Source organism: Excalfactoria chinensis, chromosome Z, assembly GCF_039878825.1.
Source record: "Excalfactoria chinensis isolate bCotChi1 chromosome Z, bCotChi1.hap2, whole genome shotgun sequence".
Taxonomy (NCBI): domain Eukaryota; kingdom Metazoa; phylum Chordata; class Aves; order Galliformes; family Phasianidae; genus Excalfactoria; species Excalfactoria chinensis.
Genome location: NC_092857.1, coordinates 11,523,942 through 11,625,463, shown reverse-complemented (window position 1 = coordinate 11,625,463; position 101,522 = coordinate 11,523,942). Strand labels below are relative to the sequence as shown.

General features: G+C 40.7%; 1 protein-coding gene across 2 annotated transcripts; it reads right to left on the bottom strand.

The window, feature by feature from the left end:
• Positions 1–11,398: 11,398 nt before the first annotated feature.
• EGFLAM (EGF like, fibronectin type III and laminin G domains) lies at positions 11,399–85,068 on the bottom strand. Of its 2 annotated transcripts, XM_072359464.1 has the most exons (23): positions 84,833–85,068; positions 65,519–65,628; positions 63,698–63,781; positions 62,002–62,028; positions 58,033–58,150; positions 57,345–57,480; positions 51,235–51,401; positions 43,589–43,704; positions 43,029–43,365; positions 40,102–40,202; positions 39,276–39,376; positions 38,075–38,219; positions 35,383–35,572; positions 32,008–32,133; positions 31,019–31,262; positions 25,892–26,003; positions 24,240–24,356; positions 21,622–21,802; positions 17,881–17,959; positions 16,668–16,811; positions 13,985–14,068; positions 12,886–12,989; positions 11,399–12,484 (listed from the first exon to the last, which is right to left on the bottom strand). In XM_072359464.1, exons 1-23 carry the CDS (start codon positions 84,933–84,935, stop codon positions 12,330–12,332), a joined length of 3,081 nt encoding a protein of 1,026 aa, XP_072215565.1. In that variant the 5' UTR covers positions 84,936–85,068; the 3' UTR covers positions 11,399–12,329. The 2 variants fall into 2 exon arrangements, with proteins under 2 accessions (XP_072215565.1, XP_072215567.1); XM_072359466.1 differs by lacking the exons at positions 21,622–21,802; positions 24,240–24,356; positions 25,892–26,003; ... (13 more) ...; positions 65,519–65,628; positions 84,833–85,068 and adding an exon at positions 19,703–19,715 and having other exon boundaries at positions 12,202–12,484.
• Between the last annotated feature and the right edge of the window lie 16,454 nt (positions 85,069–101,522).

Below are 101,522 nucleotides of genomic sequence, written 5' to 3'. Positions count from 1 at the left end.
GTTATATGAAGATCCTCAGGAAAAAGGAAATCTCTGTAGGAGAACAGCTGTTCTCAGAGAATAACAGTGCTTTCTTATGGTTGCATTTTGTGAGAAGCAACACCAGACCAAAGTCTGGCAGTTTTTAACTTGGCAGACTGGAAGCCCGGGTGACCAGGGAGCACTCAAAGCTCACAGGGGGCAACCTAACACCTTTTGCAGTGCCCTCGAGGAGAATCGGTTCAAAACAAGTATCACATATTTAAGTTTTCCTTCATGTTGCTCTTCATTTTCAGTAAGGGCAAAATCATTATTGCTTTATTTCACAAAGATTAGGTAGTAGAGAGTTCCCCTAATATAGGGTCATCTTTAATGTAACCAAAGCACTCTTGCTTAATTATCTGTTGCTTTTTCTAATTTTCTTTAAACTTTACTTGACTTGTGTTCCAGTTTCCAGAATGTAGGCAGAAGGATCCCATTAAGAGCAAAGGCTTACCGTATCTTTATTCTTGGTTTGTAGCCCTGCAGTGAGGCTTCACCTGTACACTGCCAGCAAGGACTCCTTTCTGATGTCTGTCTTAAATCTTCTGCAGTAAATCCAAGTACTGTATTAGTGAGAGGATATGTGCTTATTTAGTGTCCATGTAGTGACACCCTTGGTGTGGGTGTGTGGAGCTGTAAGAATGAACGAGGACCATCGGAGAATAGACTTGCTTTTTGAGCCCAAGAGGTTTGTTGAACCAATGAAGCATGTTTAAGAAAGCCTTCCATACCAAAAGCACTTTCAAAGCATGGTGCTGTTTAGCCTCTAGATTTTATTGATGCCAGTTGTAAGACTGCAACTTTGGGCTTCAAAGGAGATCAGACTCCTTGTACTTGTGCCTTTGGGCTTCCCAGTGAGTCTCTCTGGTCAAGATGTGAATAAACCCCTTTCCTTTGTTTTTGAAAGATGTATTAGGAAACTAAATGTAATGCATTTTCATCATTTTCTGAAATATCTGTTTCCTTTACCGACCATCTATTTTGTTTTAATTCTTTTGACTTTTTGCTTTTTATTTTCCTAGAAGAATAGGAAATTAAAAAAGGGAAGAGAAAAAAAAATTCCAGGAGGGTTCTGAGTAGAAGAGCTTTTGTCCAAAACACTTCACTCCCAACTCAGTGCTTCAGTCCTCTGATTGAATCAATGTCCACAGATGTAGGGTGCCAATGTCAAGCTGTCTCTTTCTGAAGCAAGTCACCAGTGTTGCTGCTTTTTATTTTGAGCCGTGCCTGTCATATGTGACAGTTGGGTTTGGTTTTTGTTATGATTTTTGTACTTCTCATTTCATGCATGGAACATCAGTCATTTCTGATGTAACATCATGTACTCTGCTATTTGTCTTGTTCATTATTTTTATTGTTCTGACTGTCATACAGGAGCATACTTGGGATCTTGATCTTGTGTGTTAAATTCTGGAGTTGTAAATTTGAATGTGATATACCTCACAGAACTAGTAGTAAATATTTCAATAAAACAGTAAGCTAATATTACAGATGGGCAGTGAATTATCTCCCCTGATATGTGGTGGCTGCAAATGCAGACTTAGGACCTAATCAGTGGTATTTGCTGTTGTTGCTGACTCTACTATCCATAGTTGCTGCTTTCATGGGTAAGCTGTTTCTCAACGGAAATCAGTAGCCATGTCATCCATCACAGCACAATTGGCAAAGGCAACATGTTTCTTCACCTTTGATTTATGAGGGGGACCAGAACTTTCCTTTGCTGGGCACAGGGCAACAGTGTGCTCTGGCTCAACGCAAGTTTCAGGCTGCTCTGAAGGGGCACATTCAGGTCTCTTCTATCCTTTTTTGTTTTAGACAAGTTCAACAGAATAAAGCTAGAGCTGAAGGCAGTGAGATTCCCTCTTATACTATCCTCCGCTCTCAATTGAACGTAAATGGTAGCAAAACTGAGGGTAACTGAGGGTAACTGGAAGGAGAAGGTATTTGAATATCACTACTAAAAGGTGACGAGAAATTGTATCCTCTTTTTTACACAATAATTTCTTTGTAAATAGCATATTTGTGTCTACAAGTAGATGAAAATGCAGTAAAAAGGATTTGAAATATGCAGGAAAAAAATGTAGTATTTCAAGAATCAAGTTGCTAACAAGGCTCTGTACCATAAATCTATCAAGAACTTCCCATGTAAATAACATCCTTTGCTCTGCCACAGGCTTTGAGGATTCCAAATCGAATGGCATCAGAATTTTTAACACTAAGTAAGGTCCTAACTTTTCATGCAAATATATGATTGCAGCATGATGTACCTAGGTGTGCATTGGCTTATGATTCCCAAAGCATGATTTTTCTGAGCGTAGGGGAAATTGCTCCATTTGCATCTCCCCGCATCCTACACAGAGTTCGTGCTGTTGTGCATTTAGCAGTGATCTGCGTGACTGATGTTTAGAGATGCTGTCAGCACATCTGCAGATTTGTTGTTGGATTCTTCTTCGACTTGTCATTAGCAAGCCTCGGAGCACATTCTCTGACCCCAAATGTTGCATACAGAGATTGAGGAACATTGGAGTGTTTAAAAGCTCATTTCCTCATGCCTCTCTTAAGTTTTTTAATATCTTCCTAGAAGCTGGAAAACAGTTTCTTCCATAACAGTTTCCCCCCCACCCCCCATCCATCATTTATATAACTCTGGATTTTCCCCAGTGTTTCTATGCTAGTGTTTATTTCCTTTTTGCACATTATGCAAACAAACCTCAAATGATGTTGGCAGGGTTTTCTGTGACTTTACAAGTTGTCCCAGTGTGCATAACAATGCTTTCTCCCCACCTCCCAACCCCCAGCAAAAATGTCTATCAACTTCTCTCACTTTTCCAACAAAGAAAGTAGCTAGATAATAATTGAGGACTGAGTTTCATAAGGAAGATCAGCAGGTGAGCTGGTCAGTGAGCAGGGCGCTGCAAGGGATGGAGTTAATCCCTCACCAGTCTCACCCTCTCCCTGTGTCTGGGTGACACCATGGTGAGCTAGAGCAATTAGCACTCTCATCTTTTACCATATTCCCTAACAGCATCTCTTGGGAGGACTTTGAACAGTCACAAATCTGCATTTTGACTGGTGTTATGAGAAAGCAGGCTGCTAAAGTAGTAGATGCAGAGCTTCCATGAGCACTCTGCCAGCTGCACATTTCAATAACTTTGCAACTCATTTGGTTTAATGTGCAAATCGTAGCGCCCAGAGAGTAAAGTTTAACCAGAAGGTGCATAAAATTTGAATGTTTTCATTTTCCTTATTTGGGCTGAGAAAAATTCAAAAAGCTCAAAGTGGGCAGAGTAAAACAGACACTTGTAATGTCTCATGCCTTTCAGTAGCAATACAAATACAGACACAAAACAATCCTCAAACTTCACCATGGCAGTGTTTCCTTCATGTGATTTAAAATGGCTTAGGGTGAACAAAACTGTAAGCTTTGTAGCCTGTCAGATGACCAAAAAAGAAGATAACTCTCATCTGAAACCCTACCTGATGCTAGTGGTAGTTTGAACTTCAGTCCAGCGGTGGTGCACAAAGCAGCAGAACTGGTGGAGTCATGCAAGTCACCCAAAAATTTGTTGTACTCTAATGCTGTAACTTTTAAAATATATACTGTGAACAGGTTCAATGGTTCAATGTTTTGAGTTTTGTTTTATTTTGGTTTTGTTTTTTTGGGTTTTTTTTAGGTCTTTTTATACCGTCTTTTTACAGCATAAATAATTTTTTTTAGAGATGGTTTTGTGTTCTATTTTTACAAATATCTTAATGGACTTTTGTTAAATGGTAGTGAAAGTATTGTTTGCCAATTTGAAATGTTCACCTATAGAAATTAGTCCTTTAAAATAAATCAATAAATCATAGTGTCAAAACAGTCATCCTAATGCACTAAACCTAACCAGTCATTTAACATAGTTCTGTTGTTGAATGATACCGAAGTTTTCCAGCTTCCAAATCTGTTACTCAAAAAAGATTCTCACAATTTGAAATAATCATACAGCACTTTAATGAAGTTGTAGTATACCGAATAAAATACTGATTCAACAGTGTGTATCAACAAGAAAACTTATTAGCGTAGCAATTAAACAAGTGCATGCTTGAAAATGGAAGCACTGGATCACGATGGGGAAATAATATTCCAGTGGGCTCGATGACACACGAGACTAACCTGAGACACCAACTTTGCAAATGTTTTAAAACGAGTTTGCTTGGCTGTTGTAATTCCTGTTGTAATGCTTGTGTGTCTAAAAATATGCATGTATTTAACAATTTTATCATAGTATTGCCATGGAATTCAATAAATATATTTTCTTACGCTCTTACATGTTTTGATATTCCTTGCCTGCATGTTTATTTTTAAGTAAGAGTTAAATTCTGCTCATGCTCCAGTGTAAACAGAGTTATTTTAACTTTGTGCCCAGAATAAATAACCTCAGGATCTGGCAAGCACAGCCTTGGCTTTGTGATCAGTAGAGTAATGAAAATACTGTCTCAGCTGCTTCTCCTAAGCACAGCATTTCATAGCGTGTATGTACAGTGTACACTGAAGCTCTTCTGGTTCATGTTGTACAGTGTGAAAAGAAAAAGTGGCCTGTCTCCCTTACCTGTGTCTTCCTCTGTATACGGCTCTAACAACTGGGGGTTGAAATTTGTTCAGAGCTGAAGGTTTGTAGAGGGAGGAGACACAGCTCCCTCTAATGGATAGTTCTGTGTAGTGGACATCCCTATTCCAGGATGATGTCGTGGCAGGAAGAAGTGGTCCAGGATGAGCATCATAGGGTTGGTTTGGGTGACATACTGGGTGACACATTCTCAAGATCTCCTAGGGGAACTAAGATGATCAGACGATGGTGGATGCAATGTTGGCCTTACATTTGAAGATATTTATGCCACAATACTTACTTGTTCTTCCAGCAATGTCCAAGGAATTCTGTGTCTCATCTAGACTATGAGGAGTGGCTGAGGGAACTGTGCTTATTTAGACTGGAGGAGAGGAGGCTCAGGGGAGATGTTATTGTTCTCTACAACTACCTGAAGGGTGGCTGTGGCAATGTAGGTCTTGGCCTCTTCTTTGGTGTAACTAGTGACAGGTTAGAGAGAATGGCCTCAAGTTACATCAGGGAAATTCATTTTGGATGTTAGGAAAATTTTTATCTCTGAAAGAGTTGTCAGAGGCTGGAATGAGCTACCCACAGAGATGGTACAGTCACTGTCATTGGAGCTGTTCAAGAAATGTTCAGATGTTGTACTAGGTGGTTTAGTGGGAAATATTGGTTGCAGGTGGGCATTTGGACTGGATGATCTTGCAGGTCTTTTCCAAGCTTGGAGATTCTATGATTCTGTGATTTAAGCACAGTAACACACTGGCTCAGTACTGTGAAGTTACGTAAGTGCCATAACATAGCATATCATGTACAAAGGTTGCAGACCAGCTTTGCTACAGATCTCTACCACTGCAATGACCATTTACAACAATAGCTGAGAGCACAGGCTCTTGGACAAACAATGTAGTCTCTGATCTCCCCATAATCAGCACCAGCCCTGCTCCACTACTTGAAGATTTGATGAGGCAGATATCCCAGTAGTGCATCTTACCATGCATGTGGCAAGTCCTCTCATTGCAAAGATTCACCTTTGGGTGTGTGCTTTTTTTCTATTCATTAAGTCAATGTAGCAATCAGTTTCTGACAACACCTTTTTGTGCTGCACTTACAATGTGCAGTAACTATGGAAAAAGTATTTCAAGCTAGTTGTGATTTGGAGCCTTTCATTCTGAGTGCATTTAATAACTGGGAATTATTAATACAGGCACTTAAAAGATTTAAAATCATAGAGCCAAGAGAAGCATGAGTTTCAAGTAGCGGTAGGGCCTTCTGAACAGCATTAAGTTCTACTGTAACAGTAGCTTGACCAAGTTCAAAGGTTGGTTAGTTATGGAGGATTGGGCTTGTCTGTTCTTCACCATGCATGGGTGCAAAGAGGGCTTTGTGCTGTCAGTGTTTCCTGGCCTCATAGATGCATGCATCATTTTATGCTGCATGCTAACTTTATTTTCTCTGTTCTGTCAGTGCTATCTGCTCCTAAGACATCACTGTCTATAGCATTCGCATCCAGTGCTTCCCTGCATTTACTGTTGTAATACGTGAATAAAGGTTGCAGCATCCCTGGGTGCGTGCCATTTGTTAGCTCTAGTAGTAAGCAGTAAAAGGAATAGCGGAGAAAAGTGAAGGAAAATCTAACATCCACAGAAAGTTACCACAAAAGCTGCTGCTGTTGCCACTGGAAGCTACTTACAAATCTGCAGGGAAAAAAAAAAAATAAAAAAATAAAAAAAATAAAAATAAAAATAAAAAATAAAAAAATAGAGAGAGAGAGAGAGAGAGAAAAGAAAGAGTGGAAAGCCTCTGAGTTGTGAGGCAGCCTTACATTCTGCGGTCCCTTTTCTTCTACCCAGTCACAGTTTTTGTGGCTGTCTGCCCCACAGTGACCTTCACGATGTCCCCACTCCCACTCCTGGCGTCTCGCCGTCATATGTGGCGCTGGAAAATGCAACCGGTGAACAGGGAGAACAACACTGGTGTTCCCTTAGAGGGGAAGGCTGAGGGAAGCTTAAAAAAGACAGAGGGAGGAGAGAAACAACGTCTTCTTTGTCCTGCACACAATAAACAAAGAATAATGCTCTGACAGTGAGGGAAAATTCAAGAGAAACGGGGACACTCAGCCCACAGTGCTGCCTGGCAGTCGCCGTGGCAGGCAATTTGGAGCTGGAAGAACAAAGGGGGTAAAAAGGGGACTGAAGAGGTGATATTTTTGTTATGTTACAGATAGATCCCATCCAGACCCAGCTCCTAACAACACAGTCTGAATGGAGTCCTTACCAGGCTGTGCAGGGACACCGCTAAGGGCCTTCAGTTCTTATAGGCTGGTGAGGCCACAGGACTCAGCCGGCCCCAGTGCTGCTGGCACTCGGTAAGCCCAGGTACAGAGGTCTTGGCCCCACTGTGGGAACAAAGTCCCACTGTGTATCACACCATGGAAAAAACAGAGCAAGTGGGAGAGCCAGCCCCTCCACAGCAAACTCCTAAAGCCAGAGGTGACTCACTGATGAGATGGGATTGCTGCTCTCTGTGAGTAGGCTGCAGCAGTGTTTTAGCCTCTGCTTTAAAGGATTTTCCCAAAAGCAGAACCTGTGTGATGAAAATAGTGGTTCAGCAGACAATTCTGGCAAGATAACACACTGGGCCCTAGGGCAGCCACCTCCAACAGCCTCCTCCTGACTCCCTAGAGCCAAGTTTAGGGACTGAGACAAAGAAGAGCCTCCGGTCCCTCCCTTTTGGCTGCCAAGGACACACCATTGCCAACATATAAGGATTTGCCTACAGTAGGGATCACCACTAGGTTTGGCTTCAGTTTCCATTGTGATCTCTTTTTTTTTTTTTTTTTTTTTTTTTTTTCCTTTTACATTTTTACTAATTGTGCCCTAGGATGACCCAAGCAGACCTATCCACCAGTGCCCCCAGCAGCAGAGTTGACCTGAGCTGGGTATAAACAAGTCCTCCGCCTTTGGCAGGGCATTAGTCAGGCAGGCAGGCAGCAGTTCCCAAAACATGGCCTCTGCCCCACTGGGCATCCCTTTCCCCTGGCAACACCTTCTATTTTTTTCCTGACTGTCCCCTGGATTCCACAGCTCAGCACAGAGCCTGCCTCATCCCACCCAATTCTGGCAGCAAGGGCATCTTTTTCCATGGAAAGCAGAGTGTCTTTCAGGGTAAATGTGGAAAATTAAGAAGAAAACTAAGACCTGAAATTATATTACACTGCAAAGAGAGACACAAAGACCCAGCGATGCTAGTAGCATTTCAGTGGCCTTTTTTAATAGCAGTTTTAATCTTTTATCTTTAATTTACTTATTTAATTATTTAACTGCATGCTCCCTGTCAACCTGCTGCAAACAGTGTGGAGCACCGTGGACACCTGTTTCCCTGCCTGCCCAGCAGGTCCCTGCAGGAGGACTGGGAACAGCAAGGGCCCAGGTGCAAATTTTGTCCCTGCTGTTCCTTGGATTCCACCCCTGCGAACTTGAAATGCAATGCAGAACCCAAGAGTGTCAAAACCCACCAAATAGCTGCACACCTGTTCCAGGGACTTACAGAGTTATAGTGCATATGCAAAAGCTTATGAAGTTGTCCCAGATTCAGAAGCCTGGTTTTTGCCTTATCAAAAAGTCAGTACTTGGCAGTGGTGACCATAGGGTGGGCAGTCTCTCTCCTCTATAGCACATAGATATATGAAACAGGACTGTCAAAGGTTGATCCTGTACCAGGGTTCAGGTGATCACCGGTGATCAGTGAGCAGCCCACCTTGGGACAAATCCTGAGAAAATAGGACTAAGCACACTGCCAAGCACTGTCCACCTTTTTCCAATCCAAACAAGTCCAACCCACAGCCTGCAGGCCTCACGCAACCCAACTTACAGCAAAGAGCTGTGTGCATTTTGGACCATTGGCTGAATGCAGTCCTGTGAGCAGCAGAAGATACACAGCCGTGCTTCCCACTGTGATAAAGGAATTTGAGAACAGGCTTCAAGACTGCTGGACAAAAATCCTCATTTTTTGGTCTATTTGCAACTCCATTTTCAGTCAATACAAGACATGGGAATTTTCAAATGGAAGGTATAGAGTTGCGATCAGACCAGGATCAGACCAAATCTTTTGTAAACCCCATCTTACCAGAGAAGAACATTGCTCCCTTCACAATCATGCCTTCTTCACATCATCACTTTTTCTTAGTATGTAAATTTGTGACCAACTAATTATTTTCAAGGATGATGCTTTGGAACAGTAAAATTTCATCAAAAATATATGATAAATACTTTGAGACCTCACTAAGAACTGCAGCCAGTGCCATGGAACCAGGGACTGATGCATTAGCTTCACGAAAACAGGGTCACATATCCCACTAGTTCTGTTTTCTTGCTCTCTTTTTTGTTTGTTTGTTTTAATAAAAAGCATGAAAGATTCAAATGAGTTTTGTTTCTTATATATTTTATAACTATTATTTATATATTGTATATTGTATATAATTTTATAATTGATGAGGCCTGCTCTGAAAGTAAAATCTCCTGTTTAATTATATTGGGCCGTGATGTCAGAGGTGGATATCAGTGGTACGGCAGCAGAGGCTGAACTTTCCCACCAGTATTTTATTACATGTTGTTGCTGTGTGACAGATGGCAGCAGAAGGGCAGTCAGGCAGAATGGCGTCTGACATGGAAGTGTGGATGACGCAAAGACGTGTCGCTGAGTTTCTCCATGCAAAAAAAAAAAAAGGTACTCACTGACATTCATCAAAGCTTGTGTAACATTTATGGAGATCAACTAGTGGACGTGAGCACAGTGAGGCAGTGGATTGTGCATTTCAGCAGTGGTGACAGCAACAGTGGGCAAACTCTGCTGGTACAGATTTTTACAGCTGTGACATGATGGTAGCAAAATAGTGCTTTGTAGCTGAGAATTTGCTCTAACAAAGGTTGTTATTGTGTATGTCTTATCAGTTGTAGTTTCCATGGAAATAAATAGGAGGCATTAGTTTCAGATCAACCTTTGTTTATGCAGCCTGAGGCAATTTCTCTTCACTCAGTGTGGTCCAGGCCAGCAAAGAGATTGGACTCCATGTCCCAGTCCTTTCTCAGACAGGTACCTGGGGTGCCTGAGCCCCCATGCCAGGTCAGATGTTCCCATGTTCTTTTCACCCACTTTCTTCTCAGTTCACTGAGCAGAAGCTCCTGCTCCCAAATCCAGCTTGGGAGAATCACCAAAATTCACCAAGAAGACTGCAAATGTGTGTGCAGAGAAGCTCCCCATCTGGAAGCTTTTCAGACACTCTATAAAAGAGCTCAGAAAGGATTTTATTTTATCTTTTTTTCCTTTAAAGGAACCAATCACAGCACCTGTGTTATTTGCACCCCCACACACACACTCCCTGTGATGCTGCACAGCTGCATTGCTCATGCTTTGTTCTGTGCTGCGGTGGGGTGCTGCTGCTAGTGCCAAATTCCCACACAGTGATACATGCAGTCAGGAACAGGCATTTAGAGAGTTGCTGCTTTTCCTTTCCCACAGCATTAGCAGAGATATTCCATACCCGCTCCCCCTCCTCATGTTTCAAAGAGCAGCTTTTGTTCTGGAGAAGTACTGCCTTGTACCTAAGCATTTTATACTCTGCAACAAAATATTTTAAAATAGACACCTTGCACGCCAATTGTCTGCCTTGGAGCTTCTCTCCTACGACAAAAGTGAAAGGGGATGGAAAGGCACGCATGGCAGAACAGGGAGTGATGCTGTTTTAGGATCAGCGCTGCCCATCAACACATCATTCTCTAGGACAAGGGGTATGGCCAGATCTTGCTGCCCTGTGCCAGGATGGACAGGTCACTGCTGCTTGGGAAAACCCCAGTGCTCTCTAGCAGCCACCAAGACTGCAGTCTCCACAGATTTTCCTTTTCACTCCATTTCAAATCCTTCAAGCTTTTCTCTTTTACATCCTATTGTATCAAACTCCTCTTCCACTCAGTTTAGAGACATGGTGTCCTATCATATACTTCAGTGACACTTAGTTCATGAATTATTTAGATATTTGCTGACCATATGAAGGTTTCTCTCTCCCTATGGGGATCCTCATATGTGAAAAACTGTTTCTCTTGGGCAGAAAGCTATGTGTGCCCCTCTGCCACCTGCCTATTTCCTCTGCAGTTGTTCTGCAGTGCATTTTGAACAGGGGAACACAGGTGCACATGCTAATTGCAGGCTACATGTTTTAGCAATCAGTCTCCATTTCAGCATGAAGAATGACTGGGGCCTCCTTGGCAGATATTCCACACTCTCAGATCTAGAACCAACTACTATTTGTTCCCTCCATTCTGTAACTCAGCTGCTCAAGGACATCCTTACATGGGACAAGTCTCAAGAACATGCTTCAGTTCCCAAGGAGTACCTTGGGCACAATAAAAAGCAGCTAAAAGACATGGCTGTGCATTGTCTTTGGCACAGTGGATCATTTCAACACACTACAACTCAGGAGCCTCCACCAGCAGGGAACTTTGTGTGTCTTTCATACCTCTGCCCCCTGACATCTCGGGGTTCCTCTTTAGCTGAAGAGTTAACATCACAGTTAATTTCTAAACTATGAAATTTTGGACTGTTTCCTTACTGTCTCGACAGCGCTCAGTTTGCCTGCTTAAATTACAGTTTGGCAATCAAGGTTGCACAAGCGTTGGGCCAGTGCCTAGAAATTATTTTATTTTAGGAGGATGGTGACCTACTGAGGTCTCTTGCACATTCCCTTTTGTCATTTTTTTAGGATCAAAAATCATGACTCAAAACACAGCAGCAGAAAGAGTTTGATCTTTTTTTCTCCTAAACTTTTAATCTGTTTAGCCAGGAAAACTTCATAATGTACAATTTTAAGCTGTCAAAATTTACAAAACAAAACAAAACAGAACAAAAGAAAAGATTTAAAACTGATTATAATTCACAAATATCCCCAACAAAAACTGTATAATACTGATCCTTCTGTATAACCAACTGTAACCACAGGTCACTTCGCTGTTTTTTTGGAAAGTGTGCAAAAAGCTAGTTGTATTGTACACTTAAATGTTAAAAGTTATACCACATAAGCAGGTCTGCTGCTGCTATAAAAAATATCAAAGTATAAAATTACTTCTACAAAATCGGTCCATTGATTTTTGTTGCCTGTAGTAAAAAAGTAGACTTTAAGAACTTTCTCCTCAACAAACAACAACATTTTGAAACCAACTGCTGCAGGTGTTATTTACACAGGATGAAACATAATTTAGTTAAATCAGAGAGCAGTAAGAACTACTTATACAGAGACATACATTAGAATGCATAGATACATTTCCTGCTTGTGTTTCTGTTGCACAACATAGTTATTGTACCTCTGCAAAATGGAATGAATGCAGGTGTTTAACGACTGCTCTTTTTGACATAAAAAGGACACCTATGGACCACAACACAGTCACTGAACTACTTACAACACAAAGTTCTTTGCTGTTTGCACCAGCACACGATCTTTAGCGCTCACTAAACACGCAGGGGGAAAAGGGATAGCTCCTATACAAAATACTCAGTTTGGTCTGGTCAGCGGAGGAAAGGAGAGGGAAAATGTTTTTTAGGGTATCCCCTTTGGCTCTGTCATCTTCCCGGATGGCAACTGTTGTCCCACCATGGAGGGTTGCAGCAAGCTGGCTTTCAGCTGCATACACAAGCACAGGACGGGTCCTCGCCACCCGGGCTTTTCTCTTGTCACTTGGTCCCACAGGTGTTGATGTTCTTCCCATCAGCTGCATCCTCCACCAGCGAGATATGGTAGTCAGTTGACAGTGTGAGGTGTGAGATGCAGCCCACCAGCCCCCGCAGGTACTGCCTGTTGGTGTGCAGGGCTATCTCCTTCATGCCTCCTACAGGAAAGAGGAGAATTTTAATGTATGTATTCTGTTTTTTAAATTAGCTTAGGATGCTTGAAGGGGATAAACAGAAGAGAGTGAAGTAGGATTCTGATCACTGCAGAAACTGTAGCACTAGTAAGCTCTGAGTGAGCTTGGTGCCCAGGTTCCCAGTGACACACAGCGTTTGTCCCTTAATTACCTGCTGGTACGCTGCAGTGCAACCTTTGCTGCTTATCCCCTCTCCTACCACAGTATCCCCTGGAAAGGCCTCCCCCCAGAAACTGGTCTGTGGAGAACCAAAGGCAACTGCATGGAGCCTTCACCTTAGGGAAGATGGAGCTAGGATGCCTTGGCTTGCAGCTGTCAAGCAAAAAAACACAGCTGTGTGCTGAACACAAATGATGATCACTCACCTACATAGAGATCTCCATTGATGTTTAGCTGCCTCATTTTTCCAGGGGATTTACCAGTCCTGGCTCCATAATCATCCACAGTTACCTTGCCAGATTGTCCATCTCTGAAATGAAAAGTGAACAGCTCTCATGTATCCAGCTTACAACCAGGTAGGGGGAGCAGCATCTCCCCATCCAGGAGACCAGGGCATCTCAACATTTGGGGAGCAAGGGGGTGGATTCTGGGAGATCCAGCTCCCAGCCCCAGCTTCCAGCAGGGCTACATTGATCCTGATCCTTCGGGATTATGTTTTTCATGGGCATGCAATTATGGTGACACATTTCTGGGGGAAAAATGGACTGGAGAATTTAATTGCATGGCTCAGGAGGAGGGGAGAATTGGCACATGCTGACAGGCATTTTAAAATCAGATATATAACACTATACTGCAGAAGCTTAGACAAGAAGGAAGGAAAATGATAACCTAAGATATTCTTAGAAGGCCCATTACATACTAAAAAGGCTACTTTCTTGCTTGAACTCTTAGGCTGCTTCAATAACCTCATTGACAGAGGAGCCACTTGGTAGACTTTGCTCCTCACCTTGGTAACAAGATGTACTAACATCAGCCTGTGACTTCCATGGAGATGACATCTCATGAAGCAAGAGACGTGTGCTTTCCCTGCTGGGCCTGATGGCCTCCCATGAGGTAATGAGCTATAAATATGAGTTATATATACACTGTGAGATGTCTGTGCCTCCCTCAGATAGAAAAAGTAAGCATACATGGTCTGTGCTCCAGACACTGTGCCAGCCCACAAAGCACTCACTAGGGAATTTCAAAATGCAGACACGAAAGAGAGATGCAACTAACCCATATGGCATGATCTGAAGAGAGAGCCTGTCACCACCGGGGAGCAGACTGCCTGGGGCCGTGCTGGTCTCGGAGCTGGCACTGCCACCTCTTGTATAAAGATCTTACGCCCTCTTCCTACAGCCAAACTGCTCACAGCTTAGCTAAGAAGTGATGAGAGAGCATGGGGTGCAGTGGCTCACACCAGATGGCAACTCCACGGCAGGAGGCCCCCCAGGGCCTCTGTGGCAGTGTGCAGCCACTCACCTCACAGCCTTGACTCGGTGCCATCGGCCGTCGCTGAAGGAGCCATTCACCACTATGGAAGCAACGCCACTGCCTAAGTTGTAGCTGAAATTTTAAAAAAAAAGAACAAAATGTAAAACATTACTGCTTCCCTCACGAGGACTGGCTTCCTGCCTTGCTGACTGAACACTTTTGTTCTGTGCCTCATACATCTGCTCAGCTCCCAGCGCCTCCTTCCTTAGATTTTGGAGTGGGCCAGTACCTTTCTTCAGACACCAGCAGTGATGTACATTTTTTTTGAAAAGTCAAAATCATAGAATAATATAAAAAATTTGCTCCTAACCTGTCTCAGGCCAGAGAGGATACCAACAGCACGCACCAGCTCAGGTGCCAAGGAGAGGGCTTCTGCATGGCAGTCCCTCAGAGCACCAAAAAGCTGCAATGGTCAGTGATCTACAGAACTTTGGCCTTAGAGCAGAGATGAATGGGAAGATGCACATGTGACTGATAAACTATTACAGGGGAAAATAAAACATGCAGCCTATAGCAGACTCACAGATCATCTGAATTATAGGGAATGTTGAGACCTGTGATACTAGAAAGGCTGAAGCCTAATGAGGTAAAGGCAGAGGTAATAACGAACTCCTCTGTTTTGCTTGCAGCTCTGAATATTTATTTGCCTTTGTTGCTACTGAAATTACTCAGCAGACATTTCCATCATATTCACACTTAAAGCATCTTAATTTCTGAGCCCCAAACACCTGAGCCTACTTTCATGAAGAGAGGGGATGCTGCAGCACTACTACACTACTACTACAGCTACAGCTGCAACACTACTACTACAGAGCTACTGGGTGTTCTGCTTCTACAATAGTCTGAGCCCCAGCTGCTGATTGATGACCTGCCTGTACCAAGCTAGGGAGGCTAAAGCCAGTATCATTAAATATTCAGACAAGACTGACCCTGGAATGAAGTTCAAGGCCAAAGTTAGGCACTTGAGAAAAGAATATTATGCCTTGTGCTGCTCAGAGCAAGAAGTCAACCTAAGCTTGACTACTCAAAGAGGCTTGAGTGTGTCTCAAGCAAGTATCTCCTCTCATCCTGCAGGCAGAGGAAGAGTGCTGCAGGAAGATACAGCTGTTGCTAAGCCCAGCTTTATAGCTCAGTGTTAAACTCTTAGTTACACAATGAGATTCATATCCCTAATGAATAGGGATCCTCTGAAATAGAGATATAACCCACAGAAGCACAGAAGAACAGAGAGAGTTTACAGCACTGAACAGGGAACCCACCACTTTTGGGTGGGGGAAGGGGGGGAAGGGCAATTTGAATTTCAAACCAGAGTACAGATACCTAACTTTGTGCTTTCTGACCAAATGAAGCCTAGGATTTTCTTCTGATCTAATCTGTCAAAAGCTGCTCTTTTCAAGAGTAGCATGAGGCTTACTTGCTGTGAAAGATGATATATTTTTTATGTTTGTCCTCTCACCATCTCCATTGCTCACTTTAATTATGCAGTGATGGTTTACAAGAATTTCAGTCTGGGACCTTAATTTTAATCTTTTCTAAAAGCATAAGGAAAGTACAGTTGTCTCAGTAAAAGAAACCAGACCAAAACAAAACAATGGCTTCAGTTTAAAACCTTTGTGTTTCATTACAGTGTGCTGAGAACACAGGCACAATAGACTGGCCACTTACTAACCAGCATCTTGGAAAGACAGGCTCTCCCAAAGTCATAAAATGCACCACTTCTGCAGATTCAATCCCTAATTTCTAAAACAATGAGGTAGCTAACAGTTATTAAATGGTTAACCACAGAAAACCACAAGATAATATCTTGAAATAAATTAATTTAAATAGAAATACACATCTTTGTGCATCTGTAGTTGTGAAGAATAATCAGGGAAGTCGAGTAGACGGTAGTTCCAAATTAGCTTAAATGGTTAACAAAATATTTGTCATTTAATCAATAGTCATTCATAATAACCTGTTACAACAATGAAATTTGTATTTTTCAATATTTGTCTTACACAACCTTAAAGTGGGTCGCGTGGAAAGATATGGCTTTCAAAAGCAAGAGTCACAAAAAGTGTCATGCACAAAGTTGCACTGAGTCTGACTAAGTGTCTGCAGGGGAGAGAGTAATTCTGAAGAGCCAGAAGACAACTTCAGACATTTCCCCTGGTTTCATTTTTTGATGATAATGTTCCTCATTTCTTAAACAAGTGGTTTCCTTGGTAGTGGCAGTAACAAAACCTGGTGCCAGCTGCTCTTGCTTGACAGGGTTGGGCTATTTTTGAGTTTCCTGCTCTCATGTGCATCCACCACTGTCTGATGAACCTACTGAGGGGAAGGCTCTAGAAAGGGTTTGTCTCTTTGACCTCGTTTTGTTTGCATGCCCTACACCTTTCTACTTAATTGAAATAGCAAATACTACAATCACAGTACTCTTAACACCACAAGATGACCTCCAACAAAATTACACTTAAAATACAATTCTCTAAGTATTGGCAGGAAGAGAGGAAAAAGACTGTTGTGAAGTTGGCCTAGACAAGAACTGGATCTTTCTTTGAACAAACCTTGAAGTCTAAATTGTCCCAGTGTATCAAAGGACAAGTGCACTGGAGATTTCTTTGAGCATGGACTGCACTGTTTGCCAAAAAAAAAAAAAAAAAAAAAAAAAAAAAAGGAAGTGATAGTTTACCTGAATATTAATGCTCCTTCTTGAAGGCCAAGAGAAATGAAATCACTATTAGGTCGCATAGGACTGTCTCCCCTCCACAACAAAAGACCTTCCTTCATGGTGGTTTTAAACCTCATGAAAACGTTTGTTCTTGATCCCGATACCCTGTTTGATGTAAATAAGAAAATAATAGTAAACATGGAACTAGTGCAGTCCTCTTTCAAACAGACCTAAAATACAATACAACATTCCTTCTTCACTAATATTGCTCATTTCTGTTTAATAACTTGCCCACATAGTGATTTATGAGGCACTGTGGTTCACAGGTCCATTTTGGGGTGAGGAAGTTAAGCTTGGCTCTCCAGAATCACAAACACTGGTTTATACTACATGAAGAAAATACTTCTTGTCCCCACCTCATATGAGATGCACTCTAACTAGCAGTATTTGAGAAGGTACTGAGCTGCAAGTGAGAATACTTGGAAGCCTCCCCCCAGCCAAAGGCTGGAATACAGGGAAGTATTTGCTGGAATAAATTTAGCAGCCTGAGCATCTTTTAGGGTAGAGAGCAAGAAAAAAAATAAAAAAAAAAAAAAATAAAAAAAATAAAAAATTAAAAATATTTTAAAAATAAAAGGAAGGAAGGAAGGAAGGAAGGAAGGAAGGAAGGAAGGAAGGAAGGAAGGAAGGAAGGAAGGAAGGAAGGAAGGAAGGAAGGAAGGAAGGAAGGAAGGAAGGAAGGAAGGAAGGAAGGAAGGAAGGAAGGAAGGAAGGAAGGAAGGAAGGAAGGAAGGAAGGAAGGAAGGAAGGAAGGAAGGAAGGAAGGAAGGAAGGAAGGAAGGAAGGAAGGAAGGAAGGAAGGAAGGAAGGAAGGAAGGAAGGAAAAGGATCTTTAAAGATCTAAATTTTATCTAGAATAAGAGTTTAAATCCTTAGTCTGTGAATGTGGGATCTGTATTATATGTCTGCTCTCTGTTCTTGGAAAGTATTAACCAGTCCTTCTCCATGTTAGACATACACCATGAACATCACTTCTTTAAAGCTTGCAAGATGCTTAGCTGTTATAGCAGTCTGCTTCATAAGCATACCAATAGAGAATATATTTTCCAAAAATTCAGAAATTGAAAAATGTAGCTTAAAATGGTTAGATATCTTAACAACCTCCCACATGAGTATTCCTACTAAAATAGCGAACAACCAGTATGATCACTTATGCTTACAGGAGATACACTACCTTTTCAGGATGTCTGGATTATCATATATGAGGTAACTACGACCAATGAATTGTGGGATTTCAATTGCTTCTGTAATAGCTGAAAAGTATTAAAAATACAATGTATGTTAGCTGATGTGGAAATAGAAAAAAAAAAAAAAGACCATTTTGTTGACTAACTCCCACATCAACAGGTGGCCCAGAACCCAGCTGAACTTGCTCACACTGGCTTCCAAAAAGGCACTGCTAGTTTGTATGTAAATGCAAGGGCAGTAGCTGAGGCAGGTCAAACTACTGACTTCATGCCAAGGGCCTAATGTATTACTCTACCATAAACATCATTGCAGGAAAAGATGAAGTACTGGGGAGATGTAGCAATTTTTTTCACTCCCTGTGATGACATTCTTTGTTTCTCCATGGTGGCCCTAGCACCCCTGGACAGCACCACAGGAAGAGGATCACTCTGGGAGGACATCCAAGCTGCCCTTCATCCTTTTATGCCTACTGAAAGCAAATGACACTGTTCCAAAGGCTCTCTGACAGAAGGTACAAAGCCTCTCAGCTGATTCAATTAGCATGCACAGCAGTGCTGTCCAGGAGGTTGAGCATATGTTCCTCACTGCTGCTCCCCCAGCACCTCACCAGGGACAGCCCCTGGCACAGCTGTATTGTGCAGTTCCAGTCCTAGCTGCAAGGTCAGCATACACCATAACTGGTGCTGGAGATGGAGCTTCCCACTAGGAAAACTTCGATGAGTGATGCAGATGCTTGAACATCCATCATACAGAGTGTGTAGCAAGGCGTGAGCACTGCCCTAAACAGACTTTATTTTGAGTGAGCATACTATAGCTAGCTGCTGAGCTCTCATAAACTGCCTGTTGCATAAATATAAGCCAATTTCATAAAATCCATTAAATAGCTAACTTCATCCTATTTTCCTCTTAAGAACTAATCCCCTCAACCCATTCCTAATCCCATCTATATAAATTGCACGCTTTTCAGAGCATGGATGCACACTTTCCTTGCACAATACTGAGCCTGGTTGGGCTTTAAGAGCTCACTGTGACACAGATATAAAGCAATTGCTGTAGTCTGGCAGCCAACAACAGCAATACAAAATTGAGCTCTTCGTCCCAAGGGTGAGAATTTTAGATAGTGACAAAGGTCTGTTTCTATCCATAGTGAAATCAGGAAAGCTGCCTAATGTGTCTAAAGAAACCACTACCGTCCACAGCCTGCCAGAGCTGTTGGAAGACTGTGAGAGATGTGCTGTACACAGCTTTGCTCTTGATCTCACACTGATTTCATCTACAGAGTAGAGCCTTGTAGGTGTTTATCTCTGCTTGCTCTTTTGTATGCTCTTCACCCATTGCACAGTATGGAACTGCAGAAAACCATGTGAAGTTAATCAGTACATTGATGCATGCAAGAACTTTGCAAATAGAAGAGAGCAGGATGAGCAAGGTGTCATAACAAACACCTTCACTCTCTGCTCATCACTGTGCTGTTGGCTGGCACCAAAGCTCTCAAGCAGGAATGAAGTCTGAACAACAACAGCACAGCATGAGCGAGCACCTGCTGCCACAAAGCACCTGCCTGGCTCTTCTGCTTTGCAAATACAGGGACCAGTCCTGCAGCCTCCACACTGTGCTTAGCAGGTGCTCTGGATGCAGTTTCAAATATCAACAGAACAAGGCTGAAGGAAGTAAAGTAAAATGCTAGAAAATGTTTTGGCTTATTGACAGAAAATTGCCAGACTTAATGGAAGTCCAACATCCAGCTTGCTAAAGCAGACACAGGCACATAATGACAGAGCAGTTTTCATATCATTCGCAGTACTTACTGTTGAGGCAGTAATTTCCACACTCTGCAGTGAGTCAGCAAAAAACAAAACAAGAACATTCTGGTTTTATTTTTCTAAGGCATAATTTTCTCCCACCCCAAATCCAGGGCACACTTACTTTCATTTCTACCTTTCATGCACATACATGATCCCCACTTCCCTTTTACTTGGGCAAGTATAATCACCCATGATGGCAGCACACATGAGTGTTTTACCCCACTTATATGTATTTGCCAGCTCAAAACACACAAAGATGCAGTTAGACAGGACAAGCACCAAACTTCTGTTTTCAAGTATTATCAACTCACCATGGCTTATGCAGAGTTTGGCTCTACACAAGGCATAGTGACAGTTCACTGCTCTGTTCCATCTTACAAGTATAAATAACTTTAATACTCATCACAGCTTGGACAGAAAATATAAATCACAGTAATACCCCAGTAATGCTCTATTGAATTCTCAGGCAATGATCCACTACAGCATCCAGCTTGTATCTCATATCAAAATCATTTGAGTTTTTCGAAGTATGTACATAAATTTGGAGAAGAAGGCACACTACCACGCAAGCACTTTGTTTTTTCAGAGTTACAGCAAGCAGAATAAGTGTCTGCACTGCCAGCCTTTCCCTAAGGAGCTGAGTGCAACCAAAGCCCTGTGCTGAAGTAGTGGTGCCCATGAACGTGCATGCTGCTTTAGCTTTGTCTACAGTCTTCTGGCAAGACGCTGGTAATGGCAATTCTGAGAGATTTACACTGAGTTCATAAGGGTTGCCCTGGATAGAGGTGAAGGAGGAGGGCTTTTTGCACTCTCTGCACACCCATGAACAGGCAGTCACATGCCCCAGCTGCAAGCCATTCTCTTGTTAGCTCACTCTGGAGATCTGGGATTGCTGAAGATACCATCTTGACGCCAGGAGCCCAGCACTCAGCAAAATCACAATTCTTTGTCCTCCCCACTGAGAAGCTGGGATAAATGACGTTGCTCCTGCTATTAGCTAAACTGCAGTAACATAAGCGAAGGGGTTTCCTGAACTGTTTTTTAATAAATGCTTTTGTTCTAAGACATTGTCTTTCTGTGGAAGAAAAGATCAATCTATTCATCATGATTTAACCAAAACAACTGTTTTTTACTTTGATGTTTATGCCCATGATAAATGAAAGAGTGGATGAAGAGAATAATGTCTCTCAGCTCTTTTTAACTTAGTTTGATGTTACACCAGGAAGCATTTCCTTAGGGTTTTTTCAAGACCAAACTGATGGAAGGGAAATACCTCCACCTAGTGGAATCACACGTATTCCTTTTTTTTAGAGGTTTTTCGTGCAACTTTAATGTTTTCCTGAGTTTGTGAAGTGAAGTATTGCAGCGGCTCCGAGGAAAGAAAAACTACATGTGCCTGGGCAGGCTTTTCTCCTTGGTGGTCTCCACTGCTATACCAAGGCAGGATTTGTGCAGATGTTGACACTGCAGAATAGTTATGTCTATAAAAGGATTAGTCTTTTCTGTATATGGGATCAGAGTTTGTCATTAGTACTAGGGAGGATTAAATTACAAGGGTTATCAATCCTCATGCTTCAGAATGTAAAATAATCCCTGTCTGAAGGACGCTGGCAGGAATTGCCCCTTTATATGGTCTGTGTAACCAGGGAGGTGGGAGGTATATGAAATGTTCAGTGCTGAGCACTGTGAGCAACCTGATAGCAAGCTGCTGTCTATGAATTATTGCTCCTTTCTGGAATAACAGTTACGATGTTCCTAAATAACAAAATGAATTCTTCCCTGGGTATACAGAACGTGCATGAATGCAAAAGGGGCCCTGTCCTCCAGGATTTCTATTTCAAGAAATGCGTGCAACAATTGTAGGTGCTAAATCTCTCCCCATTTTCACAAACAGTCCTAGACTGAGATGCAGCCATCATTACCTTTCTGACAATGCTGTCCATCGAATCCCAGAGGACAGTCACATTCATAGCTATCCTTCTTGGGAACACAGCTGCCTCCATTTGCACACGGAGAGCCCACGCAGGGGTGGGCAGCATTTTCTAGGTTGACTCCAAAAGTAAAATCTTGTTTCACATCAATTGTTCGGTCATTCAGGATAATCTAGGCATTAAAAAGAAACAGAGGAAGAAAAAAAGTATATATTATTAAAGTCTTACAGGCTTTTCATGCTGCACTGCTAGTCAGAAGACTTATTTGTATAACTTCAGAGAAAGATAATCCTTGAAATTTGGCCAACAATCTGTTCCTTGGGATCGGAGTGTTTTCCAGGAACTGGTCCAACAAATTCTGTTGCTCACTTTGACCTGTTGGAGATAAATTTCTTTTGTGTTTCATGGCAGAGAACTAGGCAACCCCTATATGGAGAGAAGCAGTGTGGGATTTACTGATCTGTTCTCTGAATACCGAGCCATGAGCTATGACTGGAAAATCAGATGAGCACTGCTGAGGAGAAGTGTCTCTGAGATCAGGAATCCCCCAGGAGACTAGTGTTGACAACAGGAACACTAAGTAGAAGAGCTTGTTTTTCATGTTTTTTATTGCTTTCTAGCACATCTTGCTGGAAAGCAGCTTGAGTTAAGAACAGATGAAAAACACGGTAACTTCACAAAACTGTCTGTGCACAAACCAAGGATAAATGTTAAATGCAGGGATTTCCCCCATGTGTCCAGTAACATATGTTCTCCAGTAAAACTTACATTTGTATAATTTCAGCTGATACCACAGATTACATCTGTGCATCCAGCCTCTGACCTCAGCAACATCAAGATAAGAAATCGATTTCCACAATCAAGGTCAGAAGTGAGAATTTAAACTATTAATCACAACTAACTCAGACAATGTATCTTAAGAGGTTTACTTAAAGAGTGGGAATTGCATGAAGACCTTATCCTCTGAGATAGCACTAAACAACTTCAGCTGTAGTCCTGTCATGAATATTGACTAGTGAAGAGCCCATTACCCTTCCAGCCTCTTTAACTTCCAGCTAGATTGTGCCAGCAGTTAACACACTCCCACTCTTAACATGTGCATGTTATTTCTGCACTTCTATTGTGTTCAGTTTCCAGTCCCTGTTTCACACTGTGCCTTTTTCTGCATCTTTTGGAAGAAATCTCATCCTTGTGCAGAGATTAGCAGATCAGAACAAAGTCAATTCCTTAGCCTTAGCTGAATCACCTAAATAGAACGAGATCTTATGCCTTCCTATGCCTGACCTGTTTTCCAGTACTTAGAGAAGTTTGCAGCTTTATTTCTATTACATTCTTCAAAATTCTGCTATATGTGAACACAGCAGTCAATTACTAGTCTCCAGTGACTGAGAGGCTGCCAGTAGTCTTCCCCGACATCGTATCTATGGTCTTACCTACGTCAGAAAAATAACACCGTATGCTCAACATTTTTTAAGCATTATCGATGCCTCTGTACTCTAGGCTACAGTCACCCACCACGCAAGTGTAACATATGTTCTCTGTACCCCACCTGGCTGTTCAAATCACACAGTATTTGCCAATTCACCTTTCCAAATGTATTCATGTGACTCACCTGTTCCCACCACTATTACTGATTCCTTCAGTTCTCTTGTATTTCATGTTTTCAACTAAATAACTGACACAGATACCGAAAAATGGTATATCTTGATCTTTGGATGAAACCACTAACACTGAATTGAAATTATCCTTCTGTCCTTGATTAATTATTATGACATGCATTACCAGGGCTTTCTATTTGTTAACTAAAGTTGATGCAAATATTTACTCATTTTAAATACTGAGGATTCAAGGCCAATTTTGGGGCATTATCCAAATTATTTTAGGTATGCTTAAACTAGATCACATATTAATTCAACCTGAAACCTTACTTAAGTACTTATTCAGAATGTTTTATTAATATGTATCCCTTTTCCAGAAGAGAATTACACCTATGCAAATCTAGAATGTCATGCATAGAGTTTGCCAACAACAAAAAAGATATTCCCTGTGGGGGTTGAACTCAATGATCTCTAGATGTCCCTTCTGATCCCTGCAATTCTGTGATTCATACACCCCACATAAAAGCATATGAAGGGAAAGAAGAGGGGAGAGCAACTGTTGGGTGGTGTAGCATTATTCTAGCTGGACTGGAAGCTTCTTAAATTTGCATCTCTTTGCTGATTATTTTACTGTTTCTATAATGTGTTTAGTATCCCAGTGTGCATTCCTTTTAGTATCTGAGGAACTCTCTTCTATTTATTTATATATGTATGTAATCTTCAAAAGCACTTCCAGGACTGTAATCTAGAAAGAAGATTATGCATCTATCTCTACTTGCTCCTGCATGGCTTTTGCTCCTTAGTCATAAACTATTTAGGAAAATACTTACTGGCTGTATAAAGAATTTCCATTGTGAAATATGTGTTTAATCATTTCATGTGGGGCTCCAGAGATGATTACTTTGGATACTGTCAGTGCTGTAAGGTCAAGTTTATGCCTAAAGAGTCCACTGAATGGGATATGTAGGGAGATGGAAATAAATGACTACAACTTGTTACTCTGGCACATACCTTTTGAATGCTCCCAGTGAAGGGTCTAAGGATCCCAGAGTTCTTCTTCACTGTATCATAACTGGGGACTCCACCAAGAAATATCTCAGAACTGCACTTAATCTGCGTGAAAGCCCCCTACAAAAACAAACAAACAAAAACAAAAACAAAAAAACCCCACAGGAATGGAATTTTACCAGAGTAGCAGGAGCAATGCTTGTTTCTTTGGTTTGGCTATATTAGATGTTATGGCTTATTTAATGTCACATTACTTCTATTAACTTCATATCTTCATGCAGTTCTGTCAAGAAAGCTACCACAGGACACTATTCACTGCCCACATTTTATCCTCATTGAACTAGATGAAAAACCTCCCACATTTCAGAATGAGAAAACTGAAGGAAGAGTCGAAAGAGAGCTCTGAAGCAATATCAAGTTTCTTTTCTTCTTATTTACTTATCCAGCTCACACTCGGACTGCTGTCTGCACATGTAACTGTCCGCAATGGGTTGAAGTACAGAGAACCCAAATGAGGCTTGTGAAGCTAAAATCAAGACAAGGTCTATGCAACAGAGATTCGATCAATGTTTCCAACAACTGGGAAGTAAATTCATAGCAAAATGGAAGAAAAGTTGGGTTTGAATTAGTTAGTAAAAGTAGTTGCTTAGGATGCCTGCTAAATCGTCAGTTTCTTAGTGTGAATCATTTACCAGGGAAGGACAGGAAAACTATGCAATGCCATTTCCAATTTATTGGCAGCACTTAGAGAAAAAAATGCATGCTGAATGAATGAATCTTGACCCACGTTCCAGAGGAATCTCAACTATGCTTGAATGTTTCCTATTCAAGCTGCTTCTTAAAAGACAATTGGAATTTCAACTGATTTACACATTTCAGGAAAACTCTTTCCTTTAAATGGTTTCCTCATTTGCAGAAAAGAAAAAAAAAAAAAAAAAAAAAAGGATTCTTCTGCTAGCAGAATTTAGATTCAGGTTTTATTTTCATTAGAATAGTAAAAAGACATTTTATAATAAAAGACAGGTCTAGTCTCAGGTAGTTGGGACAAAGAAGTACCTCTGTATGTACATTTAAGTGAAATACCCTGCTTAGCATCTTGCAAGCATGATTTCACCTTATTAAAACTCACTGTGACCTCTCAGTGAAGGAAGAATAAAATGTGAATTGTCACCTCTGTAAGTGGGGCAGCCCTTACTCTACCATAAAAGTTGCTTTTGCAAGAATAAGACAAATAATCAATTTCTTGTGACTTACCTATCCAACTCAATATTCAGAGAGAGTGGTTAAACCAGGATTTTCTGCACAGTTTTCATTTCATCCTTCTCCAGATACTTTGTCTCGTGCTATACAGTTTGTGCACCAGACTTAGCCAGAACAAATAAGTGCCATGAAAAGAATCTAAAGAACTTGAATGTGAGTCCAGATGCACAGTGTGAGCATGCAAGGCCATGATTTCATCCGCCTTTATAGAATCCTTGTGCTTAGAGGGAATACAATATTATGTAAGGAAATGTGTCCCTAAAGCATATTTTGTCAGCTTTTAAAAGCTTTGACAGCAGCCTGTTGGCTTACCGTGTGATCATTTTATAAACAAACAGCTGTATTCATATATATACTGACACATATATTAATAACAACTTATGTCATATACTCACCTCTGCCATGCCTTCTACTGGCTTTTGTTTGTCCACCTGTAGGATACCATTCTTTGCAGTGCGAGACACTCGCAGCTCATGCCATTGACCCAGACTGACAGGTTCTTCACTCCTATTTTAAAAGGAAGAAAGATTTGAGTGTTTTATACTCCTGTCCTTCTGATATTTTCAATGACTGCCATGTTAAAAGTCAACTTCCTTGGGATTATTTTCTTAAAAAAAAAAAATAATAATAATCTTTCAAGATTCCCTTTAGCTACAGTGCAGAAACATAATGTCTGAGCCCTATCACTAAAGGAAAATAAGATTGTGTTCCTACCACAAACAACAATCTCTCTAATTTTGTTTATAAAAGAAACATCTAAATAATCAAAATTCACTTCATCCACCTCCAAACTACTTTTTATGCACAGTCATTTGTAAAGTATAAGGGCAAATTTTTGGCTCAGTTATACATCCTTATTTCATGATGACATTAGCCTGGAGATAAAATTTCCCATTTAATGTTCAGTTTAGCCCCACATCCTCCCTTCACTTTTAAAACAGAAGTGCTTTGTGCTGGCTTATCAGCTCTACTTATGCATTTTGTTCCAGTGACATCCACACACACATATAGGCAGCCTGAATGCTGTACATTAAGGGGAAGTAACTAAAATATGATCCTAATGATGTGATGAAATCCTGAGCAGGAACAATAATCCCCAGTTGTGTAAAGCATTCAACAGTCTCAAAGCAATCCTTTGAAGACTGTTCTTAGAATATCGATTGGCTCAATTCTAATTCAAATAGTAGAGTATTTAGTGGTCAAAAATGTTTTCCCCTTCACAAGTTCCACAAAAATTGCATCCTATTTTCAAATGCCATTTGGTATAGTAGCTGAAACATTTTTTATCTAAATGATAACTTGCAGCCATTCCCCCAGGAGTGGTGAAAACCTATGTTTCATTCACCAATCAAACTGAAAAAGAAAACAGAAATGGTGTAATTTAGGATACTCAAACACTTTTAAGCTTTTTCTTTATGAGAAAGTATAAATAAATATGAAATTGCTTCAGGTGAAATAATGTCTTATGTTTTCAGACTGATTTAAATGCTGATTTAAAAAAGATGCATCAATTTGAAAATGTGCAAATAAGAGCTCCTTTCCTTTTCTGTTTCAGAATAATTTGAAATATTTTTATTGTATGTATGTTGCTCCTTCAAATTTCTTCAAAGTTTGTATCTGTCTCTATTTGGAAGATAATAAAAATAATTACTTTGACAGTTGTTTCAGAGTACCTGAAAAAAACACATATCATTGAGCAATGCTATTTGCCTTTTCCTCTTTTTTGTGTGTGGTAGCATTGAGTGTTTAATTACTTCAGGTAAATCAATAAGTAACAGAATTTCATCACCTTAGTATACATATATTTAATAAGAAACCAGTGGGTTTGGATGCCTAGCAAGTGCCATTAAGTATATTTTATCTCCTCTACTGATAAGCTTAAGGTCATGCTGATCCGTCTGCTCTGCTAGATTCAATTACAATTAGGGATGAATGAGCCTTGCAGTGCTGTCACCTGAGATTCACAAGCTACAATGGTCACTCCGAAAGAAATGTCTCCAATTTGCTTCCATGGGAAAAACAGGAACACAGCAACACTAATTGACAGAGAAAATTCACATCTACAAAATGCTATTTTAAAACAGTCACCATCAATAGCTATGCATTTTCACCAGCAGTGAACAAGAGCCTACATATTGTGCTTGTGAAAATGTCAATGGTCGTCTAGAATGTGGTTTGCCTTTCACATCACTGTCACCACTGCTGAAATGCACCACCCATCACCTCAGTGTACTCATACCCACTGTTTGGACCTCAGAAATACACAGCAAGTATCAATGGGTGCCGTTTTTTCCACCTGGAGGAATTCATTGACACTCCTTTGCTTCATACATGCTCCCATGTCAGATGTCATTTTGTCAGACTCCCCCTCTGCTGCCAGCTGTCACACAGAAACAACATGAAGCAGGATATTGGTGGGAAGGTTCAGTCTCTATTGGTATACCACCAAGATCCGCCTCTGATATTGTGGACCACATCATAAAATAGGAGCCATCACTTTTGAAGCAGCCCTCATATTTCTTGGATTCACAGGGTTTTTGAAAGCTACGAATTTGGTAGTGCTTCCTTCAGGCACTAGAAGTTCTGATTCTTTGTGTGCTGATGGGTTAATGATTACTTCTTCCTGGGCAAACTGAACCTTATAAGACACTCCATATAATAAAATTCTTGATCCTGCAATACCTGGTCATGGGAGACAGCAAATTCTCACATTCTCGTAAACTGCTTTGGTTTTGCCTTCACTTGTCCACTCAGCAGCCCTTCTTCCTCCTGAGTACCTTGTACACACTATGCTTATTCTAGCTTGTCTCACCTATGGCAAAACCCAAGTCTACTGCTGCTTCTGACTCACTGAAAAAGTTTTCCACATCCTTATTACAAAGACATTATAGTTGTGTTCCAGTTATATTCTAATATTTAACAGCCTGGTCACGTGGAAGAGATAGGATGACCAAAGCTGTATCTCCATGAAAGAGGACAAAAGACAGGTGAAAAGTATAATGATGAAGAATGAAGCAGACTTCTAAATTGCTATTGCCTAAGCATGACAAGGTGCGAGTTACCCATGTTATCAAGAGGATGTAAAATGGAGACTGGGTTGAGTACTGGTGAAATGAAGCTAATGCCATAAAAAGACAGTAATCAATTGAATATAAGAGTAACTAGGATCCACAGGTTTTGAATCACATGTAAAGGCTGAAAAGGATTGCTCTGTGTACCAGTGCTATGTCTCCTTATACATAAACTTGTTAAACTGGTGATGCACAGTCAACCTAAAACTTGTCCTTTCCTTTTCTGAGTGCTTGGCCATGCAGTTGACACAGCATGCACGGAACACAAGTATATCTAGGTTATTGTTTAACAACTTCTGTAAGGTGTGGAGTAATTTTGGCAACCTTCAGCTAATCTTGGCAGCCTCAAAAAATTCACCTATTACCCACCAATCACAGACTCATTGCTATTGCACTCAACTCAGTGTTAATTGGCATGCTGCTCTCATGCTTTCCAACAGAAAGTGACAGTTTCCAACCTTAGGCACAAGCTTGTGGCTCTCAGAACATTTTACAAGCCCCTTACATCTTGGTTGTACTTTAATCCAAGGTGTTCTATAGTATTCTTTGGGGGGGTGGGAGGCTAGGGAGTGGAGGAGGGGAAATTATATGTACTTTAAAGTACTGTGGTTACCAGTAAGAGGAATTAGCTGTAATCAGAAAGTAATTGAAGGCTACTGTAAGAGCCACTTGGGGTTTGAGCGAAGGTCTTTGACACAAGATATTTCTGACAGTTTGGCCAGAGAAAAGAACAGGGCAAGTCTGGAATGATACTTTCCTTGATATATCCTTCAAACTTCTGGCAACTTGTTATTTAGCAATTTCCTGAGTCAAAGGCTGCATCCGTACAACCGTGTTTGATCTCCCTCAATGGATCTTTCTTCAGATTTGTCTAAGGTTTTTGTTTTTTTTTCCTGAACCTATTTATAGTTCTGGCATCTGAGACATGCAGTGATGATTAATTTCCACAACTTATTTATGTACTGTCTGGGAAAACAAAACAAAACAAAAAGACTTCTTTTCTATACTTGTTGTTATTTGTTTTGCTGTATCACTGGGATTCTCCTAATTCCCACACAAATAAAAAGACAAAGAATGATCATTTTTTGTTAATCTCCTTGTCATTCACAGTTTCAAAATCTTAATTGTACTTCCATTAATCTCTTTAAAGGAACTTTCCACACTTGTGGAAATTGTTTCTTTCACTTCCCTAGATAGATTTTTTTTTTATTTTGTTATTTTTTTTTATTATTTTTTTTTAAATTCTGCTGCTTTCATCTGAAATTAAGTGACTACAGCTGCACGAAGTTTTCAAGACAGTGTGCATCAGGAATTTTTGAAGGGAAATTGTTTTTTATTTCATTCCTAAGAACTCCCTGCATTCTAATTGCATTTTTGTATTTGTCTCCATGCAGTTGGCTGCACAGGACTATCTATGATAACTCTAAAATCCTCCTCTATCTGACAGCACTATTTGCATGCATCTCCACAGCTGTAAACTGTTGGTATTGTGCATTATTTTGCATTAGTCCTAATGATATTTCATCTTTCAATTCATAATGTGAATTTGTTTGTATTAGTCTTCATGCAGTGGAAAATCAGTGAATTCCTCCTAACTGCAGTTAGGAGATATAGACGTGATATAGAAGACTTGCAGACACTGTGTATGTTTTTCTTAAGCTTTACGTAGATTATTTCTACAGATTAGGTCAGTCTCATCTAACTGGTAGCCTCTGGGACTACAGCCAAGGTACCGAATGCCTCTGTACAGCCCATTGCCTTTTCTACAAACACTGGAAACAACTATACAAGGACTGGGCACTCATTTACACACAAAGAAAAGCCATTTTTAAGGCATCTCATTGCTCCTGTACTAGGCTTCTATTTTAGGATGGGATGAATCATTCTCAGACAGTCTTTGTCTGGGAGCCTGGGTGACTCATGTAAATCAGACAACACTATTTAAGACTTCTAGGTAAATAGGGTATTACTCTTAGGCCCCCCAAGATATAACACAATGTGAATGAGGGGACCTGGAGTTCTACCCTGTTGTGACACCTCCAGGCCTTACTGCCTAATGTCAGGCAGGAGACCAGGGTAAACGATGATCACAAGACTGCTGCAGTACAATTCTGTATCTAGAAATATGTATAAACATTGACCGACCTCCTAATTACCTGTGTCACAATGTATGAAAGAGAAAGGAATTTCTGCAACAACATGCAGAAAGAAAAATAATATCCGCAGTAAGACAGTGGTATGATATGCTAACACTGAGAAGGCTTTGAAACAAAGAAAGATGTTGTCCTTTTAAGTACAATGGTAGTGCTTCTGTGCCCTCTTAGAAGAAGCAAGCACTAGAAACAGATAGGCTCCCATACTTCATTATGATATTCCTTTTTTCAACTCAATCCTCTCCTGGGAATGATCTGTGACATTGTTGGAAGGGAAATACAAGAAATGTGGTTGTACCTGATGACAGCAGTTCCTGAGCCGCAATCAAATCTGAACTCCACGTAACCAGCCACCATATTGATGGAGAGGAAGTCCTTGCTGTTTGTGTCGTAGCTGTACAAAAGGACACCAGTCTCTAAATCTGGACGAAATGTCATCTCAAACTCCATGAAGGAAAGATAGTTCTGTGGTTCCAGTGGCCAGGGTGTGCTAGCAAATGATCTTAAGGATTCGTTGAACTGAGGTATGGCCAAGGTGAGTGCTGGAAATCCAGAATATACAAGTAGGTTACTAGAGGCTCAAAAATAAGGGAGTGACTAACCTACCAACAAATATCAGTTTCCTTTATTTTGTGCTTAAAGTTAACATAAGAAGAAACAACTGAGGAAGTTCATCATCGAAATTAGAAATATTTTATATCATAGCTGGCTTCAATTATCTCCTTATTCTCTCCTTCTCCCAAGGATGCTATATGTGTTAGAAAATTTTGTGCTCTACAGTAATTAATACATCTTTGTAGAGATTTACTGCAGTGTTTTTCACAGTAGTAAGCAGTAGGTGGCACCATGAAAAACTATATCCCAAATATTAATTTGGTAACTAATTATTTTTATCTCTGCAATTTCAACATAAAATTGATATTTGGTCCTTTATATTTAGAATACACAACTGATGCTGGTTAAAACAAAAGTGTGGGTTTTTCTAGTGTGATTGTGCAGCTGTGGAGCTGAAAAGTGAGTTTAAGAAGCTTAATTGTGGTTAATTTAGATAGTTAATTTAAATAAGAAGGTAAGTTTCAGAATCTCTGATTAAAAAGAGATTGGATGTAGACTGAGACTGCGTATGAGGAAGGATTTCAATGTGTGATTTTAGTAAGATGAAATAATAGTGAGTACTTGCCTTCTATCAGTGTGATAACATTAAGACATCCTTGGATGTCACTATTTGGAAAACACATTGAACAGTAAATAACAAAAAGAAATACAGGCAATCCAGTACCCTCTCACCTTCTTCACAGTGATGACCTTTAAATCCAAGAGGGCAAAGGCAAATGTATGAGTCTGCTTTGCTCGCAGTGCAGGTACCGCTGTTGATGCAGGATGCCTCATCACAGATTCCGCTGCTGCATTCACCTAAACACAGCACCATAGCAATGACTTATCAGAGAAGTTTGTCAAAGAAGATTTACTTAGTTGTTGGTCATTGCAACTAACCAATACAATTTGCTTGCCAATCCAGATTCTTCCCCCATTTGTCAAACTGTATACATATATAGTTCAAACAGTGCCGTTTGCTTTTAGAACTGGCTTTGTACCAGGCCAGGGAGAAAACATTAGCAGAAATAAGCCCTCATTAGCAAATCACGACAGTCAAAACTTACAGTCATTCCCCAGAATACTTTTCTTCCATCCTGACTCCTATCTTTGTTTTCTCTTAAGTATTAATTGGAAACTGCCTAGACTATTTAGAAGCAATGTGATTTGTTTTATTTCAATTACTGTAATTACTTCTTCGTTCACTCTAAGTTTTGTGCATTGTTAAGCCTGGGAGGTGTTAATCACCTTCAGTCAATCTTATAACTAAAATGAGGTTGTAAGCCCTCTTGTCTATCCTAAAAAGGGTCCATATCATCAGCATATAATTGTTTCTATTCTACCAGCTCACTGCTTGCAATACATAGATCAATTCTTTTTACTGGAGTTATGCTTCAGAATAAACAACTTGCTTTCTTTTCCCTCTTAAAAGAGCTATATGTGAAGCTGGGTTATTCAGTGGTCATGTGTACACCTAATGAAGTGCAGGCTGACTTTATTTTATTATTTATTTATTCCTTTATTTTAGCATATTTCCCTCTGGCAGTAACAAACTGATCTTGTACACTAGTAAAGTCCATACAATACATTTGTGGTACATAAGTGTGAGCAAAAAGTGCAAAGCATTTATGGCAAACTACAGATATTAAGGCATGCTGAGATGTCACCACTGAGATAACACAGGTGTGTTCAGGCAATGCCAACAATGTGGGCCTATCTGGCCCATGTTCTACTGCACTGAGGTCTGAGTGCAGCCCTCACAAGGCAGGGCTTCAGGAGCATAGCTAAAGGACACCGGAAAGGAACAAATTCTTCTGTGTGGAATGAGACAATCACCTTTTGAAATGGCTGCCCCACTCCCAGCTGTGGGATGATCATTTAGGCATCATTTCTCATTCTGAGCGTGTTATAATGACCACAGTGAAGTGGGAAGAAAATGGAAATCTTTCACTGCTTTTCACCTAACAGTACTCCAGTGGAACTTAAAGGGTCAGTGTTACAGGGTTTAAATAAATTATTTTATATACAAATTCTACATTCAAGTTTATTACAAGACAGAGAATGTTTTAAAGTGACAACCTGCACCTTTCCTGAAGGTCCTTTCCAGGCCTATGATGAATTTCACAATGGCTACAAGAGCTGACTGGTCTGAGAAATCTCTCATGTACTGATCACTTTTTGCAGTGGAGACAGAAATGAGCAGTATGAGCTTGGTTTTATGGTCAGGAAACTGAGCCAAGATGTGGGAAGAATAGAAATTCATCAAGTCTGAGACATAACTAGGAAACTCAAGCAATGCTCATCTTAACTGTATCTGCTGTACTAACAATGATGGTAGTATTTTCAAAAAGACCAAAGCTAAGTGGAATTTTTAAATACCAGTAAAGAAGGAAGCAGCAGTAATGATAGAAGCTGTAGGCTCTCTTGTTTGAGAAGCAGTATGAGCTACAGCAGTCATGGTATGTACAGCCAGGCTGCTATCACAGCATCACGTGCTTTCAGCTTGTCCTGCATGAGGTCGGGTGGCCCCTTTTCTGCCTGCCCTCAGTGCTGTGGTCTGTAAATCACAGCATTCATAATTTATACACTGTACTAAATATAAAGAAACAAAAGACAGGCTAGCAAAAGCCATCCCTAAACCTCAATAGAGTTCCCTTGAAATTTATTTATTTTAAGCTTAATGCATCATATATTGCTTGCAAATCTCTCCTGGCACAGTATCATATAAGACTGTGCAGCCATGTAAGGACAGTTGGGCTCTATCACTTAGTTTTGAGTCACGCATGGCAGATCCCAGCATTTATTTTCAGAGATGTTGATTGTTGATGCAGTAGCATGTGAAACATTCCTAGATGGGAATGAAGCCAGCCGCGTTACAAGAAGCAATAGAGAGTAGGACTTGGAAAACTTCAGCAGGGCTTTCATCTATCTATATATATTACATAGATTCTCACTATCATGAAATTACTTTCTGCTTCCAAAGCGTCATTCTTTTAGTATCTATTTCTTGGGCTGCTCTGCTCTCCTCCTATGTAGCACAGAAGTTCACTCATGTTATCTAGAGAATACAGGGCGATTGTTAGGAAGTTTCTCATTAATCACTTCCTTCTTGAGAAGCCAAATGCTGAGCTATAGAAGAGAAGAAAGATGACTTTGTGGATGAAGTATGGCACAGAGTGTTCAGCGATATGGGATCTATTTCCTGCCTTCATCACTCACTTTCTGACCCTTCCACTTAAACTGTTTAGAATGGGATGCCATTAAAGCAACGATTTTGTTGCTTTTTGATTGTCCGTTACATGGATGAAGTAGAGGTTACTAAATATATACTGAAGACAGGAATAGTTAATTGACTTCCCTACTTTTCTTCTATCTTTTCTTCTGTAAGGGGAGATAATATTATACTACCACCCTCCTTTCTATTTAATTTTTTTTTTTATTATTATTATTATTTTTTAAATATTGTGCTCCTGGAACTGAAAACAATGGATGGTCAACAGAAAAGCCTATTTGCCTCAACAGTAATGGGTTTTCATGGGAAAAGTCCTTTTAATGGCCACAGCATTGCTGTGGATCTGAAAGATTATTGTATTGCTTTGGAGAAGTGAAATGCTGCCTCTAGGCAAAACACATTTCGTTGCGTCCATAGTGCTTTGCACAAACACAGCATGCATTCTATTGATTTCTGCTGATGATTATGTCAGTCAGTGGCATGGAAAGGTAGCCTAGATGATGCTGGCAAAAACACTAGTGCAGAAATAACTCCATCAAAAACACTGAATTTTCTGCTTGCCTGTGGGAGATGGTTCTACCATAGTGTTGGATAACTACATCTACAATGGTTTGGAGTATATTTCATTGATATTTACATGAGCAGTCTGGTAAAAACCTACTACAATAGACCCAGCTACAGCAATGCATAAAAGTACAGAGAAATAACATGCCAAAACCCAAAATCAGATCTTCCCCCTCTCAAACCTATGACTGCTCAATTTTTTTCAGGCCAAGAAAACAAAAAACTGGTGAGTGGTTTAGGACTGATTAAAGACTGCACACTGTTACACTTACCTACATCAGCACCACTGAGAGCTTTCCCTAAAGGCCAGGGTCTCATATCAATCATTTTCCCATTAACACTGAGCAACTGAACACAGCCCTGAAATCCACGGTTGGTGCCTGCAGCTCTGACCAACCAATACACACTGGGGGCACCGCCAACGTAGAAGGGAGTCCGGAAGGTAATTTTACTATATTGGCCCTAAAGGGAAAACAGAAGACAAACATTATACAGGGTAACTAATTAAGCCATACTGTATGAAATCAATTTTTCTCCATGAAGATTTGACCCAGCGGATATACAGGCTGCTCACTGATGTCCTTTTCATTGCTTATTCCCCTGCTCCATCAATAATTGAATAATATTTAGAATATGCTACTTTTTGCACCTGCATCCATCATGATAACATGAGCTACTTAACACAGAACAGAAAGTTTGAAAATTGCTGTGTTCTAATGGAGCTTTCTGGATATCTGTCTTTTGCTTCCTTTTCTTTTGCCAAGATTGCTTGTCTTCTCAATGCAACCCTGGGGGACACAGACCAATATGGTGCTGTGATTTGGACAGAACTCAGCAAATACTGAGTGTTGAGTAAAAGTAAAATGAAAAGAAGATAACAGCAAAAACCAAGACAAGACATAATCTGATACCCCTTCAACTTCAGGAGGATTCTGCCCACTTTACCAGCACTAAATTTACTCCTGGTCTTATATTACTCGATCTCAGCCTACCTATGGAAACCCTACACGTACAAGTTTACTTTCACTACTGCAACACACAGGGGGAATGAAAAAAGCATAAACTGAAATTTTTTGATCATTAATTGAAACCCCTCCATAGTGTGGGCAACTGAGACATCATTCTTTTCATAAATTGATCAAAATATTTCTTTTGCCTCCTACTCAAAAGCTGTTTCAAAACATCCAGTACCTCTGGAATAAAACATTTTAAATCCCTGCTTTTAATCATGGCTAGATTTTACCTAGTGTGTCCTGAGAGCTGATCACTAGCTCAGACAATTTCTGGACTTTCTAGTCCTGCCCTGCCTCCATGGTATTTATGACAATAAACCCTGTCCCCACAGGCTACGTTTTGCCAGGCTAAGTTAGCCAAGGCTATTGAGTCTGTGAGTGTCTGCTGCACAGTACACTGCAGAAACACATCAAATGGATCTGGATTTCAGCAGAGTGAAATAATTCATGTGGAACCTGTGGTTACAAAGAGTTCATCTATCCACAGGGTTTCATAGGTTGGCATTTCAAAGGTCTGTGGGCACACAGTCCTCCTGCTCTCCTCCACTGATTGCCAGCTCCCACAGCCCTTGATGTTTACCCTCATGGGTCTGTCATGCTCCGCCTCTCATGGATACTCTCTAACATCTCCAAAAACCAAGTCAGACATACTGTCATTTGCTAACATCAGTCCAGGTAATTTTTAACTTGGAAGGCCTGAGGAGGAATCACTGTCAGAGCCACAAGTTCTGGTGGAGTCAATTGCACCTGGAGCAATTGACTATTTTTCTGGTGTAAGTGCAGTTAGAAAAGTGTGAGTCCACTATCAAACTCTTTTGGTGATAGACTCTGTGAACAACAATCCTCCTTCTATGCATCTCTTCCTCTTCAACTTGTCCTATGTACAGATAGCCACATACAGTCTCAGCAATAGCTCAGCATAAGCTGCTACTGGACCCATCTCCTGATTCTCTCTGAATCACATTTGCCTTTCACACGGCCTTGCAACACTGGAAACACATAGTGACACATCACAGACACTAAAATCCTTCTCTGTCATTTTCAGCTGATGAGCACTCTCTGAGAAACAGAAGTTCTTGCCATTGGCTATAAGCACCCAGCATTTATGCTGACAAGCTTCATCCCCCTTCTATCACTTTAGTTATTGAGATTTTTTTTTTTCTTTAAGTCTGCACATGGAAGTATAAAGCAATAATAGACTTGAAGTCCCTTTTTCAGTGCCAGGGATGGCAAGCCAATATTCATTTTCAAAAGGGAGAGGAAAGACATCCAAACCAATTTAAAATTGTCTTTTTTTTTTTTTTTTTTTTTCTTCCCTGTGTGTCCTCATTTTGTTTCTCTTCTCTGGTTTGGTGAGAGATGAGAAAATCAAGACAATTTCCTGAATTATGTTTTATCCTGGTGGTCTCATATGAGACAGTTGGTAATACCGTAATTCACGGCAGAATGTCTATCTCCATTATAGTGCTTAAATCTGTGTCCACAGCATACATTTATTTATACTCTACTATACAAATCTTGTGTGGCCATATGTATATTGTACATAACTATATACAAACAAACATATGAGCAATCTGTTCTGGTTGAGAAAGTGGAAAATCTGAGACTTCAAAAAGAAACTAACAGAGCCAGCAGTTGTAAAACCTGGCAAATTTCTCAGAGCAGCTTGTTATGAAAGATGAAAGAAGTGCAGGAGTAGGGTGCAGGACAAGGAGGGAGCATGGCAGGATAACCTGGGTGGGATTTAAAACTGGGTTATCTATCTACATGAATTTTAGACTACCCATGCTGAAAGGTAACTGGTGCATTGATCCTGGTTCACGCTTAAATGCCCCAACACTGATTATGAAAAATGAACCTTTCAAATCTGATCAGACTTCTACTGGCAAGAAAAAAAGCCGTTGCAATATTGAGAGGTCCCTAGGTCAAGCTGCAGGTGCAGACTACCTACCTGAGATTTTCCTGTGACTGGAGCATCATTATCCATCCTGAGCCAGCCGTTCAGCCCATCTCTGAAGAGTGTGACACTGTGCCAGTTCCCCAGTTTGATTTTGTTTTCACTTGTTATGACTGCGACTCCAGTGCCACAGTTAAACCTGGTAGTAGTAGACAGAGAGGACAGGGTGACGATTTCTCACTAAGCAAATGCCAAACATTTTTACACATCTGAATACTCCCTTGTCTTCTAGGAACACTTCTGTTTCTCAGTACATATTAACAGGCAACAGGAAAATTAGACAGTAGGTCTAAGAATGATCTGTTCCAGGTTTCAAGTTGTATTATCTTTCATGGAGAAGCTTTTGCATTTTCCAGCTTTATCAACTTCATTGCAAGTCTTTTCACAGCTGAAGTTGCCTCAAGATGCAAGGTATTACAACCTGAGTTCCTGGTATCACAGTAATTTATATTGGAAATTCCACTATCTACCTGGAAAAAGGTAGCACTGTATTAATAACCCTGGGGATCCACATGAAACTCAAGTTTTCCAGCAGAGATTGACAAGGAGACCTCCAGAAGTGTCTCTGTGGAGCTGACCATGCACAGCATGCACCGTTTTTTCTGGCTGCTGTTCATTGCAGGTAAACAGAAAAAGAAGTTTAGCAAACCCCACTTTGGTTTTCCCCACTTTGGTTTTCCCCACTTTCTAAGCACCCAGTCTTCCAAATAAGGAGACCCTTAAGAGACTTCATCTCAAACCTCATATCAATGGCAATGCAAGAAATGCTCTCCCTCATCACATAAAAAAAACCTGCATTTTCCATCCAAGCAAGGAATATGGAATGAAAGCTCCAGGCCCCTGGTTGTCCAGATATCCTTTACTGTGCTATATGATCTGCAACTCCTTTTGCTGTGAGGCAAAAACACTGGATATGAAATACCCCTAAGAAAACTGATCATTCTACTTTTACACCAAGGTCTGAGTACAATTAGTTCAGCAGGACACATGTTCTCACACTGAATAAAGATTAGAGAAGAAAATAAGTAGGAACTGTACAGTGAAGCAATACTATCCATTTTGTGCACTGCATAGGACAGAAGTCAAATACAGGATAGTTATTCATCACCTCAGGTGTCCCAGAAGGTAGCAACGTCCTTTTTTCCTTACATCAGATTTAGAGTGGAGATGGGCCTACTGGAAATCAGTCTTTTACCTGAACTGGACACTCCGTCGGATGATTGCCAGTGACATAAAGTCACCACGGCCATGTTCATTTTCCCCACAGTAGAGTAGTAAACCATCTTCTGATTCAGCCTGCAATGACAGCATTAACATGAACAATCAATGACTAAGCCTCACAGTGACAAATAAATGTAAGTGTAACTGGGGAGTAAAGAATCTAGCAAGGACATCCTAGCAAGCCTGTTAAGTGTAGAGACGTGAGACTTGCCACACATGAATACACACAATTCACGCCTTCAGAGAATCTGATGCTTTTCAAGCCAAGCTACCCGGACAGGCAAGATTTACCCATATGTGCATAGCAGCAGATGCAGTGGCTTTTCATAGCCATCCTACAGTCTGAGTTGACAAATTGCCAGAAGGGTGTTAGAACACCATATGAGGCAACAAGTTGCAACTGCTCCACAACAGACTTGTACCTGGGCTGGGATGTTGGCCAGGCTGCTTTGTATGGGATGTAAATGAGAGCTCATCTACAAATGCTGCCTTCTCTTCAGGCAGCCCAATCAGCTGTCTCCTACTGTACCTAGATTACCCAAGTAGTTTGCATTCCTTGAACATTAAGACGGATCTTTAGGGATAAAGCTTGTATACAGTCTCAACACAGTCACGTTATAAACTGTACTGAAGCGAAGTTAGTATTCTGTTGTCCACAGTATGACAATATGGGTTGGAGCTCAATGATCCTTAAGGTCCTTTCCAATCTAAACCATTCTCTAATTCTGTGACTCTATGAATATCAGAGAAAGTAAATAAATTTAAAGCACCCAAGAAAACTTGGAATTGCTTAAACTTACCCTGAATTCAAGGGTAATTTGAAATGTCTGATAGGAGTTCTTCAGTGGTTCAAAGGTAATATATGAGTAGCCATAGAACTGAGGATACTGAATAGAAATATCTGAAAAGCAATGACAGAAGCATGTAGTTTAGCAGTTTTCGATTAGTATAAAAATCGATACACCTATTTAGCACTAGACAACACTGGCTGAAAACACAAGGTAGAGTTCCTCCAGAGACAGCCATTACTCAGCAGCAGTGAACAACCAGTTAACCTACTGCCTTGTCCTTTCACCACCTCTCACAATTCCTCTACTCAAGAAACTGGTGAACTTGGAAAAGAGCAAGGTACTTTAGGACAAATACTGCTCAAGAGCGTAAGCACTGACTTTGGTGGAGCTTTCTGAAGAGATTTTCATCTCTGTTTCAGGAAACAGAATTCATCTGTTTTTTTATCTCAGTTTAAGAAACCACCTAATACAGAGATGACAAAGGAATTTTCTGTTTTACAAAAACCTATTTGGGAAATGTACACTGAGCCAGGATCCATGATGTTTTACCACTTGCACTCCACAGCTGCCATTTCCAGCATTTGGCTGGATATGTTGGCTGCTAGGAGCCCCCACTGCCTTCCTCCAATCAGCTTAGTGCAGAATGCTCAGGAAGGGATAAGGAGAGGAAAGTTCTTGCATCTCCCATTCTGTGGGTGCAGCAGTAACCCTCCATACTGCTCATCGGATTATGTCATCAGCCCCGGTCCTTTACTATCTTATGTCAGACCACCATCCCAGCTTCAGCACAGAAAACAAGAGAGGTATGCCTTACTGCTACCTTTGCAGATCATTTTCCCAAGAAACACTGAGGACAGATTGCTGTAGATGCTAACGAGGCTGAACCTTGTAGTATTTGGAGGGGGTAAACATATAGGCGGTAGCGGGGCTTCTTCGGGATGTGACGGTGATAATAGCCCCCCCCGTTTCCATCTCATGCCCTATGAAGTACCTTGGGCGCGCATTTCAAACGTGTGCCCTAGGGGGCGTAGACGAAGTAGTAAGGTATATAAGGTGTTGATTACTCCTAATAAACGCCATTTTGCCACGTTTCTTGATGAGTCACGGTGGTCTTTTGGCAATAGCAAGGGTTTCGCAAGAAGCTGGGAAAAAGGGGGTTTTTGAGCACGGCAACACAGATGCAGTTTCAGGCCTGAATTTTTGCCACAGAGATAAGTCTAATAAGGTAGGAAGGATGAAGAGCCTTCTTCCTCTTTGCTGTGTGAATACTGAGTGTATTTTTCTTGTGTATTTGGAGCTGGATGCAGCTCTCACATCTTCTTTGTTATTAAGGCAACCAAATAAAAAACATCTGAGACTGAGGTGGACAGAACTGTTGTTATAATCCTGAATCAAACATAGCAGTCAGAATTAACTCATGCCCTGACCACAAGCAGCTCTGACTGGACCAAAGAGTCACACAGCTGCTGACTGTAAAGAAAAGTCTGTTTTCATTCAGACTAATATAGTATTTAACAATACTGGCTGCTGTGGAGAAACTCAGTACAAAGCAAAATTGGTGCATGATGCTACTGCTTACCAGTATAAAGGAACAGAAAACTCCCTTGTGAAAAATGGTGGTTTTGGAATCACATTAACGGACTAACACTACAGGCTGTATACAGTTCAAATACATCCTTGACTTTTCATAGTAGATCAAGGCCAAAAATCACATCTGCAGCTGTTTTCTGTGGCTGAGTCACACTGGACTGATTTCAGAATGAGCTCTATCTACTCTAGCACTGGGAGGAGAAATTAAAATACACCAGTGTTGCTGATGCACAATGCAGTGCATCAGGAATATTCAAAACGGCTGTGCAGAAAAAAGATGTGTCCCTGGTGCTCCTTCTTAGCAGGCTAGACAGCACTATCACCAGTCACAGGGCAGATCTTCATCACTTTTCACATTCATCGTGGGCAATAAGACACAAGTCATGACATTATCCCATTAGAAGGGACAGTATCTTTCTGTCAGTCTCCTTATTTTTTTGTTAGTTACCACTGATTGCAAACGTCTGTTGCAATTTCAAACACCTGTTGTCAAGAGTTTGACACTCAACTGGGAAGTAATGCTTGGGATGCTGTGCAACAGAGAAACAGACCTTCATCACTGAGGGCCAACCCAGTTGGCTTTGGGTCTGGGCAGACCTAGGAGCACTACACAGATATGTGCCCCTTCCATCCCCCATGCTGCATAGGCTCACCTCTCACTTTGCACAGTTTCTGGTATTTGCCTGGACTCTTGATCATCAAAGCAACAGACAAATAATTCCAGAGGGAAAAAAAAAAAAAAAGAAGAATGACTAACTGGGGTGATCAGCTCCTGTGAGGGCTGGCAGAAAGAAGAAATTAGGCCTCAGCAGCAAGAGTCAAAGGGGGATGAATGCTCCAGATGAAAGCTGGAGATACCACGGCTGGACACTGCAGGCCTGGGTGCCTCCCAGTATGTCTGGTTTCTTCATCCTCCCACTCCCAAATACAAGAGGCAGGATTAATCTGCCCCACACAGCTATAGGTTTGTCTTTCCCGGCTTTATTAAAGAGTAATTTCTTCAAACATAGTCAAGGAAAGAGAAGAAGCAAAGGGACTGATGTCTGAAAGAAACATGGAAGATTTTGCTGTCCTTAGGGACCCATTAATCCCAACCTGATAATTCAAAAAGTGTACTTCTGTTGTTTTACTACACAGCTGCTCTTTGCCTCAGAAAAACAAAATGAGAAATCAATCTCTGTCTGGTCTAAAAACCTGGGGCACAACCAGGTCCTGCTGCATGTGCCACTGCACAGAGGCCTCAGGCATTTCTCTGACCAGCCCTGGGGGGACACCTGTTGTGAAGCCACTGAGGAAGCACAGCCCTACATACTGGTGGACAATAAGCTCTGCACATAGAAACATACCTTCTGTGCACATCTCCCCTCCTTTTCCCAAGTTACAGTGGCAACGTGAGCCTCCTCGGTCATAGTCATTAACACAAAAGCTGTCTGCAGAACAGATGGTCTCGTCACAGGAAAGATCAAAGAGGCGTGGGGCAGAGGACATGCTGCCCCTTCTCATGGCCCTGGCTGTTGTCACCATGGTCGTGGTGGAAGGTTGTGTGGTGGTGGGAGTGGAAGTGGTGGGCTCAGAAGTGGTTGTAAGGACCCGTGACAGCAGCCTGGAGCTAGACCCTGGCATGACCTTGGTTTCAACCAGAAATTTTCTGTTGCCTCCTTTGATAGCAGGAAGTGGTCTGAGCTAAAGGGAAAGAAGTAAACACAAATTAGTAAAACCTAATTTGAACATGGGCATGACATGAACGTTTTCCAAGACACAGATCCGAAGTAACAAATCCATTCTCACTCAAGAAAAATAAGAAATTATATTATCGTATCTGAACATGTAAAACCTATCTGATGAGATCAGACACTTCAGAACATAAAAGAAAACAGAAATGTCGAAGTGGAATCTTGAAATTTACCTCTTCTATGTAAATGTCATAGTCTGAGTCATCCACATCAAATCCGTCATCATCACCAGTGACTGTTTCTGTGATGTAACGATGTCCATAGCTTCCACTTCCTAACTCTTCAGAACCTGGAAAAACACAACTGGTGTACTCAGTTCATATGTTTTTTAATCTTTACATACAGCAGCTGAGATCTTATCTACCCTGACTTAGAACAGTGAAATCAGAAGCAGTTCACACATGTTTGTCCTGTACAGGCAACTCACATGTCAGCCTGAAGATGAGACAGGTTGCACAAGTGATACATACACAATTTAAAACAAAACAAGTTAAGACCTTCATGAAGTCGCTTACTGGGTTTCCTTAACAAAGCAGGAAAAGCTCCATACTCCCACTGTAATTAGACTTTTATCTATAATTCCTCCAGTAGAATGGCTCCAACCATTTTTCAGCATGGACCACATTTTAACAGCCATATTGGTTTAGATCAAACGCTTCCTTTTCATAAATACTCCATCACTTGTTCACCTCACTGTCAACCAAATATCCAGAAGAGCAAAGGGTATATGATTAAGGATATATGGTTAAGAATATAAAACATTTGGTAAGCACTGAAACAATGGACATCATACATCAGCTTCCCACAAAATAGGTTGCAGTCACTTAAGAACAGTACAGGTAATCCTGGCTTTGCAGAGCCTCTGTAAATGCTGGCTATGTGTGCTTGTTTATTTTGGCAGCCCCAAGTTGCCTGTACTTTCCTGCAGTTTAGCAGGTCCTTTTCACCACATCAAAGACAGAAAGTCCTGTGGGGCCAGCAGTCTGCAGGAAGGAGACCTGGCAGCCCAGAGATGCCTAAGAGTCACTTGATGGCAGTGAGAGCTTCACTGCCACCTCTGAACAACCTGATGCTAGAGTGAAAGATAACAAGGCCCAGCAGGCTTAATGGACATCTATGAAATCGAGTATGTGTGCACCAAATAAAAGCACGTGCCCTGGCTGGCTCACTGGCTACCCCGCCGTATTCTCCTGGGAAGCTGCTCATCAATGGAGTTCACATGGCACACTGACACACAGAAAACTCAGAAGCAAATGAGTAGAGGTAATGAGGGACACACATTTCCAACCAAAACAGACCAGGATAGAATATGTATAAGCCTCTCCACTCTAACTTTTATATTTAGTCACATGTAAATAATACAATTCAACTTAATATCAAGTTGAATTATTCAGAACTGAGTTCTACTACTGCACATAAGCAGAGAACTGACAGCATTATGGCTGGTGATGAGATGAGGCAAACAGTACAAAATACAGATTATTTTTGCTAGTGACAATAACTGCACAGGCAGTGGATAACAACTGAAGTAACAGGCTGCACATTTACAAACTGGTCCCAATCCTGTATTCATTACAGGGAAAAAAAAAAAAAAAAAGAAGAAAAAAAAAGGTATTAGCAAAATGTGGCCACAACTTCAAATTCCCAGTATTCACATGAATAGTTACTAAGATTAATTGCCACCTCCAAATAATTTTACTCCAGGAAGGAAGACTGGCTACTTCTTTTCCATCCATCCACTACTGAATCAGAATCCTATTCTTTGGCAAAAGCAATTTTCTATGACATGTATTTCTACAAAAGAATTTCAATGTGCCCAAACAGAAATCTTATAAAAGAGACTCGTGGTTTACTGGAAAATGTATTAATGAGGCAGAGCCCAACATTAACTCAGCCGTCAGCAGATGTACCAATTTGCAGCTGGCTGGAATGCTTTTCCTTTTAAGTCAGGTCTGTAATATTACTTCTTGCTCTTAGAGTTACACTGCTCAAATTGTTTGTATTTCAGAATGAATTTAGTTCTTCTAATGGATGAATTAGAAGAAAATTATCTAAGAGTAACAGAAGTCATAACAGTTGAAGAAAAAAAAAAAAGAAAAATCACACATTACTGATCAGTCACGTGTCACAAAAAATCTAACCTGTATTCAGACTGCAATGCACAAACTCAGTTTTACAATTTAGAGTGTATAAACTACAGAATAAATGCTTGTTATAGTCTAAATTCTGCCACATGCCTCATGCTTCTCTTCCCAAGCAAGCTTTCTGTCAGCTTAATGCATTCAGTAAGGATTTCAGAAAAGATGGTAGAGATGAAATAATATTTATTCATTTATCTTTATATTAATTTGTAGGAAACATTTGGTCCTAGTTTTGCATTCCAATAAGTAGACTTGCTCACATGCATAGTACATGATTTTAATGCCGTGCTGTTTCACACAAGTGTAACTCTCTTGAGTGGAGTTATGTCTAAATGACATCAGTAGTCATCAGTGCACAATGAGACTTGGTAACTTAAACATGGTTCTCCAAGCAGAAGGTGTGCCTCTTTCATCTGGCAAAACTAAATGTTCCATGCTTTCCCAACAGAGGAACCTGGAATAAGGCATGTACACACTATTTTAAACCAGATGATGATTCCTTTTAAGCTGTTTGAGCTGGTACAACATTTACTTCCTGGAGAGAGCATAGAAGGTATGGCTTATTGTGGCTGACAGAAAAGATTGCTTTGAGGCCCTTCTTCAAAGGCCTTCAAGATGTAAGTTTGGCATCACCAGGAAAAGTATAAGATCAGAAGGTGCCCTGATGTCCACAGGTCTCTCACATGGCCTAAAATTCCCTTTCTCACTCTTACAAATCCATCTAAGCTTCAGATGGCACATACTACATTATTCTATCTGCTAGCATGGGAATAGTTTTGGCAACACGGAAGACAAAAAAGTTTGCTTCTACCTATATCTGAATGTGTACAGGTGATGAATGTTCACCTAAAAGATCAGACACTATCAAACACCCACTGGCTTCTTGGTTGCTTCAATCTGCCTTACATTTGGTGTTGGGTGGGTGTGACATGACACTCACACATGATATGACACAACAAAACTAGAAAGATGAGAATCCCTCATGTTATCCCAAATTTTAAGAGCGCAGCATAGATTTGGTGAAGAGCTCACCTCATAATGAGTGGCAAACCAGGACAATGAAGCAAAGCAGTCCACTGCAAATGCCAGAAAGAAACAACTCCAGAAATTATATATGCCCTGCGTTACTTTACATCAGAGTGTTAGTGTACAAGATGAAGCCTGTTTAAGACTCTCTACCAGGTTTTACAATCCTGTTTTATATTTTAATTTTTTTAATTAGAAAACATGTGGGGGTCTTGAGCGTAAGACAGCCTCTTTCCTTAATCAGGGATTAAGCTGATTCAAAGATATATTTTTAAAAGCTAACAGAAAGCCACACAAACTTCTGCTTTACCATTTAGGTCAGGAGGGCCACCAGGACACCAATCAGAAGAGGGCAGGAGGTGGGTCAAAGAGGGCAGGTTGCACTGAAGTCATAACTCTGAGAAAGTATCTCAGAGGTCCCGGTCCAGAATACATCCAGGCATTTTTATCTGAGTTTTATTCCTGCCAGTGACTCAGAGTGAAGCACCGAGCACTGTTTGGTGGCTCTCTTGCTTTTTGTTGCTGTTTGTATAACTGGGAAAACAAATTCAAATGTGGCCCTTGTAAAGACTTTGGAGACCTGTGGGAAGCAATTCTACAGAAAACATTCTCCATCCGCTCTCTCCTAGACCCATCACCATCACTTCCATCAACGTCTGGACACGAGAGACTGCTCCTTTCCTGTCCCGAGACTCAGCAGGCACATCCACTCCCTGTGCAAATTAAGCACTTGTGCCAATGCCTTTTTCATACGGATGCCCCCATTTGTGAGAAGCTAGGTGCTGATGGCCAGGCCCAGTGAAAAGGATGTACCCAGATTAAGCAGCTACTTCTGTCACCTTTACCATGGAGACAAGCAGGAGAGTATTTTTAACGTAAGGCACTTCCTCTGTCAGTCTGGCAAAGCCCAAGGCTGGTGACCTTCCAGGCACAGTGCAAACACCATCTGTTTCCCCAGGAGATTAAGGGTATTTAAGTGATGCAGGTGAGGACACTTTGTCTGATTCTTTGGGACAGTTCATTGCTTTTGTTGTTACTACACTTGATACTTGAAAACTTTTGTTTTCAAGCAAATTATCCATGACGTTTTGAAAGATTTGACAGACCAAAAACCCCAACAACCATATAAGTGAAACACCTGCAATCTGTGTCAGGAATTTTAGAAAGAAAAAATTAATAAATTGATTTATTACATCATTTCCTTATATTAAAAACAAAAACAAACAAACAAAAAACTAAACCAAATTACAAACACACAAGAAAAGGATCAATGTAATATAAGAAAAAATATGCTTTCTTTTTTTTTTTTTTAACCAGGTAAGTGGGCAACAGCTGATAATCAAGGCCACATGCTGTACTTGCGAAGACCTTGGGAGGTCTGTCACGTTGGGTGATACAGTCAGCATTCCTCCAGAGGAGCATTTTTGCAAACAAAACCAACTATTTCCTATGCTGAACTGAGTGAAGAGTCCTGCAAATCCAGCCACTTCTCTAACAAAAATAAGAGACTTACATGTGAGAATGAGACAAGACCCAGCAGAAAACGATGCCCAGGTAGAGCAGACTCTGCATCTATGGGTCTCATTGTCTAGAAGAACTAAAATATTTGCTAAACAAGGCAACATGGACTGTGGGAGGTGCATTTTGTAGTAATGCTGGGAATTCACCTTTCACTTAAAATAAGTATCAGAATGTTATTAACTATTTTAAAACAAGCATAAAAATCCAGGTTATTCAAGCATAAAGCTCCACATTTTTTAAATTTATACACACTAAGGATATGAGCACCAGCACTTCTATGAACAAAGCACTCAAACACTGTATTGACTTCTGCCAGCTAAGATAATTCACATATTTCTGAGAAATAATACCCAGGCTGTCAGAAAATAGCACCACATATCTGGGGCATGCTTCACTGCTTATGTGGGAGGACAATTATAATGAAAGTAGTAATTCCTGAGACAGATACCTTGAAAAGCAAAGATCCTCCAGTTTCAGACATGCTGACTGTCTGACACCCTTCCAGCAACTATAAGTGACTAAGAGCTGTCTGCAGGCACTTTGAGAGATTAAGGCATCTGGTGCCATCTGAGATGCATTATGGTCCTAAAGGCATCCCCAGAGGACTGCATGTGTCTGGGAGAGGTATGGGAGGCACTTGCCCTGCAAAGACGGTCAAAAACCAGCTGGTGTAATCCAGAGGACCTCAGATACACTGAATGATTATACCTGAAAAACTGAACTGAGAGATTAGGTAGGCCAAAAGTAATTATTGTCTTTCTGACTACTGGAAGGATAAGGGTATTTTAGTAGCTGAAGATGCATAATGTAAAGTAGGAATTTTCAGTGTAGAAGCTTAGCTTTCCTAGTAACATGTAAGGTTCTCATGTATCTGGTTAGACTCACACCAGTTTGACATAGACATCATTACTAAAGATAAATGAAAGTTTTATTCTCAGTCACACTCATGCTTCCTGAAAACCATGGCATTTATTTCTAAAGGCATGTATTCTTCGTCACCTTTGAGCAGCATTTCTCACTCTGAAAAAGATGTCTGTTGTGAAGGCAGTTACCCAGAAAAAGAGAGCACAGTCTTTCAGGTGTGCCTGGAAGTCTATCTGTAAAGTCAGCCATGGAAAACAACACCAGATGAGCCAAGTAACCAGATTTGCATTGACCACTGTATGTGCAGGGCTAGAGGTAGGTATGACACCTCAGGAAAAGCAGTGGCTCTTGGATATGAAGGTCTTCTCCAAGAACTGCCAGCCCTGCAGTTCAAGAGACCAACTTCCTGGCTGATGTTTCACCCATGTGCCTATCAACAAATCCATTCTGAGCCTATTCAGAGAGCTGAGCAGCATCCAAGTGCATTAATTATTCAGATCTGACCAAGATTCATCAGTCAAGCTCATATCCAGTATAAGTTGAGCTCATATCCAGTATGAACCTCTCCAGAAATCAGAGCTTATGTACATTAGATATAAATTCAAACTCCAAAATCTACTGACAAAGATGATTGTTTGAGTCATCTTGACCAGTCTCTGTAAAATAGGTGGTTTCCGATTTAAATTAAAAACCTTTAAAGTGCCTTTCCTAGAGTACTACAGTAGTAAGTACAGTACAAGGACTACTCCACCCTTACTAGCTTTGTGTTTTCAGACTAGATAATGCAGACATACATCAGAGGTATACAGTATACAGGATACTGGGAAGCGTGTAAATGTGGCTGAGGCACAAGAAGCTGAACCTTGAGGATCCAAGGCCAAGAAATCTCACAGCCCATTACACCCTCATGGTTTCTATAAATGTTTTCTTCAGAAGTTAAGAGTTCAGCTGCCACAACAAACATCATGCAAATTGTTCATGAGATTCAAAGTATAGCAGAAGCAAAAAAAGGATGAAAATCACCTTATGGGATCAGAGAAGAACAGAGTTTTCCAGATACGGAAGCAATTAAAAAATAAAATTTTACTGGGTTAAATCGATCATTAAAGACGTGGTCCACATTTCTATAACAAGCTAATTGTGCTTACAGAGCTCAACATCCTACTTGAGTATATATATAATATATAATATAATAGCAGCTGGCTAGTATTCTACCTGTTAATTAAAGATGACTGCAGCTGAGTGTGCACTTGAGGGAAGACAAAAATCAGTCTCATAGCACAATTTTATAGTTAAATTATCTACTAAAACTGCAGGCATTTTATTTTATTTTATTTTATTTTATTTTATTTTATTTTATTTTATTTTATTTTATTTTTTTATTTTTTCTTGGTGCTCTATCACCTGTGAATACCTTCAGAACTGGGTCTTAAAGTACTTAAAACCTCACAAATGCAAGAAGGATTTTGGCACATTAAGAGTATAGTCCAATTAGGTCACATTCCCCACCATCATCAGCTCTGACTCCTCTATAGAGTCTGCATTGACATATGAGGCTGGGATTTGCTCATTTGGGATGGTCACACACTGCACTGGCACTGTTGGAGGTGAGGAGCAACATCACCGCTGAGCCAGCCCACCGACACATGGGCACTGGCAGAGGATTATACGCTGAAGAAGGCCATTAGAAGATGGACCACACAGGACCTATTCTTTATTTCAGTGTGCAGGTCCTGCATTGATGCACAAATGTGTGTAACTTTTGTATGCATTTCCACCTGGTATTTTCACATGTAGCTTCCCATGAAAATAGGATGCTTGTCTGTTTATATAATTATTTTTATGGTTGTGATTAGCCCTACTGTTCAGGAAACAGTAAAGATTTGCTTTGATTTTTCAAATTACATATGTAACATACACAGTTATGTCTACACCTGAACAACTGAAAAAGTCTCTCTCATTTCTCCCCATGATATTCATTTATGAGTTCTGCATGAAGCTGGCACAAAAATCAATAAGCAGCAATCCAAAAATATCTGGCAATGACCTCCAGAACAGAGAAATGGTGTGAATGCTTCTATCTGGAGTTTTAACCTTCATTTGAAGCTCAGTCTTCACAGGATGCTGCAAGCACCATGGGCAGGAATGAAAAGCGTTGAACCAAGGTGCTTGTGAACTGTGGCTTAGAGAGGGTCTCTTCCTCCATCTGCCCAACAAAGATTGCCCCCAGAATACAGTATTAATGACAAAATGGTGACTCTACTCACTGAACGTTCGGACCACATCACTCGGTGTGCTGGCAGGGCTGGATCCATAGGAGTTTGCTGCTCGCACTGCGAACTGATACTTGGTATTTGGGAGAAGTCCCTTGAGCACCATAGATTCCATCTGGATCTGCTCTCTTATTACTGTCCAATTGCTGTCAAAGTCTGGCCTTCAGGGTTAAAAAGAACAAGATCATAAGTAGGTAATGCTGGCTGTGTAAATTAATTACCTTTAAACTGTCAATGGGAAATACATAAAATAAATGAGATACAAGCCTGAAAAATCATGACTGAAATCCTTAATTCTTAAAAGGCCAGACATTGTAATCATTATTTAGCCTGTGACATAGAAAGACTGCTCTACACAGTGATACAAAAATAATATTCTGATTTTGCTTATAAATCCAAGGAGGTGGATTTCTGTTTGTCTGTTTTTATGGATTTGGAGCTTGCAGTTTTCAAACGAAGGTACATCGCCAGGAGGTCCCCATCTCCTCTTCAACAGTATAATGAAATTCTCTGCAATAGAGGAAAACTTCTGATTTATTTCTAAGAGCTGTGCTCTAAGCTGCTGCGACCACCTTTCAAACATACAAAAGCATTAGCAAAATTAGAATCTAACTTTCAATTTCCCAGGCAATGAGGTTAATCTTCCCACACTGAAAAATCTGGATCCAGTGTTTTCTCCCTAGAAATGACAAAAGAACTGAACAATAATGCAGAGAACCTGGCCTTTGCAAAAATATTTTCTTAGCCTTTGGGCCACCCCTAGATAGGTTTTGACTTATACTACAAACCAGTGGCCAACAAATGCCTGTTCTGTATGCATTACAATCCATCTGAAATCAGTTCAACCATTCACATGGTGGTTTGGTCCCAGCACCAACGTAGGAAAACTAGAAATGCTTACGTTCAGCTGCAGAAGGATATGTGAAAGAGAAGGCTTGCTTCAAGAACCTTCAGAGAAAACTTTCACACCATTTCTGCTCTTACTAAGAGAAGTTTCCTCAAGGAGAAAATTGATTGAGAAGGAAAATGAATGTAAACAAAATCAAAACATAAACATTAAGTCCAGCACACCCAAAATATTTAAATTAAAGCCTATGAAAGTAAAATAGGGAAAGAAATGACCTTTCTGAGAAAATTATTTCAGTGCCTGTTTCTAAGATGTCCTTGTGGTATTTATTACAGGAAATAACCTCCAAGTGCTCCCTGAATCTACTGGTGTTTACATAGGACTAGCTGCAAATGTCTCCAACAGCCTTCTAGTGAATATTTTAACATAAGGCAGGCATTTTGTATTTGTTTATTTGCAGCTGGAAGGAAATGCCAAAGCTAATGTATGTTTTATTTTATCAGTCAATACAAGATTATTGATCACTGAGGCTTCAATTCTTTAAGTCAGCAGGGCAAGTGTACTGATAATGCTGCAGCTGCTGGACTCCTACGCAGTGGCACACAGGATGCAAATATTTTACTGTCTCACTAAAAATAAACCTAAAATAAGATAAATGTGCAAGATGCAGTGACAGCTAAACAGACTGTCCTCTGTCACCCTCCATCACCATTTCCTGGTAAGCAGGAGGACATTGATGTTGGCCTCTCTGTCACTGTTTCCCTTTTCTGAGCTTTTCATGCCAAGGCCAAATTGAAAACTTTTAAAGTCTTTTCCAAATGAAAGCTGTTAACATCACTTCCATCCACACACTCACTTTGCAGCATGTTCTCAGTTTTCCTACACACATCTTTTTTTGGCTCTAATTGCAACAGGAAGAATTCATGCTCATTATAAAAAAAAGCAGCCTTAAAGTCGCTTTGTAATGCAGCATGCCAGCATCAGTGCCCAAACGGGAAGAGCCCAAAGGAGATACTACTCCCTACTCCAAAGGAGATAGAGGAGAAAACGTCACAGCTCCACAAACCACAGGCTAGTCTTCAACTTCACTGTTTCTCATATGACTTTCTTCTACAGAAATGAATAACAGAGGAAATGTCTGCAAATGTGTAAGTATCTGCAGCTGAAGGAGAGGGGAAAAAAAAAAAGAGATTTATCACTAGAACTTTGCTATTTCTCCAGAACATTCCCTGTGTGAACAAATCGGTACAAGACGATAAAATGGCAAACAGATGGAGAGAGGAACACAGTGAACTCATATGCTCAGGGCAGCCAACTCTTGTGTTTTCTAAGCTTGAATATTTTGCTGAATTTCACTTCAAGTCAACTTTTACACTAGAAGGGCTCATTTTGATGCCACTTTCCTCATCTTCTCACAGAGACACTTCCCCTGGACTAGCAGAATGTTTGTATCCAGACAGGACCTTGCAGGGATGCTCCAGGGGATATCTGTACAAGAGGTATTTTCTGCTCTGGAAGAACAGCAGTGCGTCTCCATACAGAAACACTCTGCAGTAAGAATCTCACCAATGACAGAGTCAAAGTGTTTTTAAAATAACTGATTTATAGGTAAAGTTATTAGGACTGAACAGATATAAACTGAGTGCAGAACTCTGACCCAGCTATGCCCAAAAACATTTGGATTTTTGCTCTGCATTATTGTCTGGGGATTTGTTCAGCACATAAAGAAAATATTTCTGACATGGAGAACAGCAACATTACTCTCATTTTAGCTTTCTTTTAAAAATCAACTGAAAATGACTTAAGAGCGAAATATGTGCTGCTAATCAGTTTTACAAGGTTTTTGATTGATTACTTATGCCATGTTTCTATTCACAACAAGTACCATGTTCAGCCTACAAAATATTTTTTAAGATATACCTACAGAAAATAAATAAAATACATTCTTACTTAGTACGGAAAATATTGAGAGTAGAAAAAAAATGCATCACAGGATATTATTTTTAGTAATTAATTGCTTTGTTTTAACACTTACTATAAAACAACCTAACCAATATTCCAGGTCAACTGAGGAAAAAAATAAAATAAATAGACAATATTCCAGCCTTATTCTTCTGTAAAATGTTATGCTGATGTTAACATCATTAAACATTTCCTTCTTAATTTCTACTTCTACTATTTCTCTTTATTCATTAATTATCTTTTCAGGTATTTAAACCTTTCAGACTGTTAGGTAAGAGTAAAACCAGAAGTATCTGTTTCATGAGTTAACCAGGAAAACTGAAAAAAAAAATATGTTTGTTTTTTGTTTTGCAGGGATTTAGGAGGAGTTTCTCCATCAGAACTGTTGTTTTGTGTTTTTTGCAAGTGAAAGCAATAATTGAACACCTACAACACCTGTGGTCTGGAAGTTCACAGCTGAGTTAGTTAAAAATTACAATTTCTATTGTATACAAAAGTATAACAGCCCTGTGTTCAGCTCTTCTCTAACTATAGGATGAAAAGGCTTGTATATTCAAATCATTCCTACTGGGAAAGAGCCAAGCTTTGCCTTAGATGTTTTTAACAAGCTTCAGCATGAGATATTCAAATATGACAACCCAATATACTGCAGCACCAAGGACAGGCAGACAGAGCAGAATGGATTCAATAATTAGACATGTGGGTATTCAGGTGAAAATACCTGATGTTTTTGAGAAAGTTCTTTTCAGTAACTTATGAACAGAAACACACACAACCTTAAAGCCGAGGGTGATGCTACACAGACTTTCATAAGAACTTTTTTTTATCATGAAATTTTTTTAGCATAAACAACAGAAAATTTACACTGAGCTTCCAACAATCCCATGAGTTGTCTCAATTTCAACATATTCTTTTGTGCATTCCCCATGAACTGTGTTGATAAGAGTAAGGCCTACATTCAAACTCCTGATCTCAAGCACTTAACCAAGCTGAGAGTGTGGTCTCCTTGGGAGTACTTATAGTCAAGAGCAGAGCAGATCTTGAGTTATCCCTCTTCATCACACATCTGAAATCACTCTCTACTACCCCCTGCAGCAAACTAAAACATCCCCAGGGAAACCATGCAAGTGTCAAAAAAGTCTCAAATTCAGACCTCAAGCAGAAGGAGACAGTAGGTTATCTCTGGTTCTGAGGACATTCTGTAGGTGCAAGCAATTAGTGTACAAAATGTCCATGAGTTTTCAACACCCAGTATCACAACTGAGCAAATAAAAAGACCTTTCCTTCATCTCAGTCTCTCAGTTTGGTTCCTGTATGGTGAAAGTAATAGAAGTTGGTCCTGAGGGGATTGAAATGATGGAAACCATGTCATAGCTTCTAGAGGCTTTGCTGCACCCACAAAAAATTACAGATATGCATTAAGTTATTAACTTTGCAAAAAAAGCTCAGTGTGATATCTAAACTGTATTTCTTTAGTACCAGATGACTGCACTGTTTTGTTCTGGTTTTTCACTGGTCTAATTTCAACAGCTTTAACTCGTGTTAATGCTGTTCATAGAAGTAGAATCTACATGGAGCAAAAGATAATGAAGCTTAAATCTTTACTTCTAACTATATTAGCACTTACGGCTCATTGAACTTTCTCCAAATACATACTCAAGCTTCCAAGTCTAAGAGAGCATAATCCCACATTTAACAGGAATACTTTAGAACTCAAACTAAACAGTATAATCAAAACACTGTGCTGTTAGCAGATTCTTTCCCAAAGTCTAAAAACAACAAAACACTGAAATTTCAGTACCTCACATATCTTGACTTAAACAGTGAAGCAATTTTCTCCTCTCCATCTGAACGAAAACATTTAAAGGTGTGCTTTCAACACATCAAGTGGAAATGATGATGCCCACTTCACCCATTAGTGGGCCCCTCGCTCTGTGAAAATGTGTAGACTCTACTTTCCAGTAAAAGAACACAGGCGACTGATGCAGTCAATCAAAACCCAACAAAATCCCTTTCCTATCTAATGAATAGATGATCATTAAGAAATGAAGAAGCAAGACATATGGCCAGAAAACAATTACATAGGAAAAATAGTTACTGGAAAAATTGCATGGTCACATGATGACCATAATGCATCTTCAGCCCTCGTGTTTTGCATCCCAATGCAATGAATATTGGGTGGTTTCCCAATGCATATGAGGCATTTTAATTCTAACACAAAGTCCAACGTAAGTTCACTAGTGTGTTTACAACTTGGGAATTCTTCACACTGTATTGGTATCTTCTATATTGTAATCATACACTGAAAGTCAATGTTTTTTCTTGCTTGTTTTTGCAACAAAAAATCTTTTTAAAAATGAGTGTTTTTTCTGAAGAATTACTTTTTGACCTTTGCAGCTTAGAGCAGATAAAGAAGCAATTCTCTCTTCTTTTGTGGGAACCTCAAATAAAACCTGTCATCACATGTTTTTCAAAGGGTTAAGCTTCCAAAGGCTGAATTTTGCACTCACAGTAAAGATAAACAGAGGGACAAGCATGTGAAAATAAATAAGATTTGAATACAAATATTAGATTCTGCAAGCATATGAACAGCCAGATATAGATACTTGTTTGTGCGTGCATATAATATCACCTGCTCCCGACCTATTACATACATCTTACAAAGCAACTCACTTACCAGCTTCTCACAGTTTAGTATTACTACCACAAAACTTAGAGAGTTCAACATAAAAGCAAAAGCAAAAATAAACAGCAAAAAACACCCACAAATTAAAGTCAACACTTCATGGACAGTTGATCAGTGCAGGGGTAAAACAGCAAATCAGAGTCCTGCAACTCAAGACTTCAAACACTCCCGTCAGTTAAAAGAAACCAACAAAATGAGTCTACAGCCCCTGCGTTTTTCCCTGTAGCAGCCAAAGGCACATTTGCTCATGGAGATCACTCCACCACAAGCTCTTCTCTCAGCACGTTTCAACAGAAGCTGATGACAGGAGAAGCTTAAAACTTAATTTATCCAGGCTTTTATTAGAGGAAACATATTAAACTAGACACTTTTTTCTTTCATCAGAAGGTAGGGCATACTGCTGATTTTATATCAATTTTGATTATTTCTAGATTGTCTTTAAATTTTCATGGTAATTCAAAATATATTGAGAGTGAAACCTAGCATACTATATACAGTAATAAATAAATAACAAGAAGTAGTTTGATAGCACGGTTTAGGAAAAAAAACAAAACAAAACAAAACTATAGCACGCCACCACTGAAATTCAGTTTCCACTGACAAACTCACCTGATAAACTCCACCATGTAGTACTGTATGGGAGAGCTTCCTTCACTGGCTCCAGGTTTCCAGGATAATGCAACTTCCGAATCAGAAACAACAACAATCTGGGGCTGATAGGGTGGTGCAGGGGGCATGCAGTTATCTGCGGGAAGAAATGCAGAACAGCATTAGAGACATGAATGGACTTATATGCACAGTAACCCAAATTCACAGACTTAGGAATCAAATCTATATGCTTTTTCCCTCCCTTGTTGCCCCTCTAAAACTCTACATCGATGGAAAATCAACAGTAAAGTATTGCAATGCTGCATGTAACTGGGGCTTGGGTGACAGATCTGCAAGTGCTAACGTAAAAAGAAACCTTACCTCAAATAGTCTAGCAGGAATTTATTGAAGATTCATAACATCAGATGGGTATGAATCATCTAGGCTGGAAACACCTTCAAGATCACCAGATCCAATCACCATCCTGACCTATCGAGTCCCATCACCAAGCAGTGTCTCACAGTGGCTATTTCAACATGTCTCTTAAATACCTCTGCTGACAGTAAATTGTTTCTAATCACTTTGCTATCACAGCTCATCCTGCCCCCTGCTCACTCACTGCTTTGGGCAAATTGAGAATTGCACACTTAGCATTTGCTTGCCAAGCTGATCCTGCCCTGACAGCTTCACAACAGAATGCAGAGTTTACCTCGGGATAAGGTTGTCACATCTCTGGGCATGCTGGGTCGTCCCTTCCCTGCCCAGCCATAGGCTCCAACACTAACGCGATGTGGGGTGCCAGGTTTCAAATCTCCAATAACAACTTCCTACCAGAGTAAAGAGAAAACAAGATAAAAGAATTATGAAAGCCCTTACACGCAACTGCAAGGGTCACTGGGATCTGACACGATGTTTTCCATGCAGCCTCCTGGGAGGGCTGCTGCTTTCCAGCCCTGCTCAGAAAAAAACATGAAGGTCACCATGTGCTTCCTCTCAAGCTGCAGTTCCACCTCTGGGGAATACATTGAGCTGATCTGGACCCACTTCTCAGCATAACTCTCAGGGCTGTTTGTGTCCCCTGTCATGCTTTTGCTGGTCAAGTTGAAGTCACATACTATTCTCTCCCTTGAGCCAATTGCTGGCCTTTGTTAACAGTGTGGTGCATTTTTCATTTTTAAAATTTTTATTTTTTAAATTGAGACCATAGGAGCTTCTGAAAATAAAGCAGTGCGAAGCCATGTGAACTGACAATCTTGAATTTCTCATAGAGCAGAGGCTAATCTCAGCGCCTCTCACGATACTCCCAGCTGGCTGTTCTCTTCATTCTACCAGCCTTGACCACTTCCCTGTTTTGTCCTTTTGCCATAAACACAGAAAGGTTAACCCACAAACAGCTACCACGCGGAAGGCAACGCTGTCCTCCACAGAAACTTCTCCAGAATATTTTTCAGAGGAACCCACTAAATTCTTCCAGAAAGTAGTCAATGATGTTATCATAAAAAAAATATGTTTTTTTAAAAAATATCTACATAAAATTTCAGAGTTCATTACATGTAGCCTATCTGTAGATGAAAATTCCAGATTTATTAATTTTGACACCACACTCAAGTAAACAGTTTATATGTCTCAGATTGCTTTGCTGTGAAAAAATAAAAATTAAAAAAAATGCAGTTATGGAAAACTGTTGTACAGAGAATGTTTTTGGTTTTCATTCTCTGATATTAAAAACATTATTCACAGAGCACGTGGAAGTGTAGAGATCTTCTTTCACTTCAAGCTCAGACAGACTTTAAATCTGCATTTCCAGTTGCAGCAAAATAGTAAACAATCCTAGAATTTTATTATCTGCTAAATGTCCTCATGATGGCCTTTTGGACAAACTTTCCCTTTCTGTTCTTTGGGGAACATATTTCATTACTACAACATCATTTAACAACACCCTGCCATCTGTCATTTCACTAGCCACGGTTTTGGAGCTCTATCACTAATTTCCTATTACCAAAACTGCCTGACCATTATCCTGTTTTTCCATTCTTCCCCCTCGATCTGCTTAAGTGATTTGGATTAATCTGAGAGAGATGATAACAATTCTGAAAAAGAAACTTCATGTGGAGAATTAGTGACAATGCTCAAATGAATGTATTTACCTATTTAGCTGAAGTGTCTGCGATCGTTCCAAATATGACCTGAAATGATGGCTGCTGAAAACCCATCACCTCTGCCCATGAGCAATATTGATGCTCCTGACACTCTACCCACCTTGTCATACATACTGTCTGTTTGTACTTAAATTGTGTGTACTTGTTCCTGAAAGTATCTTATAATAAAAAATCCTCCATTATGTGTCTGATTCTCTGATTGCTTTCACACTATTCAAGAACTTGGCCTCAAAAAAAAAAAAAAAAAAAAAAAAAAAAAAAAAAAAAAAATAGTGAGATGTTTATATACATTTGCCTCTTAACTTGCTTCACAAGTCAAATCTGCAGTAAACTAAACAGAACAGGCCCCATTGACTTCAAGGCCAAACAAAATCAAAGTCCTACTGGGGTATTTAGGTTCAACATATTTGTTCTCAAAACCTCAGTGAACTGCTTTCTTCTGCTTTTATTTAGGGGAAGGGCATTAAAATAAAGTTTGTTGCATCTCAGAGGAGACAGCAGCCCCACAGACAGGGAATTTGGGTGCTGTATGGAAAGGTCAGCTCACAATCATTGTATCTTATCCCTTCACTATCTTGAGATTGCTTCTGCATTTTGAAACAGGGCACACAAAACAGAACACTACATTCCTAATGAAGCTTCATTAACATCAACTACACTTTCCTGTCTTACATGACACTCATACTAAAACCCTGCAGAATGACATCTGGCACTTTCATTACAATCTCACATTCTTCAACAGTGTGAAGCAATGCGATGCCTTTTCTGCAGTAGGGGAATCAGGTGCAGGCAGGAATTGTGTTCCTCCCTGCCTTGTGCTCCCGCCAGCTGTGCTGAACAATTTTGTGGGCTGCACTCAAAGTTGCTTCACAGAAACCTGGAAAGTAAATTATTTTCCAGATAAAATCTGTTTTCCATTTTGTTTGGTTTTAATATGAAAAAGAAGAACCAACAAAAAAGAAAGAAAGCCCACGCAGATTACAGTATCGCCGAAGAAGCAGAGCTGGTTGTGATGACATTTGATCCTCCTACCAACCTTTCCCTGGTCTCAGCTACTCATTCTCCACTTTGTACCTGTGTGCTTGGCAATCATGTAGGCAGCACTGTTGGTCTCTACCTCTCTGTGTCTGACCTAAAAGCCTCCCACTTCTAAAGCACACTAATTGTTCTTGCCTTTATATATACAAACGTGCCCAGCTTCATGAATACTGGCCCAGCAGAACAAAGTCTTAGTAAACAGCACTGCTTCAGCACCTCTACAGGCTGCTGTCATGTATACATTCTATATGATAGGATGATGCAGTGCAGATACAGGAATCTACCCGTTTTGCTAATGCATAGGCACATGCACACAGGAAGAGTCAATCTCACGACAGTCTCACGGAGTCCAGAGAAGTTTCTGATAAAGCAGTAGAATTGTACCCACACCAGCAGAGGAGGCTTGGTGATGGAAATACATACAAATTATGCAGACTTAACCACAAAGCTCTTGCAGATTTCTCTTGCATTTGGTATGAATATAACAGAAAGTATTTCAGCAAGAACACCACTTCCTGGGGATTAATGACAGCTGGGAGCTGATTAATCCCAGTCAGTCACATTCTTCACATGTACCCCTCACAAGTGTTATTTTTATCAAGCAGAAAACAGGGCCCAGCCTGGAGCTCCAACTCCAAAATGCCACAGTTCAAATGTGGGATTGAACCAGACAGCCCTGTCTCAGGCGTGTCCCGAGGTCTCATCTGAACAGCCTCCTCTCAGCCCAGCCTCTCTTAGTTAAGACAGTGAAAGCTGTGCCAGACCCACTGACTTTACTGGATTTCTTCATTTTTGAACACATCTCAGAAAAAATAAATAAATAAATAAATAAAGTGCAGGAGTTTGTTGATATTTCAGTGTTTAACTGAAATCTCTGCCTTTATCCTAAACAAAGCCAAGCACTTCCTCCTCCACAATAAGACCAATCTGTTTACTGCTCATAGGAAGCAGAATGAACAGGGCTGGAAATAATTAATGTGAATGCTCACCAGCTGCAAACTCGTTTCAGACTTATTTTATAGGAGCTGCTGGTCTTCCAGTCCTCTTCCTGGACATCAGCACTTCTGTCCTCTCTATTTCCTCCTCCTCTCCCACTGGTGGGTGCTGTCCCTCCCTGTGTGTCTGCCAGCCTTGGTGTTCTGATCTCTTCTAAGTCTTCACTATCTGAATATAGCTGACATTTTCTTACACAAGCAAAACATCCACAAACACTTTGAAAGACAGAATGAAGAATTTATCCATCCTTAAAAGTGGAACTACTATACCCATACACACATTCCCCATCTTTACCTCCGGATTTTGAGCTTTAGTCACTACTTTTTTGACTACAAAAGATCCTGTCTAAGTGCTAACTAGAACCAATGTTTGAGATCAACAGGGAGATACTTTTGAGGCTCAATCTACAGAAAGCTCAGATCAGAAAAGTTTGGTCTTATTTTAAATCATAGCTGTGACTGAGCCTCGATTGAAGCAATACTTACAAAAATTGCTTGTCCTTCAAGTTGACCCTAGAAAAAATCAGAACAGGATTTGTTAATGAAGTAACACACTAAGAAGACACACAAGTAATGGGTCAGCAAAGAAAAACAAGGTCAGTACTGCATCAAATGGTATTATTTGAGTCTATTATTTACCTGTGAGTGCAGGGATACAGACTCTTTTCCCAGGGAGTAAGAGTTACTGTTGTGAGAATAATAACAATAAAAATATGCTGTCTGATCTTCACTGGCACTACCAGCAAGAATGCTATTTGATGGGTTGAAAAAAACTAAGTGAGAAATACATAAAGACGAGAGGGGAGAAAATAATGTGTCAATCAACAAATTACATATCATGGCCATGAGGTACTTCCACTTGTCTTGATCCCAGAAAGCTATAGGAGTCAGAGCCAAAACTGGTTGACTGCTGGAAATCTGAGCAATTCTCTCCCCCTTACTTCCTACAGGGAAAGCTGCTGAGCACTGCCCAGTGTGGACCAGAGAGAAGCAGTGAATGTATGTCATGGAACGGCAAATGGGGAGGCTAAGGAAATAGAGGCAAGGAAATAAAGAAGAAAGAAAATGAGCCGGAGGAAGAAAAAAATCAAGCTGTAAATAGGGACCACAAAATAAAGATCCTGCAATGCTGTATGTGCACACATAATGTTTTGATTCCTGTGCTGGTAGTATTGCTGTCTCAGGGACAGACTGCTCTTTACAGAGTGCATTGCGGAAGTGTTCCCTCACTGCATCTGCACCAAGATGCTGCTCCGCCCTCTGTCTGAGCCAAGGCTGGAAAATTGCTGAAAAGTGCCTTGCTCTACTCAAAGAGCAGGTTCCCCCCAGTAAGGGGATGCTAGTATTTCATAACAACTTTTTAAATGCAGAGAACATTAAAACGATCCAGGAGCAAAGAGGGATTGCCTCCATCTCAGCACTAATTGCAGCAGAAGAGGATGGTCAGCATTCCTTTGTGAGTGGAAATGGAAGGTGAAATTGAACAGAGAAAGAAGAGAAAAAAAGTAAGAGTGTAGAGGGCAGGTAAAAGGAAAAAAAGAACTAAAGGAAAGGGGAATAATAGGAAGCAATGAGAAAAAGAAGTGCTTGTGAGAACCAAAGAAATGGAAGTTGAGGGATCTTCTATGGCATAGACTTGCACAAATACAACAAAACAGCACAATTAATCTTTAAATTCCATAGTTTGGGAGGCAACAGCCCCACAGAGAGACCAAAAAACAAACAAACAAACAAAAACAAACAAAAAAAACAAACAAAAACAAAAACAAAACAAACAGAAAACTTTGAAAACTACTTGTCCCCTTTAACTTGTGCACTCATCTGCGGCAGACCCTGCAACATACACGAAATGATATACAGGTTAATTGCTGCACAAATTCTCTTCCCTGTGTGAAAGTGCACAGTTGAACTCCAGAGTTCTCTTTCAATAGACACCAGAGGTCAGTACTTGTAAGATACCAGCAACTTCCAAAATTTTATGTAACAAGTTAGCCAAACAATGAGGAGAAAATTGTATTGGTCCTCCAAGTGGGTTACTGAAAAGCTTTGTGGTTTCTTTTTTGCTCAATGCCCAGAGCAGATTTGGGGCTCTGGTCTCCCATGTAATTCACAGCAACCAGGGAGCTTCAGGTTCCCACTTGCACGTTCCACTCTTCTGCTCTGACTGCTGATGAACACTCACCATGCTCAGCATATCCAGGCTCAGGGGAACATCATGTGAGAGCTGCTTAACTGCTTTGTCACCTTCAACCTCTGAGTAGAACACCTTGCAAAGAAGATAAAGTGTTTAATGCAATAACGCAGTGCTGCACAATGATTTAAAAACAACTGCAATGTTATCACTTTCTAAACAGCAATTAAGTCTGTGATTCCTTACACTCTCAAAACCCATGAAAAGCTAACATCCTTTAATATTACCTTCATGTTTGCTGAAATTTTTAGCATAACCAAAGGCCACCATCGTGGGATGTTTATGTTAATCTTATGTGAAATATGGCCCACCACACAGTGCACTCTTGAACTGATTTGTGTGCATGATTTGCCCACGATCAATTTGGACATCTGTGACTTTGTAGGACTGTTTGGTGTTTTACTTCATATAAAGAAGACATTATGTGATTATGCCTCTATCAAAATTGCTGTGTCATAAATGTCTTCCTTCATGTCTGTTGCTGCATACAGGAAATTAATGAACCAGAAAGAATTTGATTTTGCATGCAGACACTGAGGTGCCAGAGGGTCAAATGCTAGCATAAAGTGAAGAGGGTTTGCATACAGAACAATTAATACTAGGTTCGTCATTGCATGCATGAGCTCGAGAGTTAAAAATAAACTGAGACATGAATATTTTCATCTACTTAGTGAGTAGTGAAAAATACAGTCTGTGACTATGATGTTCTGTAACTGCTCTGAAAAATATTGCAACTTGGAGAAACATTATTTAAACTGGCAGCATTTGCAAGTAGTCAGTGTCCCTTTTTTGGAGCTGACACCTGTACCATTAGCAATATTCCTCCTACACTTACCTCTCCTGTGACTTGCACAGTTCTGTGTGCTGCATCTTCCTAACCATAAAAACAACCCTGCAGTTGAATTGGATTACTGTCATCTACACAGCCATGGGATGAACGGGATGAGTATCAAAAACAACAGTTTCTAGAAGTCGTCTCACCCTTGTAGTATATGTTAATACTACTAAAGATAGTCTTGTATGATTTGTGTAAAACTGAGTATTGTGTTCTGTTCACTTGTACTGGAAAATCTGAATCTTTTCATCGACTAACACTAACAAAATGAAAAAAGTTCCTTTTTTTTTTTTTTTTTTTTTGTGCTAATTCCTCTCTGATTAACATCTGTTTGTCAACCAAATTTCATAGTCCTGGAATAGCAATTGAAGGAAAATCTAATGAATATCCTTTTTGTGGCAGTTTCTGCCCTTTGTTTTCCTGTTTGCATGCTCAGTGCCCAGTTTAGGCTAGCCACTCTAAGTGTGCAGAGGGAAACTGGGGGAGGATCTGGAGGTTCCAGAACTGCTGGCTGAAACAGGAAAACCAATAGCTTCTCTGACATGTAATGTTAAAGATGTAAAGAGGCAAAGAGACAGGGTATAGAATAGTGTGTACTGCAGAAGTACTTCTCAGGCTGAAGGATCCAAACAGACCTTAAATCAACATGACCTCTTTTCATTTGCACAGTGTAGTATCAACCTGCTCTGTTGTAATTCACTGCTTTATCAGCTGCAGAGACCATTGAGACGCTTGCATGGAAACCACCAAAGAAAAGCAATCTATATTAAAAGCCACTGGCATCCAACCCAAACACCCATCATAGTTCCCTTTTAATATACATGTTTCTTGAAGTTACAGTTCCATCAGTTCACGTCATTTGCTCCCTGAACACCTTCCTGGCAGTGTGTTATTTGTGGAGAGCAAATGTTTTGCTCTGATGTGCATGTGCACAGGTTTGAGGCTGCTCTCTGCTAACAGCATAAGGGATCACTTACTGTATATCCTGTGATGGTGCTTGCGTGCTGTTTTGGCATCCTCCATTGCACACTGAAAGCTGTGCAGTTCAGTGAATCCAGCAGTATGTCTAGAGGAGGTCCCAGTCTATCTGCTCAAAACAAAAAGACATTATATAAGAATCCATAAGACAGAAAAATGGTCACCCGGCATCAACTATTCATAAAGAGTCCTGTGTTGCCTTCTTTAAGAACTGCTAGACATGAACTGTTACTTGTATGTCACAGAATCATATATAATCATGGAGTCACAGAATCACAGAATGGTTTGGGTTGGAAAGAATATTAAGAGCCCACCCAGTTCCATCCCCCTGCTGTGGGCTGACTGTCTCCACCAGCCCAGGCTGCCCAGGCCCCACCCAACCCAGCCTTGAGCACCTCCAGCAATGGGGCACCACAGTTGTCTGGGCAGCAGTGCCGTTGCCTCACTGCCCACTGAGTAAAGAAGCTCCTTGTATTATCTAACACTGATCTTCCTTCTTTTAGTTTAAAAACATTGCCCCTTGTCCTGTCACTATTTATCTGTATAAAAAGTCAGTCTCCCTCCTGTTTATAAGCTCCTCTTAATAACTAGACAGCCTTCTGGCAGGGTGTACCCTCTTCCTCTGCCAGAAGGCAGCAAGGAATGAGAGTCCAGGATTGAGGAGGGAGGAGGACATCCGATGTTTGTGCTAAGGGGTTTTTGCTCACCTCAGAACATCTCATGGACACTTCGTCCACCAGGCCTCATGTTCCTACATGTTCTGGTATAGGGAAAACTGAACCAAGACAAAACCAATGAGACATCCTCAGCCCTTTGATGCTTTGGCACAGGCTGAGAAACCTTCCTTATGGGCCAGCAAGAGGTCTCCAGGTGACCATTAACCTCTGATACCTTAGTCCCTCACTCATCAGCTATAGATGGGAAAGTCAGTCGCTTAAGCAAGAAGCGAAGTTTATCATGATAAAAAAGCACAAAGAGCCCCTCAGTTCCTCCCAGTCCTTAGGTTGGTTCACTCCTCTTGACAATATTGTCATATGGCTTTGCTGATCTCACAGGACATTTCCATTTCGTTCTCTTCCCATTGCATGCTCTTGCCTTTCAGTACACTGGCAAATTTGGCTGCTTTAAAGAGAAAACACAGGAAGATCAAAAATCACTGAGGTCCATTTTTCCACTAATACCTAAGTCACTGTATTTGCTGCCTGAGAAAGGGGCAGACAGAGATGCATGTCTGCTCTGCAGCCAGAGTAAATGTGGTGCAACACAAACCTCACCCTGCTACATATGGGACCAAGGCATTCCTTGGGATGTTCCCAGTTTTCAAATACATACAGTTTATTTGGTGGAATTGTCAGAAATCCTTACCAATTAACTGAAGATAATTAGCTTAAGTAAACAAGTAAACAAATAAATAAACAAAAGCAAATGATCACTGAGGGCAGCTTTGAGAAGAAACCCCCCTATTTCTCATCAGGCCTGGGGCACCTGTGTTCAAGGTGGGCAGAGAAAATCATGAGGGTGCTGCAAACATGGATCAGGGCATGCCACAAAATAAAAAATCCTGAAATGTCCCAGAGAAAGCGGTGGCAGCAGAATAGCTTTCCTGGCTGATGAGATACAGACATTTGTTCAGAAGCCTCCATGTCCCTCATCTTGTGATCTAAGGCAGCAGCCTTCCAGCCCTTGATGTTGGGTATTTTATGGTTCCACACTGTATGCATTATGTCATCAGGACCAAGGATTTTAATACAAACTCTTCCAATCACTCATGCACTTGAAACCAAACTCATGTAACAAAGAGATGCAACAGAGAACTGATTCAAATTTTAATGTTTTAATTGTTTTAATGGCAGATTCATGCTTTCATAGGCAATGGTTTTTACTTAAGTTTTTGTATGACCTTACTTAAACAAATTGTAATGAAGGGGTAAGAAAACCTTTTTTTCCCCACTAATCCTGATAAAAAAAATCAAGAACAATCAAGCTACTGTAAAGGTAATTTTTAGATGGGAAGCAAGCTTACATCTGATTTGTCATTCCCACCAACATAGTTGATCTGAACCTGAACACAAAGCATAGCAGCTTACAGCCTCTGCTGAGTATCAATCCACTTCAATACTTGAAAAGTTAAACCAAGAGCAGACCTGATAGTCTGGCCCTTTTCATGTTGACTCTATATTTTCCCTTTGATATGAAAAATTGTTTTATGGTTTTTAACCTGATTGAGCAAGTATGAGCAGGTTAACATTTGGTTAACCACAAAAGCTTCTTGTTTTCAAGTTACCCATTACTTTCAAGTTACCCATAACTCTCAAGTTTTCAAGTTACCTTTCTCCACTACAAAAAATCCAAGACAGTGTTGGTACAATCATGAAAGGATAAATATAAATGAAGCTTAAGAGAGCCATCCTTCTTCCCCTGCTCATTCCTCACACCTGAAGTTTTAGCTGTTCTTACTGGAAAATAAATCCTGAGGACTCCAGGTGGTTGTTATGTCCTGGGCAAAGCTGCACAAGAACTTCAGCCACTGGGACGACACCAAATTTTTTCCTTTACTATTGAAACTACACAGGGAAAGAAAAAATAACTAATCCAATGAACAAACAATACACCTTCAGGAAAAAGCATAAACCAATTGTATGTTACAGTCTTGCATCTCCTACATGCCCAAGGATCTCCCTTGTCAATAAATCCTGAAAACTAATATGCTCTCTAGTATCTCCAAGAATGATTTAAGTTGGAAGGTATATTAAAGATCATCTAGTTCCAAACCACTGCATTGGGCAGAATCACCAGCCACTAGATAAGTCTGCCCAGGATCCCATCCAACCTGGCCTTGAACGCCACCATGGAGAAGTTCTTGTGGATGTAACAGGACAGTGCTCCATTTGTATGACGAAGAGGAGAAACACTCTTAGCACTCTGCCTACAGTACTTGTCCTTTTTCACTGTGATGTTCTAAGCAGAACTAATAGAATCATTCAAAACAGCTGCAGTCCACACCAGCAGGATCATACTCCACAGATCTGAGCCTCCAGTCAGAACTCTAATCTCTGTTCCAGCACTTCCCATTTCCCAAGCAGCAAAACAGGGAGCTGCAGCCTCCCTCAATAACTCCCCAGGGACATGGTCAATGTCTTCCTTCCCGAGCTTCCGGGGAATGGATGTGGAACACAGCACGTCCTGAGCTAACAAATGCAGCCAACACTTTGGGGCAGCAGAGCTGAGCAGCCCACCAGGCTTTTAAGCTTGCTCCTGAGATGCTAAGAACTACCCAGGACACTAAGGATATAATGGACAGGCAGCCCAGGGAACTGGTGGAGTCACCATCCCTGAAGGTGTCCAAGAAATGTGTAGGTGTGGCACAGAGGTCACGGTGATGATGGGCTGAGAGTTGGACAAATGATCTTAGAGGTGATTCTGTGATTCTATGATACATTCATATATTTTAATGGCCTATACAGTGTCTAGCATAAGTTCAGCCTCCCAGAGAAATGCTTGAAATGGTTTGGAGGATGGCACAGATCACAGACCATTTCCATAAGTCAGTATGTACTTATTTTGGGAAGGAAAGAAGTTCAGCCATTTACATCAGAGGGAAGCCATGGTATGCTACTTGCTCTCTGAGCCCTCACCAACTTTATTATCCTAGACTCAGTCTCATACATCTCTGATATATGGTCTGTGAGCTCTGAACACAGCAGTGTGTGCCACTTCTCTCTGCTTACCTCCTGCCCTCAGCAGCACACATCTCTGAGAATCGCATCCTACAAAAAGACAAGAGCAGCTGGAGCTGAAGTGCCTCTGTCTTAGAAACAGCAGCACTGTTAAGCAGCATTGCACATCTAGAAGTATCTTTTGATTCTTCACAGTACCTATTGAGGCAGGTTGGTACTAGAGCTGAAACATTAATAAAGGGAAACAACAACCCGGTAACTCCAACATATTCATGCCTTTCTTGTACTTCCTGTCAGTCAGACAAGTTTGTACTGGAGGCACAGTTGCTGAAATAACAAATTTAAACCAGCAATGACAAATACTCAAACAGGGCAGGCTTCAAATTCATATTCTAAAATCACTATAGACCAATAAAATTATTTACAGAAAGTATTTGGTGAATAATTTGGAATAAGAAATAAATCTGGGGGGGAAAAAAAGAAATGCAGTCCATTTGCAGACTATCTGCAAGCACAGAGAGGTAGCATCTGCTAATAAAGACCTGCCATGAATTATTCACCCAACCCTACCAAACACTATTATCTCCAGTGTGCAGATGATGAAAGAGACACAGGGTGCCAAATACTGATCTCAGTTACATTGGAGTGCAAATTGCCACTGAAGGACTGAGTCCTAGCTTACTCCAGAGAAAATGAGAGCAGGTGCTGCAGAGGTTGATATTTCCACCCTCTTTGCTCAACTCTCTGTAAAAGTCAGGGACTTTCCCTGGCCCTACAGACCTGCAGGAACTGTGCTCAAGAACCAAAAATCAGTTCAGAGCCCTGCACTTTCTTGGGAGTGGCCCCAGCCTATGCCAAATAACAATCATAGAATTGCATAATCAAAGAATTATTAAGGTTGGAAAAGAACCCTGAGGTCATATCGTCCAGCCAACAATCCACCACCACCATGGTCACTAACTGTGTCTGTAAAAGCATGCAGATATGTGGGACCATCCTGCCTGGCAGTGAGCTGCTCCTGACCACACCATGAGCCAAGAAGAGAACAAAAACCCAACCACAGCAATGCAAAGATAAGTATCTCATGCTGCACAGCTGTCCCCACAGTCTTCCACAGCCACCCTGCAGACCTTGCAACTTGTTGATAGGTGTCTGAGGACTCAGAGCCGCTTCTTGATTGCCAGACTCCACGTTTCACACAACCTATCAGAAAGCAAAGAATGTCCATTTTTGGATGAACGTTGCTTTTGTAACCATTGCAAAGGAGCTGAGAGCTCTGACACAAAGAATGTTTATGTCACAGAGATGCAAAAGATGTCACTGCTTCCAAATAGTCATACTACAACATTATATCAAAGCAGACTGTCAGCTGATCACAGCTGCTATAACATGTATCACTGCTTTACTAACAGATCATTGTGAGATAAATGCATGCCTGAGGTATTTTGCAGATGTTACAGGACACTGTGTAGTAGGCACACTAAAAATTATATTGAAACAGTTATAAACATTTATTGCTGTTTAGACAAAGGTCCTGCTTAGATGACAAAATACACTTAGTTTTCAGGCATATGGGACACATCCATGCCAAAGCATAAAATTTACAGGTTCCCCTGCTCCTGTCCCTTTGATAAGTTCATGTGCTTCAACTCTTCTCAGACAGAAAACTTGCCACAATCACAGGGTCATAGAATCCTTAGTGTTGGAAGCAACCTTTAAAGATAATTTAGTCCAGTTTCCCTGCAATGAGAAGAGACATCCACAGACAGATCAATTTGCTCAGAACATGCAGTCACAGGACTCCAACCACATCTCTGGGCAACTTGTTCCAGTGCTTTATCACCCTAATATCACCAATCAGTTCATTTGCACCGGTGAGAAACAGGTTCAGTCCTGCATCTCCCCTGGTGGGCCCATCTATTACTTGACTCAAGAAGTTGTCCTCAGTGAATTCCAGGACTGCCTACAGCTCACCATGTGAATTTTCCAGCAAATGTCTGGGTGTTTAAAGCCCAACAGGAAGATGAGCACTTGCAATTGTGGTGGTTCCACCTGCAAAGTTCCTTTGCAGCAAAATTCTGTCCATGCACAAGAAGACTTTGATCATAAGAACAAAAAATCAATTTATATAAAAATAAAATGAAACACACTCTGTGCTAATATGGTCATTCCCTTTTCCAGCCAAGTGGGTACAGAAAGTTTGATATTGCCCAAAATGCTTTGATGAAACCAGTAATAGAACAGTGTTGAATGGACAGTGTCATATACAGCTATTTATCTTCTTGTTTATATACTTCTTTGGTTATGTCCTTCCAAACATATGCAAACGCTGATGAAACAGTGAAGAAGTCACAAAAGAATCTGTTTGCTTGACCTAAAGAATATACGAGTCCTCTCTTTCAGTTGGAGTTAATTTAATTTAAATTTATTCTTTACAAATGAAACTAATTAAAAATGGCTAAAAAAGGACATTGTTATCCCAACTATAAAGTTAACATTTTTGTTACAGCTCCTGAAGCCTCTGCCCTCATTTTAGCTCACCCTGCTTTACTGCCAGTAGAAACTCTTACAGCGAAGTCAGTATCTATCCAAAGAGTTGGCAGATTCCAGAAGATTTAGGAATGACATGGTGCTTCTGCTCTCTTTCACCTGTCCTGAGTAAGAACTGGGACTCTGGTGGGCTTCAGATGGTGCTGCCTGCAGGTCAACACAAAGATGTGAGACAATAACATGACCAGCACCACTTTCCTCTCCCCTGGAAAACAAATGCCATGCAACAGGCTCTGCCCAGACATCAAATTTCTCTATACCATCACTGTGGTAATCACCAGTGAAATGCCTGCTGGGAGTGCTCTCCAATGTGTGCCAGGCAGCAATGTACCAGTGTCTTGAGATGCTCCTCTTCATCACTGAGTCTGCCAGTAAAGATGTCAGTGCCACTGTGATTTTAAACAAAATCAGTTTGGGTAGATAATGGTAAGACCTTAAATTACTTCACACAGTGACCCGGCCCAATGAGACACCTCTTGTGCAGACATCCTCCATCTACTACTGGAAAATTGCTAGTGTGAACAAAGACTGGTTTCTCACAACCTTGAGGTGACCCCCAAATCTTACCAGAGGGATGAACAGTTACTGAAAAATATATACATATGCAAAAATAACCTTCAAATCCAAAGTGTTTCAGCTGAGTTGAATAAACTTTGTTGCATTTTAATGGAAATTTCAAATTTTACTTTCATTCTGAACAAGACTGAAAATTTAGACTGATTGATAACAGTATTTTTTTAAATATTTGTACATGGAATACCTGGAAAGATCAAGGTTAGAATATTTTTGCTCAGCATTTTAGTCGTATTTTGTAATTGATTTTCTCTTTCCGTTTTGTCTGTTTCAAATCCTGCAGTTAGTCACAGATCCTCACAACATCAAATAATGTACAAAGAATAAAAAGATGTAACCCACATGCAAGATTTTGGTAACTCACTTTAGAGCAAAAACAGATCATTTCATCTTTACTAGTTGGTTCTTCTGAAAGTTGCAATCTTAAGAGGTCAACAAAATGAGCTGGAGTCTTCATTATTTTATTTTTAAATCTCTGTGGGCAAATAGTAAGAGCTGCTAACTGAAGAATTCTATTTTCTCTGTTGATATGTCTCCTTTTTGTGTCCCATGAAATGAGAAATTTGCTGTTGAAATGCTGTCTGTGTCTAACATCCTGAAATAAGGGAACACGAATGAAAAATCATGCAAGGCAATTCCAATGAATTCTGCAATTAAGTTTTCAGAACAAATCTTCTCTAGAAAGAAAAAATCCTTTGGACTTCTTCTGAGCCAAACATTACTTAATTTACTTCATTATTTTGTCAAAAAATTATTAAAATGATATTTTATCAAACAAACATTCTTGAGAAAAAAATTATATGTACTCCTAACGTCAAAATAAACTCTCCCACTGAAATAATGGTGAATTTCCCATCTGTAAAACAATAAACATCAAAAGGACCTTTTTTCATGTATCTCCTTTTTATAGATTGGGCTGGATTATGTAAATACTACAGCAGCATGAAGACAGTATGATGAACCAAAAAACATCAGGAAATCATAAATGAAAAAAATATGTCATCTTTCTATCTCTTTGAAGCATTTTCTGTTTCCCACTGCTGGGTACAAAAGAAAACAAGAATCTCCCAGCCGCAATAATTATAGAAGATGATGACTGAAACAGGGAAATCTCAGGGCAGTCTTTCTTGATCCTGCTTGTAGTGCACTGAGTAGCAGCACCAACACAGAAAAATTCAGAAAACTACCCTAATTTTGGTAGTCACTGCTCTGCATGGATCACCTACTGAAGAGAAGCACAGGAGATGGATGCTGCATGGGGCATAGGTCAGAGCAGAGTGCTGCTGGTTCCTCTCCCAGCCACAACTCTGGCACATCCCAGATTGGAACACAGAGTGTTTCCTTACACTGCTGCTGATCCACTGGGTCCCAGGGTAAGTAGATTCACTGGGTAACCTGCACATCAACACAACCAGCATCACTGCCAAGACTGTGGCCACTACTGTCCTACAGAGGCAACATGGTGGTTCACGTGTTGCAGTGATTAACACACTTCTGATCCAACCTCTGAAAATACTGTAACAAAACCAACAGAAAACAGTAAAATCACCATAATGTCAGGCTTAGACCCATGTGATGCTTTTTCCTGCAGCCAGTATCATCTGTTACCTGTCCCAAGTACATTTGAGGTGATGGCCACTGGAGTACTTATAGCCCTGGGAAAAGCAACAAAGGAGGCAAAGCTAGAAACTTAAGCTGTGACACAAAGCAGGAAATCCCACTAAAAACAAGCAGGCACAAGGTCACTGACAGCTTCAGCATGCCTTTTCCTGCAGTGGCTCTGCAGGAGAGGGAGGGCTGAAATGGGGAAGCCCTGCTGCTTGCATTCCTCCAGCTGGGTTCTGCTGCCAGCAGCTCTGCATGGTACAGTCACTCGGCCTTCCAAATGGGAGAAGGAGAAGAAGAAACTGACTTTTGAAATAACTTTTAAGAACTAGAAATAAGAAAAAAATCTACCCATGGATAGCTGTGCACCAGAACTTTGGGGGAATTCCTGGTAGTGAAGGCTACTAGAAGTAGGATGAGCTCTATCTCTGAGCAAAGGTTTAGTTTCTGTCCTGCCTTCATGAAATGGCACAGACAGGGCAATCTTCAGATATGCTGCCTGTGCACAACAAACCAAAGGAAACTCCACAGCCAAGAAAAATTGTTGTCAAGAGGTGTAGCCGTGTTCTACCACAGAGACAAACCCACAGCTGGTTGCCTCCTGCTGACCTACCACCTCCCCAGGGCAGCTCCCTCCACTTCTGTGCTGTCTCAGATGTCATCTAAGAGAATTCAAGCTGCTTGCTTAGGAAAAGATAAAATATATTCTCTGTTCTGTTGTAGATGCTAATGAGGCTGAACCTTGTAGTACAAGCATATAGGCGGTAGCGAGGCTTTTCGGTATGTGACGGTGATAGTAAACCAGCCTCTTCCGTCCCCTATCTAGTGATGTACTTTGGGCGCGCGCATTTCAAACGTGTGCCCTAGGGGGCGTAGACGAAGTAGTAAGGTATATAAGGTGTTGATTACTCCTAATAAACGCCATTTTGCCACCTTTCTTGATGAGTCACGGTGGTCCTTTTGGCCCTAGCGAGGGTCTCGCTAGCACCTGGGCAAGTATTCGGTTTGGATTATAATTGTGCACGGCAACACTGTTCTCTTATTGGCAAAGTATCTGAGGTATGAAGGAGCATAAATATAGGATGAGCTCCAGAGGCAAAAACAGGGCAAGTGGCAGGATGGCATGGCCAGAGCATGGAAAGAGAAGGTAGGTGAGAAAGGGACTCTTTCTAAAATGTTCTGCTTCAAGACATAAAGATTACAAGTTACAGGCACTGGAAATCTCTCCATACATGGCCACTACTGACTAAACACACAGATGCTTGGTAGCACAGAAATCACCCATGCTGACAGTATTCAATCTGATTATACATAACAGTGAAGACATTTTCTTCATGTTTATGAACAGGTCTGCACTAATACACATGGTCCTTCAAACACTACTGAAAGCAGAAATATGAGAAGATGAACAAAGCCGATCACACAGTGCTTAAAGCTCTTAGCTGATTCTTAGGCATTCCCAGTGAACATAAACTGTACCAAGGAGGGTAATACCACTCTGAAATGAAATTATAAAAGAAGGGATAGTCAGCCTTCAATATTTTCTGAGTAGTTAAAGGGTGGATGAAATACATAGAACAATAGCATAATAAAGACACTGTTAATTACAAAAAGTGTAGCTATGTTATCTATAGAGTATGAAAATGACAAAATTGCTTTTCTCATCAATGAATAACACTTAAGGATGTATTTTTCAGGAGATTACTATCCAAAACTTACTATCTCCAATGGGAATCATGGTAAAATGTTCATGCAACTTAAAAAATGTTCTCACTGATGCCTCTTAATCTCTTTATCTAAGACAAATTTCTCTTTCAGTTTTCATTTGAAACCAACTACAAAGCCAACCTCTTGAATAAATAGTTCACTTGCTACTAGAAACAAAATTCGAGGGGAGATTATGGAAAAAATGGAAATACATCAAAAAACCTCAAAACTGTAGATACATTATGTACACACATACACAAAAAATAGAGTATAAAGAAAACAAAGTTGATTATATGACAAGGAATAAATGTACAGGATGGGGACAGGACACATCCCCCAGCCAGCTGCCACTAGTATATACTCCTGCATGAGGTTATTCCTCTCCAGGTACAGGACTTTGCATTTCCCTTCAATAAACTCCAATGAGGTTTCTGTCAGAGCATACTTGCAGCCTGTTTATGTCTATTCTGAATGGCAGCTACAACCCTCTGATATATCAGACAACTCCTCCAAGTTTTGTGTCTTTAGCAAATGTGTGGATGCTGCACTCTGTCCCACCATCTAGGTCATTAATTAGGATATTAAACAGTTGGTCTTGTCAATAAAAACTGAGATGAAGAAGGCACTGAGTAGCTCAGCTTTTGTGTGTTCTTTGTCTCTGTGTCTCCTCCTATACACTTTTTTTCCTACTCTTCCTTTTTCCGCTGAAGCAACTGCAGGAACCCTTCTTGTTGCCCTTTACGTACCTCACCAGAGTGGGCTCTGGTTTTCCTAACCACAGTGTTACATACTCAGACACTGTGTTCTTTCTGGGATGCCTGCCTCTGCTTTCCTCCTTTTGTATGCTGTCTTTTCATATATGAACTTCATCAGGAGTTCCCTGTGTACCCATGCAGGAATCTTGATGCTTTTGCCAGACTTTCTGCATGACATAATGGATCATCCTTAAGCTTGAAAACCAGCCATTTCCCCAGGACCCACGTTCTCTCCAGGGCTGTACCATGTGGAATTATTACAAGCTGGAAGTTAGCTTTCCTAAAATGTTGCATCCATTCCCACCCTATTCCCTGGTTTCAGGATCCCATGTTTACTTGCCAACGTAACTTTTCTTACTCACTTGGTTCTGGGACACACCTTTCTTTCCCTGACATTTCTAGTTCACAGCTCTACTAACAAAGACAGTGAAATATCTGGCAATGATGTTTTGCCTTACTTAGGTGGATCTCATGTAATCTTAGTAATCCTCAACCCCCAGAGATGGTCTCACTATAAAAGGAAAATCCCTGATGTTGACCCCAGCTATGCAAAAACATATTAATACACTGAATCCTCCTCAAAACCATCTCTCTCATCAGAACCACCAGAGGCCAGCTTGGGCCTCACACTGTAGTCATGTAGTCATGCTTGATATGTCCAAGGTCTGCCTATGCATTCTCACTGTAAGAGCAGCAGGCGATAACAGTCCAAGCCTGCTCTGTTCACAAAGTCCTCTATCTGAGTCCCCAGCAAAGAGCAGAGGCCCCTAGACAGCAACTCATGTGGGAAGTTGGGACTTCTGTGTCCCATATCAGGGAGTCACCCACACCACCACTCATCACTTTTCTCAGTGCTGGTGCATGGCTTGCTGCAGATGGCTGAAAGTGCAGAACTGACTTAAGAAATCAGCTCAATTGCAAATGTAATTTTATTGCAGACTACTGGAGGCCAGGTCAGGGAGAAAATCTGGCACCTTCTCAAGCAGACATTTCTTCTCTGGCTCAGTTTCTCCATAAGAATCAGGACAATTTCACTATCTTCTGCAGACATCAAGACTCTCCATAATCTATCAGCATCGGTAAAACATACAAACAAACAAACAAAACCTCAAAAGAAATTACTTATAAGTGACAGAAATAGAAATGTATTTTTAAACCTGAATCTCTGCACTAATGTGGTATAGGATGCATATGTATAACAGCTGCATATTAGAAGAGCAAGCAAACAAGAAGTGGGACATGAAAACAGCAAGAGTGACTGTCAGAGACAAACCTTTGCTGCAAGAGACACTGAGACATGGAAATTTATTCCAACATAAGGAGAGAACAACTCCATAAGGGGAAAGTACATGACTATGAGATAATTATAACTGCTAGTATTAGTACAGGTAAGAAGATGACCTGCTGGAGAGAACATCTGTGTTCTGGATCTGAGTGCTCTGGTGAACAACAGGTTGGTAGTGAGCCAGCAGTGTGCCCTTGTGGCCAAGAAAGCCAATGGTATCCTGGGGTGCATTAAAAAGAGTGTGGCCAGCAGGTCAAGAGAGGTGATCCTCCTTCTCTGCCCTGGTGAGGTCGCATCTGGTGTACTGTGTCCAGTTCTTGGCTCCTTACTACAAGAAAAACAGGGAAATGCTGGAGAGAGTTCAGCAGAGGGCCATGAAAATGATAAAGGGCCTGGAACATCTCTCTTATGAGGAAAGGCTGAGTGACCTGTGGAAAAGAAGATGGAGAGGAAATCTGATAAATGTTTATAAATATCAGAAGAGAGGTGGGAGGCAAATGGACGAGACCAGGTTCCTCTTCGTGGTCTGTAGCAATAGGGCAAGGAATAATGGCCTAAAACTTGAACATAGGAAGTTCTGTGCTAACATGGAACTTACTTATGGTAAGTGTGATGGAGCACTGGAAGAGGTTGCCCAGAGAGGTTGTGGAGTCTCCTTTTATGGAGATATTCAAGACCTTTCTGTTATTTTAGGTGTTGCTGAGTTCTTTGCCCAAGAGTGCCTTTCTTCCTGTAGCATTCTGAAAGTTTTGTTCTTCATTCTTCCCGTAATCATTACGATTTACTAGTCCACAGAGGCAAATGACTAAAACATTCTCATCTTAAGCTACCAAAAAAGGTCCACTAGTATAAGGAAACAGTAGCAGCTCTTGACTTTACCCTAACATAGTGAGGCCAATGTAACTGTTTAAGATTAAAACAGTAGCAATCTAAACAAAAACTGTTCATGCAGGAATAGGAATATATGGAACAGAAACAAGAAATAAAGATGCCAGAAGAACACTGGTCTCTGTCAGTTTCAATACCACCATCTCTATAATTATTGCCATAAAGTTCTTGCTTATTTGAAGAGAATATATTGCCTTCCCTTTTGATTATCTAGAAAATAGAATACAAAACTAAGCTAAGCTTTCTGTTCCAAACAACAAATATTGGCTTCTGCTATCTGTAAATTGTAAATGTTTTGATTCTAGACGCTTGTTTTCAATCACTTGCAGATTGATAAGCTTTGTTCATATTTTTTTTCCTAAAATGATCTTCTAGCTGAAATTTCTCATGTATGTAAGAATTCAGCTTGTGTGAAATTTTCTATAGTGTTTGCCCTTATGACTTTTTCAAAAGATTATTGAGCTCAGCAGCTCAAAACTTACCTTGGTTGAAACCTTATGTGCATAACAATGCTTCTGACATGTTAGAAGAATTGGAATAATGTCTGTATTTCAAAGCAGCATGTTCAACATCCACAACATGTTCATTTTGAACTGCAAGTTCCAAGTATGCACAGTCGTTGATATTTGACTGAACCATCATTTTTGTAGGTGTCCATAATTTTAAATGACTTCAAAAATCAAGAGAAGTGTGAAGGACAATTTAGCTTGAGATCTATCTGGTCTTGGAGACATTTCTCTGTGAGCTTTGCCAGTGTGACTATCATCTGCACACACTGGGAAACTCAGAACCACTCAGTGTCTCATTTCAGAACTATTGCTTATAATATGATTTTTGCCTGCACTACATAAAAGGAGTGTATTAACAGCACAGTAAATTGAAAGTTAGCCTGGAAACACTTGGTATGTGGATCACATAAAGCCAGAATACAGTAACACCTTGACTTGGTTCTCTTCTTCTAGTTCTATACATTATTTGGGATAAATTCTGTCAATGCTTGAATGAAAAATCTTTTTAAGGAAACAAAGCCTATGCCTTTTGACTATGCCATTAAATGTCCATCAAGACAATAACAGAAGAAATGGCTTCTACCACAGCCCAGCAGCTGTATTCTTCCTTTTGGATAAAATGTTCCCCAGGACAATATTGCACAGATTTCTCTTTTATTTAAAGCCAAAATCTTCAAGATCACTCTTCATGGGCAGTTCCTGCTCCTGAATGTGAGCCTGACGTATGTATTTCACACTACACACTTCTCACCTGCAGGGTTTTATGGATCACTGCATCGTTAGCTGGTTTGAGTTAGGTAACTGGTTCAAGGTAGCTTTCCCCCTAAGCCTCCAATCTTCAGAGGCTTAGGCTCTTCTGAAGTAGTTACTTTCAAAGATGAATTCTGCTGTGCTTTTTCTCAGCTCAGAAGCTTGGAAAAGTCTGAAAAAATAACTTTAGTCTTCTTTTCTTGTGGCCTGGATGTTCACAGCTAGGAGTTATGAAGGCTTTGTTTTATATGAAAGAACTAATTTGGGTTTTATGTGCAAGTATTGCTGAAAATTAAAAATAAAACCAACCCTTCCATGTTCTTAGCCATAAATCATTCCTTTCAGTTGAAGTTAATTGTGAAGAACATGTTTTTGGGGTTTTTAGTTTGTTTGCTTGTTTGCTTGCTTTCTCCCAGAAAGGTCATTTATTTGCATAGAAAACAACAACAACAAAATAGGAAATATGATTCAGGATCACATAGTCAGCTTAGTCTCCTGCATGCCTGTGGCTTAGAAAATCTTTTATTATGTGATCACAGATCATTGCCTCACATTCACTACAAATATGGGGTGAAACTGTACATTTATTAGCGTATGAAATAAACAAATTATTAACCAGATTAATTGGGTCTGACTTAAGTCAAACAGAAATAAGGCTGAGCACTGGGATGTTCAACCTGAGGAATGAGAAACTCCCGGGAGTACTCTCAGCTAACTGATTAGTTTCTGGAGCACTGTCGAGATCTCATACTTTGAAATTTTCTGTATTAAAGCAAGATGTCCTTCTGCTCCTCAAAATCTCAGAGATGACCAGAATTCTTGCCACTACATTTATCCTTAAGAATCTTCCAGAAAAAAAGAGAGCTTTTTTTTTTTTTTCTGCAAGACACACTAGAAGATAAGGAGTGACTCACATACATATTAATAATAATGACTTGACTAAAGCAGGCATACAGCTATGCTGAGTGGCTAGAAGTCCTCTTAGTCCTCTTACATTCTCATGTGGCACAGCTGGAGAAGAATAAAAGTGCAAAACTATTTTTTTTTTTTTTTTTAATGGTAAGCCTGCCCTGAGAATGACTGGCAAACCCTCAAAGCAAGGCTCTGGCAGTCTCAGGACAGGATGATTTTCCAAGGCTTGTCTTAGTGCCTTAACTCCATGACCACTGTTCTACAAAGCATCACTGGGAAAACTGATCTCTGATACAGTTATAATTTCACACATTTTTAGCATTCTGTTGTCTAATTTTGCCTTCCTGAACACTGGTGGCAGTACAGTAGTTTTGGAGGCACTCATTTACTGAAAAGTTTCCTTTTATAGATGAACACAGTGACTTCAGGATGGACAGAACAGAAAACACTGTGATGAATAAAATCTTAGAATCACAGAACTGTATGAGTTGGAAGAGACCCTTAAAGGTCATTTTGTCCAACTCCCCTGAAATGAACAGGGACACCTACAGCTAGATCAGGGTGCTCAGAACCCCATACAGCCTGACCACCTCTCTGGGCATCCAGTTCCAGTGCTTCATTACTGTTATTGCAAAAACTTTTTACTTATACCTGATTTAAATCTCCCCTCTTTTAGTTTGAAACCTTTTCCATTTTCCTATCACAACACATTCTGCCAAAGAGTGTCTCCTTCCTTCTTTCAGCCTGCCACACTCAAGTCTTCCCAGATCCTTCTCTTCTTCAGGCTGAAAACCCCTAACTCTCCCAGCCTGTCCTTGTAGGAGAGGTATTCCATCCCTTGGATAATTTTGGTGGCACTCATCTGGATGCACTCCAATAGGTCCGTGTCTCTCCTATACTGAGGACTATACAACTGGATGCAGTACTCCAGGTGAGGTCCCTCCAACATGGAATGATAAAACTAACTGAAACCAGAAGTGGTACTTCAAAATGAGCTACTGATATTGAGATATCAAGAAATATCTAAAGTGAAATAATTATGTGCATTCCCTGACAAGATTTTATTTTCTTTCCTGGAGAGTATTACGGGAATGCTGGTAGCTTCCAAAGAAACACATGTACACAAGGTGTCAGTGATGCTGATCAAAGGCAGGAGCAATTACCAGAATATGAGCCCCAGTATTACAAGAGCAAATCCAATCAGCATACAAATGTCCTACAACACTGTGACACAACTTGCACCCAAACACAGTAAACAGCCAACAAATCCATACGTAATTACTCCTTCTTTAAATGTATTGATGTTCAAGACATTGAACAGTATATTCCGATGGCACGTTTTGGCCTATGTCAGAAACAACAGCAGAATGATATTAATCTCCCCCCAGATATATTGTCCATGACTTCTCCATTAGTTTTAGCTCACAGATTTGCACCATCTCTGCCAGCAACAGGCAACAACCTGCCTTAGACTTATTTCTCTTCTTGAAGAAAAACTTTACAGGCAAGGTTTCTTAAGACAGTGACTTACAATTCATTCTAATGTTGGTCCAAAAATTGTAATAATTAAAACAACAAAACAGAAGGTTTTCCCATACAAACAAACAAAAACCACAACCAACAACAACAATAACAATTTAAAAGCAACAGCACAAGTGCCAGCTTCAGGGAGAATAAGATTTAGAGAATCCCCACCTAATCTGCTCCCAACTACGCTATTCATCACACGGTGTCTAAGGATTTGTTTTAAGCCCTTCCCAAAGTGTCTGGCATCCCATTTCCTTGTCTGCAGTGAATGTATCTTGTAACTGTAAATAAAAGCTCAAATGAGTTTAACAGTCACCAGGATGTTTTGAATTTGAGCACAACAGCTTTTTTCCTGAAGTTTAACAAGCTGCATTTGTGGCAGCTTTTATATATATTTTATTTTTAACTTCACTAATACATTTCTGACTCTACTTCTTCCTTCAAGACAGGTCTTTGTAAGGTGAGCCCTGAATGAAAAATGTGGGAAAACAGAATGTGTATTTGACTATCTCATTTAGAACTGCTGGCCATCTCATTACTGAAGATGAACAGTTTTATTGCATCAATCAATGAGACTTTTGGCTTCCACCTCAGATACAAGATACAAGATTCACTTCCACCACTATGGCAAAGTGAAAGCTGAATAAAAAATGCACCAAACTTAAAGAACTTTTTATCTTGTCCCTTCTTCATCCACTGCTTTGGGATGTGCAAATAAATCACAGCTCCATCTTGCTCTTAGCCATCCAGCATATGGTGGATGGAACAAAACAGAGATGTGAGTTACCTCGATCTACACCTGTGCTCGGTGCTTCAATAATGGCAGCCCAGCTGCAGGGTTCAAGGAAGGCTGTGGTAGGATGCAAATGGTGTACTGATGCACTCTGGGAGGCTTTCCTCTTCAAATCTTGCTACAAGAGGATTTTCAGATATTGACACAGATTTTGAAAAAAATAAAACTTTCCAGATAAAACTGGCTACTTCTTACACGGAAAAAGAAATAAAAAATGGATGAGTGAATCAATCAGTAAACACAGAGTAACACACATATGTATGTATATATATATTTATATATACACATATAGCTAACAGGAGTAAGGTACACACAATGTTAGTGTGTTAAAAAAATCTCCTCAAAACCATAAGTAACTTGTTTCCAAGCTCTAAACCAGCTTAATGCATAGGAGTACATTTCCACTAGTACTATTCAACTCTGCAAGTTAGACTGGTGTGTTAACAGAAAAATAATTAAAAAATTATTTAAAATAGTCTTTAAATATAGTTTACACTTTTCCATGCCCAGCTTCACAAATCCAGTAGTTTAATACAAGCTACTAATCGTCGCATTGACAACTACCATCCACCTAATTTTCTCAAGTACTTAATGGAGGTTATTATGACAACCAAGGATCATGGGACTAGATCCCTAAGAGACAAGGTCAGACCAGCAATATTAGCCATCTGTCCAGTAAGAGCTTTAAGATCAGGCTGTATTTAAGTATTAAGTTTCCAGCTGCACTGGCATATTGTTGTGTATGTTGTTTTTATTCCACAAGAGCAAGAGAATGAACAGCACTGATTCTGAAAAACAAACAAACAAACAAAAAACCAGCAACACAGATTGCAAAATGGGTCTGATTCTGAGATTTTGTCAGCTGAGGAAAAATTATCTAAACTTTTTAAATTTCCCGTTGATCTGATCAGGGTAAAATCAGTCATAAGAATCAACACTGATCCCAAAGGCTGCACTACAGTCTCCAACTCTGAGACCTTTTCCAGCATCAGTATTTTCCTTGAGCACCACAGTTTTTGAGTACGCATTATGTCTGACTTCACCACACTCTGTGCACCATCTCAGTGTTTACATCTTGCCTCCCTGTTTCACAGTCTGCAGACTGCAAGAGCAACAAACGTAACACAGAGCCTACTACTTTGATAAAAGTTAAAAACTCTTCTGACACCAGTGCGAACTCCTGTGGGTCGCAGGTAGCCCTCAGACAGAGAGGCAGCATCATGAAGAACCCAGTTACACACTTAGTACAGAATAAGGTACAGAATACAGCTTTCTGATTAAATTACTGCTTCCCCAGCTGTCTTCTCTGGCATATACTAGTCTTTGTCACATTATTCTCCACCACGGAGTCCCCGCCATAGCCAGAGCACAGCCCCGCAGCTAGGAGGGCAGCATTGGGCTATCGCCTCCCACCTCTGCGTGCAGGTTGCAGGCTCCGGCTAGCATGAGCAGCGTTTAGCCCATGGCTTCAGCCAGGTCTCTGTCAGTAATTTGAGTTATAGCGCGGAAAATAATAGAGAGAAGGGGTTTCACGCTGATCCCGCAGCTTCCCGGGAAAGGAGAGCAGATCGGGTGCAGGACGAGGCTCCGGGCAGCACTCCGGCTTCTCCCAGCGCTCGGAGTCGCCCGAGAGGAGGCTCCCGCCTAGCCCGAGGGAAGGGTGCTCCAGGGAAAGCCAGTTGTAAAGGGACGCGAAACTTCGCGGAGCGCTCAGGCCGAAGCTCTCGAACCAGGCTGTCTCCCTCCGCGAGCACCCGCCGCGTCTCCGGCGGGACTCCCTACCTTGACGCCGGGGGATGCTCCTCCGCGGTGCGGCCGTGCAGCCTATGCACGAAGCCAGCAGCAGCAGCAGCGAAGCAAGGCGACAGTGGCCCGGCACCTCCATGTGCTCCACGTTCCCCTACCGCCGCCCGGGCCGGGGGCCGAGGCCGGCGTCCCCTCTGCGCGGCAGCCGGGCGGGGAGTAGGGCCGAGAGGGCGCGGCGCGCAGCGGAGGGGCTTTTACTCTCGTCGGGCAGGGCCGGGAAGGGAAGCGGGGGAGGAGGATGCCGGGGCCGGCCCTTTGATGGGATTACAGCCGCCCCCGGGGTGGGTGGCAGCGCGGGGCTCGGCTCGCGCCTCCCCGCGGGACGACGCCGAGAGCTCCGAGCTCCCGAGTCCCGCGACGCCGCGGTGCTGCCCCTCGCCCGGCGCCCCGCGGGGACACGCGGAACCCCGCCCCTGAGCCTGGGGTGTCCTCGGTCCTCTGCCCTCCTCCGGGACCCCGGCTTGGCTGCTCGTCTCTCCGGAGGAAACTGGCGTTGACACTTAGGGTTTCTGCCCGTATTCCCTGCGAGGGATGGGGTAGAAGGGGTAGCTCTGGAACAAGATAAGGAGAGGATTCGGTGAGGAAGTTGTTGTTGAGGTAAGAAGATAAAATAAGCTTAATCCCCCCAGATGGAGGCTGAGACCTATCCCAGCCACTCAGACTAATATAGACACTTGATGGAGATTAGGGGGGATGAAGTGAGGAAGGCAAGGGGAATCCACAGAGTTCGAAGATCCAGGGGGAAAAAAAAAAATAAAAAATCATGAAAAGCTGAGCAGGAAGTAGCCAAAGCATCCCCTTTGAGCAATAGATTTTGTGGGACAAAAACCCAAACCCATTTAGTTCAGTAGATCTCTTTTGGACACTTAACAAACAGAAGAAGGTGCAAGAAACTTTGCATTAGGCAGATGTGGAATTATCTGCCCTCTGCTTTAGGTCTCATCCTAATCTTCATTAGTTTAAACCCTGAAACATCAGAGTTGTTACGTCTTGAGGGTTTGTGTGGGCTTTGTTTTTGCAGTGAACTTGAGTTATTTGTTTTGTTCTTTACTTTGATAACTGTGACTGTTTTGGGTGTCCATATAAATTATGCATATTCATACAGTCCCTTTCTGAACGTTATGAAATTCATAACACGAATGCTTTGTTTAGTAAGTGCCAGGCTCTGATTTTATGACATAGGGTGGGAGGAGGGAGAGGGAAAATGTAAGAGATCAGAAGAAAAGCTGTCTCTCTGCAGGAATAATGCTGAGACAGGAAAAGAAGGAAAGCTGTAACCTTTCAGGGTATGAGAAAAGACAAGAAAACAGTGATGAAGCCCTTTTGGACAAAACATCAGAGGAAGGGATTTGGAGCCCGTGTCATTTAAAAACTCCATGAGAACTTCAAGAAGTCATTTGAGGGGGAAATCAAAGTTGCCACCAGGGATGGTAGAGAGAACATCCCCTGTCCAGGGATGAGGTAAGGAGATAGAAGCCTGGTCCCCATGGAGAGCACAGTATGAGTTTTGGAAAGATCCCTGTATGAAGAACATGCCCAAGGCTGTAGAGAGTGCAGATGAGGAGTAGCTCTGCTTGCGTATTTGAGATGCCAGTGGTTTCTCTCACATGCTCTTATCAGCCAGACTGCCTATTCAGAGCTGGAGGAATCTCAGCATGTATAAAAGTGCAGGGCCCAGGGCAGGAATTCCCATCTGGATTGTACTTCACACAACAGAAAATGAACTCAGAACTCCATGTCTACACAAGAGAGACATGGTTAAAATGGCAAAGAGGTCATGAGAAGGAGTGACAAAGACATCCTGACAAGGGGCAGGCAGAAGTGAAGTCTGTAGTTTATGTATTGTTCAAACAATTATTTGGCATAAAAAATATTACTATATCTACATTTCTGCTTCCTTAATGCCTCTCCTTTATTTTTGGCAGTGGGCATAGGAACAGTTCATTGTCTGCTGAACATCCTCCACCAGGGAAGACTCTAAGCCAGGACACTAATTTGGTACATCAAATTTGTGTTCAGGTCAGATATTCCATCCATCCTCCCATATTGTAGCTGTGAGAAAGAAACAGACCTCTCTCCACTTTTCTTACTCTAGGAAGCAAGGGGATACAATACAGAGCAGAGTTTCTCTCGTATCTCTCTCTAAGAGTCAGCACATGGCCCATCTCTGTGCCTAAAGGAACAGGAATGCAAGGAATGATTTTCTAGGGAGCCTGGAAGGCAGAAGAAGCACCCATGCTTCTGCACACTCAGATCCACTCTATCAGCAGTATGTCCAGCACATAAAGGAAAATGTTCAAATATGGTCATAATTTCCCTTTCATTTTTTGAAGGTCTTGTGTAACATGACTTCGCTATTTTTGTGAACATCACTGTGGACATCACGTCTTAGGACAGCAGCATTTTTTTCAGTGACCTACATCATTATCCATTCATAAAATAAATAAAAATAAAGAAAAACTGTACAGTTATTTTCAACATCTGATTTAACAGTAGATCCCTGAGGAAGCAATTTTCTGTTAAGAAAAGATAAAACAGGATGTCAAACCAAAGGCTCTTTAGTTCAAGTATGGAATGCTTTCTCTGTGGGCAGTTAAGTGAGGTTAGAAGGCTTTTCCATTGTGATTCATGGGGAAAAAAAAAAAAAAATGTGTCTTTGTTTTAGACCTTGTCTTCATTTAAAAGATATTTGCAATAAAAAGAGTGCATGAATTTATAGCATTTTCCAGGGAAGCTCCATATGTGGAAATATTTGGTCCAGAATAAGATTAAAAGAAAATCTGTAGAGTCTTCTGGACTAGAAATAATGGGGCATATATGGTGATACGGAAGGTTTTACTACTTTTTAGATGTTTTCATGATGATACTGTGACTCAGTTAAGGAAGTTGAGAATAATGTATGTGCAGTTTCACAATTGTGAAGGACAGATTTTTCTCTCTTCAACTGAAGTCTCAAAATTTTTTGTTATTCTTCCTCTGTTTTGTTTTGTTGTTTTTTTTTTTTCCTTTGTAATCTAAGATTTTTGAAAATATGAATTCTGAATAAATAACATTGTGTCTATTCAACAATATTACATTGTTGGTTTTCGTTAAGTATTTTTCATGGATTGCACAGAATCATAGAATCACAGACTGGTTTAGTTTAACTTAAAGATCACCTGGTTCCAACCCATCTGGCACAGGAAGGGTTACCACCCACCATATCAGACTGCCCAGGATGCATGGCCTTAAATGCTTCAAGGGATGGGGCATCCACAGTTTCTTTGGGCAACATGTTCCGATGCCTCACCATCCCTTAAGGAAAAAGTTTCTTCCTAACATCTACCCTAAATTTTCCTTCTTTTAGTTTAAAGCCATTCCCCCTCATCACTGTCAGATGATATAAAAAGTCTTACAAGCTCTCCTCAATAACTGGAAGGCCACAATGAAGTCCCTGTGGAGCCTTCTCTTCTCCAGTGCAAACAAGCCCAGATCTGCCAACCTTTCTTCACAGGAGATGTTCTCCAGCATTCTGATCACCTTTACAACCTGCTCCAGACCTGTACCAACCACTTCATGTCTTTCCTGTGCTGAGGGCTCCAGACCTGGATGCAGGTCCCAGGTGGGACCTCACAAGGGCAAAGCAAAGGGGGATGGCCACCACCTCCTTCTCCCTGCTGCCACCCCTGATGATGTAGTCCAAGATGCAGTTGGCCTTCCAGGCTCTAAGCACACACTGCTGGTTTTTCATCTACCAGGATTCCCAAATCCTTTTCTGGAGGGCTGCTTGCAGTTAGTTCTCCTAGTTTGTACACATATCTATCTGTGATTGCCCCAATCTAAGTTCGACACCATCTACTTGGTCTTCTTGAACCTTACTCTGTTACTGTGGTCCCACTTCTTAAGTCTGTCCAGCTCCCTCTGGATAGCATCTCTTCCTTCTATTGCATCAACTACACCACTCAGCTCAGTGTTTTCCACAAACTTTGTACAGGTACACTCAATTCCAATATCCATTTCGTTGATAAAAGTGTTGAAGAGCATTGGTCCAAAGCCAGAACCCTGAGGGACACCATTCATCACTGGCCTGCACCTGGACATAGAATCATTGACTACAGCTGTGACCATCAGACCAATTATTTATCCACCTAATAGTCTAGCCTTGAAATCTATATCTCTCCAAGTTAGAGATAAGGATGTGGTGCAAGACCGTGTCAAAGGCATTGCAGAAGTCCAGGTAGATGACATCAGTTGCCCTTCCTTTGGGACCCTGGGACGCATGTTGTCCAACACCATAGACTTGCACACATTCTGCTTCATAAATTAGTCTTTGATTTGCTGTTCTCATAGTGAGATGGATAGGCTTCCTTCAACCCCACACAGGAGGTTCAGAGATGTCAGAGGCATAGAAAACCTGGCTGCCAATGAAGTCTGAGTCAAAGAACTTGCTGAGTGCCTCAGCCATCTCCATGTCTGTTGAAGCCAGTTCTCCCTTCTCATTTATCGAAGGAGGTATACTCTCCTTTGCCTGTCTCTTCTGATCAGTGTGCTTTTTTATTTTTCACACCCAAGTTCAGTTCTATCTGCACTTTGTCTTTACTGATCACATTTCTGAGTATTCAGACAGCATCCCTGTGCTCTTCCCAGGCTACTTGTTTCTGCTTCCACCACAGGAACAAGTGTTTGTATAGTTGTATAGTTTTACCTTTACTGCAGGGAACATTCAGCACGTACACATTGTCTCTTGAACTCTAAAAATTATAGGAAGTGTCAAAGGATAACCTAAAACAAGCTACTTTGGGTGTCAATGTTGCTGTTTCTGCTTATAGATAACCTAGTCATTTATCTCATAGTTCTTCCAGCAGCTTATCTCTATATATATCTATCTATCTGTCTGTCTGTCTATCTATATTTTTACTTTTCCCTCCATTCTTATTAGAGTTGAAGAAAGTTGTGTTGGAACCTCTCCAGTAAAACTCTCTGATGGTACCAGAGTCCAAGCGAAACTTATTAATGGCATTTGCATAGAGATTTCAATGCAAATTTTACCTCTTTGAAATTTAAAGGTATGCTAAGGTAATTTACACATTTCACCATCATGATAACAACTCCAACATGAAATATTAAATGTGTTATATAATCATATGCATGTGCTGATATATAGTATTATATAGATCTGAGGATCTATTTGTTGACTATAACAACTTGACAAATGCATGGAAATAGAAGGACCACTAGCTTACCAGTTTTCAAATACAAACCTAATAAGTGTAAACATCACTCAGAACAAGCAAACTTCATTTTGACAACACACATTTAGTTTTATAGCAAAAACAAACAAATCACAGTCATTTGTATCTTATTATAAATCAATTTGAAAACAGTGATGCTTCATGAATGTGTATATTCCCTGCTTCTAACTAATCATTATAATAAATACTTGCCTAACTGGTAAAAAATAAAACAACAAATAAGTAATTAATTATCCTGCAATACAGTAGCTGTTTACACTTATTATTTCATTTATCTCTTACATAATGTCATGGATGTGCATAGAGTGCATATTACAATATGCTGTCTAAAGTCATAACTTTTCTGCACACAGATTCCCTCTGGTTTAACAAATAGACTGTTTGGATAGGCCTATTTTTTGCACAGAAGATGGTAGACAGCATTTATGAACATTTCATTGCCCAGGGTACAAGAGAAGTCTACAACACAAACAAAGAGCATCTCCAATATTCTGCCTTTTTTCTAAATGGAAAAGGGGCCCTGCTGAACAGCTCAAGCTTCCCAACAAGTTTAAGGATTAAGGGTTGTGGAAACACTTGTTTTACTGCAGAATTAGTAGGGTTTCTTTCCAGGATACTAATAGGAATTACGTAGAAAGGAAAGTAAGTTTCAGCTACCTGGAAATGATGAAGGGCTAAGTTTATCCTATTAGGTTCTTAACTTCTGACACCATCTAGTTATTTTAGATCTGGATCTGAATGGAGCCTCCAAGGCTCTCTCCCTGAGTATCAATCACAGGATAACATTTTGTCAAGAATCAGCACTATTTTTAAAATTAAGAATTAGTATTCATTATACCTTTAAAACAATATTATTGTGCAGGATAAACACTTAGTGCTTCTTCCTTCCACTTGTGGGCCCACTTTAGTACTTTGTTCATAATTTAAACTAAATGTGATACGAGCAGTGAGCACAGCCATTATTTTGTGCCAGCATTCCAAAGTGGATGCTGTAGTCTGTGTGTTCAAATGCTAAAATTTTATCCCAAAAGCTCATTTATTTTTTCTATCCCAAAATTTCATTTAACATTTGTTTTCATAAATAATATTGTATAAATTGGTTGTGTAGCAAATATTTTTGCAGCACATCAGCCATGGGTTATGATGGCACTACGCTAAAAGTTCTCAAAGATATGGTCCAAAGATCTCCCTGAGTAAACAACCTCAGGATGAGCAGAACTGTAAACAAGGAGCCACATTGCAATAGGGCTAGCAACATGACTAGTAGCTTATAAAGCCAAACATTATGCTTGTGGTTTCTGACAAAGTTGCTGTCTTATTCTTTCTATCAGAGTTGTTTAAAGATTTATAGGTTCCAGTTTTAATAACTTTGCTTTCCTTCTTTTTCTTCTTCTATTATTTTGTTTAGGTAAGATGGAGAATGCATCATCTTGAGCTTGGATAGCTTTTCATATTGACATTTATTCAGCTCAGAAAGAAACAACAGAAGCACAAAGATCCAAATTAAAAAAAATTGTCACAGAAGGATTTAAGTGTAATGTTATACATCTCTCTTACCAACTCCTCTCAGGTCAATTATTTACAAGTTATATTACTTGTGATTTAACAAATCACATTCTTCTTGTTAGCAAGTGAATTCTTGCCAGACTTGGGACCAATGATAAATGTAATGAAAAGAAGCAGAAAGAACAAATGAGCTATTTTACAAACCTAAGCATAGATTTAGTCACAAAGCTTGCTGGCACTCTCATTACATATTCAATATTTGCAAGACTGGGAGATGTTGGGGGAATGATGCATTGCCCAGAGTAGGTTTTTCTTTCTTCACAGTTTATGATGATGATATAGAAAAAAAATAAGATAACATAAAAAAAATACTGATTCACAGATCTTTGGAGAGTTCAGAGCATCATCTTTGTATTTATTTTCCCACTTCTTCATGTAGCTCTCAAAAAAAAAAAAAAAAAAAAAAAAAAAAGACTTCAAAGAGTTACTTTCATTGTTTTTCTATTTTATGTATATTTAATGTATATATATGCTCTTCTCTTTCTCTCATGTGTCTGTCTCACAGACCAGCATGTAGCTCCTGCTTTCGTGCTCTTGACATAATTTCCTTGGGGGTATTCCCTCTCGTTTCCTGACAAGGATTTCAGAGCAAGGAAAAAGAGGCAGATCGCTAGGAACCTACCCAGGTTTTACATCGAAACCTGTCAATGGACTTGCTGGCTTTTTTTGCAGTTAATAAGGAGGTGAGGGAATGAGTTCTGCAGGAAGAAATCATAAAAAGTGCCACAAACTGTAGCTCTTTCAAATTTGGTTTAATTCCTATTCTGCTGGAAGAATTGTTCATATGCTAGAGACAGGTGCACTACCATCTACTTCTACTTTATGTGCATAAGTATTATGACTTTCATTAATCTCTATTAGGAAAAAATGAAGATTAAAGGAGAGAATACTGCTTCCAATTTATCACTTCATCCTTACAATGATGCAATTTCTGTGATACAGATAACAACTTTATGTGGCAAATATAGTCAGCAAGAAGCTGCAGGGGTGGCCTTTGTGAGCAGAGCCCATCAGTGCCCCATGTCAGAGAAAAGCCAGCTCTGTTGTTCTAGAGGGCACTCACTGCTGCCAAAGCTGAGCCATGAGCCACTCTGGGTGTGCTCTGGAAGAGCAGAAAAACTGCTGTGTAGCAGGAGCTGGGAGAGAGGAGTGAGAAAGTGAGAGAAGCAGCCAGCACTTCAGGTACCAAAATCAGCACAGAAGAAGGGCAAGAGGTGCTCCAGGTGTGGAGCAGAAGTTACTTGCAGCTTAGCAGAGGCCCAAGGTGGAGCAGCCTGTCCTCCTGTAGCCCATAGATACCACAAGCAGACAATGGAGGAGCCCACGGTGCAGCACCAGATAAGGCCTGAAGGAGGCTGCAGCCCATGAAGATCCCCCACAGGAGTAGTCCTGAGGAGGAGCTGTAGTCCATGAGGGGCAGCCTTTGGTGGAGCAGGTATGCTGGGGGAGCTGCTGCCTACCAGGAGCTGTGCTGGAGCAGTGCCTGAAGGGTGGGCCCTGTGGCATAGAGCTGTGCTGTGGCAGTGCTTTGAGAAAGCCCATGAGGATCAGGTGGATGATATTCTGTGGGAGTGATCCATGTGCAATAGGGTTAGAGTGACCATGGGGGAGTGGCAGAGATGAAGCATTACAGACTAATCATAACCCCATTCCCTTGTGCTGCTCAGAGGGATGAAGTAGATGAGGGTGAATTGGCACAAAGTATTTTTAGTTTGCTTTTAGTTGTCACTGCAATAAATTACATTAATCTTCTTATGCTGAGTCTGTTTTGCCCGCGATGGTAATTGGTGATTGTCCTTACCTCAACCCTTGAGTCCTTTTGCATTGTGTTTTCTCTTCAAAGAAAGAGCAGGGGTAAGAAAGCAACTTTGGTAAAGTTAGCTGTCCATCCAGGTTAAGGTGAAACCACAACAAATAAGCAGAATAAATGTATGAAGCCTCATTTCTCTTGCTCATTTGTTGGACCTATTCAGTAACACCTATTCATCACGTCCCAGGGAATTACCTGATTTTCCACCTCATGATCACCTCTTCGAGGTGTAAAAGATGGATCTGCAAAAGGAATGACACTGCGGTTAGGGCCATTAAAGAAGAAAACCATAAGTTCTTCTAGCTTACTCAGTCAGTCTTTTGCCTTCTTCCATCATCAGGAGCTGGAGGAAACAGAGAAACTTTGGAGAAGATTAATTTTCTTTTTAAGACAGATGATCCAGCGAAAAGTTGCAGAATGAGCAGCACATACATTGTGGGAGCCCAGTCATGCTCTTAAAGTCTCAGATTCTGAACACAAGATCACCACATATGCAACACACTCTACCACATTCCACTTTACCTCCGAGACTCAATATTAAAAAACTTCTATGCATCACACTGTAATGCAAGTTTCAATAACAAAAAAGATAAGACATCTCCAAGTAATTCTCCTTAGTGATTTGTCTCAATGTTTCTTCTCTTTTTCCAAAGATCAGTGAAAAGTCCATACACCACAAATTAACTCAGTGTCTCAGAAACAAAAGGAGAACCATGTAGAGGTAGTTCCAGCTATCTCTGAGTTTGATAAGGTTCTATGAAGCTTCTGAAAACTCATAAAACTTTAAAAATATCTTTAAAAGTAGTTTTTTGTGATTGCCCTAACAGAGTAATAATACTTTTTTAAACATAGCATGTAGCAAAATCTAATCAATAGGCCATTAAGTTACTGACAGAACCAAGATAGGATTACATGGCGAAGAAAATAAGATATCACTAACTTTTTCTATTTTTTCAGGCAAGAAAACACAAGAAAATTGCATTATTTATTTCATAAGCCTAACCTGAAATCATTTTATCTTCTTCTTGCCATCAGAATACTTTCTCCCAACTTCCGCCCCTTCTCTTGTGTATAGATGTGATACTAGTGAGTTAATGATAGGTTGAGTTTATAGTAAAATCTTTATTCTTGCTATTTGGACTACAAGATATTTTACAAAGTCTAACAGCTTTCTTCTGTTTCATCTACACGAGGTAATACTAATTTTACCAAATTCTTGAGTGACAAGTTCATCTTTGGTTTTTAAACATAAGGGTTTGCAGGTCATCACTGGCACATGAATTGATGAGACTGTTAATACATCAAAGCTGGGAGACTTCTTATTTCCCACAAGACCACAGTGAATATTTCAGTAGCCACTCAATAGCAGATTTAATGGACAAGGTAAGCACATCATCCATTTTCACTTTTATTTATAATGTCTATGCAGTGGATTCATGTTTCAAGCTCAAACACTTTTGATAAGCTACAAAACTCTACATGGAAAATTATGCAGGTCTATAATGTATTTCCATAAAAACAGCTGTACTGCCCTCTGGCCTGTCCGTGCATCTCAGTTTCCTTTGACTCAATCTTTGAAACACAAGGCCCAATTCTTCCAGAACATATTTCTAATGCTAAGGATAGGTCCTGGAGCACACATTTCAACTCAGTGTTCACATCATGGTGTGGGATGTTGTGCTACAGCCTACCTATCTATCTTGAGCTTATTTTCCACATAACTTAACGCCCTCGTTTCAACATTGACCTTCCTGCCCTCAGCTTCTCTTCTGCTGTCTGCTGAGAAACAGGGCATGATAAAGGCAGGTGTAAAGTCACTGTGAAGGAGTGGTTTTGAACCAAAACTACATATGAAATTTCAGAAGAACATGCATTCACCTCCCAGCATCAAGCTATTGCCTGTGCACATCCTGTACAAAAACAGATCATGATGCCACAGAGCACAGATAGAGACTTCCTCACTGAGAGAGAATGTGAGCTGAGACATGATAAGCCAGCAGCCCCATCTTCCAGCTCCTCATCTTGACAATGATCATTTTATCATCCATCAGAGAAAGCGAATGAAAAGGTATTTTCAGTCTGTAATTTAAATGTGAGTTCTACCTTTCTCTGGATTAGCATTTGTTATTGCTGATCTGACATGAATAAGACACATTGTAACTCAGAGCACATACTTCTGCAGACCTTACTAATGCAATAGCCTTACTGTGCTTGATTCAAAGACAGTGCAGTTTGTGGAAAGACTCCTTAGGGGCTTCAGAGGATTCTGCATTTGTCATGTCAGTAGTAAAGATTTAGGTCATAATTTATAGCATCTCTCTGCATGAGGCTCCAAGAAGCTGCAACCACTGTTTCCACTGTAATTGAACTAAGGCAGAAGGGGCAGCTGCTGTAATTGAGAATCTTCCCATTTTATGATTGGCACATATGCAGAACTTCCTATTCTGCTACCTAACAGTATGAATGTCTCTGAATCATATTACTTTTGGCACAGCAATTTGCATTGCTGGTCTTAGTGAGTTTAGAAATCTCGTATGAACACTAGAAAGCAAGACCCATCTAATTTATTTTCTACTACAAAATTCAAAAGCAATGAATTATGCTTGAGACTAGGTAGACAAGAGAGGGAGAATAAGTTTATGGCTGGGCCTTCTACTGACTGCTCTGTTCAGTTCTTTGAGCAGGAGTCAAGTGGATGGGGCCAGGCTCTTCTCAGTGGTGCCCAGAGACTGAACAAGAGGTAATGGGCACAAACTAGAGATATGTTCTCTCTGAACATGAGGAAAAAAAGTACTTTGAGGGTGACAGAGCAGTGGAACAGGCTGCCCAGAGAGGTTGTGGGGTCTCCTTCTCCGGAGACATTCAGAACCCACCTGGAGGCTTTCCTGTCCACCCCACTGTAAGGAACCTGCTTTAGCAGGGGAGCTCCACTAGACCATCTCCAGAAGTCCCTTCCAACCTCTACGATTCTGTGTCTGTGTGACTCATCAGGTGCATGTGCTACAGATTAATAGACTAGTAACATCTGCACAGGTATGCAACAAGGATGGTAAAGTTAAGGATGAACTAAGTCAGTGACAACTCTAAAAATAAATGACTTAAGGGGAAAAAAAATCTTTTTTTTTTTTTTCTTTTAATATTTCATATTCTAAGGCCTGAGAACTTAATGTTTATATGGGACTTCCTTACAATGTCACATCTTTTTAAAATTGATTTGTTTTACAAAACTTTGTAATATGAATATTTAATTTGTACCATTGCATTTTTATGCAGGTTTTCTTTTCAGAAGCACAGGAAATATTTCAGAATACACAGGAATCCTAGGCAATGTGCAGAAGTTCTTAAATTCTGCCCAGACAAAATTTCCAGACAGAAGAAGAAATCCCAGAAAAACGGTTGCCCTAACTTTATCTAATAACAACCTACTTCACATTTATGTTCTAGTAAGTGATTAGTTCTAACAAAAATTAGATAAATTACCTTCTTTGGAGAAGGAAGTAAGTACTGACCTTTACACTGCTTGAAAAATGAAAACACAACAGCTTGTACCCATAGTAATCTATACACGTCTAACTATATTGGTGGAGCTATTCTGGACGTACACTACCATTTTTCAGTTTAAAATCAGGTTCAAGACAGAAGTGATAAAGAGCACAACAATAACTACAGAGTAAATGCAATGATCCAGGCTGTTTTCTGGTTTTCCAGTTACCAAACAAGAATATTTACCTTTTTATCCTTTTTTATTTTTTATATTTTTTATTTATTTCTATTTTTATACAAAAGGGCCCTACACATAAATGAGTCAAATCTCATGTCTGCTGGGTGCAGGAAATCCAAGGATGTTATTAAGAGGAGATACTGAGTCATTTTTCACTAAATAAACCTCCGCTTGTGGCTTTATCTAGACTTGAAAAAGCAGCAGTTACCACAAATGTCATGTTTCTACATCCACCACTTATGATGTCAACATTGCTGCTGCTGAATGGACAGGTGACCAGTAAGGATATAAATGTATGTTGGTTACACTGAAAGTTGTAACTGTTTTGTTTTTCTATATTTGTTCTACAATGGATACACAGAGCACAGTAACATTCTTTGATAGAGAAAATTCTCAACCACAAAATGTTGATGTTTCACCCAAATTTCAGGATATCCAGAAGGATCACATCCTTTCCTACCCCAAAAGACAGTTCACATCACTCTACCTGCTGAGTGTTGCGTCTTGAACTTTTCCCTTCAAGGGGAATTCCCATGTTGCCACTACATAAACAGTTTGATTCCTGCTCGTAATGCTAACATCATGTCTCATCACCAGTAATGACGTGATTCAGAAAACTGCCACCTTCAATCCTGCACTGAGTCAATAGGCTTATAGAAAGATCTTTAAACTAGCTATGATGGGGAAAGGCGACAAAACAGGCCTCACAAGATATGAGTCTAGGGGAATGATGCTTGAGCTGGGGGTGAGGCAGATGACTTGGCTGAAGTGCATCTACACCAATGCGTGCAGCATGGGCAACAAGCAGGAGGAGCTGGAAGCGATTGTGCATAGGTGAACTATGTTGGTATGTTGGTGCGTCAGGTGGACTATATTTGGTAATAGCTAGTTGGACTGCTCCCATGACTGGAGTTCTGTGATGGATGGCTACAATCCCTTCAGAAGGAATAGATGAAGAAGAAAGGGTGGTGGTGTAGCCCTTTATATTAAAGACTGTTTTGATGTTGAAGAGCTTGGGGTTAGGAATAATAAAGTTGAATGTCTGTGGGTAAGAACCAGGGGGAAGGACTATAGGGGCAACATAGTGGTGGGGGTCTCTTATAGACCGCCTAATCAGGGTGTAGAGATGGATGAAGCATTCTGTGAACAGTCTGCCAAAGATGCGTGATCGCTCACTCTCATGGGAGACTTCAACTTCCCTGATATATGTTGGAAATATAATACAGCACAGAGGAAGCAGTCCAAGAGGTTTCTAGAGTGTATGGAAAATAACTTCCTTTTGCAGCTGGTATGAAAGCCTACCAGAGATGGTGTTCTGTTAGACCTGCTCTTCACTAACAGTGAAGGACCGGTGGGAGATATAAAGGTTGGGGCCTGTCTTGGGCAGTGCCACCACAAAACTCAGAATTCTCTATTCTTGGAAATGTTAGAGAGGTGACTGGCAAAACTGCTCTCTAGAACTTCCAGAGGTCAAACTTTGACCTGTTCAGGATGCTTGCTGCGGAGGTCCCTTGGGAGTCACTCCTTAAGGCTAAAGGAGTTCAGAAAGCCTGGATGCTCCTCAAGATGGAAATCTTAAAGGCACAAGAACAGGCTGTCCCTGAATGCCGCAAGGTGAGCTGAAGTATAAGAAGACCGTTGTGGATGAACCAGGAACTATTACTGAGACTCTGGAAGAAAAGCAGAGTCCATGTCCTCTGGAAGAAGGGACAGGCTACTTGGGGAGATTATGAGGAAGTTGCTAAGGTATGCAGGGAGGAAGTTAGGAAGGCAAAAGCCCAACTTGAATTCAGATTGGCCACTACAGTAATAAGAAATTCTCTTACAAGTGGTAAGAGAAGAACCAAGGAAAATTTCCATCCTTTACTTGATGCAGTGGGAAATTAACCACTGAGAATAAGGAGAAGGCTGATATCCTCAGGGCCTTTACATCTGCCTTTAATAGGCAGATCAGTTATCCTCAGGGCACCTTAAGCCCTGATCTGGAACTCTGGGATGGAATGCGGAGCACACCCCCATTGATTCAGGTGGAGAGAGTTAAAGAGTTCCTCCTTCACCTGGACTGTCACAAGTCCATGAGAACAGATGGGCTCCACCCTCAGGTGCTGTGGGAGCTGCCGGGGGTGATTCCCAAGCTGCTCTGTGCCATCTACTAGTGCTCCTGATTATCTGGAGAGGTCCCAGAGGATTGAAGGCTTGCTGATGTGACTCCCATCTAAGAGAAAGGCTTTAAGGAGGATCTGGGGAACTACAGGCCTGTCAGCATGACCTTGGAACCAGGGAAATTTATGGAACATATCTTGAATGAAATCACACAGCATGTGAGTGGTGTCCAGTGGATCAAAAACAGCTAGCATGGGTTCATGAAGGGCAGGTCATGATTGACTAGCCTCATCTCCTTCTATGACTGGGTGACCAGATTGGTAGACGAGAGAAAGGCAGTTGATGTAATCTACTTAGATTTCCACAAAGCCTTAGACACGGTCTCTCACAGTATTCTCCTGAGGAAACTGGCTGCCTGTGGCCTGGACAGGTATACCCTTCTTTGGGTAACGCCATGCCCAATGGGTAGTGGCTAATGACGTTAAGTCCAGCTGGGGACCTGTTACAAGTGGTGTCCCCCAGGGATCAGTACTGAGGCCCATCTTGTTTAATATCTTTATTGATGACCTAGATGAGGGGATTGAGTACCCTCAGTAAGTTTGCAAATGACACCAAGCTGGGAAGTACTGTTGATTTGTCTGAGGGTAGGGAGGCCCTTCAAAAGGATCTAGATAAGTGGATTTCTGGACTGAGGTGAATAGGATGAAGTTCAACAAGGCCAAGTGCTGGGTCCTGCACTTTGGCCACAATAACCCCATGAAGCGCTATAGGCTTGGGGCTGAGTGGCTGGATGACTGTGAAGAGGAAAGGGACCTGGGGGTGTTGATTGATGCTCAGCTGAACATGAGCTGACAGTGTGCCCAGGTGGCCAAGAAGGCCAACAGCATCCTGGTCTGTATAAGAAATAGTGTGGTCAGCAGGAGCAGGGGGGTAATCATCCCCTTGTACTCAGCACTGGTGAGGCCGCACCTCAAGTATTGTGTTCAGTTTTGGGCCCCTCACTGCAAGACAGACACTGAGATCCTGGAACATGTCCAAAGAGGGGCAAAGAAACTGGTGAGGGGTCTAGAGCATAAGTCTTATGAGGAACAGCTCAGGGAGTTGGGATTGTCTAGCCTGAAAAAGAGGAGGCTCAAGGGAGACCTCATTCACTCTACAACTTCCTGAAGGGAGGTTTTGATGAGGAGGGGCTTGGCCTCTTCTCCCAGGTGACAAACTGGACCTCAGGAAATAGCCACAAGTTGTACCAGAGGAGTTTAAATTAGACATATGGAAAAACTTTTTCTCTCAGAGAGTGGTCAGTCACTGGAATGGCTGCACAGGGAGGTGGTGGAGTCTCCATCCTTGGCAGTGTTCAGGAGACGTCTGGATGAGGAGCTACAAGATATGGTTTAGTGGCATATGGTAGCAATGGTTATGGGAGGATGGTTGGACTCGATGATCTTGTAAGTCCTTTCCAACCCTGTAATTCTATGATTCTATTGGTAGGAAGGTTCAGACTCTACTGCCATACCGCCAACATCTGCCTTTGATGTTGTGGGCCAGCATATAGAAATAGGGCATTACTTCTGCAGCACCCACATATGCTCTCTGTAACATCAGCCATGCTATCTTTTGTAATACATTAAGCCAGATCCTCTCAGCTTCAGATAAAAACAACCTTCTCCAGTGACCAGGGATTTGGTCTACAGCAACACGAGGAACAGAAACGAATTAGCCTATACATGTAATTTTATTCTCACATGAATGTTGTTTTCTAAGCCTTTCCACAAGATTCTCAAGGCTTATTTTCTCTTCTGATCCAGATGAAAGGCAATGATGATCGTGCCTTCCCATTATTAAAAGTATCTTATTGTGATATTTAACACTAAATATTATTTTAATTTTTTACTTCACAGAGAGAATATATATATTTGTTTGTTCTCCCTTTGACTACTCACGTTAAATGTTAAATATATACATATATGTATAATAAAGAAACAAGTACAAAACAAAGGAATTTCTATAAAATCATGTCAAATATTTACAGGCTTCCGGATACACTTTGCTAGCAGAAATAACAGATGGAGGTCTGGGTCCATTTTACTGCATCTGTTGAAATCGTTCTGGTTCTTGGGTGAAACCAATTTAAAATGTATTGAACCCTGTTTTGCTGATGGTATATTCAGGTCTCTACCCTGAAGAACTGCTCTGTAGCTTTCTGGGAAGAATCATTTTCCATTGATTTATTTCTAT

Excerpts from the sequence above, each read along its gene's own strand:
- EGFLAM (XM_072359464.1), bottom strand. The coding sequence starts at position 84,935 with ATGGAGGTGCCGGGCCACTGTCGCCTTGCTTCGCTGCTGCTGCTGCTG. Across the intron at positions 58,151-62,001 it reads TTGAAGGACAAGCAATTTTT|GAAGTTGTTATTGGAGATTT; the intron begins GTAAGTATTGCT and ends TTACTCTGGTAG. Across the intron at positions 38,220-39,275 it reads CGACGGAGTGTCCAGTTCAG|GTTTAACTGTGGCACTGGAG; the intron begins GTAAAAGACTGA and ends TACTACTACCAG.